At 44.7% G+C, this 141341-nt stretch overlaps 3 protein-coding genes across 6 annotated transcripts; all 3 read left to right on the forward strand.

Annotated features, from left to right (window-relative positions):
• Positions 1-438: 438 nt before the first annotated feature.
• On the forward strand, positions 439-62863 carry DENND5A (DENN domain containing 5A). 3 transcript variants are annotated; one of them, XM_059848870.1, is made up of 24 exons: positions 439-597; positions 18920-18991; positions 19591-19700; positions 20196-20856; positions 27324-27511; positions 36171-36488; positions 37769-37984; positions 38884-39118; positions 39566-39716; positions 40347-40440; positions 43415-43546; positions 45083-45235; positions 46071-46175; positions 48361-48445; positions 49821-49905; positions 50871-50999; positions 53240-53361; positions 55182-55327; positions 55949-56067; positions 57234-57415; positions 58207-58289; positions 59502-59625; positions 60448-60616; positions 60839-62863. In XM_059848870.1, exons 1-24 carry the CDS (start codon positions 489-491, stop codon positions 61020-61022), a joined length of 3972 nt encoding a protein of 1323 aa, XP_059704853.1. In that variant the 5' UTR covers positions 439-488; the 3' UTR covers positions 61023-62863. The 3 variants fall into 3 exon arrangements, with proteins under 3 accessions (XP_059704853.1, XP_059704851.1, XP_059704852.1); XM_059848868.1 differs by lacking the exon at positions 46071-46175; XM_059848869.1 differs by lacking the exons at positions 46071-46175; positions 58207-58289; positions 59502-59625; positions 60448-60616; positions 60839-62863 and adding an exon at positions 56592-56628 and having other exon boundaries at positions 57234-57409.
• A 5276-nt stretch (positions 62864-68139) lies between these two features.
• Positions 68140-104878, forward strand: SCUBE2 (signal peptide, CUB domain and EGF like domain containing 2). 2 transcript variants are annotated; one of them, XM_059848871.1, is made up of 22 exons: positions 68140-68257; positions 70476-70598; positions 71012-71137; positions 73946-74080; positions 79381-79506; positions 79892-80008; positions 80866-80955; positions 82038-82154; positions 83154-83276; positions 84827-84943; positions 87233-87355; positions 87836-87952; positions 88537-88623; positions 89299-89403; positions 90300-90455; positions 90772-90975; positions 98374-98541; positions 99694-99855; positions 100563-100760; positions 101356-101508; positions 102777-102856; positions 103502-104878. In XM_059848871.1, exons 1-22 carry the CDS (start codon positions 68155-68157, stop codon positions 103652-103654), a joined length of 2883 nt encoding a protein of 960 aa, XP_059704854.1. In that variant the 5' UTR covers positions 68140-68154; the 3' UTR covers positions 103655-104878. The 2 variants fall into 2 exon arrangements, with proteins under 2 accessions (XP_059704854.1, XP_059704855.1); XM_059848872.1 differs by lacking the exons at positions 87836-87952; positions 88537-88623; positions 89299-89403; positions 90300-90455.
• A 15579-nt stretch (positions 104879-120457) lies between these two features.
• NRIP3 (nuclear receptor interacting protein 3) lies at positions 120458-134851 on the forward strand. Its single transcript, XM_059848873.1, has 7 exons — positions 120458-120705; positions 127120-127296; positions 128488-128570; positions 130997-131136; positions 131489-131541; positions 131634-131731; positions 133029-134851. The coding sequence occupies exons 1-7, from the start codon at positions 120532-120534 to the stop codon at positions 133039-133041; spliced, it is 738 nt and encodes a 245-aa protein (XP_059704856.1). The 5' UTR covers positions 120458-120531; the 3' UTR covers positions 133042-134851.
• The last annotated feature ends 6490 nt before the right edge of the window (positions 134852-141341 follow it).

A 141341-nucleotide genomic window follows, 5' to 3' on the forward strand; every position in this document is an offset into this window, starting at 1 on the left:
TGAACGGGCTGCCACAGAGCATGCCGGTCTCCCTCACCCTAGATTCTCAAGAACGGTCAGAACAGACTCCTGTGCCATCTGACGCTGCTTGAGCAGGCAGTTCGGACCAGACGACCGGCTGTGGTCCCTTCCAGCCTGCCCCATGCCCTGATCCTGTGCCTGCGGAGGGAGCACAGCCCTTCCGGCGGTTCCCCCGGGGCACGGCCGTGACCACCCGCCATTGCCGCCCCCTCAGGCAGCTCCGGCGCGAGCGGCACTGCCAGCAGCAGCATGACGTCACCCCCGCGCGCAGGGCGCAGGCGCGGCGTTGCGGCGCGCGGCCGGGCCGCCCCCCCCGGGAGCGGCGGGGGCCGTTCCCAGAATGCCGCGCGGCGCCGCCCGCCCCGCGCCGCCATGGAGGCGGCGGGCGCAGCCGGAGATCCCGGCCCCGCCGCCGGCGCCGCCCGGCCCCGCTCCCGCTGAGCCCCGCGCGCCCCTCGCCCTGCAGCATGAGCGGCGGCGGCGGCGGCTCCTCCTCGGCACCCGGCCGCTTCGCCGACTACTTCGTCATCTGCGGGCTGGACACCGAGACGGGGCTGGAGCCGGACGAGCTCTCCGGTGAGTGGCCGGCGGCGCTGGGCGCGGGGACGGCGGGGTCCGGCCGCGCTGCCTCCCCGCACCGCTACCTCCCCGCTCCGCGGCCCCGGGCCGTGGGAGCCCGTGCCCCGCCGGGAGCCCGGGCGCTGCGGCTCCCCGGGCAGGCGGGAGCGCCCGGCCGGGCACGGAGCGGGCTCGGTTCAAGTGAGAGAACTCCCCGAAAGCCGGCCGGGCAGCGCCGTGGGACGGGCTGGGCAGAGCGCGCCCTGAGCGCTGCCGTCGCTTCTGGAGGTCTGAGCTCAGCGGCGATGTCCTGCGCTCCCTCCGGAGCCGGGTGCGTGTATCAACTCTAGCCAGGCGTCTGAGACTCACGGGCATTCTGAAATAATCGGATTTGGGAGAGAAAGCGAAAACCTTTTGCGGGTTCAGTGTTACCTTTTTTCGTAGCCCGGGATAAGAATTCTCTTGCAGAAGTATCCGAAAAGAAATCGGATTAGGAAGTGATTACTGTGCTGTTAGGTGAGAATGTTCACACCGCAACTAAACCATATCAATCTAGACCACACCACTGTGTCAAAGCAGTGTTTTTAAGGTTAAAGATCACTTCTGTGTTTTAGCAGCATCTCTCTTCAGCTTCAGTCTCATTGTACTGGCCTCAGTTAAATCGGAGTGTGGCTTAGCATCTCTAACAGTTCAAGAAAGGTGGAGGAATGTGGTGGTGAAAACCTGACCTAACATCAGCACCGATTTTGTGTATCTGGGCTCTGGACCTGACCGGTAGTACATTCTCTCACCCCCAGCCTTGTTTTTTTTTATTAGTTTTCTCTTATAAGGTGTCATGGTTTTTTTATGTTGATGCATTTAAGCTGTCCCTCACTAAATAAATGCTTGTTCCTGGTAGAGTGGAATTCATTCTTGCATTGAGTGAGCTCTTCTAAACTTTGGCTATTACAGAAACTCTTTTTTTTTTTTTTTGTTTAATGACTCCAAACAAAATTTCTCATCTGTCCCTCATGCTGAGCAGTACCTTACCCTAAGAGAATTCATGTTGAAGTGACTCTGGGCTGCAGTTTGAGGCTTGAGGAGTGAGTACAGCATAGCAGTCTGCTCTGCAATGGCACTGCAAATTACGGTATCAGTTTGATTCAAGAAATCTAAGAGAACAAAATGCAATGTAATTTCATTGAGAGATATGTGAGGGTTTCTTTTAATTAAATGGAGAATGAGCGAAGTTTATAGATCAAAAACAATTAGAAAGATGTTAATTTTGTGAGTAATTTACTGTAAATCTATTTGTGTAATGTGGTGCGAGGCACACTCAGTAATGCTCCCTGTTCTTGATAGGCACATGAATAATTCTCCGCACATAATTCAATTTAAAACCAACAGTGCATTACTTTGGGCTAGCTATCTAATAGTAAACTGGAAGATATAAGTGCCTTTTTAAAAACAGCCTGTCAGAGTGTGTGGGTCTGAAAGCTGGAGCATGCTGTTCTTTCTGTATTTGCTTTCCTGGTCAAGGACTGCACCTGTAGTATGTAGAACTGTAGTGTGTGATGTATCCTGGTCTCTGCTGTTCCACCATGGTGTTACCTGTGACGAGGTGTGGGGCTGGGGGGAGAAGAGGTTTTTGTGTTTATGGGGGAGACAGATTTTTACGTGATTTGAGGAAAGATTTTAAAAGAAGGTGGGGAGAAATTTCCGATAATATCACAGCATAAGGGCTAGGAATTCGGGTGTGTTTTCTTGAGTTTGTTGTGTTATTAATAATGCATGATAGTGTGACTGATAACGCTTTCAAACTGTGTCTTGGGCTATAGCCTCCTCCAGTGTCCACTGATAAAAATGGAGAGGCCTCTGTTATTTCAGTGGCTTTCGGATAAGGCTTGGAAACACTTTGTACTTCGTGGGAGCCTTTCTTGTTTGAATGAAAGGGTCATTGTGCGCTGGTTTTTTGCCCCCCCTCCCTCTGATTTCTGCGCTGCAAAACAGCTTCTGAATCCTGGTCCTGTTGAGACAATTGGCTCCATAAGTGCCCATTGTTGGGCCGGGGCCGGGCGCTCCCGCAGCCGCCGGGGCCGGGCACGGCGGGTCCCTGCGGGGCTCTCCTGCGCCAGGGCTCCGGAGCGGCACCGCATGATGTCATCCATCCATCCCTCCATCCGTCCGTCCGTCCGTCCATCCCTGCTCCCCTCCCCGCAGGCAGCGCCGCCTCCGGGATGCTGCCCGCACACTTTGTTCTCGGCAGGCTCACGGAGGGAGCAGTTCAGGTGTTCGGCCTTAATATGGGTGCTACAGCGTTCGCTGCAGGCTTGGAAATGAGCCGTAAGCTCAGGGACTGGTGCTTGCTCGAGTTACTTTGTTTGAAGAGACACCTCTGATGGCGTTTTCCCTTTGTATGTCGGAAGCTTACTGAATAGCACAGCTGTAATGCTTTTTCCTGAAAAAGTTGGCTGGCTGGTGGAAGAGGCTTAGAATATGTATATATGTTTATTTTCTTTTAATGCAATGAGAAATCCTGTATTTAGGACTTGTAGTTAGCACGGGTTAAAGATTCTCTATTGCTGGGGCTTTTTATCCCTGAATTCAATTCTGGGCACCCTTTCTTATTTTGCTGATTGTGTTCCCACTGGGTGACCTCTTAAAGGACACGGAAAATATCTGCTAGGTGATAGTAAAACAAAACAAAGCCCCCATCACTGGATGAAGCTTAAGCTCCAGTGTCAGCTGCTAAGCTGGGTGAGAGGGGAGCTGCGGTGTGTTTCCGTGTTTCCAGGTGGTGTTGATACACCAGAAGTGACCACAGAAATTCTTCATTACACTGCTGAGGTCTGTCACAGGTGAATTTCCTTCACAGAGCAAACCACAGAAGGGTTGAGGTTGGAAGGGACCTTTGGCACTTGTCAGGTCTCGGGCCAGTTGCCCAGGACAATGTCCAGGTGATTTTGGGTATCAACAGAAGTAGAGACTCCACAACATCCCACATCCTATGCCAGGGCTCAGTTACCTTACAGTGAAAAGCTGTGTCCTGATGGAACCTCTTGCATTGTGGTTTGTGCCCATTACCTCTGGCCCTGGCACCTTTGCACTCTCTGTTAGATATTTATATACATTGCTAACATTGTGCCCTGAGCTTTTCTGTTCTGCAGGCTAAACAGTCCCAGCTCTGTCAGCCTTTGCTCCTGTCCCTTATTCATGTTTGTGGCCCCTTGCTGCGCTCTGTGCACCATGTCCGTGTCTGCCCTGTGCTAAGGGGCACAGAACTGGGCACAGCACTCCAGCTGTGGCCCCTCCAGGGCAGGATCACCTCCCTCAGCCTGCTGGCAATGTTTTGGCTCAATGTTTTTTATGCACCCCAGGTACCATTGGCCTTCTTTGGAGCAAGGGCACATTGCTGGCCCTTGGTCATCTGGAAATGATGAAATACATCACCAAAAATCTACTGTATGTAATACAACATATTGCAATGTTGCAACATTGTGATAGGATTTCTTCATTCGGTTTGTATGACTGTGCCCTGGAAAGGTAATGAGAATGGAGTTGAGGCTCATCTTTCAGCTGAAGTCTTTTGTCTGTTGAGTTAGTCAGATGTGGTCTGAATGATGGTGGGAAACCTTGCACTAAATGGAACTGTTGGGATTTTAGTGGAAAAGAACATGGAACAGTAGGATTTTGTTTTCTTTTCCTCTTCTGTAATGTGTTGTTTTTAGCAATCACTTGTCAACAGAGTTTGTTTATTATGGAGTGGCAAAGCAAAACATTAACTTGCCATTGCCTTATATTTGTGTGAAATTGTGGTCTTGGGGTTGCTTTTACAAAATACAGAACTCAGATCTATGTATCTGGAACCCATGTTCTAATTAAAATCATCTGTTGAACATACCTTGGTAGTCTTGAATGTCATATCATAAGGATGATAATAGTTATTTCAGAAATAGCAGTGTTACAAAGGAGAAATATTGTAAAGTAAAAAAAAACGGCCTATGATCTTTGAAGAAAAGATTGGTGATTTAATAATAAGATTGGTTTTTTTTAAAAAAAAGAAGAGTAAAACCAATGACTACTCTGCCACCTGTATTTTCTTCCTGCCTTTCTTCCCAGTTTTGGTCCAAAAATTACTTTATTCAGTAGGTGGACTTGTGTTCCTTTGCTCAAGTCCTTATCATGGTGCTTTGAGTTTTTCTACCTGATCATGAGCTTCATCCTTTCAGGAGAATGAAAATAGTGGTAGGTGAAGCTCATTTGTCCAGGAAGAATCTCTCCTGTAAAGACCCTTCATGAGCCTTTTCAGAGTTCATATTAGGTCTGCTTTCACTCTCTTATATGATGATCAGATACAATTTTAATGGTTCTTCCTCTGTCATACCCTTTCTTTTGCATTTTCTTTTTAATGGTGTTGAAGCAAGATCTCTGCATGTAGATTCAGTAGCATAACGTGACTGGTTATGAGTGAGGCATCTCCGTGTTGCTACAGATTGCCACTTGATTACTCCTGGTTTGTGAAAAGATGATGATACCTGGTGTATAGTATTCACCTAGCTCCACTCAAAATTATTCTGACAGTCTCAGAGAAAGTGTTTCTCCTCACCAGGAAAACAGAAATGTTGTCTCACCTAATTTCTCTCTCTATAATTGAAGTGTCATTATTTTTCTGTTTTGTTGGCCTCAAATTTAAAATGACAGCTTATCTTTGTGCATTGTTAGGGGTTGTTTTAATGGAATTCTGTATTGATGTAAACTTAAAAAAAAAGAAAAGTGTGTGAAGACATGAAGGCATTGGCCACATATGTAAGCCAATAAATTGCTTAGTGGAATTAGTGTAGTAGTTCCATTCTGGTAGTCCATAAAGTAAGGCTCTTATCAGCACCTGGGTTCATTTCCAAGTTAAACACACTTAAATACTTCCAGGCTTTTATTTTGCTGCAAAGGTATTTGTAAGGGGTGGCTAAAGGGAAAGAGGAGGAAGAAGAAATGCAGACTTAGTTTAAATCAGCCAATATAATTTTCTGATTGACATTTGACTGTTTTGTAGTTTGTTCTGTTAGGAATTTTAATCTCAGAATTAAGGCATTTGGGGTTGGAGCCAGCTATGGTTTTTGCACTGGAGCCCTTCTGCAATACTGCTTTTTCCTTGAGTAAATATCATGGGGTAGATTGCTCTGCCTGTGCTGTGGTGGTAGCACCAACACTTGCTGCAGAAGTGAATTCCATTGGTGGGAACTATTGCTTGGTTTTACCAAAGGCTGAATTGTTCTGTGATTGTGGGGTTTTGTTTTTGGTTGATTTTTTTTCCCCTCCTCTTCCTCTCTTTGTGCATGTGGATGGTATCCATGCAAGCTTCCCACAGTTCCCACCGTTGCCTCTTCCCTTGGGGATTCATTCTGAGGCTGAAGGGGAGGTTTGCAGTTCCTTTGCTTCTCTGGGATTGCTGACAAGGTGTTCACCCTGTGGGAGGCCCCTGCAGTGGCCCCAAGGCTCACAGCACACCTGGTGTCACTCAGGTCACTGTGGACGGGCAGCAGATAGCAACAGCTTTTGGCTGGACTTACATGGGCACATGTGAAATGTTTTAATCCAGATAATACTTATTTCACTCTTCCCTACCCCCTCTATCTTTTCCCAAGAAGCTGGAGCTGTTTGCCATGTTTGAGTGCCAAAAAGGTCTTTTGTCTCTTTGGGAACTGAGGCAGACGTGCTAGGGTAGCTGATATGTGGAATAAAGAATGGCAGAGCTGATGTAAGGGGGAAGCAGCTGTACTCTGCTGAGCTGCATTTGAAGCCACAGTCTGTTGGTGATGTTTCTGTAATGCCAATCTTGTAGCTATCATATTTGGATTTTAGGTCAATTAAGCTGGGTCCTTTATGGAATAATCCCCTCAAAACCCTCAAAACTCTTCAGTCTTCCACCTTTCTGCATTCAGTTATAAATTTGGCTTACTTGGAAGGCTCTTTGGCAATGGGTGGGGGAGGAGAAAGGTTACAAGTTCTTGATTTGAGAATAAATTCAAGGTGCTAAAACAGTGTCTAAAGAACTAAAGTTTACAACTCTGTTTTTTAAGTCTTTTAAAAGTCTTAATTCCTATGGCTTTTAAAAAAGCCATAGGAATTTTAAAAAAGCCAGAGGAATTTCAACTTACTAAGGCAGGGCATACAAACATGGGTTCATTTGGCTTTCTGTCCATTAGGGGATTTTCGTTGCTAGTTTGTTTTTTCCTGTTGTATTTGGGGATTTTTGCAGTTTATTTTGCAATAGAGAGGCTACACAAAGAGCTCTTGAGTGAATTGGATGGGAAACACTGCCATTTAGCAAATAATAACTTTTTTCCCAATTCTACAAATTATTGATTCTGAGGTTACAAAACGCCACAACTGTTTTTCATCCACCTTTTTGACTTAGGGAAGTCCTAGTTGAGTGTTTTTGGTAATGAATTCTCATAGTTATCTTTTGAATTCCCACTAACCTGCAGGGCTCATGTAGCAGAAATGATGCCCATGAAGTGACAGTGTCAGAAGCAATTACTTACTGATGCACACTGTGCAGTAATTACTTTCTCAATTTCTTGACAACCATTTCAGATTTGTGGTTGGCAGTCAAGTTTGCAGCAAACTGGAATGCTGTCCCTGTGAGGCTTAAAACATTATTGCAGAGAGAAATTATCAAGCATTCCAGCACAAACTGATGAATGATGTAGAATTTACTTGGAGTGTTTCTGCTCAAGGCATGTTTCTTAGTCTTTCCAGGAAAATGCTACTCCACTTATGGTTTGATGGGCAGGAGCCCATTGGTTTCCAATTTTGCTGTAGAAGTGTAGAATATAGAGGGCTTTTTTTATTGTTTTTGGGGTTTTTTTTATCAGCCACAGTCAGGTACAATGTGTACATCTGAACTGAGTCGTTTACATATGGATACTAAAGCATTTTGAGAAAGAAACTTTATCTCATTTCGTGGCTAAGTGATCTAGAGACAAATAACATGGCAGGCAAAAGGAGCCTGTTCAGAGAAAGCAACATTTCAGTATCTGAAAAAATGTTGGTTTTACAGAAACAGATGCTCTTTCACATAGCTTCAGGTGAGTTTGGAAAAGTTTATTTTTTGCAGTATGAGCATAAACTTTTAGGAGCTTTTCTTGCTTGTTATTCCTCCTTAACTTGCTGCTTTCAGCAAGCTCCCTTGCCAGTTGTTGTTTCCTAATTTTGGCCCCCAAGCCCAGCAATGTCCTACTGAGCTGCCATTAGAGTTGCATTGGGGAAAGGATAAGTCCCTTAAGTCAACAAGGTTGGTGCCAGCATAAGGCTGTCATGTCCTTTCTGTCTCTTTTATGTGTGGGTTCTGGGAAATGTCAAGTAAGCTCCTTTTAAAATTGAAATGTGAAGTAACTCTTCAAAAGTTTTGCTGAAGACTGGTGAAATTTCTGTTTACCAGTATCTTGGTTGTTTCTCAGAATTCTTTTGGCAGAGATTTTATGGCAAAAGATTTTAAGGTGTTGTGGTCTCTCTTTCCTGTCCTTGCTGAGGTCTTTGTTTATGACCTGGACCACAGTGGTGATACACAGTTGTGAGTGGTTAACTTGGACCTGAGACTTCTGTTTTTAGGTCTTTGTTCTTCTTGTTCTACACAGATTTTCATGTTGAAAACATGAGTTTGTTGTTTGGTTTTTTTTTTTTAACCAAACATGAATTTTTTGAATTGGACAAGAAAGATGAGCTTGATAGGCTTATGTGTAACAGGGAGAGAGCTTAGGAGGCATGGATGGAGAGATGATAAGGAAGGATCCAGCCAGAGCAGAGATAAGCTTTGGGGTTTGTCATATCCATTGACCAAACCATCAGCACATCTGATTAATTTTCTGTGATTGGAAGTCACTCCTATCAAGCAACCTGAATTTCTTATAGGACACATTTTGTTTTATTCAGAAGGGGAGCAGTCCTTATTAAGGCAGGTTACTCTCAAAGTTTAGATAGTGAAGTGAAGCACACTGGACTGCATAGCTGATCTTTCTGACCTCTATATGTTTTTCTGACCTCTGTATGTTTTTGAAACCTGCTGAAAGACTTCACGTGTTCTTTAAAATACGTTTTTCCTTTTCAATGCAAAACCTCAGTGATATCCTGGAAATACTTGGTTGAGGGACTGCAAAAGTGCTTCAGTAAGATTTGATCCTTATTTTTTTACACAGATGTGTTTACATCAGTCCTTAGAGCCAGAGGGCTGTGGGAGCACAAAAAGTAGGAACATTTAAGTGGATGGGATGTGTCACTGTGAAAGGAGACCGTGGTTGTTGGGAAGAGTTGTTTGGAATGATCTGTGCTCAGGCTTTCCTGAAGAGTCCCTCTGGATCTGCCAGTCTTAGGGGGGCATGAGGAGAACAGCTGGTTTCTATATTAAATATGCTTAAAATATGCTTGTCTCCACTTCTGTTACATATTTTTAGTGCATGTGAAAGAATTTGGTTCTATTCTGAAGGTAAGCCACCCTTTCTCTTTCTTAGTGTCTTCTGTTGCACATATTGCTCATCTATTGTGTAATGGAAATAGTGTGTCCCTCCTGACCCCTGTGGCTGTGAACACGCCTTTCATTGAAATTCTGAGGCCTGCCTCTGTTGTTTAGTTGGAAACAGACCTAAATATCTTTCTGTAAGTCTTTTTGCTTGGGCTAGAACAGAAAAGTGGTTTAGTAAAACAATTCTGGTTTTTGAAAATTTCTGCTTAACAGTCTTGATTAAAATACATTTTATTTTATATTGTCCATCTGCCTTCCTGTATTACATACAAAAGAGTACAAGAAGAAAACCTATAGGGAAAAAAAATCTTTAGGATGTTTTTAACGATGCAAGCTGAGGACTATTTTAAAAGCTGCTTTAGATTCTTGTTGGTTTCTTCTGCCACTACCCTGTCCTGCCACTTCCTTGTCCCACCTCTTCCCGCCTTCCTTGCAGCAGGAGCAGAACAATAAAAACAAAAGCTTTTGGTTTCCTGACCTTACAGTCACAGAATGCAGATGACCTCAGCTGTTTTTCTGTGGTGCTTTAAATTCATTGTTGCAGCATTTGAAACGATTCCCGGGTGTGTATGGCAACATGTTTTGTTATCAACTAGATGAATGCTGGGACTTAAATGATGAATGGGTATCTATTAACTCCTAGATTTTCATTTGCCATGAAGGGCTTGGAAGAATTTACCTATCAAAGGAATAAACGATTATTTGTATCAGGCAGAGTTTACACTGAATTTCCAGTTAGCAAAATGACCTCTTTTTTTATTTATTTCATTTCACAGTGAGTTTGTGTTGTGATTTTTGAAACATTGCTTTTCCTGACTTTCAGAAAGCAAAAGAAAATGGGAAGACAACAGGACCTTTAACAGTCAACAGATTAGGGTTAACTCTCTTTTTTTGTCTCTGACTTTTTTAAAGTCTGCAGTAGGAGGAATTTTACTGTCAGTTGAATGTTCAAAGGAGTATGTTCTCCTTGGATTGGGATAAGGGATTGTTACAAGCAACTATGGGTTCCCTAGATGACAAACAGGAAAAAAATCAGAGCCTTTTATGACTGGTTATGTTCTTTGTCTTTTCCCTACTCCCTCTAAAGCAAGTCCTTCACCTTTCCCAGAGGAAGGATGGCACTCCATCCACATGCATTTCACCTGCCCTTGACACCTATACCTGTGTGTTTGTAGCTCATCCTTGCACCTTTGTTTTAGAAAGGCAGGCAGCGAAGTTGCTTTACCATCAAGGTTTTCTGAGAGGGAAAGTGGAACAGTAACTTTTGTAATGAAGGTTCTAGAGGAAGTTCCAGCTGTGTTAGATGTGTTACAAATCCAGTGGGGTGGAGGCTGCTACAGACAGTGGCTGAAACACCTGATTCTGGTTGCTTCAGTTCTGCAGTGAAATGAAAGTGACCCTGAAGGTTTTTCTCATGGATAATTTAACCTGCTTTAAAAAGTGTTCAAGTCCCAACTCCAGTACCAAATTAAGTGGTCTAATTCAGCTTGTGCTTTGCCAGGTGGTCTTGCCAATGGGGGCAGGGGGATAGGGAGTGTGGGACAGAGGGTTTATGTGTTTCAGGATAAAAGGGAAGAATTCTTCTTTGTGTGTATCTGAGCAAGAGGATTGCTGGAGAAGGGAGTCCTCTCTAATGAGAAATACGTGCAGCTCTGTTTAAGGAGGAGGAACTGGAAGGAAGGAAGCAAATCATAATCTGAAAGCGTTTGTCTATTGATGGAGTGGCTCTTTGCTTACAGACTTGGCAGCTGCAGCTTTTCTTGAATCATGGTTTTTATTCCAAGAATTCTTGTATAATGAATTTCTTACCTTAGTTTGCCAGACTTTGAATGTTTATTTCCTGCATTTTAGAGAGGTGCTCTTTTTTCTCTAGTTACATATGGTTTAATATTTGTTAAAGAAGGAATCAGAGAATTTTTCTGTTTTAAAAGTAAAACTTGGCTAATTCTTACTGTATTAATAGCTCTCTGTGTATGTATTGAAAGGATTTTTCTTTAGTATTATAAGAGGGTGTCCTGAAAAATCAGAATGGTGGTGTTCTTCAGAAGGTTGGCCTAGTTTTTTTTTTTTTTTTGTTTTGTTTTGTTTTGTTTCTTGTATGATTTTCAAAGGTTAGATTGAATCAGCAGATTTCCATTTCATTTCACATCTATTATGGCATTATGGTTCAGGCCATATAATTTAATTACTTGTTTGATTATCCCAGTTTTCTCTTAAGACTTGAAAATAGAATATTTCACCATTTTTGTTGGCAAGTTAAAATAGGGCAAGTCTTATTTTTAACCAAACTCTTTTGCCTTTAATTTTAAGAGACTGATTCTTGGCTTGACTGTCTTTGCACCCCTTCATGCATCTGAAGCACCTGTATTTGCTTTCACAGTGTAGCCAGGCCAGATGCTGGTCATGTGTCAGTCTGAGTAACCAAGAAGTCCTCACATCTCTCAGTGTATGTACCATCTCTTTCCCCCAGTGCCTCCCTCTCCCCAGATTGCCTTTATTTACTCCATACTTTCATCTTTTCTAGATTGTGGGCTCCAGAAGTGTGTGCACTCTGTTTTGCCAGTCAACTATTTTTATTTAGACTTGGACCATGAATTTTAGAGCTGAAGTAATTTTATGTTTGGTAAACATAATTATTTGCAGTAGTATCTGTAGCCTTATTTTGTGTACTGAGGGTGTTTGCTGGCTGAAATGGGAATCCTATTGCTGTTTATGCTGGTTTTGGATTAGCTTCATTCTAAGTGTTACTTTTATCTTTGGAACTAAGGCAAATTGTATCTTTGGAAACCTTTTTTTTCTTTTCATTAGGTGCTTTGACAGGTATGGTTTTGCTCTTAAAAAGTTCTCACCCAAAACCCAAGAAAGAGGAAGGACATTTTGAAAATAATCTATGATGGCCTTTTCACTGAAGTATGGCTTTGTACTTTATAGCATTTTTTAATTTGAAGCAGGGTAGAATTAGGCTGTTCCATGAATGGCGTTTGTAGTTCAGGTGCTGTTCAAATCCCCTTGTTGTCTGACTTTTGCCTTGCAGCCCTCAGTTGTGAAAACCTCTGCTCTTTGTCTGTCATGGTCAGCTGGGTCTCCAGTCCCCCACCCTGCAGGAGCTGGGAGGGTTCCCACCATTACCAGATTCTTTGAGCTGTGCTGCAGAAATTGCAGAGCTTGAGGGTGTGGCTTTAGGGTCTGTAGGTCTTCTCTAAATCCATTTGCTCTGAATTCTCTGTGCTGAGTAGTACAGGAAAGCTGCCCTAAGTGTATGGCTCATAATTTCTGTTGCTGGTACAAATTCTCATTGTTCTTATTCATTTGTTAATTACAGCAATATGACTGTTTCATGTTGAAGCTGTTTTATATTTAGTTCAAGACATTCATTTTAGTGACAGCAGAAATTGATAGAGTCTCTGTGTGCTAAAAGATTCCAGTAAGTGTCTTTATGTGGAAAATATAAAGTTAATGTTTTAATTGCATACTGTCTAAGAATTTTTTATTTGAAGATGTCACATATACAATAAATATACACTGAGACAGAATGAATTGAATTAATAGCAGGCTATATCACAGGAATTTAAAGAAAGAAGCTGCCTGGCTGGGTGGAAGCAGCAAACCACTTAATCAGAACCAGTCAAGCTTTCTGGATCTTTGTTCTGTAATTATTTTGAGCAGATGAGTGGACTCAGTGAACAACCAAAGGTGGCAGTATTAATGATGCCTTAAAATCAGTCTTGCCACCACCATTTAGTTTGTTTTTGGGGCACTTTTTCTGGTAACTAGGGTAACCTCTTCTGACTTGCCCTCTATTGTCATAGAGGGAAAATTGAGCTGGTGTACGTCTGAGATAGCTGCTCAAAGATGTTTTTCCTTGCTGAAATGCAGGGAGAAGTTCCTATACAGTTCTTAGTCTTTCATAAGTTTTAGAGTTGCAGCACTGCAGTCGCTTTCTAAATATTAAAGCCAAATGGTAAATTGACAGCATGTTCAAAAGGCCATGACTCAGTTTAACAAAGGCTTTATTTGCAAAGTATCCTTGCCTTTTTTTTGAACAAGTTTTCCCTTTCTCATTAAGATCAACTTAAGCCACTGTTCTATTATGTAAATGAAAACTTTTCATGGCAGTGCAGGATTTACAGAGAAGAACAATTTGAGATATTGAAGACAAAAAAATCCAGGGTTAAAAACATTCTTACAAAGAAGCAAGCTAGTCAGCAGGGAAATTTGAATTGTTAGAATCATGTACAAGTGTTCTTGGAAATTTGCATTAGAAATTTCTGAGCAATTCGTGTGGAAACATGTTACTTCTATGCAAGGTCATAAAAAGGTGAATCTGCAACTTGTGTAACCTAACCATTTTTCTTATTACTGTATTGGGAAGACCCTTTTTTCTCCCCTTTCTTTTCCCGAAGAGGAATACAGAAGGCAGTGAATCATATTTTTCTCTGGGTAAATCAGGAAAGAGCTAAAATTAGACCTTCAGAGTTCATTCTTTTTATTCCCGCTCAAAGCTGAGGAAAGCTTGGTAGATGGCATTTGCAGGTTTTGAATTGAATGTTTTAATTTTAGTTTATGGAACTTTTTTTTTCGTTGTTATAATCTTACAAAAAAGTCATATCCATTGATATGGATAGCTTCATGCAGATTGATGCAGAGACTTCCAAAGCAATGCTGTCCTGCCTAGATTGGAAACTCCACGAGTTTGAAAGTCCTAATTGTCATCAAACCAAGACACAGACACTGCTGTCCACTGCTCACAGCTGGAGCAGCAAGAGAACTTGCACAGGTAAGAAGGGGGAGCAGCATCAAAATGAGAGCCAGGGAGGTTTCCAGCATACCCTACAAATCTCTGTGGTGACGTGGCTCATGCTCAGTGTTAGGTGACTCAGGAAAGGACTGATAAAATTAGGTGTACTTGTTAGTTCAGCGTAGGATACTTTCAGTGCATGCATTAGCTGCTCTAATGTGCTGTGTAATGTAATTACAAAGTCCAAATTACAGATACGTAGGCCAGCATAATTTCAGATGGTGTAAATGAAGTTAGAACTGAAAGCCCATCATGGTTCCATACATTGCAAACAGGTTTAGGTGGCTGTTAGAGCAGCGGTGTGAGCTGCCCCGCAGCTGTGAAAAGGGGCTGGTTTGAGCTGGATCTTCCAAATAAATGTCATGTGTTTCAACTCTCTGGTCATCCTGAGCAGGTTTCTAGTTTGCTTTATGCACAAAATTCAGTCCATCAGGTTCAGTTTACTGAAAAGATGTGAGAGGGAGGTGTTGGAGAATTACCTGCCTCTGATGTGGGATTTAATCCTGTTGGTGTTGAGCGTCCCCCACTGTGGTCTGAGCCCCAGGAAGAGCCAGGCCAAGCCTGCAGTCTCAGACATCCCTCAGCCAAGGAGACTTCCTCAGAGGCTGTGTCTAGCTGGTGACTTCCCTTTTGATAAGCAAGCTGGCTCTAATAACTTAAGTCTTTCATGCATGTCTTCTCAAATTACACGGTGGTGTGGTTTAAGCCAGCCCCACACAGCCTCTCCCTCCCTTCCTGTGGGAAGGGTGAGGGAATCAGAAGTGTAAAAGTGGGAAAACTCTCAGGTCAGGATAAAAACAACTTAATGAGTAAAGCAAAGCAAAAGAGCAATTATTCACCACCAGCCCTGGGCAGGCAGGTGCTCAGCCATCTCCAGGACAGCAGGGATCTATCATGTTTAATGGGGAGGGTTGATAAAGCGTGAAAAATGGGAGAGGAAGCAAAGGGCATTACCAGACCTGGGTGATGGTGGCTGGTGTTGAAAAATCTATTTATTACCTGGCATGGCAGGAGCCAGCAGGTAGCAAGCTGGGCCTCAGGAGGAGGGCTGGCTTCAGGAGCTAGCAGGTATTAGAGCTCTAGCACGTTTTCTTCAGCTCACCAGTTTCACAGCCCCTGTGTCTGCGGTTTACTTTGTGCTTCCCTCCTGTTTTGGGGGATCACCATGAGCTAATTAAGCTGTTTGTATGGCTGAACTGGATTAGTGAAATGTTAATCTTTGTTAACCCCTTTTTTATTCTCTATTTGTTGATTTTTAATCCACGTTGTTTCACTGATCCTATTTTGAGTGGGATGACACAGGGAGTGTTTTTTTCCCAATGACAAAGAAATTCTGAGATGCTCTGTTTCACTGTCATTCCCCTGCTGGGTGCAGTGCCAGGGCTGCACTAAACTGGTGCTTGTAGATTTGTACTGTGCCTGGTTAAATTATATTTCTTTATGCTTTCATGACAGTGTTTACATTGCAAAATGCAGTGGGGTCCTTACTGTTTTGAAGGTTTTATGTTGGCCTGAAACTTCCTGAAGTATTGCTGGGTGTTTTTGGATTTCATATGTTGTTTGATGTTTCTTGACAAATAATCTTATAGTTGTAGCTGTTTGATCACTGATTCTGATTTAAGTCCAAGGTAGTTGTAACTTTGCAGTGTGTGGGACATTTTGCATCTTGATTTTTGTAGAGCTTTTCCTCTGATATAACAAACACCTGAGGGGTAATTGTGTATATGGTGTTTGAAAGACCTCTTTAGTCTTCAGCAGGCAATACCATGTTCCATTAAAAACCCCCAAAGTTTTCCTTTTGCATGGAATGTGTATAAAAGAAAGAAATTATTTATAGATAAATAATTTCTAAGGACCTCTTGACTGTAACTTGGATAAGGAAAGTCCTTTCTAGCCATTACTTCTGCTAAGGGAGAGAAACTATGTAAAAAGCGTGATATGAGGATAGCAGTCCTTTGATAGTTGTGAAGTGTGGGGGGGACTTGTTCTCTATCTCAACTTAAGGGATACATCATATTTTGGCCAGTTCATCTCCTCTTATGCCTTCATTTTCTTAGTTGTAGAACACAACTGTCCATTTCTGCTGGTGGGTTAGTCTCTTGCATTTGCTAAAATTGCTCTTCACTCTTTATCAAAACCATTTCAATTATTATTGAATAAATCAACTAACTGAAGGAAACCAAGATTAGCTCAGTTGGTTAGAGCATGGTGCTGATAACATGAAGGTTGTGGCTTGTTCCCTGTATGTATTTGAGTTGGACTCAATGGTCCTTGTGGGTCCCTTCCAACTCAGAATATCCTTTTAATTCTGTCACTCTGTAATTCACACAGAGACAGATCTCGAAACCTTGAGTTATTTTTGCTGCTGGAGATGTGCTGCAGTTGGTGCTTTGCTGTAGCAGGTTGTCTCTGTTTGAGGCTGACCATAAATTTAGAAATTTAGGGTTAATTGCTTTTTGCCTCTGGATGTAAGTAAATATTGTTTGTGGATTTTTCCCCTCCCCACTGCTGCTGTCTGTTCTGTGGCAATCACTCGAGAGGAGAGAAGGGGGAGCCCAGGCAAAGAAAATAGTGGTGCTCAGGTTCCCTTTCCTTGTAATGGCAAGAAAACAGAGTGTCCAGTGTCCTGGAGTTGCACAGATCACCTGGGCTGAACTTCCCCACGTTGCTGAGCTGTCCCTTGACGCTGCCTGCCTTGTTTTTTTGAATCAGTATCTTTGGGAGCCAGCACGGCCCAGTAGTTTGTGGTATTCCAAGCATGAAGGCTCTCCCAAAACAGCTGGCTGGGGATGGGAGACTGTGCTGCTGTGGAAGGGCAGAGGAGCATCCTGCAGAGCTGGCAGCAGCATTCCAGCAGGGCAGCCTGGAGAGGAGAGGAGAGCAGGGTGCTGCTGGGGCACTCTGGCAGCAGCAGTGTCTGTGCAACAGCTGAGTGCCTTGATGGATGGCAGCAGGGCCCGTCAGGGTTGCCTTATGTTTCTGTCTGAATCAGGCCTCAGTGGTTTCCAGAAATCAATTTTAGTCCTTTCATTAAATTACAGACAGACTCCAGCTCTAAAAAATTTAAGAGTGTGTTGGTGAGAATGTCTCTTGGGAGGAGATGGTGCAAGGCTTCTTTCAATAGGTGAACATCCATTCAGTGTTTGTTAGGGTTTGGGATTTTTTTTTAATCGTAAGGAAGCAGCATCATGTATTTTGCAGTGTTACTACTCTTAATGAAAAGGTCTTCAGATCACAGATCTTGAATTTCAAAATGTATAGCCTTGCACATAGGTGGACTCAGTGATTGTGCTGTGTGGTTTCCAAGTTCAGGAGAAAATTTGGCCTTCGTGTATTTTCTCTCCTCTACGTATGTGGAAGATAAAAAAAACCAGCCAAGGAACAAAACAGCTTAGTACATGTCTGAGGTTTTTCCTCAATTATCTAAAAGTTGACATTACATCATCTGCACAGATGTAAATATAGAAAACAGTAGGTGTGTTAAATCTCCTGACATACTTTTAAAAGCTTTTTACAGAGGACTGACTTCACTTGAGTGGATGTTTGTGTCAGTAGAGATGTGGCATTATGTCCATTTTTCTTTCTGGGAGATTGAAAGTTTCTTTAAATTCTTGTTTTCATCTTTTATGGTTGTTTTTGCTGTGGAAATGCTGTTATCTTTTCTGTCTTTAGCTCTACTCTTTCATAAGATGGTTATATTTCAGTGAAGTTGTGTCTTGGTTATTCCTAACTATTCCTCTCTGTGCTTCAGATTTTCCCAAATATGCTTTTTTTTTTTCCTGAACAATGATATTATTGAATGATATGGTTGAGCAGATTAATAAATAATCTAGCTGTGTGGTTTTGTATGAAAATTAGCTGGGCTGTTGTTTTTTCAGACAAATAATAAAAGCAATGCCTCCTTCAATTTCAGTGCTAAAACCCAGAGAATTAGCAAAATAGGTGTGAATATTTTGGGTATTGCAAGACCTGTCCCAGGTCCTGATTCAAGTTCCCTGAGATTATATTTAAGTCTTAGTTAAAGAAAATCCACAGTTACCAGGCTTCTCAGTTGTCAAAGGTCTCATTAAGCATTCACTGGAAATTCTGTTTGCTTTGGTGTAATGTGTTTGTTAGGCTCTGGATCGTGCAGAGACAGTGCTGCAGCCATCTCTGTCTATGGCTACTTAGTGCAAGTAAGTGTTGTGCCAAATAAAGATTCTAACTTGGCTTTGAAATTGAACTTTAAATATTACTCTAGGCGTACAAAACAAACCAAACCAATTCTGAAATCAATTTCTATTGCCTTGTAATTGCTGCATGTAAGAAAATAAGAGAGGAGTTGGAGTGTGTTTTCTCTTTTGCAGGTGTTGCTGAAATAGTTCCATTTATTTAAAGCAGATGATTTCATGCAATTGTGCCTGATTGTTAGTGCAGCTGTCAACAGCTGCCTGCTCATTTGGCTAATTACATTCTAGTAATATAGCTAAGCTTATTTTAAGATATGCAGTTGTATGTTTTTGGTTTTTTTTAAAGAACTTTTCACACTCAGAATATTTACTGCAGAAAGTTCTGTGCTATCACAATGAGCTGTCATTGCTCTAGAGGAAATTTAAGAGATTCTACACAAGGCTTTCAGCCAATCTAGTGTATGGATAGCACCTGTGGGAAGCTGGACCATGCCACTTAAATTCATACACTTCTAAAGGCCTTGAAATGGTCTTGTCCTTGGGGTCAGTTTCATCATCTGCTCTATAGGAATATTTTGTAGTTAAAATGTGAAACTTCAGTTTCACAAGCAGCTTGTTCCTGCTGCATCAGTGTTCTGGTTGAGTGTACAGGAACAGTGAGCTTTCTTACATACTGATTGTCTCCTTCTAGAAATATGTAGGTAAAATGAGAAATTTATCTAAGTTGTATATGTAGAAAAAGCATATAAGGGGAGTAGACTGTCCTGCATGCTAATTCTGGATATTTGTGTGTTTTTTACTGGTATGTGTTAGCGACGTGATCACGGTCAACAGTATGAAATGTATAATGCAGTGTTGTTTTTATTTGTTATATAGCTTTATGCCAGTATATACAGGCCTCTAAAACCCGAGATGGTGGCAGCCGTTTCATTTCAAGTGCAACAGAAGGTAAAGGAAAAAGTGTGGGGAAAAAGAAAGCACTTTGTTCATCTGATACTCTATCTTCGTGGACGTTTATGTGGTTCTTAACCTTCTAACCTTCTAGACTCTTCCTTCACAGCTAACTTCTTGCAATAGATGGTGGTAATCTTTTTTTCCTGAGTCTCGAAAATGAAATTAAGAGTTCTCATGATGTCACTTCTATGTCTATCTGAAAGTTGCATCATCTTTGCATTTTGTCTATTTGTGCTTTTCTTCAGTAACAACGTTGCGCTGAAACTGAAGCTTTTGCTGTGTTTTAACAAGAATCTGAAATATCTGAAGAGTGGCTTAGAGAATTGCTGTCATGACCACAATCTCAAGATTGCCACACTTAAGGAAAAGCACAGATACTTAGCGACACAGAAGTGTTACAAAGCCAATCCTTGCTAATATCTGCAGTCTGACTATATGCTAACGAGCTGTCTGCATTTTCTGTTTCTCTTAAAAGGAATGTGTCCTTAATTCACTTACCCTCGAGTCTACCTGCTGATGTCCTGCTTTTTGGCCTTGTTAGTGCTTAAAAAGGGAATGAAAGATTTACTTGTGCGTTTTTCTTTCATCTGCAGGGGAAAACTTTGAACAGACTCCGTTAAGACGCACATTTAAATCCAAAGTTCTTGCTCGCTATCCTGAGAATGTTGAATGGAATCCTTTTGACCAGGATGCAGTGGGAATGGTCAGTATCACTTCATGGCTTTTGGGGTTTTTTTTGTTACATTCTAGAGAATTAGTAGAGAAATAAATTAGTCTGCAATTAATAAATCTTTTTTTGTGCATGATTTTTCCATTTAATAGAATGTAGTGTATCTTAATTTAGAAAAAATATAATAGTTTTTCCTCTCAGATTTCTGGTCTTGGTGACCAGAAAAATACTTTCCTTTATGTGGGTTTGAATTTTATTATTTTACTCATAAAAAAATATGAGGCTGGTAACAAAATAGCAATACGTTTCAACAGAAATTGCATGAGGCCCTTTTGATACATTCCTTTTGTTTTTCTGATTTATACTCATACCACTGTATTGTGCAGAAATGTTACACTTAATAGAATTTCAAGTGAAATGTGATGGCAGCCTGTGGATTTTAAATCCCATTTTCACCAATGCTTCTGCAGGCAGGGGGAGAGAAGAGCGTTTTTTAATGGATGTTGTCACCCCTCCTCTTTTTTGTAGCTGTGTATGCCTAAAGGGCTTGCTTTCAAGACACAAGCAGATTGCAGAGAACCGCAGTTCCACTCGTTCATTATCACTCGTGAAGATGGCTCGCGGACATTTGGATTTTCTCTCACGTTCTTTGAGGAGGTCACTAGCAAACAGATCTGCAGTGCAATGCAGACCCTGTATCACATGCACAATGCTGAATATGACATTCTTCACACCCCTCCCAGCAATGACAAGGAGAGCTGCAGCAGCACTGGGGACTGCAATGGCACCTCTGTCTCAAAGCTACAGCGGTTTAACTCCTATGACATCAGCAGAGACACTCTCTATGTCTCAAAGTGCATTTGTCTGATTACTCCAATGTCTTTCATGAAAGCTTGTAAGAAAGTTCTGGAACAGCTTCACCAAGCAGTGACTTCACCTCAGCCACCGCCGCTACCTTTAGAAAGCTACATCTACAATATTCTCTATGAGGTTCCCCTCCCTCCAGCAGGAAGGTCATTGAAATTTTCAGGTGTTTATGGACCAATTATCTGCCAGAGGCCAAGCACCAATGAACTACCATTGTTTGATTTTCCTGTTAAAGAAGTTTTTGAATTGCTTGGAGTAGAAAATGTGGTTCAGCTCTTTACCTGTGCCCTTTTGGAGTTTCAGATACTGCTTTATTCACAGCGTGAGTACTTGGGTTTTGTTTTCTTATCTTGGAGTTGTGCTGGCACAGGGTCTTACTGTGTCTTGAATGGTAAAAACACCACAAACAGCAGAATAGCTGCATTAAAGTGGCGTGAGCATGCTACTGCAGTCTGACTGATCTATGTGCAGGTCTTCAAGTAAAGAAAAGCACTTTAAGGAGAGTGTTGCATTGGCTCCTGCTGTTAGACACCTAAACTTAAAACTGGCTTTTCACATAATCTCCTCTATTTGTGGTTTGGCTGACCCCTTTATTGTTGGCTCTGGAACTGTGCTACTGGATAGAGCAGTTTGCCTTTTCCATGTTCCTGCCTAGCTGCTCAGCTGAATTCCCTGCCATCTCTGCAGAACTAGCCATGCATTTTGAAACAATACACAGTTAATTATATCCACATCTGGTTCTGAAGAAGAGGTAATTATGCAAATAGAGTTTTCTCTTGGAGTACCCAAAGTCACATTTCAGTTGTTACTTTGAAAGATAAGTACCTGAAAAAAGTTTTGACTGAGCTCAAATCCCAAATCTCCATGAAGGCCTTGAAACAGTTATAGCTCTGAAGGCACAGAGCTAGGCTTGCTTTGAAGAGGATGGGCAGCAAGTGAGCTGAAATAGCATGTTTATCAATTAGTGAGTAGTGTGGGAGTGGTATGTATTTTCTGTGTTGAAATTTGTGGATACTGGCCTTCTTACTCCACATCCTGTTGCTCTAACACAGACTATGTGGAATTATGCCAAAAGATAATTTCTCTGCTTTTTTTTTTGGCCCAAGCTAACATTAGTCCAGACTCACCCATTCAGAATGGTGTGGTTTAAGCAGACAGCCTGCATTTTGAACACTACTTTCTAGTAATGGTTGGGAAACCTAAAAGACCCCAAGACAAATTCAGGGCTAGTCCCTGGTGTTGAAATTTGTTTTCAGTGCTTACTTCCCTTGAAATAGGTAGAACACAAATGGTAACTATTTCCAAAATTATTACCGACATTTATCAGCAACCTTCTCCAAGCATGAAATACAGATTTTGTGTTGTGTATTAAGATCTGTGCATAGACTAAAGCCAAGGATGGATCTGTGTGTACAATCAGGGTGATTAAAAGTCTGTAATGGCAGCAGGGTGTTAGCTTACAGTTGTATCATTGTATAGACACTGCGAACTGCAAGAGAAAAACTGCACAGTAATTCACATGCAGTCAAAAAAACTTACTGAACTGTGTAGTGGTTACTCTCTTGGATTTAAAAAACGAATGGCTCTGCTCATTGTTCATAGCAAATCTAGAAATACTTGTCTAGCAGACAAGCTTCTTCTGTGGTTTCTCCTGAAATGGATTAGGCATTGATATGTTTGAGATTTAGGGAGAGTTTCTGTGGATACCTGTGTCCCACCAGTGGAGGATTCAAACATCAGCACCCTTCATGAGGAAGGGTATGGTGGTGTTGGCTCTGGAGGTGTCTGAGGTTCCTGTGGTGGCTTGGAAGCTCCACGTGTGCATCACCATGTGGGAGCAGTGCTCCTGGAGCTCCCTCCAGGCCATCCCCTTGTGAGTGCTCTGTTGTTCCAGCCTGGAGCTCAGCTCACTTCTGGGCTAGCCTGCTGTGTTCTGGCTTCTCTTTCCAAGCCCTTTTAATAGGTTCAGCTTTAAGTCTTGGGCCCTTTCCAGGTGTCTGATCAGTGGCTAATTAAAGAAGCTTAAAATAGCCCTGGAACACTTGAGTTTCTTGTTTGCAGGCTCAGACATTTGCAGTTCAGAGGGATGAGGGATCAGTTAGGACAGTTTCTGTCCACTCTTTCCCTGCCTCACCCCAAGCTTTGGCTGAGCTGGGCTGTATTGTACATTTTATGGAGGTGTCTTGTCTCTCTGTCAAGTTCTCACCTTAATTTTTGGTTGAAAAGTCTTCTTTCAGTAGAAAAATAATTTTAGTTAATTGTTTGCTGTCTTCTGAGCTGGTGAACTGGCTGCAGCAGTGCCTTCTCAGTAATAGTAGGCAATTTATTTTTTGAAACATAGCTTCTCTTAAGGACTTTCTGAGGGATTTAATCCCTCTGCTTTTGTTTGTTTGTTTGTTTTGTTTTTGTTTGTTTGCCTCTGTTATTCTTTTCAACTGTATTATGCTCCTAATATATTCTGCTCTTTCTTCAGTATGGTTGAGTAACATCTGTTTTTTGCTGTTTGTAAAACAGGAAATATTCAATGGAGGTACAGGTGATTGTGCACTCAGTTCTAAGTGGAATCAGGAATTGCTTTACTTTTGTAAAGGCTTGTTCATGTTCTTGCATACACACCAGTGTGAGGTCTAGGTTGTCCTTCAGAGTCTAAATACTGAGTTTTTAAATGTCTTTTGGGTTTGTTCAATCTCTTGGTGCTCAGACCCATGACAGATGAGGTGCCTGAGAAAACTTCTTGTTCTCCTAGGTCAGGTGAGATTTATGATACTCATTGGGTGGATTTAGATTTAGAACAGTACATGTCAGGATTAGCAGATTTGTAAGATTTACTTGGAAAAATACTCCAAAAACAAACACACACAAAATAATGAAGGACCACCAAAATAAAAACCAAACCCCAAACCTCTTGGAGGTCTGGTGGAACTAGATGATTTTGAGGTCCCTTCCAGCCCAAACCTTTTCATAATTATATGTTTCTATGAATTTTTTGCCAAGTGCAATTCTTTTGGAAACTAATTATTTTAGTGTTTTAAGTTTCAGTCAGTCCTTGGAGTAGGAGTAACTTCACTTGGCAGTGAAAGTGTTTTGGTTTAAGATTCCTTTGACATGTTTCTGACTCAATGCTTCTGGAAATTCTTCTTTTGTCCCACTACGTTGGCACAGCCTTGTGTATTTTGGATTGCTGTGAGCCAAGTGGAGGCAATGAATGCCTCAATTGGATTGTCCTCTTGAGAGACCTGTCTACCATTTGGAAAAGTGCCAGAGGCCTGGAAGAGAGGGAGGAATTTGAGGATGCTGCTAGTGCTGAGCCAGGGCTGAGGGACTCTGGAAAGAGTCAGTGGTGCTGGAGGCCTGTGGGAAGTGCCCTTGCCAGATATTCTGTGGGAGCTGGTTTGCATTCCTGCAATTTCTGTTGCTCTTGTAACTGTGAAATAGACTTATTCTTTATCTCAGAGAGCACCTAGAGCTCTTCTGAAAAGAGTGTACTGAGTTAAGACAGCTGTGAAATCTGCTTGGAGGTATTTTTTCTGAACAGATAGAAACAAAAAAAAGGAGAAATGTAATGCACTGCTGCCACAGACTGTGGTCCAGGACAGTTTTACTTTCTGGGTGGCAGCTGTCTGCTGCCATGCTACAGTACAAATAAGGGAGTTGTTTTCTGCTCTGCCTTTGAATCACTCCTCCCCATCTTTGTTTCACTTGTTTAAAATGATGTTCATTCTGGAGATTTGAAGTGTTAGTTTAATGTCTTTGCAGTATTACTCTGATCTCTTAGGACACTCTGCTTCTGCCTCCAGTGATTTAGGAACCTTGCTGCTTGAATCCCTCTGCCAGACACACAGCAGGAGATACTGCACCCCACTGCTTCTGCTAACCACAGCTGGTTCTTACAGGGCTTTTTGAAGTGGCTTGTGAGTTCTTGACAAATACAACAGTATTTCATTGTGATCCATGAAGTAGGAAGATTAAAAGGAAAAAATGTTCCAAAATGTGATAGTGTAATTGTTTTAAATTTGGCTGAGTCAGAGGATTTCTGTGGGCACTTGACAGACTTCTCTCTGGTAGAATGTGAAAATGGGGAGGTGGAATTATGGTTCTTAGAGCTGCCAGCTTCTTCCCATCCTGTTCCTCTTTTTCCAGGCACAGGACCTCTCAATTTTTTTTTTTTTTGTCTTCTACAGATAAATACTATTAATACACACTTTAAGAGAGAATGTATTTTATTTACAGCTAGAATAACAAATCATGCTTTTTCTGTGTTCTTAAGTGGCCATATTAAAAAGTAGTGGATTTTCTTTTCCTTGCCCAGAGAGCAGTTAAGCACTTTCCCATCTAACAGTGCCCTAGTCATATGTCATTATTTCCCTACCAGTGCTTGTGTACAATACTGGGCCAAAAGATCATGTCATTGATGCCAGAAAAAGCACATTGTGATTTCAAGGAAAAGAGCAGCAGCACTGCTGAAACACTTCTTCACTCTTTTAATCTTTTTGTTGTTATTTTTAAATCTTGTGTAATTCTTTGGTGCAAGAACTGTGCTGCTTGCTTCTTTAAACCCAAAACTCCCTCCATACCATCTCTGGGTAGGTATAACTTACGAAAGCATAGGAGTTATTTTGGTTTATATTTTCACGCTTCTTGCCTTTGTCCTTGCCTTTGCCAGTAGCAGAATGCAGTCACTGATACTTGCAGGCTGCAGCTGGGCAGGCCAAATCTTTGGGAATGGCTGAGGCCATGTGGATATCCAGGACCAGAGAGCTGCTTTTGCTGATAGCTCCCTGGCAGGATGGCTGCCCGGTGGATAGAAATTCTGACCTATTGATGTTACTTTGTAATTAATTTGGAAGGCTGATACAAAGTTAGCTTAATGACAGCGGGGAGAAGTTGGATTTAAATTCTCCAGCAGGATCAGACAGGGGGTTTTGTGTAGTAGGAAAACACTGTTTCTATTTTAAGACTTGTACTTACAAATAAACAAGCTGAATGCAAACCAGCTGCAATGTTTGTGTGTCTATGGCTACATTTAAAGGTCCTTTAAAAACTGAAGAAAATAGGGTATGGAGTAGAATCTTCTTCTTCCCAAAGCTTATCATTAATTCATCACTTCTTTGCAGTCAGGCTGTGATTAAAGCTGCAAACCCATATGTAGGTGTGCAGGCAGAAGCTGGTGTCCAGGCAGAGCAGGGGAGTGTTCCTGTGGCATTCATTGATATTTCAGTCCAAATAAGATTTTGGCAAAAACTTTAACCTGTTTAAGCCGTTCTCATCTGCTCTGGTTGAAGGATCCTTCATGGCAGGTCTGCAGTGAGGCAGTGACAGGTAATTCCATCTATAACCTTGTCTACCAGCACTGCTTGATGTGAAGATTAAAAATCAAAAGCCTAAGTTGCAGAATTATGGGTGATGTTAGCAAAACCTGTGCTGAGTTCCTCTTAGGTTGTGGGGCTTTTGCAGACCCCAAACTCTGCAACTTTTTCCCCAGACAAAATTAATCATGAATGCCAAGAACTGAATTTCTTGGCCTTTTTTTTCCCTGCTGTCTGAAGTCTTGAGTGGAGACTGGCTAAAAGATAGAATCAAAGCCATCAGCTTGGGAAGTGCACAGTTAAGCTTAATTTTTCTCCAGAGTATTTAGAACAAATGTTATTCTTGCAGTTTTCATCTGCCCTCTGTGACAGTGTGCAACAGCTTCAGAAACCTCAGCACCTGAGCCTGCCCATTCAAGTGTCTTTTTCAGTTTCACAGTGTCTGTAGTTCTGTGAAAGGAGAAGACATGCATCCCCCACACCTTAATACTCACATTTGAAGGTTACTGACTTTTTCTCTTGCCTGTATTCCCTCCCTTTTCCTGGCTGGAATTGGATGTTGTTGCAGTATCATGAAAAGGCATCCTGTGTCTCCAGTTTGTGCTATATTTATAGCCTGACAGAAGGTAGGAGTTGCCCTAGTTGTGTGAGTGTTTTATACCCTTTCCAGCCTGGCAGCTGGAAGGCTGTTGGGATGTTTCAGCAGCTGTATTGGAACACACATCTGGTGCTGCCTCCCCCTTGATGGGATTTCAAAAACCCTTGGAGATGACTCTGTAGTTACAGATGAGAAGGGTGCAGTGTTTGCCCAGCAGTGTGAACTGCTGTAGCCACCAGTGCTACATAAAAAGATCTCTTAGTGTGTTGCACAGGTATTTTAACACTGCTCCTAAGTTCTAGGAGGGCATGAGTTGTTTTTGCATTGAGCTGAGCCTTTGGTTGGGCATTGCAAAGGCTAAACAAAGCTGATCCTTTTCATTTTCTGCATAGTTATTTCAGTCACACTGCTGGGTTGGCTGCTATACAGCATGCTTTATGGACATTTAAACACTCTCTGAAAAAATGTTTATCTGAGAGATACCAGATGCCTTGGGTTTCATCCAAGGCTTCCATAGAAAGCCCTGAGCACAGAGAAAAGAAATTATTTCTGATGTGTTTCTTCGCTGACTACAATATTGCTTCTGTGTTCAAACTGGTGCTCCTGGTGACCCTGGTGGAGGTAGCAGAAAGTGACTTAGCATGCATTAAGGGTTAGTTTGCTCATTTCCATATGACTTGTAGAATGACCTACTTTGGGTTGAGCTCTCTTTGTTGTTTCAGCAAAATGTGCTGGGTGTGCAGGTCTGGGTTTTCATTATGATGCCACTCAGCTAGCACTGGGTTTTGTGGTTTCTGTTTTCAAGCAACTTCTCATTTCTTTAATTTAAATTCATTTACTTAAAAGTATTTGTGAAAAAAATTTAATTTTCTTGATCTTTTTCAGATTATCAGAGGCTGATGACAGTGGCAGAGACCATCACAGCACTAATGTTTCCATTTCAGTGGCAGCACGTGTATGTTCCTATCCTTCCAGCATCCCTCCTTCATTTTCTAGATGCTCCTGTCCCTTACCTCATGGGCTTGCACTCTAATGGACTGGATGATAGGTCTAAGCTGGAACTTCCTCAAGAGGTGAGAGGAGCTTGTCTTGATTGATTAAATACTGTCCATGACTATGAGGGAAGTGAGAAATGATCCAAAACACAAGTGTTAACTGTACCAGCTGTTGCCAAATTCTTGCTGGCTCTGATTTGGGTTAGATCTTTTTTTCTTGGAGATGCTGACAAAAATTTGGTGAAATAGATAAAGCCCTGCTTTTGAAATTGTATGCTCTGATAGAATTCAACTGTAATTTTACAGGAACTGATGTACTGGGATTACAGAAAGAACAATTTTGTGCTGGAAAAATTGTCCTTGTAATGCTGGGAAGTGCAGTGTGAGTTCCCCAGCTGTGGCCAAAAGGTTGTGGTGGTGAGTGAGAAGAGCTCGACTGGCATCAGCACTGGGCTGGTTCTGCTGTGTGGGCTTAGGCTGGGTTTCCCTGCCCTAGACTTCTCTCTTGGGGTCGGCTTGCATGGACCCAGCCTGCCAGGTGTGTGCACAAAACCATTTCAGAGTTTCTCCTAGAGTGCCAGCTTCAGTGTGCAGCAGAATGTCAGTGTGTCCCTGAGCCACTGCTGCTTGCTGGGCTGCTGCTGAGGAGCCCTGGGAGCAGCAGCCCTGTGGCAGGGAGAAGGAAATGCTCTCTACAGGTTCTGCAGCTCATCCTTGGGGCTGGGTCTGCTTTCAGCCTGCTTAGAGCTTGTCCTCATTTATCTGATGCCCCTGTTCAGTTCACAAGCACTCCTTGTAGGGATGTGCCAAGAGGGTTGAAGGGCTGGTTGGGAGGATCAAGGCACTACCCCAGGCAGCAGAGGAAATGTCTGAGCCCTCCTTACTTGTAGGTGTAACTTTTCAGGGGAGGAACTGTGTAAATCATAGGGAACACCCTACCTACAGGCCCTGGTAGGGTTCTCTGCCTTTTTCTCTGACCCTGGGTTTTCTTCTATTGCCACTTGCATTTCTGGGAAAGCAGAAGTGTGGCAGGCCCAGGGCTTTGTGGTGCTGCTGGTGGTTTTTGTTTTCATTATCAGGCAGTGCTGCAGCATAGCTTGACACAAAAAAACCCTTCCTTTTTAAAAAAGCTGCGTGAAATTAAAGACAAGATATTTTTGTGAACCTCCAGTCTGGTCTCCATGCCAACATTGCTCTTTTTCTCAAATCCATATGCTGGTAGTTTTCATTTGTTTTTCCTGGCAAGTTCAAAGTAAAACTTTTTTTTCTGAACTGTTTTTTTTTTTTCTATGAAAACTGAAGTGTTTAATCTCTTTATTTCTTTATTGTCTTGCTCTCTCTTTTTTTTTTATTTTCCACTGGCATAATTAATAATAGAGTATTGTATGTTCTTGCCATGAAAACAACAGTCTATTGCTTTGGTTTACTATTTTTTCAGAATTTTGGCTGTACTGACAGGCCTAATTAATATGGTTAGTACACTTTTTAGAGAGAATAGCTGATGAAATAAAATGCATGTGTGGAGATGCATGTTAATATGCACCATGGATGTTTTCACTGTTACCACAAGCTTCTAAAAGACTGTCCTCCTTTTTTTCAAGAGCTTCCTCATTTTAAAATCACTGCAATACTTTCAACTAAATAAACATATTTTAATTTCAAATAGACATTCAGTTATTTAAAAGATAAATAGTTTTTGGAAGGGATTTATCAGGCTATTTTGGAGGTTTAAAGTAAGGCAGGTAATCTATTTTTAGATGTTAGAAATGAAATCCAAGTACTATCTGAAAGTGATCTGACACCTCAATTTACATTTTGTTTTACAGGTAGCCTTTTATGTGAAGGTGGAGGAGTAGATTTTTGCTAGTATCTTACAGAGATGAGAATTGTCTGGGAGGGGAGGACAGACAAGGCAGAAAGCAGCAGCAACATGCCCATGTGGTGGAAATTGCTGTGAGACTTCCTTGTCCTTCTGAAGTTTCAGCTTTTCTCTTTCTTATGTGAAGAGTGAGCTCTTAAAACTTTGTGCACAATGAGTTTGAGCTAGTCTGAGAAATCCCCTTGGTAGTCACTGCTGGGTAAGCTTTCCTGTGAGATGTAGAATCCTTTGCATTGCAAGCTGGAGATGTAGCTGTGGCATAGAAAGGGACTGGAGACTCCATTCTCTTAGGAAATACTAAAAAGTTATCCTGTACCAATAGATTTGTTTATTCAAGGGGTTAAGTAGACTGGGAAGAACAAGAATTCACTGTTATTGAGGTTTTCATCATAGGGGTTGGCTTTGAAAAGCCCAGCTAACCAAGAAAGAAACCCAAACAAACCCCCATAGAACAGCAAACAAAAACTGCCAAGGAATGTGAATAATGTGTTGTTGTAGAAGAGGGCATATGGATTCCATTATTTGTACTTCAATAAAGACAAATTTATCATCAGTGTCAGAGGGGCTATTAATATATTTAACATGGTTTATCTCTGCAGTTTGGAATGCATATCAACCTTTATGAACTCATCAGGGTTATATGAGGAGCCCCTCTAGGCTCCTGATATCAGAATTTTCCTCACTTGTCACAAAGGGCATACAAAGAATTTTTCTGTGTTGTAATTTATTCTGAATTCTGCAAAAAAATTTTTTTCTTTGTCTTGAAACTGCCTAAGCTGCATCTCTGTTCCTAATCTATTTATGTGGATGTGTGGCACAGCTGCTGTAAAAGAAAGCAATATCAGATTTAAGCAGGGGCCAAAGAGGTGAGCTTTGAGAGAAAATCCAGTTAGTGCTTCTCAGCTGAAGGGCATTGTGGAAGAAAATCATATTGCTGTCTAGCACAGCATGGATACCTCAGTGTCACTGTAGACTTCTTCATTGTGGTTTTATAATGAAGTTTTAAAAGGACTAATTTGTCTTGATCAAAGTGTTTTAGGCTAATAATGTGAGAATGCTGTCTGTCCCAACTCAGTTAGGTTTGGTTTGGTGTAAGTCTTGCATACATATGCCCTAAGGCTTGTTTTGGTGGCTGCCTCCTATATTTGGGTCACATCTGGTGTTTCCAGGGGATGCTTTACCATGTGAGCATGGAAATCCAGCTGTATCCTACAAGTTAATGCTTGTAGCAGATGATGATTAAAATCTCCAACAGAAAAGTTGTGTTAGTACAAAATTCAATTTTAGGTTATCTCTTGGGTTCATCAGTCCCTGATGGAGAATTCCTTGAAGACCAGCAATGACCTGCAGAGCTGACTCTGTAGCCCAGCAAAACGAGGAAATGCTGAGGTTTGGTGTGGAGTTGAGTTTCTTGTGCATGCCAGCAGCAGAGTGCTCCTTCTCACAGGTGGTGCTGCTTTTCTGAAGGCTCTGTGTGTGCAGGAGCATCCTTGTGGTTTCCCTGGCAGCTGCATCAGGGCTTGTGAGGAGCCCAGAAGGGAAGGGAGGGCATGGGAGAAGCTGTGCTAGAATGGGGTGCTGCAGATGTCAAAGGGGAAGGGAAGATCCCGTGGCTGTTTCAGGTGTTGCTGGTAAAAGTGTGCTTTGTTTATCAGTGAAACTGATCAATAAAAGTGGTTTTAGCAGCTTCCTCACAGATCACAAACCTAGCAAGTGCTGAAGTAAGATAGGGTTTTTTGATGTGTGTTTGCATTTCCTTCTAAAGAAACTTCTCCAGTGCTACAGAAATGCATTTTTAACAAGCAAGTGAAACCATTTCATGCAGCAAGAATTTCATGTGTATCTCACCGCTCTAATTTAGGAGAATGGTAGAAATTGAAATTATTTTCAGTGAAAATAAGCAATGCTGAGTTTCCAGCACTGGTGAAATCAAAGTAGTACCTCATTAAAAAGCCTCTATTTAATGAAGTGATCCCAAGGGTCTTGGGCAATAGCTTTTCTTGTTAGAAAAGTTAAAAAACTTTAAAACCTAAAATGCATTTTCTCTGCTAGTATAAGATAGATTATATATATTGTCTGTGTTTTTATTTCAACCTTTAAAAGGATGATTTGGTGCTAAACCTGAAGAAATTCTGTGGGTTTTTATTTTTGTATGTTGTTCCAGAAGATAAGAAAGGTCTCCTGAAAAGCCTTTTTTCTTCTGATGCTAACACATTAGACCAAGATAATTATTGAAAGATAATCACTGCTTTGTATGTATTCTCAGGCTATGTGCTGCTGGTTTGATCCTTGATAATACTGCAAATTGATTGGCAAGCCTCAGTTTTATATTTTCTTGTACTCCAGTGTGAGCAGCCACCTGAGGAGTTTCTGAAGGCTGCAATGGCTTTGAGCTGTAAGCTGTTCTCACTCCCAAATTCTGGGCCCGCGTGGAGGACAGCAGTGCTGACAATAAGTGCAGAAGGTCCCAGTTGGCTTGCAGGAGTGGCACAGGAGCAGCCTTCAGAACTGAGGCTCTCTGGAGACACCTGCCCCAAGTCAGCCATGTGTGCACAAGGCTGCCCATCCGTGTTCCCACGTGTGCACAAGGCTGCACACCCGTGTTCTCTGTGTGCACAAGGCTGCCCATCCGTGTTCTCTGTGTGCACAAGGCTGCCCATCCGTGTTCCCACGTGTGCACAAGGCTGCCCATCCGCGTTCTCTGTGTGCACAAGGCTGCCCATCCGTGTTCCCACGTGTGCACAAGGCTGCCCATCCATGTTCCCACGTGTGCACAAGGCTGCACACCCGTGTTCTCTGTGTGCACAAGGCTGCCCACCCGTGTTCTCTGTGTGCACAAGGCTGCACACCCATGTTCTCACGCGTGCACAAGGCTGCCCATCCGTGTTCTCTGTGTGCACAAGGCTGCCCATCCGTGTTCTCTGTGTGCACAAGGCTGCCCATCCGTGTTCCCACGTGTGCACAAGGCTGCACACCCCTGTTCTCTGTGTGCACAAGGCTGCACACCCCTGTTCCCATGTGTGCACAAGGCTGCCCATCCTTGTTCTCTGTGTGCTCTGGGCACTGGGGGCTGTTTGCAAGGAGGGGGCCGAGTGCTCAAAGGTGATACAGGCTGGAGATGAGTGGGATTCAGGCTTTCAGTGCTGTATTCAGGCAGAAGCTGAATCATTGCCTTCTGTGCTTTTGAGCAGAGCTGAAAGGAAGGATGTGGGCTTGATGCAGGCCCTGCTAGATCTGTGTGGGGCTTTGGCCCTTATGGTACCTGAGGTCAGACTAAAGAATTGCAGTTGTCTTTTGCTTTTGGAATGGATGGCTGTGCGCCAGAGGCCATGGAAAGTGCTGCTGTTGGCTTCAGGGAACCAGGCACTGGCACCAGGTACACAAACACTGATTTGCTTAGATTCACATTTCTAAGGTTTGTAAGGCTTTCATCTGGGCACCCTGTTATTGGAATGCTGAAAGTTTATGGGAAGGACAGGTTTTTGAGTTAGGATGTGACATCCCTGTTCCTTAGTGTAATGTCTCAGGAGACCCTTTTATTGTAGATGATGTAATGTGTCCTTTCCTGTGACAGGCTGCCATTGAACTGTTTTGGGGCTTCTTTTGATCAGAAAACTGATATGTAAGCAACAAATAAAAGTATATGGCTGGTCTAGAGACCTGAAATACCAAGTACCTAACTCAAAGATGCTCTTTAATTATATCTCGACTTACACATGTTGCCAAGTATCTTGTCTTTATATCATTTTAGTTTTGTGTGAGTAAAATAATAAACTGGATCCATGTAGAGGACTGTCAGCTATTCACAGCCCACTCAGCTGTGCTGCCTCCAGAGACAAAATAACTAAACCCTTGTGGCCAAAGAACTCTATTTTTCTGCTTTGTGTACTTGCCCAGTTCCTAGCATGAAAAAATGCTTTGGAGTGCTTTGGAGGACCATGATTTCATAAATAATAAGTGCCTTGTAATTTTCCTTAGTTTTTAAGGAGGGGAGCCCTCTCTCGTTCCTGTATTCCATTCTGTTGGATCTACAGTGTAGCAGCATAGTGAGATTGACTGCTCTGGTGTCTGTCACTGGTTTACTTCAGATTTCATTTCACAGGAAAATACTGGTTTGGTACCTCTTGAAGGGCTTATGCATGGAGGTGTTTTTGCCATTTCTGTTCCCTGAGGAGCATGGCCTTTTCAGAAGTTTGTGTGCAATTCTTGAGGATGACCTCAGCATCCCTGAGTTCAGAGAGGCTAAAGTCACCTATGGGATCTTTGCTTATGGGTAGTCCTCTATCTTATGTGCTATTAACCAGGCAGTGGATAACTACAGAGTGTCCCTGAAAATATTCTTTACACTCTATTTAGAGTATTGCTGCACACTGCCTTTTTAAAAAATTCTTCCATATAGGCCAGTTTCTGGCAAATGGAATTGCAAGTTGCATGATAAGCAGTCATTGTTAGGAGCTCAGAGTGTTTAAACTGTGTGTATTGCTCTTAGAGAGGAGCCCTGCAGAAGGGAAAATCACATATTGGAAGAATTAACCAGGTGTTAGCCCAGATATTTATAAGCAATTTTAGCAAACAATGAATTTGGCTTTTTCTTCCATTAGCAAGGAGTCTAATTTCAGTGTGAGGATTAGGATTTCTACATTGGTAAGGTTAATGTTTGATTTCTTTTAGGCCAAGTGCTTTGTGGCTACAACCAAGCTTATTAAGCAAGAGTGATGTTTTCTGCAGAATCTGATCCAAAAAGGAAGGAAAGTTGAATGGCATCAATTAAAGAAAGTTGTAAAAGGAAGTAATACAATTAAACTGTTTGAAGAGTGTCTTATTGAGTCTGTCTTGCCATTTTGCAGACTGCTTGAGGCAAATTCAGTGCTTTTTGTTTCTCCCTCAGCACTGATTGGTAGGCATTGTGCCTGGTTTCAAAGCTTTATTTCTCTCCTGTCTTGAAGTGCTTACAGTGTTTCTGACAAATACCAGCTGACTTGACTTCTGATTGTCACAGAACCATGGCTATAGTGGAAGCCTTGAAGGTTCCCAGTTCAGGTGCTTGCTTCAGATGCTGCCTTGGGGCAGTGCTGATATTAAGGGAATTTCAGCAATCACACCTGCCCTGCATAAAAACTTTTTCTGAGATGCACTAGAAACTGTTTGAGAATCAATGTGTTAATTCTCTTCATTGACCTTGAATTCTTTTGCAACACGTAATTAAACTTGTGATTTAATTTCCAGTAAAGGATCTATACAAGAGATATTGAACTGTTTTATGTGCTTTCTTTTGAGCATAAGAAATCAATCTCCATATTGAAATGCTAGAACATTGGGAAATAGAGAACTGGATTTGTGCTTTCCTTTGTAGCTATGGGTAATATTGTAGCAGGGCATGAACTGGACTAGTTCTGTACAAGCTAGTGCAATATGTCCAGTGGAGCTGTGCTTTAAGAATTCTTTTTTCAGTTTAAATGTTGAAGGTTAATAAGATATTTGTGTTTTAAGGACAGTTGGCACCCTCTGTTGTATAGAAACCTGTCACAAGTACTAAATGAATATTTTCATAAGTTTACTTAAAGGAACAGGTTTTTTCAGGCCCAGCTTATTCTAGTCCACCTATGGTCAGTCCCACAGAAATTCCTACCAGAATTCCTTGTAGCTCTGATTTCTGGGATCATTCACCATTCATTCCATGTGAGGTTGATGTCTTCTAATTATTTCTTCCCAATTAAATTGTGGTGGTGCTTCCATCCTCCTGCACTTACTGAATCACAGGAAGTAACTGGAGGTTTGTCATTTCTCATAGACCTGAAAAGTGTTTTTGCTGCCAAGCTGTAGTGAGGCCTGAATTCAGGTATGGCTCCTAGAATGATGCAATGCAGCTAGGTTGGAAGCACCTCACAATCTGAGTGCAATATTTTGTGTAGTGAAGGTTAAACAGAACAGTGACAGTCCATGTTGATTCTGCAGTGGAGAGAAACTGAAATGCCTCCACAGAAGAGCAAAGTTACTTCTCTGTTCTTAACTTTGCAGGCAGGTTTCACACATGACTGGGGTTCTTGCTGTGATGTCTGTAGTTATGTAATGTCTTAAACCCATTTGATTTTGCAAGGCAGAAGCCAAAAGGGGAACCTTCCTCCTTGCCAAATAAAGAGTGAGGTAAACCTTGAAAGATACAGAGCTTCTTTTGATCTTGCTGTGGAAGCTACATAGGTGGTTTTTCTTTTTTTCTTTTTTTTTTTTTTCCTCACCTTGGTCTTTTTTGGTGGTAAATGAGTTGGAGATGGGAACAGAAAAACAGAATGGAAACTAGTGCATTTAATTTTTCCCCTTGGAAACAAACTTGCTCATTCAAAGAATTGCTTTAGTTGTTAATTGCCTTTTGTTACTTACAAAAAGAGAAGATAACTTCATTGCACTTCTGCAGTATCAGCACACCTTTTAGATTGAAATTTGCTGAATCTTTAGAGAAATAATGCACTGATAATCTGAACAACAGGCAGTCACCTGCTTACACACAAACATGTGTAAAATAGAATTGCATCTGTCCTGTAGTTAAAATTTAGCTGTACATGGATGAAAAAATCACACATCTGTACCTAATTTATGTTGTAATCTATTTTGTACATGGTAAATATCTGTAAAATTAGTCTTTTTTTCTCAGTTATCTCCTCAAAAGACCTGGAAATGTAAGTCTTGTGTTACATTCTTCAAAGCCAACCAACCAGTTCAGTTATGGTTGGAGCAATTCTGTTTTACAAAATAACCAAACAAATGCAAATGTATTTGAATCTTTAAATAAGCACAAATCCCAAAGATTAATAATGTGCTTAGTGATGCTGTAATGGTGTCCTGTTCTGAATTAAATCCCAGGCTAACCTGTGCTTTGTGGATGTAGACAACCATTTCATTGAGCTGCCAGAAGATCTACCCCAGTTTCCAAATAAACTTGAGTTCATTCAGGAAATTTCAGAGATACTGATGGCTTTTGGAATTCCACCTGAGGGAAACCTGCACTGCAGTGAAAGTGCCTCCAAGATGAAGAGCCTCAGAGCATGTGACCTGGTTTCTGATAAAAGAAATGGGAACATAGCAGGATCACCTCTGAATTCCTATGAGCTGCTAAAGGAAAATGAGACGATTGCAAGACTCCAAGCACTTGTTAAAAGAACAGGTGTGAGTCTGGAAAAGGTAAGAGATGAAAAGAGCTGCACCCTCTCTGGTCCTGCAGTGGCAGATGGGCTGAAGTCATGGTCCAAAGATGCTGTGTGTCTGTCTCCACTAGAAGGAACTTTCTGTTCCTTCACGTTCTCAAACCTTGTGAGCACCTGTCGAGGCAAGGACAAGCTTAGGGGAGAGAGGGAGTGGGATTTAACCCACTGCAGCATCTGGTAAAACCTTTGCTATCCACCAAGTGCTTCTTTACTGAGATAATGTATTTAAAAACAGCACTTTGCATTTTTTATTCTTGGTTTTAAGATTTATTGTAAATTGGCACCACTATTTAATGAATTAAGTGGCTAAAATTTACATCTAGATAATGCTGAAGTTTGCATCCAGTCTTGGTTTCTATAGATACCTTTTTCATACTGTGTAGAATATGTATAATTTTCCTTATATGTTAAATATTTGCCATGGGGTTACTGTGATGCTTTTTTCTGGTTCATGTTGTAGAGTTCATGAGTGTCTGATTCCCAGCAAGTGAATGTACACTTGGTGATCCTGACTGGATTTTTTGAGTGATTAGAATTGTGAAACAAAACACAAATTGCAGCCCTTTGTGCATAAAATATACTACCTGGAAGACCTGGGAGTTTTTTGAGCTTTTGTGGAATGAGGACTTTCACTCTTGGTGATTTTTTTCCCCCCTATAAATTGAATATCTTAATTTTATTGCTTTTTTCATAAATTTTAGCCTATGTCTTAACTGAAAATGCCTCTTCTTTTCTTAAAGATTACTCTGAGCTGTGTAGTGGGGAATTGTGATTTACACTGCTAAGGGCTTAGGCTGCAGGCAATTGGGTGCTAGCCATGCACAGCTTCTTGTTACTGTGCATTTCTGTCTTCATTTGAAAGCTGCTATGTGTTTAGCAGTTCTAAACATGGAGTTATTTGACACCAGATATAGATTTGTCTAATATGCAAATTTTTAGGGGTAGTAATAACCTCTGAAAAGCCTATGCAGGTGATGGAAGGGTAAGAGAATGTTAAGTCTGTGGCATACGTAGACATGTATATAGTTGTTATTTACCCTTTTTAAATTTAAAACATATCTAGTGCTAGCAGTACTGAAGTAAGTTTTGGTTTATTATGAGAAATTTTCTAGGCAAAGTTTTCTGTTTGCATATTTTTGATTTTGCTCTTTACAGTAATTATTTTTCTCAGCTGAATGGCAGACGAAAATCTTGTATGCCTGAAATACCTGACAAAGCATCAATAGATAATATTTGTGTTTTCCCTTACTTTTTCAGCTGGAGGTACGAGAAGAGACCAGTAGCAAAAAGGATCTTAAAATTCAGTGTGATGAAGAAGAATTCAAGATTTACCAGCTGAACATTCAGATTCGGGAAGTTTTTGCCAACCGCTTCACACAAATGTTTGCAGATTATGAAGTGTTTGTCATTCAGCCCAGTCAGGACAAGGAATCCTGGTTTACAAACAGAGAACAGATGCAAAACTTTGATAAAGTAAGTTGTCATAGAAAGGTCGATATAAGAGGTAAAACAGTATTCAAACTTAAGGCTTTGTGTATTGGGCCATCAAATGGAAAACTGTACTGTCAAAATGGTAATTTCTTCTTTAATTTTCAGTGTTCCCAAAAAAGTCACATCTGAGGTATGTGGAAAAGTATATACAAATGCAGACTTGGAGAGCTGAAGATACTTTTTTGAGAATACTGTAGAAAAATGCAGCTTGCTCTAGCAAAAATGGCTTAGAAAGCCTGACTTCAGGGCTAACTTCCACATTAAGATTAAATATTACAAGTGGAAACTGTTTGATTTTTAACCAGAGTAATTGCCAAATATGTTAATGTATTAAGTATGACCCCAAATAATGCTTCTGTACATGTGTACCAAATGTATTCCTAACTCTTTTGTAGAGAAACATAAGACCCAGTTCTTCAAATTTTTGCACTGTCTTCTTTGCTGGAGATATTTGTCAGCAGGAGAGCTCACACGGGTGAAGATTGTTGCAGCACTGTCTGCTAAAACATTCATGTGATTCCCCCCAAGTTGTATGATAAGATTCCCATTGATTTCACAAGCTGTGAGCCCAGCCAGAAGTACCAAATATGCAGTACTGATGCTGTGGTTTGCTGGGATCCTGTCGAAATTTTTAGAAGATGAAGGAAATGCTAAAATCACAGTGTACCAGTTATTGTGCTCTACAGTAGGTGATTGTCATGATGCTGAAAATTTCATACAGACTGGCCTGTTTTGGGGATAGAATTGATGTGTATAATAAAACCAGTCTTTAAGTGGCACCAAAACACTCTCATGCATCCTTGATCAGAAAAGTTGGTGCTTCTGGTGGGTGTCTCTCTCTTTGCAGACTCCAATCACTCTTATCTCTTCTTGTCTCTTAGGCTTCTTTCTTGTCTGACCAGCCTGAACCTTACTTGCCTTTCCTCTCGAGATTCCTGGAGACCCAGATGTTTGCATCCTTCATTGACAATAAGATTATGTGCCATGATGAAGATGACAAAGACCCTGTTTTGAGAGTGTTTGATTCTAGGGTGGATAAAATCAGGCTGCTGAACGTCAGGACACCGACTCTGCGCACATCTATGTATCAGAAGTGCACAACCATTGATGAGGCTGGTAAGGGCCATGAGGCACTTTGCTTGACAAGTAGTGTAACTGGTCAGTGCTGTTTGTTGTAGACAGTAGATTAAGTAATGATTCATGCTTTGAAACCTCAAAAAAATAAAAAGACCGAAATAGCGGAGATGTAAAGCTTAAACGGGGGACTAAATGTTTCCTGTGATGTTGAGATGTGAGATGAATTTAATGTAAAGTAGAACTCAGATGTTTTCCTGCATGCTTTGTGTGTGAAAGATGTCTGAGCTTAAGAAGATAAACATTTTTCTCCTTTTGGTGGCATTCTTTGATGTCAGAAACACTCTTGTACAAATGTTCCTGTTGAAATCAGTAAGCAACTTCCACCTCTTTCTTTAATTTGACATCTGCTTTTAATTGAAAATATGTGATTGTAGACACATGTCTGATTAAAACACCTTAAAAAATTTAACCTTCTTACTATTTCAGAGAAGTCTATTGAATTAAGGCTGGCAAAAATAGATCACACTGCAGTTCACCCACACTTGCTGGACATGAAAATTGGACAAGGGAAATATGAGCTTGGATTTTTTCCTAAGCTTCAGTCTGATGTTTTATCCACTGGCCCAGCAAGCAACAAGTGAGTATGCTAAGGCAGCAGGTGCTGAATCTTGGCAAGACTTATAGAACAGCACTAAAGCAGAGATCTTAGAAAGCCAAGTCAGTTTTGGGGTTGTTTTTTTCAAGTGGGAGCAGATCAGATGGTGTGGGGTGGAGTTTTTGCTATGTCTGGTTTGGTGTTTTTTTTTTTTTTTTTTAAATACCGACTTCTTGAAGCAAATTTACTGAAGAAAGGTATCTTCTGTTTGAGATGATAGTTTGTGTACTTAGAGTTACTTGCATTATTGTCAATATAAAAGCAGATCCCCTTATTTGATCTTGTGTAGGAACTAGCAAATATTTTAGGATATTTTCTTATAAAAACCTTGAAGGAGGAGGGGCAATGCTTAAATTGCCCTTGGATTTGTCACAAAAAAAATAAAAAAGGAAAAATACAGAGCAAATGTATGTGATCTAATATTCTAAAACATTTTGGTTGCCCAATATTCCAGAGTTTCTTTGTGTGTGTTTGCAGCTGCGCTTTGGCTGATGTAACTGATGTCAGCATGTTCAGAATGTATAGAATGCATAGAATAAAGTGGAAACATCTGATTGCCTCTGCCCTTCCCCTGCCTCCTGACACTTGGCTGATGTTATTCCCCACGTGTAGGTGGACAAAGAGGAATGCTCCTGCTCAGTGGAGGCGCAAGGACAGGCAGAAGCAGCACACGGAGCACCTGCGTCTGGACAACGACCAGAGAGAGGTGAAAATTGCTCAGCTCTAGAGATCTGATTTTTTTCTTTCCTAATGGCCTGAGAAATGCTCTGCAACCTTTATGAAATGTCTAGACAGTTACTTGCAGCTCGTGTCTGCTCTCCCTTAAGTGTATTTAATACAAATGAAGTAGCAGACCAAAAATACTTCATTTTCTTATTATAGAAGTTATGTCATTTTTGCCCCTTCTCAGGACAAAATTATTTTGTCCCACATATAGGAGAGTTCTCTGAAAATATAATCACATGATTTCAAGTTGTTCTGTTTGGGTTTTTTCTTTTAAAGGAGATGAGTGGGAAGAGGGGAATTAATAGTTTTCAGCCATCTATTTCCCATCTCTGAATAACTTGGTGACCCTGTGTTTCTTTTGTGTATTTGATGGAGGAAAGATAACCACCTCTCCCTCCCTCAGAGGGATTTATTTCGTCCTAAAATCATGAGCATTGCCTTTTGGCCTAAGTGTCTTCTGTAGACCATAATAAAAGTCTTAAGGTGACAAAGAGAGAGGCAGCCTCATTGCTAAGGTGAGAGTGTGAAGCCCACCCAGACTGTCACATTTGTGGCTGCCTGTTTTTGCACAGTGCAGTCTGATGCTGATTTACCCACCTTCTGAACTGATAAACATCTCTCACCACTGCTCCTTCAGCTGACACAGTTTTTCTTTGTGGTGAAGTGGTTTTGAAAGATCTGGGTGAACTAATTACAGTACAGTTTCTGATTCATATGGTACAGACTGCAAACTGTTACACCAGGTGTTGATTTATGGGTAATTCCAAGAATAGACTGGCTCAAAATATTAGAGGTTTTTTTGTTTGTTTACTAACCCCAGAGTTTTGCTTTTGTTTGTGTGTTGTTCATTAAAAACAATATTCTCTTGCCTTGTTAAATATCCTTAGAAAAGCTTAGTTTTGAATTTTAGTAGTCATGTGTCTGTTAGGATAGTGTTTTGAAACTCAAGTGTGTTTGTTCAGTTCATCCTTTTTTTAGTGATGGATTTAATTGTCCTCCTAGTGTACTCAGTTCTGGAATTTACTTACTGGTTTGTTAAAATTTTGTTGAATTATAGTGTCATCTCTGTCATCCATAACCATGTAACAGAAAAATGTCTGCATAATAAAAAACCTCTATGAGTAGTTTCTGGCTTTGACATGTTCCATATGCTCAGCTAACTCTAAAGTGCTTTTTACTTAGATGTAACAGAAATGAATAGCAGTTGATTTCTAACTGTCATTACTGTGCTAAACAACACAATTGTTAAAGCATGTAAACTTCTGAGCTAATTACAAAGGCAAAAATCTACCTCTGGTCTCTGGGGTGTTTTATTTTGTTTTTTAACTGATTCTTCACAAGTTCATTTCCTATAGGAGTTATTCTGTTGCAAAAGGCAAAAAATATCTCAGGAATATTTTGAAATAGATGCTCAGCTGGGGGTACCAAGTGCCAGTGGTAGAGGTGCTGTTGTTTTAGGGGTTCATGTTGTACCTCTTTGATGACATAATGGTGAATGAACTTTGGCCCCTTCTCTGGGTGAACCTCAGACTTGCACAGTAAATTTGAGAGTGGGGAGGGAGCTCTTCTGAGATGAACACTGGGGGTCAGGCTGAGCAGGAGGTGTCAAACTGCAGCGTTGGCAGTTTTAAACAAATTGAAGCTTTGTGGCAGCCAGCAAAAATCTGTTCAAAGGAGACTTTTTACTTGCAAACATTTGTGCCCAGTGGAGGGCAGAGTTTACACCAATCCAATGATTTAACACCATCTTTTCTTTTTTCCTTTCAGATTCATTACTTGCGAATTTATGTTTATGTTGAATGCTTGGGAGTTCTGCATTGCATTATGTCTTCACTCTTTTCCTTTTCTGTTTTGCATGCTTGCTTTTATTACTTCATATGTCTGACCACTTTCACTTTACATCTGCTTGGCTTTTTGCTACCAACTTATCTTGCCAGCACCTGGACTTTTCCATGTCAGAGCTTCAGTTGCAGTTATGTTTAGACTGGGACCAGCATGATTGGCCCTTCATGCCCTCTATAAAATCTGTGTCAGAGCATTATCTGGTATGTCCAATGCACAATATGACTGTAATCATAGTTCTGAATAAAGATGCATAATTAAATGTATAGATCATAGCTCTTTAGTGCAAGGCCAGTGGAGAAAATGGGTTTTCCCTCTTTGTTGTGTTTGACAGATCTAGTCACTGACATTTCAGTTGGTCATTAAATCAATGTTAGCTAGAGAGGTTTCCTGTTAATTTGATATATGTACTAATCCTGAGTATTCCATCAGTGCCTGTACAGGACTTTCTGTCACTAATTCTCATTTAGCTGTGCCCCAACCAACCTGTCATCACCTGGCTTCCAAAATATTTGTCATATCGCTCTTATCTCTGGGGTGAAAACAAAGGCAACTCCCTGATGGCAGTAATAGGAGCAGGAGAGCTCTTTTGAGTAGAGTGGGTTCAGGAAATGATTTTCCTCAAAAATGCAGCTGGTTCACAGCTGAGAGATGTTGCTATCATTTGCATTTTGCAGCTGCTTCCTGAAAGAGCAAAGTTTTCTTGCAGTCCTCATGTAGACCAGTCTGCCACTTGAATACTCTTGGTCTGGGTAGTTTTTGCAAATTTTCATTTAAATGAAAAAAATGACAATTGGCAGTGGTGCAGGGAGTAGTTGAATCTCTATGCATCTGAATATCCTTGCCAGTTTGTATTGTATTTTTGTAATTCAGCAATGTGTGTTCTAATACTGTGTAGCCAATATAAATGGGGATTTGACCTCTGGTGAAATAGCAGTTTAAGTGTCTCGGCTCTAAATGATGCTGAATATAAAAAGGGGCATTTTCTGAAAGAGGAGATCCTTTCCTCCTCACTCCAGAGGTGTGGGTTATAAAGCTAAGTTTACCTTTTTCTCTCAGCCAAGTAGTCTCACTTGCACTTTTGTCTGTGTCCATTTTCTCCCCCAATCCAGAAATACATCCAAGAAGCCAGGAACCTGGGCAGCACCATCCGGCAGCCCAAGCTCTCTAACCTCTCTCCATCAGTAATTGCACAAACAAACTGGAAGTTTGTAGAAGGCTTGTTGAAGGAATGCAGAAATAAGGTAATTCAGAGAATAATTCTGCTCTCCTGCGCCTCATATCCTGCACCTCATATCCATCCTTTCTGGACTATTTTGTATCCAGGATGTTTGAACCCCCCCACTTTGCTGCCATCTGTTTCTGCTTTATCCCTATAAGGATTTTTGCATGGTGGTGAGAAATTAATAAAGAGATAATGTATTCAGAAATTCTGCAAGGAGCAGAGACTTTATCAAGCAGATTTATGATAGAGAGTGAATATTCTGAAGGGTCTTTACCATCCTGCTGCCCAATTCTATTACAGCACATTTCAGTTATAACTAATGACACAGTACTATTTCAACAGGAGTGAATAGTCCAAAGGAGAGGCTTGTGGGGAAAATACAGCAGCTTTTCTCATAACTAATTTCTGAGGTGTATGCTTTTAAGCACTTAACAAAGAAATTTGACATTATTTGTGGACATGCTCGACCAGTATATATTTGCCAACATATTAATCTGAAGCAAATGTTAATGCTTATAAAAATACAGCAAAGAGAATAATTATGAAATAGACACGTTCTTGCCTAAAGTCAGTAGAGGTACTACAGTAATTATATAGAACTTTTCATAAAACTCTATTTAATATGTGCATCTGCCTCTGATTTCACTTTATGAAACTGTTCAAATAATCCTCATCCCTTAATAGAGGCACAATAGATGTTGAAAGTTTTTGAAGGTGGACTTGGCTCTGTGACAGTGAGAAATTGCCAGAGGGAGTGAGGGGGAGAAGCAGCTAGGGACTAACTTGGGCTTCTTAATCTCCAGCAAGACTGTGCAGATGTGCTTAAGGGAGTATTCCTCGTTTGAAAGCGAGTCTAGAATATGAACAAAGATGAAAAAGTGTTTGAGAGATGAGTGGAACTGCTTCTCTCACCAATTTTTCCTCCAGTTGGCTGTATGATGAATATATTGTGGCTGGAAGACTGTACTTCAGGAGGTGGTGAAGGCTTTGGTGGGCAGTATGAAATTGTGCACTGTTTAGGAGAATGTGGCTCATGGGGAAGCTCAGGAGGTGCACTCCAGAATGGGTTTGGTTTAATCCAAATACCTTTCTGGCAGAGCAGCATCACCCAGGAATGACATACCTGTTCTACTTGGAAACACTTGGCAGCATTCTCCTCCCTGGGAGGAGTGGGACAGAGTGTCCTGCTCTTGGAGAGTGCATCCAGTAGTCACCAGAGTACCCAAGATCTATGTTTTGTGGCCTTGCTGCTGAGCATCCAGCTTGTTAATGTGTGACCTGCTGTTCCCTTTGGTGGGGTCACTCTGTGGAGGATGATGTACCCGTTTGCAAACCCTTTTTTAGAAAAACAGAAGATGAGCACTGCTGCTGTCCTGGCTTGAAGGCCAGGGATTAATGAAGGGCAGGTCTGCACTAATGCCAGAAATACATATATGCAGCCAGTTTTTCTGCCAAAACTTTATCATGTGCTTCCTTATTGGTCATTTTAAAAGTGTAAGTAATCTTGGAAATTTCTGGGAGAGATTTACCTCTCTTTTGCCTTGTCCCTTTTGAGACTAAGAGGATGTTGGTTGAGAAAATGGGTCGAGAAGCTGTGGAGCTTGGTCATGGTGAAGTGAATATCACAGGAGTGGAAGAGAACACCCTGATTGCCAGTCTGTGTGACCTCTTGGAAAGAATATGGAGCCACGGTCTGCAAGTCAAACAGGTGAGGAATAAATATTCCTGCACACTGCAGAGCACACTTTCCTGAAGTTGTTACACTGTTCCTCTCTCTGCTTTCAGAGGACACCTTCAGTGTGTATGTAGATGTGTTAAAAGACTTGTGTGTCCTGCAGTCTTCTTTATGTCAGTTCCTACCCCCTGTGTGTCTCCATGTTGTGGGATATGTGCAAGTGTACCTGTAGATGTGTTCCACAGATGACTTCTTGGAAGATTCTCCATTTAACCTGGGGTTTTCATTTGTTTTGTTGAGTTTTGGTAGTTTTCTTTACTAGGATGGTAATAAAACCCCAACTATTGCTGAGCTCTTAATAATTTTATTAATGAAGTTGCATAGGCTACGAGGCAGCCTATCTTGAAGGTGCTGTCAGTGGGATGGGGGAATTGCTTTCCTGAAGGATAATTTAGTACTTCAAAGTAACAGTCTTGCTATTTTGGTTCTTCCTGGATGCTGTAGGGGTACTTAAATTATGGTTAGAAGATCACTAGCTAGAAGTGTTGGGGTTTTGTGTGAAATTAATTATTGTTTTGCTCTTCTGTTTGGAGTCACTTGTGGGACAAGATAGAGTTTGGAGGGCCTTTACCAACTTTACTCCTCCCTTGTACAAAGGAGTGGCAAGGGTGGAGAAGATTATAACTTCTTTTTTGTTTTGTTTTTTTTTAGAATATATGTTCATAATCCAGACAACTTTTATTCAGTATCTCTGTTCCCAGCAGCCAAACACCAGTGTTTAACTCTCCTCTCCTTCAAACTGTGCAACAATTTTCTATGTGAAGATTTATCATGTGATTCTCTCCCTTCCCTCTTGTATATCACTTAGGATAGAAGCTGTACTGCTTTCGTCTTAGAAGACAGAGCATCAGTTTACTGTGCTTCAACCCAGGTTTGGGCCTTTCAGAGCACCAGACGGCCAACCCTTCATAAGGTTAATGCTTTGGATTGATTGCAGATGTTGGCAAGCAGTGCTGAGTGGTGGAATAGAATAGAGGCCTGATGGAGGAAGTGCAGTGTATCTCACAGTATGATCCAGAGTTTAAAAAAAATCAGAAGTAAAAAAGCACCACCAGTTCTCTGTGTGCTCTGGCCTTTATGAAATATGCAAAAGCCTGCTGTTTCATACATCGATTTAATTTTATTTTTCAATAATGAGCCAAGGAAGACTCTTCTTTTTCAACTGACCATAGTAATGAGGATGGCTTTCCTTCCACCAATCCCTGCTTCTACCTCTTCCCTGCTGATGAACCCCAGTAGTCCTACATTAGCTACCTACTGATTTTTCCACGTGCTAAGGGAATCCATGCCTTCCATTGTCCTGAGCGCTGCAGGGGAGTCGTGATGTAGGATCTAATGGCTGAAGTAGTCTGGACTTTCAGAAGGCCTTGGTGATTCCCTTGCCCATTCTCTATCCCACTACTTTCCTTAGGCTGTCTTCCTTCCCCTTGTAGATCCAGCTTGCCTCATCATTGCTATTTGGTGAAGTTAAAGGAGAGGTCCCCGGTGCTGAAGGAGCGGGCAGACACTGCATGAGTCCTCTCATCCATCATGGTTGTTGGCATCAGTTTGCTGCAGGACCCTTTGTTGCTGCTTTCTGTGATCTGTTGCAGTTCTCCTTGCCATGGCAGCTGGTTACTGAACACTAGACTGTGTGTGCATGTGTGGGTTTATTGGGAGAAAACTCAGTTCTGGGTGTAACTCTTTGCTGGGTGATATTTTCATGCTCTTTTTTATCTGTTTATAATAAGACTTGCAGTTTTGGCTTTCCATGTTGGATCTGTCAGGTACACACAAGACACAATGGATTTTTTTATATCCTCACTACTGAATGCATATTTTTAATAGATTTCTGTCATCACAGATGTTACAGATAGTCTAGGATTTATTCTTCTGGAGGCGTGCCACTTCTGGAATAATCCCTCATGGTCAATAGTTCATTATGGCAACTGCAGAGAGCTATAGGATGGAAATGGTTAGAAATTTTTAAATATAGTTAAAAAAAGAAAAAATTAAAGATGAACTATCATTACTGCACTTCTGGGAAGGCAGCTAGATAATTTTAGATGAAATTGATAGTGTGGAATTGACAACTATTGCTTTACAGTCATGGCTTCTTTCTACTTAAAGCTGTAAATAAAAATATGGCCTCATAATGTGACAGCTTTTCTGAAATGCAGAATTGCTGGATCTTTACTGGGATTTCAGGTTAATACAGTACTTTAGGAAGATAAGTAATACTAATTATCTGTAAGTAATTCCAATTGATGTGCTGGATAGCCTCTGTTTGCTTACTGCTGCCTTTCTGCAGGTTTGCAGGCTTTTGGTTTATTATGTGAAATATTTTATGATGAATCCAAGAATCTTTATAGCTGCCCAGTGATTTTCTCACTCTCTGCTTTAAGCCACCAGGGATTTAAGAAAGCAACATAATGAGCAAGGTGCTCCTTTTAACATCATATGATGGATTTATCTTGGCCTAAATATTACATCCCAAATTCTAACTGCTAAGTTGGTTTAACACTGTGTACAACTGGGGTATTTTTACTGATAAGCTTTCCCTGTCCTGCTTATATTTTGGGATATCTTACTGTGTTTGTGATGATGCAGGTGCTTTGCCTGATGAAATTGAGGGGAATCTTTTGAGATACTAAAAATGAGCAGCATTTATCCTTAGCCCTGAGGGGAGCAGGACTTGGCCTGGGTGTCTCAGGCTGGCTCTGTGTCCCTTGTCATTTACTGCTGGAGAGGCAGGGAGAGACCCACAGGACAGGTCACAGCCTCAGATTTAAAACTCCACAGCGTTTTACAAGCCTTTGCATGTTCTCTTGTCATGGTAATGAACTGAGAGGGAAGAAGTTCCATTGACTTTTTCCTGTTACCAGAATCATTAGATCCCAGTAGTGTGACTCTTGCTTTTCCTTCTCAGCCTCTTTACAGCTCCCAAGCTCCTCCCACTTTGGTCTTATTTTTGGTTTTCACCATTGAGTTTATAGGGAGAAACATCTTTAAAGCAAGTTTTTGTCATGGCTGATACTTTCAATCATGTTTCAGACTTCTTTTTTTTTTCCTAAATTCAGCTGGTAGTGATTTCTTTAACTAATATTTTTTCATTTTAGGGAAAGTCTGCTCTGTGGTCTCATCTGTTACATTACCTAGAGAACAGACAAAGAAGAACCACATCAGGCAGCTTCAGTACCTCAGGTAAGATTGGCATCTGCTGGAAGAAGATGATTAAAAGCTGTGAGTAAGAGCTGCCTGCAGATTTACACCAAGCAGTTTTCTTCCCCTGGAAATACCCTTCACTGAATGGAGCTGCATCAAGTGTTATGGCTCCTACAGGTTTAATATGGTGTATTAAACCTGGTGTGTTGTCTCAGTATGTTTTATGGAAAATAAACTGGCTTGTATTGTGCCCACTTGTTTGGGTCTGGATCTGACTACCCAGAAACAGCTGATGCTTCAGAGATAGGCTTTGAAATCCTTTGCTTTGGTACATCATCCTCCATGAGACACAGAGGCCCAGCATGACTGCAGAGCAAATGATCTTATGGGTGGGGGTGGAAAACAAGTGTAAGCACAGAAAATGGTGCTGTACACCCTGAAGTTTTACATTATGGCTTGAAAAACAACTGAACAGGAGGCTTACTGTTAAAAACTTCAGCTGAAGAAACATATTTTAATTTTTGTTGCAGTAGAGGCAATATTGCACAAAAGATCCACTGATAATACGTTTTTAGGATTATTAATGTAATTTTTAAACATTACTTCTTGTGTCAGATACAATAAATATCCCAATTTGTATTAAGATATAAATTTGGAGAGAGCAATAGGTTGGGGGAGGCAGTGGGTGCCTTTTATTTTTTATTTAAAGCTGCTGTAAGCAAAGATTTGAGCATTAGTAACGTGCACAAGATTCTGTAAGCAATCAAAACCATAGATTTGGAAATTTTAAGGTCTCCTAAATGTCCCTTAGTTGATAGTGGTTTTGTGTATCAGAATAAGGTACAGTCAGTTCCATGCTTTCTAACTTGGGTTTGAGGGCAGGGACTGTATTCAACATAGAACTTCATTCTGGAGTTTAATTTGAAAGATAAGGGTAATAATATTTCTTTAAAACCCCAAAATGTGATATTTAAAAAGCAGTGATGCTACAGGAGTGTACAAAGGAATAGCTCAGGAAGCACAGGAGGTGTGGTGTACTGAGTACAACATATTTGACACTGTTCTGTGGTGTCAGTAGTGCCACTCAGGGTTACTGCACAGCCAGAAAACAGGGCAGTCTTTAGAAAATAATACCTGATTACTATAGGTCTTTAGCCATTTGATGTCATAACAATTTCAGCTGAATCTAAGCTCAGTAATGTGTTGGTGCTCAGTGTGTGCTGATCTGTAGAACCGTCTGTGTAGCATATTAGATTTTCATGTCATTTGGAGTAAAAATACACCACAGTACCTTTACAGAGTCACCAGTAGTGCAAGAGTGCAAATTGGTGTTAATTCACCTTCTTTTTAATGTTGATTTTAGAATCTTTAGATGGATTTCTGCTAACAAGAAATTGTTTTCTTCTGAATCTAGGAATACTTCTTGATTCAGAAAGACGGAAGTCTGATGCAAGTCCAGCCATGTCACCTCTCAGAATCTCTCTCATCCAGGATATGAGGTGAGTTTGAGCTGTTAAACAACCCAGAAACCCCCTGAGGTTTGCACACTTGTTTCTGTGTCTGCTGTGCACCATCCTGTGTTTCATGCAGCAGGAGGGAGCTGTGGGGAGGCAATCTGTGGAACTGTTTTAAAGTAGATAGTTCAGTGTTTTCATTGACCTTTTCAGAAACAGGTTTCATACTGAGGAGCTTTTACATTGTCAGAGCTATTAACTTATGACAGAGTTTTCATTTTTTTAAATGTTTTGTGTGTTGGTTTATTTCCACAGAGGTGTGGGTGTAGTGTTTGTGTTTTGCCAGTCATTGCTGAGTTGGTTGCAGAGTTCTGAGACCACTTTTGCTTCTCGGGGAAGAATGCAGTTTAAAGAACTTGTTTGATCTAAAGAATGGGTTTATCTAACATTCAGTACTGTAGTGTGAATAAAACTACAACTTCTGCCCAATGCCTTCTTTTCAGTACACTGAAAAAGCAATGTGCAGAACTTCTGAAACAGCCTTGGCAGGAATTGTCTTTTCCTTCCTTTTCCTTACAGCATCCATTTTTTTCAGTAGGGAAGAGTGAATGGAGGATTTGCCTGCCTTATTAAAATATACCATTTGTGCCTTGTGTGCAAGAAAAGCTTCTACTGAGCATGCAAAGACAGTGTTTAATTTTCCAAAGCATTCAGCCATAAATATTGCAGTGATAAGGTCCAGAATGAGTCCTAAATCATGTGAGACAATGGGCCTGGTTTAGAATTTTGTAAATAGGGCACTGCATTGCAGATATTTCCTTTTCAGGCTCTTATTCTCTTTGAGCTAGATTGCAGGGATTTTTTATTGTGCTGAATATTAAGGTGATTATGTTTCTTTTTCCTATAATTTACTTGATATTTTGTGTTTTTTGGAAAATTTCAGCTGAGCTTGGTTCAAAAGAGCTGTCATGCTTTGACAATAGCAGGCATGTCTTTTTGTTTTATTCCAGGCATATCCAGAACATAAGTGAGATCAAAACAGATGTTGGCAAGGCCAGAGCCTGGGTTCGCCTCTCTATGGAGAAGAAGTTGCTCTCTAGGCATCTGAAACAGTTGCTCTCAGATCATGAACTCACAAAGTAAGATGGGTTATCCTGGGCAAAGCTTTAAAAAAAATTCTATGTAATTGTTTGGGTTCAAAAATCCTGGTGTGCCTCTTTTTGTATCTGCTTAGCAGTGGAAGGCATGGAACAAACTGGCCTTCCCAGGCCAGTGAGCTGTTTGGGAATTAGGATTCAATGGTGGGGTTCTTGACATGTGTTTTTACATTTATAGCCTGCTCAGCAACATAAGGTGATTTGTTTTCATAATAATCACATCCAGTGTTTACTGTGTGGAAGTTAAAGCCATAGTAATTGTCATTAACTTTAATTGAAGACTTCTGTCTGGACACAGCTCAACCTCTGCTGTCTGCTCTTCCTTTCCTCTCCTTCCCCTCACCATCTTCCAAGGAATTTATTCCCCAGTCCCCCTGAACCCCAACAGCTAAATTTGAGATTTGCCTTGTCTTGTATTATGTTGGACTTTCTGATGAAGCTGTGGCCTTCAGAGAATAAGGAAAAGCTGAAGGATGGAAAGAGGACAGCTGATAAATCTGCCTGTATGTCCAAATTAGGGTTAAGCCTCTCCAGTGAAGTCAACAGTTCAGATCATGTTAAATTTAGCAGTGCTTGTCCCATGCAGAGCACGTGCTGTGAGAGGACTTTACACACCCCACCACACTCCATGTACAGCCACAAAAGAGAAGGGAAAAACCTCTTAACACTGGCCAGTGTCCTCTTCAGCTGTCAGGCAGATTCTGATTCTCTGGAACAGAGGGAGACTGCAGCAGAAGTATGTTTAAAATGAAAACGACCAACAAAGGAGCAACTTGTGCAGAATAACATCAATTCTCTGTAATCTTGTGTGCTTTGTGCTGCATATTTGGATATCCTACTTTGAGAGCTGTTGTAGGCAGTGTGGTTTGAAAGTGTGCCCCACTTGTTCTTAGAGGAAGCAATGCCAAGTTCAGTGAGGTACCAAAAGTAATGGTGCAACTTCTGCCATTTTACAGTTAACATGATTGTGTGTTGTTCCTTTTGAAGCAGCTGTTAGATATTTAAATTATGCCATCCTCTTTGCTTGACATTTATTAACAAATATAAGGAAAATATTCCATGTTTGATTTTTTTTCTAGTCTGCAAAGGGAACAGGGAGAAATCTCATGTCCTGAGATCTTTGTGTGCCCAGGAAAACAGAGAAACCTTATCCTTTGAAGAGACAGGACAGCACATATCCTGACAGGCTGTCAAACATGTGATTCTGATTGTGCAAATGCAACACAGACATGGCCACCTGTGAGACTTTTGTGGCTTTGCCACTCTTGTGGCTACAGGCAGGTCAGGTTAATTTAAGGCTCAGTCTCTTTATTTTCATTGAACATTTCCTGTCAGTCTCTAGTGTCAGGTTTGTTATGTGAGTGAGAACATGCCTATTTGTTGACTATCATTGATTTGTTTTGCAAGTTTGTCTTGTGACTTGCTGACTTTTTTGTAAATTGATACCTGAAATTGAGGGAAGTTGTCAGGATGCCCTCCTGGCAGGAACAACCTGTCCACAGCTGGGTCAGCATTTCTAGTACCTAATTTCTGCATTCTTGAGGGTTCAGAAATTCCTGCAGCATCAGTTGGATTTTGATATATTTTGGCATGCTCTTCTTTTATGATTATGGCCAACACTTGTATTTATTGGTTGCCACCTTAATCATTTTGGTTGTGTCAGGAGCTGTGCACCATCAACACTGAACTATTCCCTGGATTAATGTGCAGGTTGTTGTAGGCCCTGGGTGATCACCTATAGCCAAATACAAGCAGATGGCCCCAGTTTTTGCCTTATGTCCTTGAAGAACAGTCCTCTGTCATGCATCATGTGATGGAGAACTCTCCCATGGCACCCTCTGCTCACAAGTAACTTAGGAAAAATCTCTTCACTGCAGTTCTGTCATTTTACATGGTCAAAAGAAGTCAGAATATTTTTAAAGAAAGTGCAAAATTCCTTTTTCCATCTTGGGGTGTTTTTGGATGGAGAAGACCCTTAAACCAAATGTTATATTTGAGGGGTGGAAGATAATGAGAACTGGACTGATTGACTTTGGAGATGTCAGCCTTGCAGAGACTCAGTGTATCTTGGCACACTGAAAACTCTTGGCTCTCCCAGTATCACTTCTCACTTGTAATTGCTTGCCCATTATTCACAGTGTACCTAATAAATGTGCACAGTAGAAAACATTTCACTGGAAGCATCTTGTTGCTGTGACAGATTATGTGTTTTGCTTTGTCAGAAAACTCTACAAGCGTTACGCGTTCCTGCGCTGCGATGATGAGAAGGAGCAGTTCCTGTATCATCTCCTGTCATTCAATGCTGTGGATTACTTTTGCTTTACCAATGTTTTCACAACAATCTGTAAGTATTTGCTTTCCCTGCAACTCTGATTTCTAGATTTGGTTGAGTCCTTGTCCAAAATTCTAAAGAGCTCTGAGCAACATGCCCTAATGTAATTGTTCTGCTTTTCCCCCCTGGGATCCATCTGTGTGTGCTGTATTGCTGTTCCCATGATCTTCTCTGGTGGGCAGGAGTTTCTGTCTCTGTCACTTTTGATTCTAACTTAGTAAAGTACATAGCTCTAACAATTTTAATTGGGGGTGAGTTCTCAGCTGAAGTTTTTGTGGTGGGCTTGTTTGCATGCTACTAAATAAGTACAGAATGGGATGTTCACCATCAAGAATATTAATGCGTGCTGGGAATTAAAACAAAACAAGCCTTTCATTTTTTGTGCTCAGGCTATTTTGCTGCATGCCTGTCTCTGGGTTTGGGGTAACAATGAAATGCCAGTTGAGGGTTGCATCAGAACTCCTCAGCATTTTTTTTTTTTCCTTCTAGTTGTTAAAAAGATACCCTAGAGAAACTTCTAAGCTATTGTTGGTAACTGTAATACTTAACTGTGTTACAGAGTTCTCAAAGATCTGTGTGCCTGCTGCCACAGGACATCACTGGGAAGGCAAAATAAGCAAAGACTTTAGCAAGGCTTATGAAATTGGGGGTGGGATATGTGAAAGGGCTACCCTTGGTAGTGTGTTGTGATTCACACTTGTGTATATGAAAGACAAAGCAAACACATCCAAGCAAAATAGCTTTGGGTCTTGCAGGCAAGTTCTGGGTAATGTGAAAATCTGGTCTGCTGGATGCACTTAAATTGTCACTTACTTTAGGACTATCAGCACAGAAAATAAAAAGGGAAACATTTTAATTCATTCTTAAATGCTGCTAAGAGCATTGGGCTTTTAAGAAAGTCCAACCACCAAATGCTTTCTCAAGGGCACTGACAGCTGAGGAGATGCTGAGGGAGAAATGCATTAAATGCCTCAGCTGAAAAGCCCTGACTGTAATCTGCTTATGCACTATGAAAGAAGGGCAGAAAGCCAAGAAACAGAGTGACCATTCAGAGAACTGGATTTTATTATAAAAGGTTGGTTAACAGAGGGCTGGGCAGGAGGTGCTGGGTGGTGAAGAAGATATGCCTGGAGAGTCAGAGGAGGGATGCAGCTCAGGTGATACTGCATGGAATTACTCACAGGTAAACCAGGGGACCAGAAAGCACTTGAGCATATGTGTGGTAAATTGCTTTTTTCTTTTGAGAGATTGATAAGTCCTAAAGTTAGCATAACTAAGAGTGACATGGCACAGAGAAATGTGCAGCATTATGCTGTATTTTCACTGGATTTGTTCAGCCTTGGCAGTGAATGCTGCTGCCATCCATGCCTGTGAAGAAAGGCTGCAGTTAGTACCTGAGTGGGACCTGGGGAGGTTGTACAGTGTGCTGAGCTACTGTGCACTCCTGGGTACAGGAATATCATGTCTTTACTTTCTTGTCACTAAGCTGAGGATAAGTAACCGTCTTTGTGCCATGTTGTGAGGTTGGTAAATAAAAAGGAATTACACTCATAAGAAGGCATAATTCCATCCAAATTTCTTTCTTCACTTGCCACTGTTCTGCTGTCAGCTCTGCTTCTTAGTGGCTGCTGTGTATGTGTGCACTTCCCCATTGTCAGTCAGTGCTTAGTGTGCAAGTGTCAGCATGATTAAATGGGATCTCTAATGTTCTTTTAACGTTTCATGGTGCTGCAGTGCTGTTTTATGACTTATCTTTTGGTCCTCTCTTGATTAAAGAGGTTACATAATTATTCTTCTTCATTTTTGAAGTGTTCTTTCTTTTGTGTTTGCAGTGATACCATACCATATCTTGATTGTTCCCAGCAAGAAACTCGGTGGCTCAATGTTCACAGCCAATCCTTGGATCTGTATTTCGGGAGAGCTGGGTGAAACAGGAGTCCTGCAGATTCCCAGGAACATATTAGAAATGACTTTTGAGGTTTGTGTTACTTGATACAAAACCTGATTTGAGTGTTCTGTTCAGTTTTAAATTCTCCCCTTGCTGAACCACCTTGAAATCTGAAAGGGTGGCCCATGTGTCTGTGCTCCTGGTCCAGGGGTGTTTTTTGTATTGTCCTTCACCTGTGGAATGAATGTGGAATATCTTTGTGGTTAGTCACAGATAGTTTGTGCCTGTGCATAGCACATTTAACCCATATTTAATGACATGCAGAGTAAAATGACTGACAATTCCTTAGTGCAAGGGATAGACAAGACTGTCTTTATGTTACAACTGTGGGAGGTGTCATATCCTCTTCTCTTGGAAAACAAAGAAGTGATTCTGCTCTGATTTCTGCATGGGTGTTGTGTTCATTGGGTGAAATTGAGAAATCTAGTTCAGCTGATGTGCTCTGTGCAAATCAAAACAGCATTTAACATAACAAGCAAACAAAACCAAGTAAAGCAGCCTACCACTGAAGAGCCCACAACCAACCATGCAGTCAGAAACAGGAGCCACATTGCTGAGTTTCTGTCTGAGCACGTTCCCTAACAGTTTATTCCTCCAACATGCTGCTTTCTTTTTCAGTTTCCTCTGACAAACTCTTTGTTTAATTTGCAGTGCCAGAACCTGGGAAAGCTGACCACAGTGCAAATAGGACATGATAATTCAGGGCTGTATGCCAAGTGGCTTGTGGAATATGTTATGGTCAGAAATGAAATAACAGGGCATACTTACAAGTAAGTATCATCCTGACATTTCATGTGGGGTAAGTAGAATTCCTGCAGGGAGCTGGCACAGCAGGGCTTGTTTGATTAGAAAGGTCTGATCTCCTGGGACTCTGTGTCTACAGTTGCCTCGACCTGAAGGCACAGAAAGATTGTTTGGCTTCTGGCATTAAACAAATCCTGGTTCTTCTGAATTCAAACAGGGTTTGCAGTTTGCAGATGTTCACATCTCATATCAGACTGTTGGTGGAGAGGATGAGTTGACTGTTGTGCAGCTTAGAAATAATCTGCCTTGAGCCCAAGGAAGAAACAGCAAGTCAGAGCCTGCTGCTCACCAAATATAGGTGGTATTTTATATTAGGACTGGGTGCTCCAGGTGTTACAGAGACACCTTTGGACACAAGCTGGAACACAAGGCCTTATGAGTGTTAGAAACCTGTGTTTACATGGGGAAAGTAAGGGAATGAAACTTAGAGTGAGAATTAAATTTATTTGTGTTAGATACACCATAGTTTGATGCCCTGTCCTTTGTTTAGGGAAACTGTCAGGCTCATGTTGATGTCAGATTGGTGGGTAAGTCCATTCAGCTCTTCATGCCAGTTCATTTGTAATTAAATGAAGAGGAAAGATTCTATTTTTGGATGCTGTTCAGTTTTCCAATTAAGCTGATTAAACTGCCATCAACATTGGTTCAGAAAAAGTGATAATGAGCAAATGAGCATGTGTGCTTTCTAGTGTCTGATTTAATACCCCAATTCAGTAGAAGTACTGGTGTTCTGGCATTTAAGCATATGTTTGGGCTGTGGGGCTGTTTTACAGCTGGCTTGCTACATAGTACAATCAGTGTATTTCTTCACCCTTTCTTTATGGGATGTAGTAGGATTTCCCCTTTTACCTATTTTTCCTCAAATCATGCTACATGTGGGACTCAGGCAAAATCTGCTTTGTGGATGGATCATCTACTGCAACATTCAGCACAAACTTGGAACTGAAAAGCTGTTTTAGTTTTGCTGCCTGTGCTGGCAAAAGCCAAAGCCAAGACTTTATTACTTGGTGCTGGATCAATGAAGTTTTTCTAGTAACTATGCTAGCAGGATTTGGGCTTTAGGCAACTGCAGTTGAAAGTCTTTGGCATGGAATTGAATCTGGATTGATCCCTTTATCTCCCTGGTTGTTAGGTTTCCCTGTGGAAGGTGGCTTGGGAAGGGGATGGATGATGGCAGCTTGGAGAGGATCCTGGTGGGAGAGCTGCTGACTTCGCACACGGAGGCTGATGAGCGGCAGTGCCGGACCCCTCCCCTGCAGCAGTCTCCAAGCATGATCAGGAGATTTGTCACCATCTCACCAAACAATAAGCCAAGTGAGTGCTGGGGCTTGTCCTGTTCTACATCATCACCTGAGGGCTTGCAAACACAACTGGAGTTTGGGGAGGACCTGTGAAACTCAGCCCAATGTGCTGCTTGTACTCCAGCTAACTTCCAAATTACAATCCTGGGCATCCTGTGCTGTTTACTTAACTTTTGAAATCTGAAAGGGTGGCACATGTGTCTGTGCTCCTGGTCCAGGGGTGTTTTTTGTGTTGTCCTTCACCTGTGGAATGAATGCTATGGAGGAAGGTAGAAATTTGCTGCCTTTTCTCTGTCTGTCCTTTGTGGATGAAGAATCTTGCTTGTGGTTTCTGTTCACAGACTTCTCTTTGTTTGCTCTTGAGGTCAGTGTTCTGTGGTTGTCTAATTCCTGATAAATCAGGTGGTTACTTTGTTCCCAGCCATAGTTGGGTTCGCAGGGAAACTACCACAGGAAGTTTTTCCAGGATGCCCAGATTTGTCAGTCCTAAACAAAAGCACTGCTCCTTGTCTTAGCTTTGGATCCTGGTCTGACCATTCACATCATGTGTAAAAACCCTTTCCACTGTTGGTGTTTTGAAACACCAGTGTTAACTCCAATATAAAACCAAACCATCTCCGTTCCTACCTCCTCAACAATAAATAAAAGTAGAGTTGGGTTTCCATTTCCTACAGCCCAGCACTGTTTCCTTAACAGAATGAATTATATTGGTGCTCCTCTGCTGTGCTTTATGCTGTGCCATAACCCTCACACACAAGGTACAATTTCTGAAGCTATAACTGGATATATTTTTGTGTTTTGCAGAGTTAAATACTGGTCAGATACAAGAAGCAATTGGTGAAGCTGTTAATGGTATTGTCAAGCATTTCCACAAGCCAGAGAAGGAGGTGAGGGGTTGTTGTCTGTGTAATGGCACTCCTGTCCTAAAACTCTGATTAGTAAACATGAGAGAATATATAGCAGAAGTAACCAAACTGAATGGACAGCCACGTGCTTGAGAATTCCTGAAGTGGAGCAAAAATGAGCTACTGAGATAGTACAGCCTCACATGCCTGTGTTTTGGTGCTAACTGGAGCATTTTGTTAAATTAAATGGTAGCTTTCTGGTATTGGAAATTGTGGTATTAGTCAAATTCTACCAGGGATTCTATCCATACACTCTCAAGAGCACTGCTGCTGTTTAGTTTGTTCTGAATTAACTGACATTTTGCATCTGCATTGAGATTTAAGTAGGTTGTTAATGTCTGTTTTGCATTATCCTTGCTACTTAAAACATGAAAACCCATGGGCCACTTAAAAAAGGGAAAGAAACAAAGGGCACCCCTAAAACACCCACATCCCCCAAGAAAGTGAAGCAGAAGTGCTCTTCAAGACTCTTTGCATTACACATGTGATCAGCTGACACAGCAGTGATTTTCTGAAGCAAACATGAGTAGCATGTCCCTGTCCAGCCCTTGTGAGCCAGAGGTATAGAGCAGTGCTGGATCTGGGTGGATGGCTCTTGACAGTCAGGATCTTTTTACATTCCTCTACCACCTGACTTCTAAATTCATTATGGCATGACAGATTCATATCCAGTGTAATTCTGGTCAGTGATGACATTGATAATAATCTCAAGTGGTCATGCATTGGTTTTGCAGAATAGAATTTACCATCATGTGCTGAAGCAGGACTTTGTTTTTTACTGAGCATTAAATGTTTTTGTTGATAAGAGGCACATGCTATGCCTGTCTGTGATCTGTTACTTAAAAAAAGAGGAAAATATTTTCCTAATTTTCTGTAGTGATAATTATTATAGGTAAAACCCGCTCATTATTTTGGCCTTTTTGAGGCTTTGTTTGGTGATGATGATGAGGCCCTGACAATGCTTTTCCTCAGCCTCATTCTTAGAGAAGTCAATCAATTTTTGAATGCTCAGGACTTGTAAGAACTGAGCCATCCTGTTTGGGGTCACTGTTTGACAGCAGATTTGAACTTTAGGCATCTGTTTATTTAATGTTAATATATAAAATATTAAAATATAAAACTGAGTGGGACACTTGTGTCCCAGAGCCCCAAGGTGAGGTGATGAGTGTGTGTGCTTTCTGTGTGTGCTGGCAGAGAGGCAGCCTGACCCTGCTGCTGTGTGGAGAAAGTGGACTTGTTTCAGCTCTGGAGCAAGTGTTCCAGCACGGATTTAAATCACCGAGACTCTTCAAGAATGTCTTCATTTGGGACTTCTTAGGTGAGTGGGAGGATGACATCCCAGAGCCTGTGTCTTTGAAACACATCCCCCTGTGTTCCTTAGCACTGCTGTTGTGTCTCAGCTGGTGTGAAGAGCAGACTTCTTGGAGGCATCTCAGCAGCTGAATGGCCATGAGAGCTCCTACCTGCTCATGCTGACATGAGAGAGAGCCTCTGTCTTCTGCCAAAGCTGACTGTTCTTAATGCAGCAGCTGGGCTTTGTCCTTCTAGCAGTTATAGTGTGAAACAAGCTTTCTTACTGGGGAAGAGGTACATAAACAGGGTGGTGAATTGACAGGGGGTAACCTTGTTGTTAATTGAGCACAGTGCAAGCGAGAAATCACACTTGTAAGAGGTTGAGTTGTCTTTCAGAGCACAGCAGATGGATCTAGTGCTGTTGTATGTACTGGACATTGTAATAAAGGGGTTATAAGCATGCATTTTTCACACAATGGTCTAGATCCTTTGACACAAAGCTAAATAAATCCACTGAGTACACATGCACATTTTAAAAAAGGAATTATTTTTAATAATGTTTCTATATTTTGAGTAGCTACATTAACATTGCTGTTCCCCTTACATGATCATTTTACTGCACTCAAATTCAATAGATAGGTGAACCTCTTTAGCATTGTTCAGAGGGAAGGAAGGGGAATCCCAGATTTATACAGCGGGAACACAGGACTGAATCAAACAGAAAAAAAGCAGTGCCTAAAAGCAATGATTGAGGAAATTCATGGATGAGCTTTGATCCTAGGCCTCAATTTTAATTCTCTCCTAAATGCACTGATGAAACTTCATTATCTCCCACTGTTCTTTTAAGAAAAAGCACAAACATACTATGAGACCCTTGAGCAGAGTGAGATGGTCCCAGAAGAGAACTGGCAGACGAGAGCCAGGAATTTCTGTCGCTTTATCACTGCTATCAACAACACCCCTAGGAACATTGGGAAGGATGGCAAGTTTCAGATGCTGGTGTGTCTTGGAGCCAGGTACAAAAAAACTTCTTTATAATTGTTGTTGTTATTGATATTTTAACGAAATGAAAAAGATGTTGCACGTGGGGCAGTCAGTCCCCATTCCCTGTCTCATAAAGAGAAGTGGAGGGCACGGTAGGTCTGCTTAAAAATTAAGAATAAAAATGATGTTTGTGCAGATGTGAAATTAACTTGGCTTTGTTTTTATTCCCAAACTGCCCCCTGGCCCCTTGTCAGAGACCACCTCTTGCACCACTGGATCGCCCTGCTTGCAGACTGCCCCATTACAGCCCAGATGTACGAGGACATAGCCCTGATTAAGGATCACACGCTGGTGAATTCTTTGATTCGGGTGCTGCAGACCTTGCAGGAGTTCAACATCACCCTGGAGGCATCTCTTGTCAAAGGAATCGACATCTGACCTCCTGTGCCACAGGAAAAACTGTCTTTACAAACACAACAAAAAGCAACAAGGAGTGAATCTCGTTAGTATGCAAAAGTTCTGTCTTGCCAGTACATTGTATCGTGAACTTGTTCATGGCCCAGAAATGCAACTTTGACTTTTCTTGAAGGAAACTCCAGAAATAGTACAGGCAAATGGATAGAAGCTGTAAACTCAATGTAAAAAAGAGGATTTTGGTATAAATCTATTTTAGAGTTTATTTGCTGATTTGCTTTTTACACACTTTCATGTGAAAGAGATAGAGATGAGTATTGTGCAGCTTATTTTAAAGCTGCAGTATTTCCTTGCCATAGAAAATGTGCAGTGAGCCTTTCAGCATTCTGTGAACTTGCCTTCAGATATGCTGTATGTCATAGACCCCAGTGTATACACTCCATTTCTGCTGAGAAGGTCATTCTATAGTTTTTAAACTAATATTTTATATATTAACATTATTACCAATGTTTGATTTTTAAGGTGTTGGGTCATGTTCTGCTGCAAGGGAACTACAGATCTGATCTGTGCTTTTAATAGCTCCAAAGCACTGATTTGTCAACAATTATTTTTTTTCCTTTATTTTTTGTTGTCAGTATTATTTTTAGTGAAATCCAGGAGACTGAACCGGGAAATGTCCAGAGATCAAAGTAATATTTTTCATATTGGTACGTAATTGCACAGAAGAAGAAATTAAGTCTGTTTTTTAACTGATGTTTTTTATTTATTTAACCTATCATTGTGTTTTGTAAGTTTGTCTTAAAAAAAAAAAAACTCCTATGATACAGCTGGCTATATTATGTTGCAATTCAGAATTTACAGTGTAGCCCACTTAAATGAAAAACCTGGAATAATTGTTCATAACACAAGAACATTTCCACTTAAACCAGCCTTTTAAAGCTTGGTGTATGGTTGCTGCTGGTAATTCTCTTAACTGCTAATAAAGAGGGACACGAGTTCCCCAGATGCCAGATGACTAAATAAAAATCTTTATGCCCCATCTGAAATAATAACATTATACCTTACTAACAAGTATAAGGATTTCTTAATGTTTCTGAAAGGACAGTGGTATTAAGGTTTTTTCTTTTCCTTTTGAGTGCCTATGTCTTGGATCCCATTGTCACAGTCTGCTTCATTTGGGATGCTTTTGTTTTTAGCACAGAAAGTTAAGTCCATTTCTGCTATGAAACACAAACATTTTGAAAGCTTAATTTATTGGAGATCTGGAACTTGGCAAATGCCTAGAGGCATTTCTGTTCATTTGAATCCTCTGATAAAAATCTCTTTGAAATGAATATGTGACTTAAGAACAGGCTGATTTATCAGCATCACAAATTACTGTACAGAAGTTGAGGGCTGTGTATTTAAGAGGTCTCCACTGTATAAACTTATCTCAGTATTGTCTCTCTTTGGAGAAGCAGAGTCCAACTTTTTTGGTTCATAGAATGTTGTAGCACTTTTTCTTTACCTACAGCTTAGTCACATCTTGTGATAGTTTTATTTCCATAATTTATGAGTATAGCACATGTATTAAATTTTGGACTATTTTTACTTTTGTCCTATTTATTTCATTATTAAACTGAGAAATTCCTTTGTCACTACTTATCAGAGCAAGATTCTTCTTTGATTTCACAGTAGCATTAGGAAGATGTGAGGGCAGTGTCTCAGCCACTCCTCACGTGGGGTGGGTGCAAATTCTTTCACAGCTCACAGGAGCATTTCACAGGAGTATTCTCTGTGTGTGCAGGGTTGGTTTTGTTGGTGTTATTTTTAATTTTTCTTCCTGCTTTGGAAGGGCAAGAATAAAAAAAAACAGTTTTACTGCATTCTAAGAATTTCGTATATTCTACTTAATATGTTAGGATAGTCTTTTTACACCTGCCCTAAATTGTTTATTCACTAATAATAGCAAAAAAAAAATTTTTTTGTTCGTTTGTTTTCTTTTGTTGTTGTTTTTGTTTCAGCTGTCTTGACAATGACTTTACTATGCCTGTGTATTTCACAGGGAATGTTAAGTAAGGAAGGAAGGGTCCATAGTTTGACCTTAACAGTTGAGTTGATCCTGTTAAAACCATAGATCTCATAGTATTAAGGGTGGATTAATTTTATCTGCGTTAGGTAATAACCCTGAACTGAGGTTCTCTTTTAATCTTTTTTCTTTTTTTCCTTCCTCACCCAAGTTTACCTAGTGAGACATGATCCCACTGGCCTAATGGCTGTTTTGGTGTGGATTGTTTTGCCCTCCTTAGGACAGTTGGAGGTAGCTGGGATGGGCAGAGGCTGGGATTTGGTGATTGCCAGGGGTGGGCTCCTTGTCTGCCCCGTGGGGATGGTGCTGCCCATCAGTGAGTGCTCTCTGTCCAGTGCAAAAGGAAGACACAGAGATCCTCTTCCAGCTCTTAGGTTACTTTATTCTGACAGCAAAAACCACTTTGAGATAGACCTTCCTCTTCCTCTCTTTGGTTAATGCTACAATGATACTTTATACAAAATGAAAATGCAAATTAATAAAGTTTGGTTTAAATGTAATTAAATACTATGATGGTAAGTTTATACAAAAGGAAAAAAAAAAAAAAGCCTTTACCTGCCATAAACTTTAACCACCTGATATTCTGTAGCTGAAAACATATTCATGAACTGGAGACTATTTCACAACTTTTTCCATTACAAAGAGTATTTTTCAAACTCTTCAAATGGGACTTACTAGCTGGATGACCCATACTTTTTATGTGTTTTAAATTCATGAATATGTTCAGATTTCTGCAGTGAAACTATTCAGATTTAGCATTTTCTGTATATTGTCAAATGAATTTTGTCCGTAGTGCAGAGACTATAGGATACTTGAAAATACTTGAAGAAATTGTACACGTACTTCTCATCTTTGTAGCTCTTTATTTTATACCTAGAGATTGGCTGTTAAACTAAGATAAAGCATCAATACCTTATAAACTATATATTTTACTACATGGGGAAATCACTGGCTTGTTATTTTGAAGGGCCGTGTTGAAGTTTACATTATAATGACAAAACCAGGTACTGTTTTCCTTTTTTTAGTTTTCCTGTGACATTTCAGTCCATTGGACATTAAATGTGAATTGGATATACAAAGAGGTTTTACAGGTGTAGCTCATTTGCTGAATTGCAATAAAATTTGTCTTCTAACATGAAAAAATAGCATCAATGTGCTATTTTCCAAAAGCCTGGTGTAATTTGGCTGATCATCTGGCTCACTGCCTGGCTGCAGGACATCTGTGGGACATTTTAGTGGCTCATTTCAGGAGATCTTTGTTGTACAGTTTTGTGTCTGATCTGTTCAGCTACAACTGCTCCCTCCCAGCCTTCCCCCAGGCCATCCCTGTCTGACTGCCAGCAGTGGAGGAGAGGCTGCTCAGGAGTCAGGGAAGGGGGACAAGGGGAAGGCAGAGGGACCAGCACAGACCTTGGGAGGGTCTGTGAGCACACACCCTCAGATTGCTGCCATCCCTCTGTTTCAAACCACGTGGGGTCATCACTGAATGCTCTGTTCCACAGGGAAGGCAGAAGGGAAGGAGTTGGGTCATTGGTCTGGAGGTGTCTCTGGTGCTTCCCCTCTCACACCCCCGTGGCAGTTTTGCATGGGAGGTTTTGCACCTGGTCTGTGGTGGAGCTTTTTTGTAAGGGAAGGGAAAAACAAATACCAATATCCCTCTTGGGGGAACTGCATGCAGCTGCCTGAGCTGGGGCTGATCCTGGGGGATGCCAGAGGGTGAACCTGGCCTGAGCCATGCTCTGGTGAGCTGGTGCTCTGGCCTCATCCTTGGGCAGGTGTTGGGGTGCATTTGTGGGCTTGGTGCCTGCTGTGGGCGTGCTGAGCCTGTGAGAGACACCAAAGCTCTCAGGGATGGACCTGCAGCTCCTGACCCCCCTGCAGGGATGGCCGTGGGGCAGGCTTGCATGGAGCTGAGGTAAGTGCAGCTTCATTCCCCTCATCACAGGGGGTGGCCTCAGGTTTTTCAGGTTTCCTCCAAGGAAAAGGAGCACCAAGAGCAGGGCCTTCCTTGGTGGGCAAATTGCGTTGTGTGACTGCTGACTGCTCCGGTCTCAAATGTTACCACTTGTTGTAGCAATGACTTGGGAAGTTCTCACAAGGAAATACAAATGTCTAAAAGTTATTTCACATGCCAAAGTGTCTCCTTTTTCCCCCTATGAACTCAGAAATGTGTGTGTATTAATAGGCCATGCTGTGTTCAGTTCTGCAATAAACAGGAACTGTTCTTCATTTCAGCGACAGTGGCACGGTCAGATGCAGATCCTACAACATTTAAAATGTCACTGGTGGATCTGATGTTTGTTTGGGAAAGGTTTTTCTACAAATGGCATAAAAAGAATTAGACAAGGCATATAAATTACATGGGAGGGTTTTTAATGCCCCTTGTGACCAGAGAATGCACAAATTTCCTCTGTCTCAGATGAGTCCTGTGCAGGTCCTGCTGATTTACTGAAGATGTGTTATTTTTACACAGAATTCAGCAATCCTGGGACACTAAGATGGGAAGTGCAAAAATCTGAGTGATACATTTCAAAGAAGAACAATTACTCAAAACTCAGTGTACACCCAGAGATGAGCAAGGCTTGAAACTACAGCTCTGAGACATTTTGTGTGTGCTTTGGAACAATTAAATATTTGAGAATATTTCCTCACTTGTCAGCATCCTCCTTTCCTTTTACCATTCTGGCATCTCCCAGCCCTCCCAGTTGTTTTCAGCTGCTGTCACAAGCACTCATCATGTTTGCTCAGTCATGCTAAATTTTGGGTCAATATGATGCAGACCAGCAGAGTTGCTACTTCTCGTTGAAGTGGAGATGAAATGACAATCTGCATGTCTTCAGATGTTGTTTGGTCGTTCTTAAATGGAGAAATTTAGCAAGGATTGTGAAGCAGAAAGCAGTTTTTAACCCAAATTTTCGGACAAAAGTGTTCATTGCTACTCAGGACATCAGGTATACAGTTTTTGAAGCAGATTTTACATCCAGCTGCTCTGTGGCAGCTTAGTCTCCATCTCTCAATGTGGGACAACTGCATGTGATAGCAAAAATGGAGAGCAGAGGGGAATTGGGGGTCTTACCTCTATGGAAGTAGCTATTTTCCAGGATCTATTTTCTTCCCTGAAACTTCAAGATTTGATTTTATTTTAAATTGCTGGAAAAAAGCCCCCAACAGTCCTATTTGGGTTGTCTTCCTGTCCAGCAGCCCTGGTATGGTTGTTTTCCTTTCCTCATACTTAGTGCTGAAGTTGAATCTTAAGAATTTTTGTAGCTTCTCTCCCCCATTAAAGGTCTTCATGCCCAGAACAGCCATCTGTCACTGTGACTCTTGTTGAATAGAAATAGTTAAAAAGGCTGCAGAAAGGCATCTGAGTTGAGGTCTGAGCTTGTCTGGTTTGTGTCTTTAAAGAGATATTTTAATGGCAATTCTTCATCATAAACAAATGTGTGTTATATGTGAAATATTAGCCTGGATCCTTCACAAAACACTTTGAGATTTATGTGTAAGAAATGGCTTCATTAGCTAAGATAAATTTGATATTGTTCTGTTTGTTTTCCAAGCTGCAGTGAGATCTTTTGATCTAACTCAGGCATTCCCAAATATTTATGTCTCACTTTGTGTTTTAGTTTACAGAAGTAAGATGCTTTGCTTTTACGGTGCCTCAGAAAGCTTTGGATATTTTGGCTACACGACTCTTCAGTGTCCCTTACTGGTTTTTCTGCTACATTCTTCATGTGTGTTCTTACTTTGTCTTTTGCAAATCTTGTGATGAAAGTTAATTAAATTAATACTGGTCGAGTTCCTTAAGGGGACTTGACTGGGCAGTGCCTGAAATGAGTACCAGCTTTTCTGTAAGCTGGCTTGAAGCCATGTGCCTGGATGGGAGATGGCTTCTCTGTCCATTTGGGAGAGCTGTTTATGGAGACACCCTGAGTGATATCCCTGGATGAGAGATGTGCAGGTGTGCCAATTCCCACCCCAAGCATGAAGGTTTATTCAGGAGTTCATGGAAACTGTAGAGAAACCCTTCATTCATTTATTGCTTAGGGCTGGAGAATCCTTGGAGGGTTTAATGAGCAGCTTTATGTATTTATAGATGAGATTGCCTAAGACTGAAACAGTCCAGGAGACACAAAAGGTTGCTTCTCATTGGATTCAAAAAGGGAATAACTTTGATCATTTCAAAAGCAATGAAGCCTGATGCTCCAGTGAGAAAGGAGAGTGGTAATTTATAGCTGCCATTAAGGAAACAAAGACAAAGACTGAGGGAAAGTTTCATTCTGAAGATTTACTAATGTGTATAAACCGCCCTTGCAACTAGAAACAGCTCGGTATTTCTCACAGAACAAAACAAAAGAGAAAGGGCAGCGAGATGGGGATGGGAGGGAGGGGTGGAAAAGAAAACTGCCTGCTTTTGCTCGCAGTCTGAAAGGTCAGACATTATTTAGGAAATGATGATTTCAGTGAATAATGTATGAGCCAATTTTACCTGCCAAAGGAGCGACAGCTGTGAGAAATCCCTGGCTGGGAATGGAGGTGGGATGGGGCTGGCTTGGGGGTGGGGTGATGCCTGGGTTTTGGCGTGGCCTTCAGCCGGGGATTCGCGCTCTGCAGTGGGGTGTAATTACACAGTAAAATTGTCAATATTGTATTCTTGAACCAACGCAAGAGGCTGGAGGGCGTCGCGTGTGTTCGGGCCGCGACAGGCTCGCTGCTGGGGCCTGTCCTCGCCGGGCGATGGTTCCCGGGCTGCAGGAGCACCCGCTCCTGCGAGTGAGGCATTCCCGCAGCCTGCGTGTGCCAGCGGCTGCCGGGACACCTGTGTTTGGGGCGCCGCAGGTGTGCGGGCGCCGGGGCGGCTGCCGGGGCTTCCGCGGGAGGGATGGGATGGGATGGGATGGGGCGGATCGTGTGCCGGCAGCGCCCACCGCGCCCGGGGCAGCGGGGCAGGGCCGGGCAGGGGAGGGGGAGGCCCGCCCAGCCCTCGCCGCCCCGCGCCCGCTGTCAGTGCGAGGCGGGCCGGGCGCCCCAGACACTCCCTCGGCCGCCGCCTCCTCCCGCCCGGCGGCGGCAGCGGCAGCAGCGCCATCCATGGGGTCCGGCGGCCGCCGCGGCGCGACGGGGGCGCGGGCGCTGCCGCTGCTGCTCCTGCTGCTGCCCGCGCCGGGCGGCCCCGCCGCGCTGGCCCTGCCCGGTGAGTGCCCCCGGTCCCTGCCCCTGCCCGGTGAGTGCCCCCGGTCCCTGCCCGGTGAGCTCCCCCCGCTCGCCCCAGCACCGCACAGCGGCTCCCCCGCGGGCACCGCGCGGTCCCGGCTCTCCTCTCCAGGCCGGCGGCCAAGGGAAGGGGCCGGGGCCGGTGTGAGGTGGGGCCGTGCCCAGCGCTGCTCGCAGGGCGCTCGGGCTCCGCGGGTGTTGCCAACGCCGCTTTCCCGGCGTTTCCCGCTGCCCTGGGAGCGGGGAGAGCCCCGGTCCGGGGCGCCTGGGGAGCGGGGTGTGAACGGCATGTGCCGCGGGTGAAGCTGCCTTCCGACCCCGCGGAACCAGCCCCGGGATTCTCCCGCCGCCGTCGCCTCCTGCCAAGTTGAAGGCTGCGATGTTGGCTCACAGTGTCGTTCCTCCAGGGTCTCTCTTGTGCTCGGGATGCTGTCACTGCAAGGGGCAATCTCGCTCTCTGTGCCTACGGACTTTTCCTAGCCCTCTTTTCCACGCATTAGTGATGCGGCTTCTTGTTGCTGTTCTTTTACCGCACGCAGCAGATCACAGAGGGGCGGTGTAAAAATAACCCAGCTGAGCTGCCGTCCTGCCGCTGCCACGAGATCTGCTCCATGTCTCTGTGTCCTGCCTTAGAGATAAGCCCCCTCCTTGCCGTGTGTTTTCTGGGACCCCTCCTGCCGGGCAGGTCTGTGCCCCTGGCTCGGGCAGGGCAGGGGAGAGCTGACGGTGCCGAGGGCACACAGTCAGCACGTGTGGCTGGTGCTCCTTTATGCCCGCTGTCTGTCTGTCCTTCCCTGCCCATCCTTTCTGTCTACCCCACCTACCGGAGTCCCACTAGCTGGAGACCCCTCAGCTGTTGCCTGCACCCTTCCTTGCATGACTTGCTCCTTCACTTCACTGCCTCCCATATTTTTTAATGGCTTGACCTCTCTGCTTTGAGAGGAAGCCGATTCTGCTGTTCTTCCCAGCTGCTTCCCACTGTTTGCCACCTTCTCCTTTCTTGCTGGTGGCAGTATCTGGGACCCCATCTCTGCTGCTGGAGCTGTGTGCACCTGAGAGCCAGGAAGGCACTGCTGCTCTAACACTGGCTCTCTGCCTTGTTTCCCACTGCCAAACCCCATTAGGAGTTAAAACCAAGTGAACACTTTCTGCAGTTGGCAGCTGCTGCAGTACCTACAGGCATATTTTGTGATTGGGGGAAAGGAAAAAAAAAAAAGAGCAGGATGAATGCTATAATTGTAAATGGGAGAAGTGCTGGCTGAAATTTCCATTTGGAAAGTGATCCCCACCATAAAAAGTGGCTGACTATTGAAGTAGTTGCTTTCTGCTGATACTCAAGCACTACTTCTTGTTTTAGGAGGCACTTTTTGTACCTGCATGGGGTGTTGCTCCTACAATTCTCCCTTTTAGCCAGTTGCTGGAAATCTTCCTGTTTTCATGCTTCAGTTTTCTTCTGCTGTGTGAAAAGCTTGTGCTGTCTTCTGCTGCCTGTAACTTTTCTTCCTCTTCTGTCTACACTTCTTCATCTCCAGGACTTTTTCCTGTTGGTGTTTCCCTTTCTCTTCATTTCCTCTTCTCTGAAGTTTCCACCTGGATATTTTGCTTCAATTTGCTGTGCTTTGAGATGGCTGGCCTGGTGATTTGGCAGCGCTGCTCCCCAGATCCTATTCTTGTATTTTAAAAAAATATTTTACGATTGTACTTCTGTTTAATGGTAAGTCAGTCTTTTAACTTGTTGGTGGTGGCTTTGAAGGTACATTTCAGTCCCCTCCCCTTGTTTGTTTAAAAATCCTTGGGCTTCCTGCAGGTGATGCATGGATGTGATCAAGAACTCTTTCAATGTTAATCAGAAAGATTGACAATCTCTGCTGAATCTCTGTGAACCTATCAGCTGAATTTCACGGAGCATCTAACCCTTACGAGATGGTTTTGGATGCATTTATAAACGTGCACAAAAGCTCACCATGGGCTTATCTGAATTGCATACCAACATATCTATATGTAGGTAGAATATGACAGGTATTGAAGTGCAGGTGCTGTCTCTGCCTGTTTCTGTCCTGACACACAAACCCACACAATATTCTTGAGGGCACTACAGAGGGATGCTCAGCCTTGTCACCTCCTCAGGGATGTGTTCAGGAGATGTGCCCTGTTCTCCTCCTGCTGACATCCCTCCTGAGCCTGCTGTCTTTTCACAGATGTGGACGAGTGTGCCCTGGGGCTGGATGACTGCCACCCAGATGCTATTTGTCAGAACACCCCCAAGCTGTACAAGTGCATGTGCAAAATGGGTTACACCGGCGAAGGGAGGAAATGTGAAGGTAAAGGGAGCAGAGCAGTGTTCTGTCTGTGTCAGCATGGAGCACTTCTGAGAAAATAGAACCACTGAAAATAATGAAGGATGATTTAAAAATCAAAATAGTCATTGTTTTGTCACCTGATTTACTTCTTGTTTACAAAATCAAAGGCAAACCTTGCCTGGATTTTCACCTGTTCATTTCACTCAGCCTGATAATGAGTTTGTTGTTCATGGCCTTAAAAAACATAAGGTAAAGCTGCAAGGGGGTTTTGGGGTGTTTTCTCAGCCATTCAGCAAGAAATGCATTAAATATAGTGTGTTTGCAAGACAATGACCATTTTGGACAGCAGTTGGTGCTCACATTTAGGCAGTCCCATCCCTGTCTATAACACTCAGGCAAGCATCCATCATATTGACTTTTGCTTTATTCCTTAGACATTGATGAATGTGACAACGACTTCAATGGGGGCTGTGTCCACGAGTGTTTCAACATTCCAGGGAATTACCGCTGCACTTGCTACGATGGCTTTATGCTGGCTCATGATGGCCACAACTGCCTGGGTAAGGAGTGTGCTCTGGGGCAGGGTGGGTGCTCTGCAACACACCCCTGTGGCTGCATCCATGGGCAGCACCTGCCCATCTCTTGGGCTCACTCAGTTCAGAGAGAAGGAATGTTGCTTGTGAGTCTAAGGATTTTCAGGTACTGAGGTACCGTCCCAGTGTGGCTCTTCCCCCCTCTGTAAATGAGGAGAAGTGTGCTATATTTCTGTGGAGTGCTTTGGGTTTAAGTGTGCCAAATGCCATCTATTATTAGGCTAAAGGAGTTTATATGAAGGAACATGTGCTGTCATTGTCCTCTCTGTCCCACAGTTGGCTTAGGATCAGTTGTCAGGTGTGTTTCCAGGCTTAGGACTCTTCTCTCTCAAATCTATCTGTAATGTGGAGGCTTCTCACTCTGAGTGTTCCCAAAAGGAGACGATGGCTGTGTGCAGTAGCTGTGCGTGATGGGGGCCATTGAAGAGCAGAGGGATTGAGCCTCGAGCTGGTGAAGCTGTCCTGCTTCCTGGACCCCAGCTGGGCACCGTGTGCTCACCCTGTGCCACCTGTGCCATTTGCTTTGTCAGAGATGGCTCAGTTTTCCTCTAGTGCTGCACTGGTGTGGATGTGCCTGGACACACCTCCACACCCACGGCAGTCAGAGGGAGCCTTGCTCTCACTGCAAAATTGAAGTCAATTTGGCTGGCTACTCCCACTAGTGTGTGGCACATCAGGTAGGGGTCAGACCATCCCCAGGCTGTGTCTTCTGCTGGGACAAATCAGAAAACTCTGGAGTATTCAGCGGGATTGTGTTGGGTTTTTCTGCTGGGAACCTGCTGCCTGCCCAGATTTCTACGGTGTAAGTGGAGGAGAGGGTGAACTCCCCAGGTTCCAAATATTTCAGTAAAGTAGAGAGGGAAACCAAGTATCTGTGGATACTTTAAAATAACAGAACATCCATCTTATTTTTGCGTTTGTGTAAACACAGAGTGGAGTTCAGCTGAGGTTACCGTGGAGGGCTGGGTGTGAAGGAGCACACTGCCTCTAACAATGGCACCAAGAGGCATGTGTGTATTCTCTCTGTACCCAGGGCATGCTTCAGCTGAGCTGTTTGTGACCACTGACCAAAATCTACCACCTGCTATGTCACTGGGAAGCTGCCCAGCATTGCATGGCAGACCTATAAAATAAAAAAACCAAAATGTCATTGACATCCAGTGAGGTTTTTACCAGCGATGTGCCAGTTTTGAGTTGTGATGTAAACGTTAAATAAATATTTTGGCATGCAGCAAATTGGATCACATCTTCTCTTAATCTGTTTATTTACTTTGTTCACGCCAGGGTTGCCCTCCTCTCACCCTTATTTTTGAAGATCTCTGCTGTGTGCCTGGGTTTAAGCCAAATAGACAATTACTTGTTGGAAAGAGATGATTTTTTTGAAAGCTTTCCAAGGTCTGCAAGACAGAAACATCTGCTGGAGTTCAAATCTGTAGCACTAAAGACTCGTGGTGGCTGTTTATTCACGATTGTTTGCACATTCACATCACTGCAGAACTCTAAAATACTCAGCTTCTTTGTGATGGAGATATGTCAGCCGCTCTTTTTCTCCAGCAGGTCACATTCCTTTGCATCCAATTGGCTTACTCACTGCCTTCAGTGGACATTAAATCTGTTGTAATACTATGTTATGCTTCTTACTAAAAGCCTCTCTTTCTCCTCTTTTTTTAAAAAGACAGCTGTTTTCTGCCAGAAATGCTACAATGTTAAATTAAAAACATTGTACTATTAGCCAGGAACAATGAACAGAACAGGGAGCAAACATGGTGTTACAGATGAATTTGCAAATGAGACCAGTGCTTTGCCTCAGTGAGGTTTTGTTCTGTTTTTAAGGGACTGAGTGTTTTTTAGTTCCTGCTAAAATTTCTGAAAATTAGGCTAGGAGAAGTATTTGGCAGTTGTGGTTACAAAAACCTGGGCTTATTAAGGGGTAAAATTCCAAAGAATTGCAGGGTGGGATGGGCATCCTGTTGTTCAGAGGCTGAGCTGAAGTTTTTCTACTCTTTGGTTCTCTTGGTTTCCTTGCAAGCAGAGCCCTTCTGTGTTCTCTGGTGTTGTTGAGACTCTGAATGTTGCAAAATCAAGATTTAAACTGCTTCCAGAACTTCTGCTGTTGTCCTTGACTGCAGTCAGTCAGCACAGCAGCAGCTCTGATCATGAGTGATGATGTCCTAGGCTTGAGGGAGGAGGATGACACACCCAGCACCAGAGCAGATGTGGTGTGTGAATTCAGCTCAGGTGAAAGTAAGGAGCAGGGGGTAGGTTTTTAGCTGAATTTATTCTGAGGCTTGTATTTTTCTTGTTCCACCTTTGCTTCAGGATATGGAGCTTCCTGGGAGAAAGAAATCTCAAAATAGAGAACTAAACCTGCTGCAGCCTTTAAAGCTTGGATGGGTTTGGGGCCAAAGGGTGGCCGTCCCACGGAGGCAGCCGGGGCCACATGTGCCTGCTGAGCTGGATGTGCCTGGGCTGTGGGTTGGAGCTGCCCTGAAGGCAGGGAATGTCCCCTGGGTGCTGGGGCTGCTGGGCTGGCTCTGCCAAGGCTGCGGCCATCAGCTCTGCTGGGCTGGGCTGGCCAGCAGTGGCTGGGAGCTCTCGGGCAGAGGGCTCGCCCGGCCAGAGCAGCAGCAGCAGCAATGCCCTTTCCCGAGGCTGACAGCACAGCTGCCCCCGCGGTGTCTCAGCTCCTGGGGGGCTCCAGCCCGAGCCTATGTCTGCCTGCGCCGTGCCCTGGTGAGGGCACAAAGCTCATGGCTGTCTTTCCCTCTCTCTCAGACACAGACGAGTGCATGTTCAACAACGGTGGCTGCCAGCACGTTTGTGTCAACACCGTGGGGAGCTACGAGTGCCGCTGCAAGGAGGGATTCTTCCTCAGCGACAACCAGCACACCTGCATCCACCGCTCCGAAGGTACCGCCCGCCCCGGCCCGAGCCGCGGCCGCTGCCGGGGGCAAAAGCGCCAAACCACCTTCACAAGTGTTCCTAGGCTGATGTTTTCAAAGCTGTGAAGGGTCTTGAGGTCCTCGCTGCTTTTGAACGGAGCAGTGTGTCAGGATCTTCCAAGTGGCTTTGAAGAGCTGCGTCCCTTCCTCTCTTCGCTGCCGGCTGCGTGTCCGCGGTGCTGAGCCTGCGGAAGGCTGTGCTGCTGCACCCCGGGCTCCCTGCTGCCCTGCTGGGCACCAAAACTCTGCCCTAGCCCAGGGAACGGCCACAAATGGAGGTTCTGGGCATTTTCAGTGGCTTTAGTTACAGGGAATGGCTGCACTACCTTCAGATACCTTTTAGATTCCCCGTGCGATGTTTAGGTTTCAGCTAAGAGATTTATTGTTTGTCAGCCCCAAAGGTATTCAAATCCCGTGCTTTGTTTTGAGTGAAACCTTTGTGAAGCGACCTTTGAGAGATCAGAGTCTTGGGTATCTAATTAGACATCAGATGGAGCAAAATTATTTTGGATGCCCTTAGGGAATGCTTTAAAGTGGTTGCTCAGATCAGGGAGTTGTCCATTGAACTGTACAGTGAAAATCTTAGTGAGAAGTGCTTAAAGCTGCAAGGCTTTCTTTAATCTATGGCTTATTGTTGGCATAACTATAAGAGGAATCTGAGCATGAATAAACAAATCTCACTCTAAAAATCCCCAAAGTGAAGAGATCAACATTTGTAGACATATATGGCCAACCACAGATGAGGGTGCTGAGGTGGCTGTCATCTGACAGAGCTGAATTGATCTTCTGTTTGGATTAAGAATTTGTGTCCTCAGCTCCCTGGCCCTTGGTCCCACGGGGGCAGGGTGGCTCCTCAGGCCATGGCCCAGGTTGCCACTGCAGGGGCTGGCCAGGAGTGGGGGCAGGCAGGAGGGCAGCAGTGGTGGGACAAGGCACTGCAGGGCTGTGAGTTTGTGTGCACCCCTGGAGGAGCTCCCCAAGGACAGAAATTGGTTACTTGAACTCCTTGTCTTATCTGATGCCAAGAGGAAAAAAAATCTTCCAACTCTTTTTTCATGCTTGCTGCTACTGGAGTGCCTTCTACTCTCTTGAGCTGACAGCAGCAGCATTCCCTGTCACTAATATTAGTTCCTTTATTTGCACCTTTGGAATTCTGGCTTTTTTCTTAAAGATGCATTTTATTCCTCCTGATGGTTTTTCCTCCCTAAAAGGCCCTTTTTCCATAACACCAAACATCCACTAAACATAGGTATTTTTCTTTGGAAAGGAAAACAAAGAGGCCAAAAATATGGATTTTTTTTCCCCATTAAAAACTACCTAATAAAATACATCTTTATCAAAACCAGTCTTAAGAAAAAACCTCAGCTCACTGTTTTGCCTGATACATTTTTTTTCTTCTTAGTAAAACATTGAGGTGCTTGTTTTGCTTTCTTTAAAAGCCATTTTTGCAGGTTTCATGCTCTGACTCTTTCCCTTCTACCCTGCCCCCTCCCCCCTTCATTACTGTAAAGTGCTGCTCAGGATTCCCCACCTTTTTTTACCTTTTGTTTTTTTTCCCTTGGGTGGGCATGTCTATTGGAAGCCAAACCTCACTTCTTTATCTTTCCCCTCACTTTGTTCTCTGCTTTTCTGCTCATTTCTGGGACTTCTGTTCTCTGCCTTGTGTATGCATTGCTCAGTGTTTGTTGGTTCTGAGACCTCACAGCATTGATCAAAGCAGGTTTTGGCTCCTACTGCCTAGACCATCTATCCAGTTTTGCTTCTTATCTGTCAAGTGAGGGAATATTTCCTTCCCTGTCTCCCAGCCCCATTAAGATTCTTCCTATATCAATGCCTTGGAGATCTTCCCTCTGGGCTGCAATATTGCCCTTTAAACATACAGAAGCAGAGTGACCTGGAGGTTAAACCACAGGAACTGAAGGTGTCCTGGGAAGTTGTGCACACTCCTATTTTTTATCCCTTGTTTCCCTGCTGGAATGAGCTGCTCTTCATCTGTGTGGGAGAAGGAATTACCTCGGGAGGCTGTTAAAGCAGCTGGCAGGGCAGCCATGCATGTGCACCTCGTTTCTGGGTTCCACCTGCTCCATGTGAGGGAATACAAAAACTTAGGGAAAACCAGAGTGTTTTGTGAGTAAATACCTAGTGCATCTTTGTGGCTGCTGCTGCTCTGGTTGGCCAATCTTGCTGCTCTCCCTTGTGGTATCTCACAGTCATAGCTCTGCTTGTTGGGCTGAACTGGTGGGAATGGAGGGGATCTGAGGGAGGAAAGCCACCTTGGAATCCTGTGTGAACTCACTCACAGGGCACCATCCCAGCTGTCACTCTAGCTGGAGAGCTTTTGGGGAAAAGCTGCCTTAACACAAGGATGTGGGAAATGTGATGAAAGACTAAAGCATTCCTGGGATGTCCTGCTCTGCTGGCTGGGCTGATGCTCCTCACCATTTTTCTGTTCTCTCAGGATGTCTGGTAGCTCTTTGCACCATTGCACCTGCCCTAAATGGAGCCTTAATGCTCTTAGCAGATTGGGAATGTTGCCCTGACACCTTCTGTGCAAAAAATTATAGATGTTTAAACTCAGATCATACATGTAAGAGATTAATTTGGTGTGCCCTGATTGGGAAATACTGCTGGATATTTTTTGCCTGTGTTTTGCCAGTGACAGGCGTGCTCAGATCTCAGGTTTGCTGGCTAACTTCAAGAAGGTCCAGTCATCAGAAAGGTCTCACTGTCTCAGGGTCTGCTCAAGCACACAGGCACTGGAGTCACCTCTCCTGGCTGAGTGGCACAATCCATCCCCAGATATTTGTGGGGCAGTAGGGCAGGGTCTCCTACAGGACAAATTGTGTGTCTGGGGAGATTTGAGCAGAATTTGCTTGGGGTTTGTTTCTGGACCACAGTCTGCCATTGCAACAGCACTGGAACAATGTGACCTGGGAGACTCTGTGTCCACCCAGGAGTTTGCAGCCACACAGCATTTATGGCTTTACAGACATTTCCTTAATCATACAACCTTGCAAAATGGGGCTGAGAGAGATCTCCCAGCTTTGGAAACAAGAGCAGTCCCAGAGTAAATGCTGGAATGTGTGGGTGTGGGTATCTTCTATGAAGCTGCCTTTTGGGTCAGCTGGATTTTGGTGGGTTTGGTGGAGTACCTCGTTCCACAATGGATACCTTGTCATTAAAATGCATCCTGGTCTGGAGAGCACAGTTTGAGCTTTCTGTGGAGACCTGATTGAAGTCTGCTCACTCAGAATGGAGCAATCCCAAATGGAGCATATAAACCATTTGTTTGGTGCCAGTGAACTTTACCAAAGTACCTGCTTGAGCAGTTTCCCCTTTGGTAGCTCAACAGAGACAAAAGAATAACTTTGTTGACAGAAACTAAGCTGCTAATTCTCTTAATGCTCTCTAACCCCTCCGAGCTGACAGACCAAACCATACTGTGTGCTTAAGACCAGAACTTTCACAAAACCACCGGAGCTAATGAGGCAAATTTGTGGCCTCATGGGTTGTCTCCTTCCTTGACTGACACAATAATGGGTGACAGCTTTCCTGTGGGTTCCTTGGGCTGTGCCTGTGTGCTGCAGGATTTGAAGTCTCATTGTCTTGCTGGACTTCTGGAGAGCCCTCACTGTGGGAAAGGAATCAAAAAGCCAGCAGAGCAGAATAATCTGGGCTCTGCAATGTCCATTCTTTTGTTGCTTAAAGCTGTCTTAATAGAGAAAGGGTCCTGTAGCTGGTGCTCCAGGGGGTGAGAATAGCAGTGTGGAAAAAGGACCTAATTGAAGTGCAGTGGGATAATGGTGAGGAGCCGACCTCTGCCTCACAATGCAGTGGGTTTGCTTCACTTAGCAGTGAGGCTGGAAAAAGGGCTGTGTAAGTGTAAAAAATATCCAGAGTGGGGAATTGACAGTCCCTTTTCTGCAGCATGGTCAGCCTTGCTCTTCTGCTCCTGGCTGTGCGTCTGCTCAGCTCCAGAGTTCACTGGGGTGGTGTGGGATGAGCCCTTGCAGCCAAAGAATGTTCCACTTGGTCTTCATACATGGAATGCTCTCACTGGGAAGAAAGAGCATTTTGGTGTAACTCGTCCTTTTAAAGCCAAATGTGCCCAGGCAGAGAATTTGATGGCAAAGGTGTGCTCTCTGTACACCCAAGGAGAACATTCAGATATCTTCTCTTTCCTGGTTTTGTACAGGGCTTCATCAAAGGTCTGTGATATTCTGTTAAAAGAACACCTATTTGTTCAATTTGGTCTGTTGATGCCATTGGGTTACTCAGCCAGCTGCTGGGTGTTTTTGTGTTGTGTGTGTACAGGCTGTACCACCCTCTGGCAAATGGCAAAGACACTGATTGCACTGAGCCATGGAGAAAGGAGAAAGAACCTTTGCAATAATTTTAGAAACTATTCCTCCCTGTTTAATTGACTTTATATTTTTTGCAAAGACTGGGAAAAACACTCTGGCAATTGAATGCTGTGCATGAGCTGGCAGAGATAAAAATGCCAAGAGGTGTAGCAAAAGAAATCCAGTCATTAGTGTCACAATGGTTCTTCATTTGGTTAAAGCAGACACTGGCACAAATTCTGTCTAACTGGGAAGATGTGTAGAAATACAGAACACTGTGATAATACCCAGTGAGGTTTTCCTGGGTGGTGTGTACTGAAATCAGAAAAAAAAATTAAAACAAAATGATTAACAACAAAGATAATTAATGTACAGCATGTGTGCAATCTGCACATTGGCCTGCTCTGAGATAGGACTCAGCAGTTGGTCACTGCTGAGATAGGTTATGACTCTGGAAATCTGCTTTGTAAGCCAGGAATTGAAATTGGGATGACCCTTGTGATTGCTGTTCTAAACATTCCTGTGTCTGCTGGCTGCTCTTTTAAGCAGAGAAATAAGGACTTCACTTTAGACTTGGACATTGCCACTTTTATAAAAGAAATGAGGAGGTTTTATGAACACCTAGAAGTATAAAGTGAGAGCATTGGATGAGACTGCAGGTGCTGTGCAAATCTGTGGATGTTGCTCTTTGACCTTGCAGCCAAAGAACAGGCACAGAAAAGATCACAGAAGGAGAAACCCTGTCACCATTGACTTTGCAGGACTGGACTCGCTGCCTTTCCTGTGAGCTGAAACTTCTTGTGCCAACCCTGCAGAGCCTTCCCAGAGTTAGAGGCTTAGTCTGTGTGTGTGTTGAAGTGACCCTGTTGCCTGCACACAGAGCTGCTGAGGATGCTGATGCTCTTGTACCTTTCCTGTTTTACAGAAGGCATGAGCTGCATGAACAAAGACCACGGCTGTGCCCACATCTGCAGAGAAACACCCAAAGGAGGAGTTGCCTGTGAATGCCGACCGGGATTTGAGCTGTCCAAGAACCAGAGGAGCTGCATTTGTAGGCAACATTCTGCATAAGCTTCTGGTTTGCAAAGTGAACAAAACCAGTGTTCTGTTTGCAGTGAGATGGGACTGGGTGTGTTTGAGCTAACATGACACACCTGAGCTGTGTGTGTTTGAGCTGAACCCGAACTGATGTCTTCTCTGGACACGGTCTCACAGCTCTGTTGATTGCTGTAGTGTCTGTAGTCTGGGAGTGGGGCCATCACTGATAACAACTGGAAGTTCAGCTCCCTGAGAGAGCTGTGCAGTGTCTCACTCTCACAGAGCCCTTCAGGACAGGGGCACATTAGGAAGGTGGCACTCAGATGGCAGTGGGACTGTGCCCTGTCCTGCAGAGGTGCTGGCAGTGCTTGTGAGAGTGCCATGTGTTCTCTCCCCAGTGACATGCAACCACGGCAACGGGGGCTGCCAGCACACGTGTGACGATGCTGACCACGGGCCCGTCTGCGGCTGCCACCCCAAGTACGTCATGCACGTGGATGGCAAAACCTGCCTGGGTCAGTATGCACTCCAGGGAAGAGCTTTGCTGGGGGTGGCCAGCTCCAGGGGGGTGTGGTGGTGCTGTGTGGGCAAGATTAGTGCTCCTCATAATGGTATGGCTAGAAAATATCAAAGAGTTGAAAATTAGGGAACCTGATAGTGCATGGGTGAGTTGCTTGGGTCCAGGCAAGTGATGCTTCCCTGTTTAAGTAGCTACCTAATACTGTTGCAACCTGTAATTATCACTGGTGCCCCTGGAACAGGAGGCCTGTCACTAACCAGAGCAGGCTTCCTTCCCTCTGGGATATTTTGGGTTCAGTCTCTTCAGCAGTGTGAGCCAGAGAGAGTAAGCAAGGAGTCTGTCTGTAAAAACCGGGACTCTGAAATCAATTAATGTATAGTTTAGGCAAGGCAGTTATCCAGTAAAGAAAGCACTTAAGATTTATAAACTCTTGCAGTCTCTGGGAGAGTTTGTTGTTTGTTGATTGAAATCAAATGCTGAGGCATGAGTGGCTGGTTGTTGTAATTAGCCCAGGATGGATGATGACAGAGCCCTCCTAGCAGAGCAGCTCAGTTAGCTCTTTCATCTTGCTGCTGTTTGCTACATCTGTAGCACATCTTTTGTTTTGTTAAGGATACTGAAGCAAACATGACTGTAAAGAAGCCACAAAAGCAAAATATTCTCATGGTTTTGACTGAAGGGTCTTCATGACTTTTATTACTACTTGCTCTTTAAAAATAACTGATTTCTGCCTGGTCAGTTCTGACTGTCCCTGATTCAGTGTGAGATGCAGCTGTTTGTGTGTGTTGGATGTCAGGTGAGGGTTCTGGTCAGGGCACCTTTACTCACTTGCTTTTTTCATGCTCCTTACAGAGAGGGAAGAAGCTGCTGTTGAAGTTTCTGAGGGAAACACCACAGCAGCCGCTGATGTGGACAAGAGAGTGAAGCGACGCTTGCTTATGGGTAAAAGTGCTGATCCACAATAATTCTGCTACTTGTTGAAACCTTTCAGACTGAAGAATTAGTGTGGGGCTTGTTTGGTTTTTTTATGGTAACCTGGGCTCAATTCTGCCTGAGATGATCGACTCTCTCTTAAGGAAATAATATTATTCCCTAATGTGCAGACATGTAATGAATAGCCTTGTTTTCAAAAAGAATGACAGAGGAAGAAAGAAGATGCACTCTGTCTTCCCTTGGAGGTTGGACACAGCCTGCCAATACTGCATGTGAGATGAGAGGCTGGGAGGGAATAAACCAGTAAAGCTCTCAAAACTCGACAATAAGTAGCATATGCTTAATGCTGCAGAAAATGAGGATACAGAGCTAGAAAGCAGATTTTAAAAAGCAGACATAAAAAAGTGTTCTTTGCAGCTCTCTCAATCAATACAGGCCATGTAAAGTTGTATTTGTCCAGGCAGTTAGACTGACTGAGGTGGTTAGACTGATGACAAGAGGAGGGGTGCCAAAGGATGTGAAGCACTGAGTTTTTGGAGTTTTAGGAGTGCTCACTAGCAAGGTTTGGCGAAGTTTAGGCATAGTTTGCATGGCAGGGAGTTAGAGGAACAAACTTTAGTTGGAATGCACCTGGATTCCCAGGCTGAGGGAATGCTCATGAGGGTGTTACCCACCATGACTGAGAGCACAGCTAGTAGGGAAGACGAGTTGGGAGGGATTTAAGAAAACCCATTTAGTAGTTCTGAGTGTGACCAGGTGTCTCCTTGGTGGGAAGTGTCAGGGGATCTGCCAGGATTCACTGTGGACATAAGGAAACTGACTGTCAGTAACAGATTCATCATCAAGGAGCAGGGATTTGTGTTTCAGTCACAAGTGGGATACCCAGAAGGCAGCATTTTGGTTTGTAGAGTTCCCACAAAAAGCCTGGAAATTGCTGAGGTGGGGATTTTGCCAACACATGCATTTAGCAGCTGCTGGTGTGTTCTAGGCTGAAAGTTTGAGTAGCAGTGTGTTGGGGCTGTGCCTTGTATGCCATGATGTTTCTTGGTGGTGATTTCCCTGGGGGAGGCTGAGCTCTGTCTCGTTGCCAGAAACGTGCGCGGTGAACAACGGCGGCTGCGACCGCACCTGCAAGGACACCTCCACAGGAGTGCACTGCAGCTGCCCCGTGGGATTCACGCTCCAGTTCGATGGCAAGACATGCAAAGGTGGGCTGTATGCTCCTCTTAGGTGTTCCCAGGTCCTGTAAGATACAAATCCCCAGTCAGAGGCAGCCCAGGGCCCAGAGGAAAGCTCCTGTGTGCAGTCTGACCGCAGGAAGGACTGCACCAGGGGTCGAGGCTGTGGTTTCCTTTATGTCAGGTGTATCTCCAGCAGAGAATCTCTTCTTCTCTGCCCTCCTGCTCTCCACTTCCACCTCCTGTGCCTTGCTTTCCAGAGGTCAGGTTTGGGAGAGCTAAACCAGCTCTGTTGGCAGCAGAGGTCAGCGCTGGCTGAGGCTGGCAGGGGCGAGGGTGCTCACAGGTACCAGCCTGGCTGGGCATCAGGAGAGCTGGCAAGTAAATACCAGTGTGTAAACAGGGATGTGTTTTATAAATACACACTGCTCCAAGCAGCTCTAATGAGAGCCCTGGCAAGCAGCAAAGGCACGGTTAGGTTGTATATTATATTGCTTTTCCAGTAATTAGATGTTAAGGCTGTTCTGCTAAGTAAAAATGATGAAATCCCCAGGCCTGAGTCAATTAATATTAGATAAAGGCCTCATTCTAATGTTGCCATGAAAAGGACGGGCTAGTTCAGGAAGTCTCTGTCTGAGATTTCTGCAGGGCTTACAGAAAGGAAACGGAGAGAATGTTTAAAATACTAAAACCTCTTAGAGAGCCTTGGAGCCAAAGTGTTTCCAAACAGAACTTAGGGAATGGTCTTTTATGAATGCATTACCCAAATGCAACTGACAGGAATACATTAAATGAGAGCAAATAAAACTGTCCTGGGGCTGAATGGGCTGGATCATTCTTAAGTTGGATCTGATCTTCCTTCCTTCCTTCCTTCCTTAATTTGTGGTAGTCTCACTAGATTTTGTTTCTGGGCTCCTCCAGCTGACTGGACGTGACTATTTTCTGAATCTGGCAGTGGGAGTAGGTTGAGTGCTGAAGCTCTGTCCTAATTTGCTGAAGCCTTTTTTTTTGTTTGTTTTTTTGTTACAGATATTGATGAATGCCAGTCCAATAATGGAGGCTGTGATCATTTCTGTAAAAACACTGTTGGCAGTTTTGATTGCAGCTGCAGAAAAGGATTTAAATTATTAACAGATGAGAAGTCCTGTCAAGGTATGTGCACTGGAGAGACAACGGTACAACAAAAGTAGGACAAATCAGCGTGGCTTGGACATCTACTACAATGATGAAGTGATAATGGACTCCAGAATCATTTCCATTCCTCAGTTGGGATTTTTTTCTTCTGAAACAGCTGTTGAGTTAATACAGTTGGCTTGATGCTATTGTAGGAGATAAGTTTAATGGCACAGTGAGCTATTATCTGGAAGGGACAGAGACAGCATCATATTAAAAAGCTCTCTATGAGGTTAATGCTTCCCCCAGCCTTGATGATCCTAAAATAATTTACGGGGAAAATTAGGCAATGTCTCTCTCTCCATCTTTCTGACTGATTCACCATTGCAGTGAAACTATTATTTCTTAATAGGATATTTAGTTGCCATGAGCTCATTATTAAAGGAAAAGGATTTAATGTGATCTATGAAATTATAGGTCTGTAGACAGAGTGGAATCTCTGTTCCCTAAAACATCATGGAGCATTTGCTTTTGAGGAGGACACGGATTTTTCCTGTGAGCCCTACAAACAAAGCATATTTGCTTTGCTCTATACTGGTTTGTATGTATACATTTAGCAATTCTATTTAGGCTGCTTAAATGCACAAAAAAATGTGAAGATCAAAATGGTCTGTGGTTGTGGAAAAGCAATAGGATGAAACAATGTCAATTCAGTCAGCCAAATGGTGAATTATGAGATTTCCTAGGCAACCAGATGACATTAAAGGTGAATTTCAGAAAACTGAACTGACCAAGAGAAAGTAATTTTCACCTGGGGTTTTTTCGTGCATTCTTATCCTTTATAAACAGGCAAAGAAGGACAACTATTTATATGGAAAAAAACTCACTGCACAAACATCTGATTTTCAAGATAGTTTGGGGTTTTATTTAAATGAAACCTGTTTATGAATGTATCTTAAAGATTTGCATCTCCCTTTTGCCCCTGTCACTTCTGTTGCTTTCCCTAGACTGTTTCAGAAGTGATATCATGCTGCATGCCCAAGAAAATAGATTGATGAAAAGTGCTAGTGAAGTTGATGTGAACATTTTTTGTGTCTTGCAATATACTTACCTGGCATGCAAAATGTACTAGCACAGAACTTTGAGGTACTTTTGATGGTACAATGAATGTTCATTCTCAGAGAGCACTGTGATTTTCAGCAGACCTAAATCAGGCGCTGTGCATTCAAACAGAGCTTCATTTAGGGAGGAAAAAACAAAGGCAATACTTTCCTTCATAGACTTAATTTCTATGTAGAGCAATCCTAATGAAATAAGAGTTTTGTCAGCAGTTTTCTTCTCCCATAGAAGAGAAATAATTTGATTTAAACATAATTGTAAAAATGTAACAGCAGTTTTTGCGCTTGCCAAGGAAAAGCTTGTTTGGCAAACCGAGCGTTCTTTTAAAAACTGTCATTTCATTATGTTACATGATGTGCTTTGAGAGAATCTGCTTAGCTCACAGAAATCTGCACATGCCTGCAGCTGCTGGCTCCTCAGGGCTGCCTGGGCAGCCCGAGAGGTGCTGATGCCTCCTTTGCCCCTTGCAGACATCGACGAGTGCTCCTTCGAGCGGGCGTGCGACCACACGTGCACCAACCAGCCCGGCACCTTCCAGTGCTCCTGTAACAAGGGATACGCCCTCTACGGCTTCACCCACTGTGGAGGTGAGCCACAGACACAGCACAGCCCCTGGCACAGGGGCAGCCTCCCGCTGCCCTGCTCACAGTGCCTGCAGGACACAAGCTGAGGCAGCTGCAGGCAGCCCACGGAGTAAATGTTGCCCCTTGCTGTGATAATGAGACACAGAAAAAGGAGGAACTGATCCTGCTTATTCCTGTCTTTGCTCAAGTGATTTTGCCTTTACACTGTGCATGCAAAAGGGACCTGTAACTATTAGGACAAACTGATGGGTTTTGTGCTTGGAAGTCCATAATTGAATACAGTTTCCACATGCAGAAGAGTCATTGACTTCAGTGAAAAGTCAGTGGAGCAGGGCTTGAACAGGAAGCTCTGAATGACTCTGAAAATTACAGTTCTGCAGGTGCTCATGTCAGATCCTCGTGTGATGTAGGCTGGAATTTAGCTGAGGTAGTGCCACTTTGCACTGGCCAAGATTAATACTCTTAAATGTTTATGTCTTTCCTACAAGGAAAGAGAAAGTTGTTCATAGAAGCTCAACATTTGACAAATTCCCAGAATTAACATGAGGAAACATGAATAACTGGGACAGTAAATGGAATCAAGCTTGTTTTATAGAAGCTTTAGGCAAGACCTTACCAAGTCCAAAGTTTACTAAATTCTGAGTAAGACCTGTTTATTTCTGAGGCAGAATGGGCACAGTTGGAGATAACAATTCAGAAATCCCTGTGTGCCTGTCTGTTCTACCCTCTGCCTCTAGAAATTCTGCAGATAAGATTACAGTTACAACATCACTGTTTTATCCTGATGAACACGGGAACTTAGCTGGATGAGGAATAACACTGTGATGTCCTCTACTTAGTAAGAGACAACTTCTGATTAATTCCTCTGCATTAATTCAATTTCTTTTGGCTACCAGCGAGGGAAAGGAGCTGTAATTTTGCTTGTGGCTGCTAATTGGCCTTTTCTTGTCATACCCCTGTGCAGAAGATGCTAATTAATCCTCATCCCTCCTTGACTGGCAATCACAGGCTGGTCACAGCTGATAGGACACTGAGAATACATTTTCTGACCTCTGTGGGAGAAGTCAGTAAGTGTTGGAGATAAGAGGTTGGAATCCTAAGAAAAGGTCAGTGAAAACCAAAGCTTTGGGCTGATTTTGTGGTATTTAAGGCAGCAGTACCAGTTTAAGGTGTTGCCTTCTTTCTCCATTATTCCTCTGCTGTCTCAGTTCTGTTAAAAGTGTGTTTTCCCCCCAAATCAGACTGGTTTAGTAATGTGTTTTCTAACAAATTGTCACTTAGAGGGTGTCTTGTCTGGGGACAGCAGAGACAAGAACTTGCTAGCATTGAGATAAGTGTGTGTGGAAGTAGGTACCCTCAGATGCACAAACTTGGTGGGACTTTCAGCAGGTTTCCTGCTGGCAGCTTTCTGGGTTTATGTACAATTGCCATAAAGCTCTGGGAGAGAAGGGAAGCCCTCCTCAGGGTGGATCTGAGCAGCAAAGACTGAGACCTTTGCATTTCCCTTTGTTGAAATTCATGAGATTCCTATTGACCCATTTCTCCAGGCAGCCCAGGTCCCCCTGAATAGTGGCACAACCATCTGGTGCACCAGCCACTCCTCCCAGTTTTGTCTCATCTGTGACCTTGCTGTGGGTGAGCTCTTGTCCCACCGTGCAGGTTTAATGAGGAGGATAAATAGCATTGGCCCCAGTGCTGACCCCTGCATGCAGCACTGCTGGCTGGTGCATTCTGCAGCAGCATGCAAGGCTGCACCGCAGGCAGCATGTGCTGTGCTCTCAGTAATTCCTCCTCCTGTTGGCCTTTCCTGGGCAGGACAAGGCTCCAAAATTGGATAATTGGCCAAAAGAGACGAGAGGGACACAAAGGTGGTGATTGCCCACAGAGCCCAAGTGTTCCACAGTAGTTGCATCTATCAGAGCACTTTGGAGCATTGGTCAGTGTGAATCCTGCCCTGTTCTCTGTTTTTATTTAAAATTAGAAATATTAATTAACCAGACACAGTGCAACACAGATTTGACTTGATCTGCCTTTCTTTGAGTTGATTTGTTATCATATTGTTGAGGCTGGGTATTGTTTAACTGTGAGCCACCAGAATTTGGTCTGCTTTGACATTTATCAAGGGATTTCCATGAAGACAAAATGATTCAAGGTGGGTGTCCAGGTAGCATCCCTGAAGTTTCTTCAAGACCCCCCTGAGCAGTGTTTGTGTCCACATTTACCCAGTGCAGTTGGAGTGCATAACTTTGGGAAGAGCAACTTTTTAAAGGTACCTTTGCCTTTCCTCCGCAGATATTAATGAATGTAGCATCAACAATGGGGGTTGCCAGCAGCTGTGTGTGAACACACTGGGAGATTACGAATGCCTGTGTCAGTCTAACTACAAGCTACACTGGAATAAAAAGGACTGTGTTGGTAAGGTGTCTAATAAATACATTTCTGCTCCTGATGTGTCTGGAGGGCCATGTGGTTACAGTCAAATTTCATGGTCTGTCCAGTTAAGTGGTATGAGTCATTGTTCCTGGTATTCTGCTTTAATTTTTAGCAAGGCACGATGGTAGTGATGTTGAAACTCATAAAAACAAACAGCAAACCAACCCCAAAAACAGGAGATACTTTGAGGGATTTTGATGCTTTCTTTCCTGCGCTTTTATCTAGCTCGTTCTTCTATTTCTTTTTGTTCCTCTGCATGAGAAGGCTTGCTCATGATAAAGGAAGTTACTTTTGTGGTGTGATCTTCCAGTGATTTTATTGGGCTTGAATTTTCTGCCTAAACAGCATATTAATTGCATGGGTGCTCTCAGGTACTGGCTACAAGAGCAGCTGCATGCTGATTTATTGGTAGGGTGAAGGTAGATGTTTTAATTCTGTGAGCGTTTGTTCTATCCTATTTAGAGACAAAAGATCCCTTGTCTGATAATGTGTCACCCAAGGTGCTGCTGCACTGCCTAAAGAGTGGTGGGAGTGACAGATGCTTTTTGAGCTGCTCTCCAGATGTCCAGGTGTTCTCTGGTAAGTCAGAGCTGACAGAACTGAGCATGTGATTCTGTACAGGGTGTAAGGGTGGCCAGCCTCCTCACCGTCAAGAAAGCCCCAAGAAGCAGTCAATAAACAGAGATCTTTGCTCTTTCACTGCAGATAATAAAGGGCTATATCCCTGGCAGTGTCCAGGAAAGCCCCTCTTTCCTTGTCTTTTATAACCACCCTACCCTCAGATTCCCTTCTCACAACAAGTTTCTTTTTGAAGCTGGGGAGGACAGGGAAGAATTCTCTGTGCTCCCTGGGCCATTCCTTAATTGGCCCTGAGAGGCACTGGTGAATGGGGCAAAGACATTCCAGCCCTGCGTGGGGTCTGGGATTTTGCCCACACAGCCCCTCCATCCCACAGGACTCAGGGCTGCTCATGGCACTGATGCTCTTTCTCTTCCTGAACCCTTTGAATGGCTTAGGAAGAGACAAGCTCTGATGTGGAGTAGTTTATGAACAACATTGTGTGTTGATGGCAGTCAATGAATTTAAAATGTGTTTTATGCTACAGGAGTACTCAGTGTGTGCACTGTGCCTGTGTCTTTACTGTCTGTCTGTCTGTCTGTTAGGAACACAGGATGCCTACACCCTCACCTGTGGCAGGTCCTCTCAGCTTAAGAAAAAGCAGCAAAATGCAAATGCTTCTAGCTGGCTGGGTAATCACCACATTTACTGTTACATAGTTTGATTTATTTTCATTGATAACTGCAAAACAAAGGTATTTCTGTTGACTTCCCCCCCCCCCCTTTATAATCTGTCACTTTTTTTCTTCCTCGTGATTGTAGTTCAATTGCTGCAGAAAATTCCCCTTTTGCTGCTTCATCAGCATCATTCAAAGTAAGACTTAAAAATAAAGAAAAAGATCAGTAGTGAAATAAACACTTAGGCCAGGAGCTATGTCTCCTTTTATTCATCCAAACCTGGACAGTGTTGGTAACACACAATGTGTTTAGGTTGAGCTGATGGACTGTAACGTTTAGAAGGCATTCACAGCCATAGACATAAACTACTTCCTGAAATGACTTGAAGTATCTCCTTTGATTTCAGCTCACCCTTATTTAATTCACCCAATAGTAGATCTGGTCTTGATCTCCTTTCTCTGTCTCTCCTTTTTTTTTTTTCCCTCTAATAAAATGTACTATATTTCATTCTAATTCCAGTTGTGAACCAGCTTCACTGCAGGAGGGTTCTGACATCTCATTAGGTTTTCTGTGATGATCACTTCATATCAGCATATTTTTTATTGCCATCATTGTGGTGTGACATTTGGGCTATCTCAATTTTCTACTCCTTTTTTTCAAAATAACATGTTTCATTGTTTCTTCCTGAAGATGCTTCAGCCATCAAGATAAGCGTAACCTTTAAACTAAACGAAGGAAAATGTAGTTTGAAAAAGACTGAGATGTTTCAAGAAGGTCTGGAGCAGATGATACCAGGTATGGATATAAAAATGCAGGTAAGCAGGTTAGAGCCATAGCTCAGGGGTTAAGTGCTTTCCAGATATGAAGTACCCCACAAACAAAGCACAGAGGACTGAAGGCTTCCTGCTCTTCACTTCTTCCTGCTTGGCCATGACTCTTGCAACAGTTATTTCAGATCCCAGGATTTCCTTGTGTCACCCTCACAGTCTTGCTAGGAAAGCCCTTATCGTTTTTTGGTTTGTAATGCTGATAAATTCTCAGTAAAATCAACTATTCTTTTTGTTAATTTGATTTCTTCCTCTTTTTATCTTTCTCTTCTTTCCCTTCTCACCTGCTCCTTACTGTCTGATGCCTTGTTGAAAAATCTCCTGACCTTTATGCTGAGTCTATTGTCATAGGGTTATTTCTCTTGTCTTCCTTTCATTCTTCAGCAGCCCCAGATGGATGCAGTGAGGTCAGCTCTTCCATCTGCTCCAAAGCAGAAAGAATAGCCTGGGAATTTACAAAAGTCAGAAGAAAATGAGGAGGAGTACTTTAAAAAATAAAAGAAAAAATGGGCAAAAGAGTCATTAAACAATATGATGAATCAGTGTGTCTGACTGTTTGTCCTTAGCAGAGTAGCACTGAGGAACTGCACTGAATGTCAGTGACAAGTTATGTACTCCAGAACCAGAGCTTATTCTGGGGGTTTCCTTTACCTAAACCTTATTTCCTCATTGAAGCCATGAGAATGGTCATGACTGTGTGAGGGTGCACCGGGTGAGAGACTGGCCAAACTGCTCTTTCACTGGCCCCTGGAGGTGGTGGTTTGCTCTCTTTAACTCTTCATGATGACCCATGTGCTGAGCCCTGGTGAACGTTCAATAACAGACCTGGCCAAGCTTTTGCTTCCTTTGATTTTGTTCATACAGAGAGACAAAATTCAGTAATGGAGAGCTTCCACTATGTAAACCTAACATGCAGCTCTGGCAAGAAAGTTCCTGGAGCCCTCAGTAGACTGGCAGCGACTAGAGAGATTTTTATCACCGCGGACTTTGAGCTTGAAACAAGCCGGAAGGAGGTGACAGGTTGGTTGGAAAATAATTCCAGGTGCGCTTTGAAGCTTCTTGCCATTTGCTCCTTAATTTCTGTATTTTTCATTTCTGCCTGTACGCAAAATGATGATAAAAAGTATCTCCTGTTTTGAACATTAATTTTACTGCTTCAGAAAGAGTGAAGGATGGGGATAGCTCCAAAATCAAAGAGCTGCCCAGTGTGTTTGTCCTTGAGGATTTCACTTGTTCCCAGAAGTGGTTTTCTCAGTGATTTGAGTTGGTTGGTGATTGGGATTGGTGGGGTTTGTGCACGGTCACTCAGGGCAGCTTTCACCCCGGTGCCTTTCAGACACGTGCGACGTGCGCTGTGCCCGCAAGAAGACGGAGAAGCGGTTCCGGAAAACCATCCGCACCCTGCGCAAGACGGTCAGCAGGGACCAGTTCCGCATCCGCCTCTCGGGCACCGACCACGAGCCGGCCAGGAAGGCTCCCAGGCCCTCCGAGCCACAGCAGTCCTGTGCCGTGGGACAGCTGCACCCAGGGCTCAGATGTGGTGAGTCAGGAGGGAGCTGGGGACGGAGCACCTCGCGTGTCCCGCTGCTTTGCTGGGTTCTGGAGCTCGGAGGTTCACCCGCCCAGGAGAGAGCAGGGCTGGGCGTGCAGGAGTGGGGGTGCTGTTAGTGCTGCTGGAATTCTCCCTGTGAATTTATTGTTGGCAGTTGAAATGTTACAGAGTAAAGCAAGGGCTCATTGCTCTGCACTGCAGCTGATGCATGGCCTGCAATAAGCTCGAAGGCAGAAATCCTGGGAATGACATCAGGCACCAACGGCCTTGACATCACCAATGTTACTTTGAAGACTACATTTATTATGTTTTAGTAATTTAGTGATAATTTAGTAATGCTGTGTTCCTGAGCTTGTGCACAGCTCACCTCTCCCTCGTCCCAAGGAAAAGGCTGCTCAGAATTTGATACAGTCACACTCACTTTGCTGATTAATCTCAGAGTCCCAGAGAATCTTCATGACAGAGTTATAAATTCATGGAGATTTTACAGGCCATCACTGAGAAAAGTCTTAATTATCATGGCACTGGAGGGCACCACCATAATGCAGCCCAGTGTAAGTGCTTCCAAAGCATAAAAGTTAAAGAGAGAGGTCAGATGTTACCTCTTAACAGAGACCTAACAACCATGACAGCCAATTCAGGCTGCACGGGGTAGGCAGCGTGTAGGTGGATTGTGAATCAGCAAGCCTTTAAAATGCTTGTCACAGTGAATTAGTATGTCTTCCAGCAGCAGCATTTGGCCTAAGAATAGATTTTCCAATCCAGTTTTGCTAACTCTAGAAAAACTTGGGTTCGTAGAACAGACAAATTGTTTAAAACATCTGTGCGAGCAAGCAGGGAATTACTCAGGAAATCTCGGAAAAAGCTCTAAGAGTTCTTTATTTTTTTTTCTTGGAACGTTGCAATAAATCTGAAAAATTTTGGAAAGTTCACCAAGATGAATTTACAAGGATATTTTCAAGCTATTTTGTTGGACGCTAGAGGAAGGTTTTGAAAAAAAATCTGTCATTCCAGTTGTACAGAGCACAGTATGACTCTGAAGATATTTGTGATTTCATCTGGAAAAACCAGAGATGAGTAAGCTAAAAATGTTGCAGGTGGAGAAGGCAATGTGAATTACAATTAGAAATTGGAACAGGAAAAACCACAATTTTTTTTTAGATAGCTGCATAATCAGTTTAATGTCACAGCACAAAAGAGAAGCATATGTGGCATTTTTGTGCTAGTTCAGAGAGAAAAGGGAATTTTGGGCAATTCCTGTCCAGAAAGCTCTTTGGTGGGGTGAGCACAAACAGCCTGCCCATGGTTAAAGCAGAGCCACTGAGCATATGAAGACGAAGGGTTTGAAGAGCAATTGGTAGAAGTCAGGTCTCTTCTGTTGCTGAATTGGTGCCACAGTCTGTTCTGGACACCCTAACAGCACTGGAATTACCCTGTGGGTCTCATGCCTTGAGGTTTGCCTGTGCCTAACAAGGTGCAATGACTCAATGAACCTTCCTTTCTTCAGCTGAGTTACTCAGCCCAAACCCTTGTGGAGATTCCCTGGGATCAAACAGGAGGTGAAGCTCCCACTGCAGCCTTTGCCTTACACCAATGTTAAGGGCTCTCTCCTTATGGTTCCCCTGCTTATTTTCATTAAATGTACAGAAAATCAGCATCTTTGACACCTCCCTGCAGCACTTGTCAGGCTGCTGGGAGCTGGGCAGCCAGCTCCCAGTTGCTGAGAGGACATAAAAGTACAGAGTTGTTACCAACGCCTCATTTCCCTGGAAAAAGCTGATTGTCCCAGGGTGAATGGCTAAGGTGGGACTGGGGGGGATGCTGCTGCTTGGGCTGCCAGGCAGAAGGAGCTAAGGAAAAGGCTGGGGAGAGGAGAATAGAGTGGGAATAGTGTGAAGAAAGGCAAGAAGCTAGGTCAGGGATCTGTGTGGGAAAGGGACTTTTGGTTTTTGTTCCTTTGTTTTGATCTGATTGTTTTGCAGAGCTGCTTCTGGATGGGACTGGGTGTCTGCTTACCTAGCCATGCTGGTGGTTCTGGGGAGAAAGTGGCTCCACAGCAGGAGATGCTGGTCAGAAGATGAATTCAGGGCAGGTGGTGGATATGGCCTCTGGACAGCAAAGGACTTTGGCAAAGGGATTTTGCTCAGTATGGCCAGAGGAGTAGGAAGCAGTGAGGGAACAAAGCAAGTCAAAGGGACTTACAAGTCTTCTTTGATGCAGTTACTGAGTAAAATGCAGGTTTAGGTTCATTGTTTTCAAATACTTGGAGTATGGCTAGGTTAGAGACAGTTTTGATCCTCTTGTAGAATTCCCCTGCCCCAGCACTGTCTGAAACCTTATTTATATCGAGCAGTGTCAGAGGAAGAGTCCAGCTCCTGCTCTTCAACTTTTGTGCTGGGTGACTGGCCTGCAATTGCAGCAGCAAGATAAATTTCATTTGGTTTCACACCTCTGATGAGGTAGCTCTATCCCTGATTTTCCTGTCTTAACTCCTACGGTCTTGAGTGGGGCACAGTGCAGAAGAAAAGCTTTAGAAAGACACCAGGAACAAATTGCACGTGGTTTCCAGGGTATTTGATCATTGTCAATATGCTGGATGCTTGCACTTGTGTGTCTGCTGTTCTTTAAACAGCTCCTGGTCGTAAAAGGGAATTCACTGCTGATTCCAAGGGATAGCATGGTTCATTTCAACTTTGCTGTTTATTGCACAGTTCTGTTTGGGATTTTCTGATGCTTTAGAGGCTCCAGTGTTGCATTTTTCTACCTTGTTCTGTGTGAGTCCTGTATCTATGATGAGCCCATTCAGCACTGGCTCATGTTGGTTAATCCCATGAAGTCCTGAGTGTGGCTTCCAAGGAGCAACCAGTGATAGGTCCATAACCATGGATATCCCATGGAATGCATATAGCAAAATGGAACTTTCATCAGCCTTCCCAGAGAACTGGATTCTCTTAGCAGAAGTATGATTTTTCTGCTTGAAGTAGATCTTAAGGTAACAAAGATCCATTTTGGAATGTCAGTGCATCAAGTCTGTGTGTGAGCCCTCTGAGCATGCTGGAAATGCTACATGCTGCCTTGAGAGGAGATTTGTCTTGGGGAGAATGCAGTCTCACTCACCAGCCTGGCTACAAGTGCTCCTTCTCCAGTATGAGCTCAACTTCAGAAAGATTTTACAGCCAAGGACCAACTGTTTAAATACTACCTGTTCTTTTTCAGAAAGTGATTGACCAGAAACCTCTGTATTGAGAGAAAATAAGTACAAACAACAAGCAATTTTGCTGCTCTTCCACTGCTTAAAACTCTGTCATACTTTGATCACATCCCATGGTGTCAAAAGCACACCTTGCCTGTTCTATAGTTTGTTTTTATGTTTTTTGGTTGGTTTTTTTTGGTGTCTCTCTTTTTTTTTTTTTTTTTTTTTTGTGTTGGTCACAGCAATACTTTCAGAGGTGACAGGAGGCTCTGAGAATTACCATTTCCTGAAATGGATGCAAAGAAGGATATGATAGCATATCCTACTCCAAGTGGGTTTCCCCAAAGAGCTGTCACCTCAGAGAACAGCTCAGGATGGAAATGATGAGCAGCTTCATCTTGTGTGGGAGGTGTCAGTGCATTTCTTTGCTCAGAATTCAGCAGTTTTGTCCCCTCAGCTGAGAGAATGCAAATAAGATAATAGCATTTCATCCAAAATGATGAACCACATCTCAAAGGCTTGTAAGTGTTATGATATTGGCATTATAAAAGTATGAGAGAGGTATCTAAAAGGAAAAGCAAAGTGCTGCCTGCCTTTGCAGTCATTATAATTAATAGTTGTGTTGCACAACTGCTGTATTTGGTTTTTTTAGAATTTTGTGAAAATCCAAGAAGAAGAAATGAATTTATCAAATGGGGGGAAAATGGGGCTATTTTTCCTGCTAACCTGCTTGTCCTGAAAATCATAGACTGAAGACATAAATCCTTCGAATGCGAAGCCATCCCATGTGACCTAAAAGTGTGACCTGCTCAAACACAATGACTTAAAGGACGCCGCTTCAGAATCAATTTGCATCACTTGGTGGTGATTTTCCTTATAAAGTCAAGGCATCATTCTTAAGAAAATGGTGAATTGGTGGATCATGACCTCCTTTATGAGGTTCACCTTCTCAGCCCCTGAGATACTACGGCTTGTCTATAGGAGCAAATGCTCAAAGGCTAATGTGCTGAAAAGAGGGGAAGAGCCTTTAAATGTCTTTGTAACTGTTAATCCTGGTTCCCTGTGGGCCCCTCTCTTTAACCCCACCCCCCCCCCCCCCCTTTTCTTCTTGCTTTTGCATCAGAAAAGCTTTCACTTTTTTTTCCCCTTTAAAACAGCTGCATGAGACTCAAGACCAGGTTTTTAATGGGCATTGAAGATAAACAAAGTGGCTGCAGAAATGAAGTCTACTAGAGGCAATTGGTTCTTTTGTTCATTTGGAGGAAAAAACAATCAAGTTTTTGAAAAAAAAAGAGCAAAGCCAGCCAGTGGAATTGTGATTTAATGTCATTATTTGCAAATCTTCAGATCTGGTTTTGACTGGGTATTTCCCACATGGCAGGTGGGAACATGCAGTTTCTAATTTTGAGAAGTGAAGCTCACAAACTTCTGTACTTATTTTCTTTAAGCAAATATCTGGAGAAGTTTAAATTTGTAGAGGTGTTTCTTGTGGATTTTTGCTTTTTGTTAATTTTGTTGGGCTTCTTTTTAAGAGAAGGCTCATCCTAATTTCATGCACAGTCCAATGGAGTTCAGTGGGATGATTTCTGGGTTGAAATAATACCCCTATTATTAATGTTACTATAATTGAATCTAACACTGAGTCTTATTTGTTATGCTAAATTGGGCCCCTGTGACTGCTGTGAGCTTCTCAACAGGCTTTCCTCAGTACCCCAGCTCTGTGCTGCAGTGGGGCTGGATGAGGGAACCATTTCCAGGCAGAAGATGAGGAGGAACTGGGAGCAGCTTACAGGGAATATGTTTATGGATTGAGCTAATATTGAGTACTGAATATTGAGTACTTGTTAGACTGTAAATAGCAAAATCTGTATGTGGGTGTACTGACCTCTTTTCTCAAAAGCACTGAGGGTCAATCAAAGCCTGAAATGTTTGGTGTGTCTCAGAAGTCAGAGCTTATTTCACCCTTTGAACACCCTGCTGCAGTGGTAGTAGCTAGATAGCCTTTTTTCTTTCTGTTGTTGCCACCTCTTAGGAGAATCAGAAGGAAATACTTGACTCAAATGGTTCAGATTTGATGGAAAAGTTCTCCTTTGGCCCAGATTGAGGATCTCAGTGATGTCTGAGGAGGTTTTTTTAAGCTTAGTTCCGCAATGCAATTTTCAAAAGTTAGGCACTTTGCTAAATAACCCAAGAAGATTTAGATTAACTCAGTTGTATTCCACAGGGAGCTCCACAATTTTCATAACATGTGGTTTCAAGACAAGTAAGATGCAGATGTCAAAGTTGTCAAGAGAGATCTGCTGGGATAAGTTCTCAAATGCAACATTTGCACATAAGTTGTGGTTTGATTCCTGCCTGGGGCAGGTTTCCTTTGAGCTCTGATAGATGTCCTACTGTTCTGCTGGACTCTGAGCAAGTTTAGGAAACCTGAAGTACAGTTTTAAGCGTGAATTTGTAGGGTCAGTGTTTCTATTTGAAACACAGAACAGAGACACCCCTTCTCCCAAATGAAAAAAAAACAAAACCAAAAAACCAACCTAAAAAGCCCCAAACCACCCCAAACTTAACATGTTTGGAAAAAAGACAAGCTAAGGGGAGAGAGCAGAGAGCAGATATTTTCTAGCCAGGCCACTCAGAGCATTGATTACCCATAGAGCCATGGAGTTGTATGAGGGAAGGAGATTTGCTCAGGTCTTTCCATTTCTTCCAGGTTTCTGAAGTCAGTAGGCACTTCTCAGGATCACCTTTCCTTACCCTGAATTGTCTTTCCTCGTCGTGGAATTGTAAATAGTGCTCTTTCCTTACCTTATTAGGAGTGCTGCAATGAAAGCCTGAATTCATTCATGTTTGTGGAAGTGCACAAATTGTACAGAGATGAGTGCTCTGTAGGAATGTTTATAAAATGGAGAAAGCCTTGAAAAGTGTGGGAGCAAATGAATGTGTGTCCTTATGAGGGCAGAAGTGATGTGTGGTGGAAAAAGTCAGAACCAGGAGCTCAGACTTCCTCACAAGCTCTCATTGATAAGCCACAGAGCATTGCTTAACCTGCTGCATTTTATTTTTAAGCCAAGGAGGAGCACTCGGCGATTCCTCCCGGTGTATCAGCCACAAACAAAACTCTTCATCATTGATCATGACCGGTGGTTAATGCCCTGCTTGTTGTTACTCATACATCCTGAAATGAAGCCAAGGCCAATTTAACTTCCTAACAAAACAGCTATTCACTGAGTGATTTATTGGAGCTATAAACTAAAACTAACAGTTTATTATCGTAACAGGTCTTAAAAGGACAGAATTTTTCAGCACAGCTGAACAACTGCAACAGTGTTTTGTGCCATTCCAGAGCAGGGTAATTATTAAATACTGGCACTGAAGCCAGTTCTTTTGTGAAGAGTTTGAAAACCAGAACTTCTCAAAGTTCTCATGAATATTGCTGGGCTTGCTAGATAATACTGAGGTGTGTGATGAAGAAAAGTCAGTCAGATTGGGTTAGTGCTGTCTGTGCACCATACAGAGCACAGCAGCCCAGTGCACACATAATCATTACCCAAGATTATCAGAGGAATGGCAAGAGTATTTCTGCTTTAAAAGTCTTTGAGGCATGATGTTTGGTTTACTGAATTTGCACAATTACTTGTTGCACTTGAGGTTTTCACACAATGAGTAATACTAATGGTCATGAGATATGAATGTTCAATAATAAGATTGAACAGAAATCTTACTATTATTATATTATTATTATTGAACAGAATCTCTGATTCTGTTCAATAATAAGATTGAACAGAAATCTGGAAGTATGTTTTTGGCATCTTAGGTTCAATACTAAGTTATTTTATTTGGAAGGAGTGCAAGAGCTCTCTAGCTAGAATGAGGAGATAATCACTACATGATTGCACTGTAGAGAGGAGCAGAGAGCCCTGGGCAGGCTGAGTGTCCAGTGTGGCCTTGCAACAAGGTGTGAGATCCATTCCAGCTCTCTTCTCTGGCCAGAAGAGCTCTCTGGCCCCAAAGGCTGTCAGTGTCTGCTGCACAGTGCACATTGGAGGTGTGGAACTCCAGCTGTTGCCAGCATTCCTTCCTGGAGCCCTGCTCCAGCTGCCCCAGTAGAGCAGAGCAGTTTCCCTGTGGGGCTGTGGGTCCTGTGCAGGCTCACTAACTCTCCTGCATCTCTATGTGTGCTCTCCCTCTCCTAGATCAGTGCTCCCCTGGTGAATATTCTCCTGATGGCTTCAAGCCCTGTCTGCCGTGTCCCCTGGGAACGTACCAGCCTGAGGCTGGCAGGGTGTCCTGCTTTCCCTGTGGAGGAGCTCTAACAACCAGGCACAGCGGGGCATCCCTGTTCCAGGACTGTGAGACCAAAGGTGAGGCCAGGGTTTGTCTGGGGAACTGCGCTGATCCGAGGCCAAAGGAGATGCTGCTGCTCAGGTGGGGCATTCAGAGGAGGCTCTTTTTCCTTCTGAGGGTCAGTCCTTGCAGGAGTCTCACAGCAGGTTGGTCTGGCCTGGCTGCCAGGAAATTCAGTAAAGCCTCAGTTCTTTCTAAATCTGGTTACCAAAAGCATGGGTAAAAGAAAATATAAACCACTAGAGGACAAAGTCTTGAACAGGAAATCTGCTGCTGCAGAGCAGAAATAAGGGGTAGAAATAAGGTCCTGATGAAAACATTTGGTAGTGATTTGGATTAAGAGATCTCTCATTTCAGTTAAGATATGTTTATTGAGAATTACAACATATTGTAAGAATTTAGCAGCATCATTGAAGAATAATTATTACTGGTAGTAGTGTGATATCTAATAGTTTCCTTCAGTGTAGAATCATTGAACCCACAAAGACTGCTTTTTCATACATAATTTTGTGAAATTGAAGTACTAAAAAATGATGTTAAAACTCTGGATCAAGATAAGAGGAGCTGATTTCAGTTTTATTTAACATAAACAAAAACAAGTCTATAAATACGGTTCAGTTTTCAAATTGGAGTGGAGATTAAAGGAATTCTTTCTATTAACTGGAATGAAGAGCTCAGGAATTTGCATGTGGAAGAGGCCACATGAGACGTGGAATCACAGATGCAAGAGCTATTTGGAGCTTATCTGAAGCACTTGGATTGGGGCAGCATGTAGGGAAGGACTCCTGGCCGAGCTAGCTTCCAAAACTCAGCGAGAATTATTTGGGAGTAAGCAGAACTTAAAATGAATAGGAAAAAAAGGGACTGTGCAGCATAGAAAACTGCATTTGAGAGTAGATCTTTGCAACTTGCACAAAATACCCTGAAAAACTGCAATTGTTTTGTTTCCCTCATTGTTTATTACTGTGGTTTTATTGCTGCTTTCACACAGAACCACTCTACAGTGCGGTAGAGTGTGCAACAACAAAAGTTCTTTTTTGCTACTCCCACAGTTTACTCATATGGCATTTCAGTCGCTGAGATGACACTAGGTCTTACACAAATGTATAAAAGCATGTTCTAGTATGCTGCTGCCACTTTTAAACCATGATTATTTAATTACTGTCCAGTTCAGTGTTCTCCTGGCCATTTTTACAACACCACAACTCACCGATGTATTCGCTGTGCAACTGGGACATACCAGCCTGAGTTTGGACAAAACTACTGCATTTCCTGCCCTGGAAACACCACTACTGATTTTGATGGGTCAACAAACATAACACAGTGCAAAAGTAAGTACAGCAAGATGGTTTGGATGCTCTCTTACAAATAAAAAGTTGGGGCCATTAATGTTCGGAGTGGGCCTAAGGTCAAAACTCAGCTTTGCTCCAGGGAGCTGGAGAGAAGGCAGAGCTTGCTCCTCTTCTGCTGCCTGCATCTCACCCCACATGGCTCACTGAGGTCTGTGAGAGACCATTTCTGCAGACTGGTTCCATCAGCCTTGTCAAGGTCAGGGATCACTGTGTTTTGCCAGTTGGTGCTGGGTTGCTCGGGGTCTTGCTATAAAATCTTTTCTCTCTTGATAGAGCAGAGTTTGTGTCCTCAGCACCCTGATTTGTTCCCTCCTATTAAGAGGAATGGAAGCTGGCTCACGAAACTTAATAGCTCTAGTAACCATTTCTTGTTAATAACAACCTTGGAAAGAGTCCATTACAAAGGGAGCCTCTGTTCTGGATTTATGGTAGCTGAGGGTAAATTAAAGAGAGAGAATGGAGGGCAGAGAGGTGACTGCTCAGAACCACCTCTGGAGCGCCTACACACACACAGGCACATGCAAACACACCCACAGAGGAATGTGAGAGCTGGCAAAGAGAGCTGTACCTGCAGCAGATGCAAAGAGGGAAATGTGTGTCTGCCACCCGTGCAGCTGACGTGACTGCAGGAGGGCTGCAGGGTGACCTCTCTTCGCCTTGTCCTGCATAGCATGCTCCTTTTCCAGACAGGCAGTGTGGAGGGGAGCTGGGAGATTACACTGGATATATTGAATCGCCCAACTATCCTGGGGACTACCCTGCAAACACCGAGTGCACTTGGAACATCAACCCGCCGCCCAAGCGCCGCATCCTGATCGTGGTCCCAGAAATATTCCTGCCCATCGAAGATGAGTGTGGAGACTACCTGGTGATGAGAAAGAGCTGTGAGTCTGGAACACCCTCTGGGGCACAGCTCAGGGGGAAACACAGGGTGAAACACAGGCATTGCTCTTTGCAGAAACTGAATGTAGCTCATCTGGCATCTACTTAAGAGCAGAAATATCTTTAAATGGCAAATGAAGAAGTCCTAATTTGGCAACGCTGCCCCACAGTTTTCAGTGAAGTTCAGAGGGTACAAGGCCATGATGTGTCAGTGAGCTGAGAGAAATATTGTTAAGTAGGGGTAGATGGTTCAAGCTAACCAGTCATGCATTATGCTAAGCAGTTCTAGCCTGGGTTAGGAAAGAGGAAACGCTTGCTAATCCTTACAGGTGCCTGATGTGTGGATAAACAGCTTCAGTTTCTAGTGTAGGCACGTCTTTCAAACACTAGACTGTTATTTTAGGAAAAAGGAAAATATTCCCACACCAAGAAGTCCCTCATTGATTGGCCCGCCATCCACTGATGGCCTGCCACATTTTGAGGAGTTTTCTTAACACCAGTAAGCATTTTTCTGGTGATAACAGAGAAAACAGCTCCAACAGCTCTTTAGCAGGAAGCACTGTCCCACGACTGCCTGTTGTGCTTTTGCTTTGAAAGCTTCTTCCAACTCGGTGACCACGTACGAGACCTGCCAGACCTACGAGCGCCCCATAGCTTTCACCTCCCGGTCCAAGAAACTGTGGATCCAGTTCAAGTCCAATGAAGGGAACAGTGCCAAAGGATTCCAAGTCCCTTATGTAACCTATGATGGTAAGTGGGAGCGAGCAGCTGGGCTGATGTGGGCTGGTGCAGCTGCAGCAGTGCAGAGCTCCCCTCCCTGAGCAGCAGGGCAGCCCAGCAGTGTCACGAGGAGCTGCTGCCAGGAACTGTTCCATTTAAACCTAATCTAAGGAATTCTGCCATGCACTGCAGACTTTTAAGTGCCACCATGTTTTCCAAACAAAAAGCTGGCTCTATGTTTAGAAGGCTTGATTTATCATTTTATGATATATATTATATTAAAACTGTACTAAAAGAATAGAAGAAAGGATTTCATCAGAAGGCTAGCTAAGAATAGAAAAGGAATGAATAACAAAGGCTTGTCTCTGACCGAGACAGTCTGGACAGCTGGACTGTGATTGGCCATTAATTAGAAACAACCAGATGAGACCAATCACAGATCTACTAGTTGCATTCTACACAAGCAGATAATTATTGTTTACATTTTGTTCCAGAGGCCTCTCAGCTTCTCAGGAGGAAAAATCTTAAGGAAAGGATTTTTCATAAAACATGTTGGTGACATGTGCCTTTCCATCTTTGGGTGGCCCCAGTTAGGAATTAGGTAGAGCTCAATTACCTGTTTTTATGGTGTTCCTGCTACCATTTGTGGCCTAGAATCAGACAGGAAAATACCCATATTGAAAAGAAGCTTGAGGGGAAAGATTTTCACCTCACCCTTGGCAGAATCACGAGGTGTGAAACTGGAGCTGAGGATTTGCACTTCAGCATAAGTGAAGTGACATTGTATGTTCTGCTCACACTGGATTAATTGTGAGGGAGTCATCCCTGCTGTGGTCTGCAGAGCTTCACTAGTGGTGGAAAAGTAATTTTTCAGGGGAGACCTCTCCTTTTGAAGAATTTCAGGTTATGATTGACCAGGGGGGTTACTTTTAAGAAAGCATCCTCTTACATAATCTTTTTATTCCTTCTTCCCGTAGAAAGAAGTCAATAACAGGTTGTGGGTGTGTACAGATGGGTCCCTGCAGTTCCAGTGGTTTGAAGCAGGTTACTTGGTTACCACATGCACTCCAATCTTGGGTGCTTTATGATTTCCTTTGCTTTTGACAGATTGATGCTGAGCAGCTCAGCAGAGTACACTGTTCTCATAATAAAAAGTGCTAAGAATATTTTCTGGCTGCTGATATGAGAGCCAAGTACTACTGGCTCTTCTGAGGCAGAGCTTCCATGTGTAACCACGGGAGGTATTGAGTATGTAAGTGAAGTGAAGCTGCAAATTACTCTTTGTGCATTCCCCACAGAGGATTACCAAGAGCTAATAGAGGACATTGTTCGGGACGGCAGACTTTATGCATCTGAAAACCATCAAGAAATACTTAAGGTACATTCCTTCCACTGAACATGTTGGTTTTGATTTGAAATCATATTATTTGGTGCAAGTGAGTTTGCTTCATGCTCTGCATCAGGTCTGTTCCTTGATGCACCAGGCGTGAGCTGCTCCAGGGAAATGGGGTGAATCAGCAGATCCTGGTTGTGCAGAGCAGGGGAAAGGGACCCTTTACTCAGGGGGACTGAAGGTGGATCAGAGCTACCAGGGAAACTGATTTGTTGGGAAAGCACTGGGTGTTGCTCCTTGTAGCCTGTAGATTAGCAAAGGCTTTTCCTCCCTGTGCAAAAGAAACCTCTTTGTGGATTTCTCTGACCTCGGTTAGGGGACTTCCACAGGCAAGTTGAGTGCATGCCTTTGTTTTGCTGGGTATCAGTTCGAGTGTGTGTTCATTTTGTGGTTTGTTTACTCTTCTTGGATGGATGAGGAGGGAAGAAATTCTGGAGTTGCTAATGTGGAACACCAGTGACTTTCCAGGAGCCTGAAAGTCAGCCTTGCTCTGCTACCCTTCCAACCCTTGAAACACTTGAAAAGTAAAATCCCCATAATCTTTTTAGAGTTAGAGAGGCATTAAACTTTGGTAATACTGACCATAACTCCTCTGTGGAGCTACTATAACATCTGCTTCCCTTTTCCCAGGACAAGAAGCTGATAAAAGCACTGTTTGACGTGTTGGCACACCCGCAGAACTACTTCAAGTACACAGCCCAGGAGTCCAGAGAGATGTTCCCAAGATCCTTCATTCGGCTGCTGCGCTCCAAAGTTTCCAGATTTCTGAGGCCTTACAAATAGTTGGCCTCAGAACATACAATATCACTGAACTTAAAAGCTGAACCAGCCCTGGGCATGCACAGAGGGGCTGTGGTAGGTGGGGCTGCTCTCTGTGTTTTACACACTGGCAGAGACACTCTAGGGAAGCTCGCCAGCTCCGTTCTCAGCTTATATAAATATTTTGGTGAACAGAATTTTGATTCCTTTCCAGATAATACCTTTTGGGTACCAGAGGACACCTCACGTGTCCCTGAATTGGAGACTGCCCATGATTTCTGTAACTGAAGGGCGCCAAGCAGAAGTTTGTAGAGCTCTGGCCTGTAGCTTCATCAGCACCTCTAAAAGCTAATGAGGACAGACAGGCTGAGCAGTGTGGTCTGGGATGAGCCCTGGGCTGCCATTAATGCCTGTTACCTCAACAAAGCTGGGTTCGTGCTCGGTCTCGCTGAAAGTGAGAACAGGATTGATGATTCTCTTAACATTTGCCATGCAGGAAATTCAGAGCTAAGGTTGACACAGTTTAAATTCAAACCAGTGAGGCCGAGAGCTGCACAAGGTGAAGTTTTTCTCTGAACTACACGTGGCCTGAAGCAAAGGGTTGAATACCAGCTTGAATGTTCAGAGTCTGGCTCACACAGTGACCTATTGGCTGAAGTGGAGCGATACCAGAATAAACTGTGGGCACCACAGCAGCGGAAAGCAGGCCCTGACCCACTGGACATTTCCATTTTGGGCTGTCTGCAGCTGTTAGAGCAGATCAGATTCTTTCCCAAATCCCAGTGTTGCCCCATGCATAGGCCTGGGACAGCAACAGGCATTTTCCAAGTTGTGTGAAATTCTGCCCTCTGGGCACCTGCAGGTGAACACAGAAGCCCCATTTTAAATGCAGGCTTTGCATAGATGATGCTCTTGGTACAACACTGTTAAAAGCTGAATAAGGTTCTTGTGTGAACCTCAGTTGTCATATTCTCTACTTTTTCTGAGCACCTTGCAATGGCCTTGTGGAGCAGAGAAGAGCTGCTTTCTCTGCCTGGCTGGAGAGAAGGAGAGGGACAATGATTCAGCCAGACTGTGGCCACAAAAGCTGTCTATGGCAAATTGTTCCTCAGGATTCCCAGGCTCTGTGTCCTTCTCCTCAGGCTGTGTTTCCCATTGGAGACAAAGCTATTCTGAGAGGGCCTGTAGGGAAATCTGTGCTGATCAAAATGTTGTCTCAGTGCTCTCCTGCCCACACCTACATCTCCTCTGGCCATACAATCCATTCTCTCAGAGTAATGTACCTTGAGGACCTTCTGCCTTGAAGGGAGACAGCCACAGTCCCATCCATTTGGAAATGGACTTGGGACTTCTGTCCTTTGGCCACTGGCCATGCCAAGGGGTGCAGTGGGCACCAAATCCCTCTCTGTGCCATCTGAGGAGCAGCACTTACATTTCCCAGGGTAGCCAGGGCCAGTGCTCCCTTTCCCAGGGTGTGGGCTCAGACCTGCTGGGTTTCACTGTATTGCCACCAGGCACTGAACTGCTGTATGTGAGTAACACCACATCCACAGTGTGACAGCAGGATCCCCCACCAGGAGCTGGGCTCTGAATCTCTGAATCTGAAATGGGGGCTCCTGCCTCAGCCTTGCTGCCTGTGGGGCAAGGACACACCTTGGCCGTGGTGTGACAGGGAGGGACCATGGCTTTGGCCACAGCTGGGGAGCAGAGCCCCTCGGGGTGGGGCTGTGGGGTGCTGTGCCCCTCCTGCTGCTGGGGAGGAGTTGGCTCAGCCTGGCCAGAGGTGGGAAATGGTTTGTGCTGCTGCCAGGAGAGAGCTGTGTCTCCCTGCTGCCCTGGGGATGGCTGTGGCAGGGCAGTGGGAGCCCAGCCCAGGAACAGGGCTGCTGCAGGAGCCACAGGGAGACCTGGCAGAGCAGAGGGCAGGGAACACAGCTCCTGTGTGCTCCTGGCAGCTGTGCTTCATCCCAAACAGGGTCCCTGCTGCTGCCTCTGTGGGAGAGAGGGGACAGGAACACCTGACAGAGGGCACAAAGCAGTGTGCCTGGGGAGGGGAATGGCTGAGGAATGCCAGAACAGGAGGAGGGGTGGTGAGAGGCTTTGCTGCGTCCTGCTGGAGTGTGCTGCTGTGCAGAGAGCCTAGGAAGGCATTTCCAGACGGTTTCCCTTTGGCTGCACAGCCCCCAGCCCATGCTGTTGGAGGCTTCCCATGCCAGAGGCGGAGTGCCAGGGAGCCCCAGGGAGCCACCAGCCCCCCTGTGGGGCAGTGGAGCTCTCTGGCGTGGCCGAGGTGCTGCAGTCCTGCCCTGTGCTGGCACTGTGGGCAGAGCCCAGGGGGTGCCAGCTTCTGGCCAAGCCCAGCAGAGGGGCTTTGCAGAGGGCTGCATGCTGGTGCCAGGGGGAAACAGGGCAGTTCTGGAGCGCTCCCTGCCAGGGAGGCTGCAGGTCTGCACAGCTCTGCTCTGGGGGGCCGAGGGACTCCCATCAGTGAGGGGTTTCAGCCAGGGCTTGATGAAGCCAAAGTTGTGAAACATCCCAGAGTTTCTAATGGGTGAGGTTGGGCTGTGCTGCTCTGTGCAGGAGTTACTGATCCGTGCTCTGGGTTTATCACACTGCACCTCCTCTCCTTGTCCGGCTCTGCACGGCCCTGCACGGCCCAGCACAGCCCTGCACGGCTCTGCACGGCCCTGCACAGCTCTGCACAACTCTGCTCAACTCTGCACGGCCCTGCACGGCCCTGCACAGCTCTGCACAACTCTGCACGGCCCTGCACAGCTCTGCACGGCCCTGCACAGCTCTGCACAACTCTGCACGGCCCTGCACAGCTCTGCTCAACTCTGCACGGCCCTGCACGGCTCTGCACAGCTCTGCATGGCCCTGCACAGCTCTGCACGGGTCTGCACGGCCCTGCACAGCTCTGCACGGCCCTGCACAACTCTGCACGGCCCTGCACGGCCCTGCATGGCTCTGCACGGCCCTGCACAACTCTGCTCAACTCTGCACGGCTCTGCACGGCCCTGCACGGCCCTGCACAGCTCTGCACAACTCTGCACGGCCATGCACGGCTCTGCACAGCTCTGCATGGCTCTGCACAACTCTGCATGGCTCTGCACGGCCCTGCACGGCTCTGCACAACTCTGCACGGCCCTGCACAGCTCTGCATAGCTCTGCATGGCCCTGTACAGCTCTGCACAACTCTGCTCAACTCTGCACGGCCCTGCACGGCCCTGCATGGCTCTGCACGGCCCTGCATGGCTCTGCACGGCCCTGCACAGCTCTGCACGGCCCTGCACGGCCCAGCACGGCCCTGCACGGCCCTGCACGGCCCTGCACAATTCTGCCCGGCCCTGCCCGGCTCTGCACAGCCCTGCACAGCTCTGCACGGCCCTGCACAACTCTGCACAACTCTGCACAACTCTGCACGGCCCTGCACGGCTCTGCACAACTCTGCATGGCTCTGCACAGCTCTGCATGGCCCAGTACAGCTCTGCACGGCCCTGCACGGCCCTGCACGGCCCTGCACGGCTGCCTGGGACCCTCAGGGATCTCAGCTTTGCTTCTCCCGCCCCATGAGCCCAGGCCACTGTCACTGCTGGGAGGAGAGGAGAGTGCCCAGTCTGAGGCTGAGGAGAAAACCTGCCCTTTCTCAGAGAAGAATCCTCGTTGTTCCACAGCCCTGTGCCTTTCCTATTAAATAGCAAATGACTCAGAAGCACTTCTGTTACCCCTGATCTGACATTATGGATCAAAATTTCCCCTTTTACTGTATTTCCTGTGTGTGCAGTAACAAGTGAAGAGGGAATTTTTGCTGCCTTGAATGCTGGGAGGAGTGGTAGCTTGCAGAATGTTGTAAACACTTGGCATTGTATCTTCATAGTGATGGTAGTGGCTCTGTAGAAATGTCAATTTCTACTTTCTGTGTGGTTGTAGACTGATGATGTGTTTTGGCAACAAATGACTCAAAAATGTTTAACCTCATAAACAAGATTGAATTTTTGGAATAATAATTAGTGCTAACTGGATGACCCAACATCACCTATGTGAGATAAACACAAGGATCTTTTTGATGGTTGTAAATTAATGTAAAATGTTTCAGACTGTTACTCTTGATAAGAGAAATAAAGCAGTGAACTTTTAGCCGCATTAAGTTCTTAGGTAATATTTTTAGTTATCTTTCTGTGCTAAATAATCGTTTTGACAAATTTAATGGTTGTTTAACAAGTTATTGCACATCAGATACACTTTATCCTGGGAACACCTGCTTACCACAGCATTCTGTTTCATGCAATACATTACTAGCCTGCATCTGTACACATAAAGATACAATTCTTCACAAATTTAATGGTGCACATAATTCTGGCAAGCAAAATACCAGAGTTATCCTGGTATTAATTCTAAAAATTATTCTAAAAATGTCTCCTATATGATGAGCTGGAGTCAGTCAGTCTGTTGTAACAAGCTGCATGAAGACAGGATAAACAACGTAAAGTAACTCCAAAGTGTTTTATTACTTTGTAGATCCAGCTGATTATTTTTTCTAAAAAACAAAACCAAAAAAACCCACACAAACAAAAAAAACCCAACCCCAAACCGCGTGGTTTAAAATGAAAAATAATGTAAGAAACCCCCAAACCAAGGAAAACAAGGTGAAAGCCTGTGTTAAGACACAAGTTCCCAGGATGCTTTTAAGATGATACCACAGTGTCATGAAATTCACTGGCTTAATTTCTTGGAATTGCAAAGTAGAATTAGGTTGTAGGAAATTGAAAATAAGTCAATCTATGATAATTTTAAAATTGTTTTCCTGTTTGTTTTCTTTTTTTAATATTATGTTAAGATTTTTAGGTTTAGCCAGTCTATCAAACTTTTATAAAAGCAATCCCAATATCTTCTCCTGAATTTATTCAAGTGCCTGTTTGACCCTTAGCTTCCTTTGATCACAGTGACAAGAACTGATTTGTATTTCACTGGATGTGTTCAGCCAGGCTCGTTTGGTGTGGTTTTGGAAGACACAACTGTGTCATTCAGCTGTTTGCTGTGGAAAGGTGATGCTGGTTTATGTGGCAAGGAGTAAATGGCATGCAGGAGCACAGAGGTCCTGGAGGAGTGTGATGGCTACAGGCTGATCACACAGAAAACTCTGTTATTTAAATATTCTCCCTGGTTCTGTGAGTGCTGCCAGTGCTGCATTGCAGTGATGGACACGAGTGCTCAGATACCCCCTGGGACAGGGAATGTCAGTATGAACCATCCTGGGAATGCCTGAAATTCTGACTGGGACCTTTGGGTGTTCACATAACAGAAACAATTAACAGGGGAATATGGAGAGCAAGGCTTGAAGCTTATTTCAATCCAAGGAACCAGAGGAGGTCTGGTGTGGGTGAGCAGGAAAGAACAGCATTATGATAATCCTTTGTAACAGAATGCTGCAAGGATAGTAGCCCACAAATATTTCTGAATTAAACAAGCTTAAATGCAGATGCTTTTCCTCTCATGCATATAGATGGCATCCTGTAAATGCAGTAGATGTGGACTGCAAAACCTGTCACAACAAAAATGTCAGCTCTCTTCCACTCCTGTGGATGCTGCTGCACCCAGACCGTGCTGGAGGAGACAAACAACTGCTTCTTAAGGAACTTGAGCCAAACTTGGGGTTGTTCCTGGCCATCCCTGGAGCCAACCCATCCCACAACACCTCTTGCTGCTGCCCATTGATTTTGAACAAATCTTTTGCTCGCAGGCAGATTTTCACTCTCCCTTGTGGAAGTCTGCTTTGCACAGCACATGTTCTGCTGGGAGTGTGGGGAACAGCCAGGAGCAGCAGTGCAAATGGGGACAGCAGGAGTCATAGAGCTCAAGGGACACATTCCACTCAGGAGGTAAGTTCGTCTCATTTTTCTCCAAGTCAGAGCAAATCATGTGTGACATTCTTATGCTACTCTTATTAAGTCACTTTAGGTGTTAAAAAAAAAAGACGTATCCTTCTCTGTTACAATATATGTGTGTTAGTAGAGCTTTTTTCTCTGATTAAGCACATTTTGAAGAGTAAGTTTTTTGAACTCCATGAAGCAAAGCCTGTTTAGTACACAGTGGGGAAAAGAAGGTCAATAAAGAAGACCTTGAAGTCTTTTTTTCTTATTGGAGATGTATATAAATACAGAATTCATAAAGGAAACTACCTCATGCTATCTAGCTGCTAAACTTGATCTGATGCAACCCAAGCCCTCTTTTTTTTTCCATTGGGAAATTTATTCCATAGGCAATGTAGGCTTAAAATCATATGCCATGAAATCTCAGTTTTGTGATGATTCTGGGGATCAGGAAATCAAGGGATCACAATTTTAAGGAGAGAAAAAGTTACTTTAGAAGCTGAAATATTCCAAAGTAGTCACCTGAGGTGCAATTTGTTGTTTAGTAGTTCGTAGTTCAGGTGTTTCCTGCTATGCACACTGCAAAGAGCCCTGAAACACTCCTGAGCTGGACAAGTTTATGCTTGACAGGAGGAAGCTGTGACAATGTTCACAGGGGTCCCAGGATGAGGGAAGAGATGAGAAAGTTGACTCTATGTTCAGAAGGTTTGGTTTATTATTTTATGATATATATTATATTAAAAACTATACTAAAAGAATAGAAGAAAGGATTTCATCAGAAGGTTTCTAAGAATAGAAAAGGAATGAATAACAAAGGTTTGTCTCTGACCAAGACAGTCTGAGACAGGTGAGCTGTTATTGGCCATTAATTAGAAACAACCAGATGAGACCAATCACAGATCCCCCTGTTGCATTCCACAGCAGCAGATAAGAATTGTTTACAGTTTGTTCCTGAGGCCTCTCAGCAACTCAGGAAGAAAAAATCCTATGGAAAGGATTTTTCATAATACATGTCGGTGACAGGAAGCCTCCTTCTCCTCCGTGCCTCAGTCAAATACAAGAGTGGCAGCTGTCACCTGTTGCAAAATGCCAGCTCACCTGGCTCCTGAAGGTGCTGCCCAGAGTAAAAACCAGCCACAGAAAGCAGCTTAGGGCAAGGGAGGGGATGGTGATTTTTGTGAGGTTTAAAGTGGCAATCGAGGAAGCATTCCAGAAAAGTGGGGGTTCAGGATCTCTGTGTCCAGTGCACAAGCCTGTGTGTGCCACAGCACTGCTCATGGATTTTGGGTGGCCCCAGTTTGCTGTTCCTGGTGTAGTGCTGGTGTGAGGGGCTGTGTGGAAAAGCTGAGACCAGTTATTAAAAACAGGAGGACAGAAAAGTGCTCAGGGGCCTGTCTGGCTTACATAGCACAGCTATTGTGCCCTGGCTCCTGTAGGTGCTAATTCTCTCAGCAAACTTACAAAAATAAAACCCTGAAAAGGCTCATCCACGCTGAGAACAGCAACTTCATTCAGTGGGAGAAGGAAACTTAGCTCTAGGAGAGGAGTGCTCAACACTGCAGGCATTGCTGCCTTCCCCTGGGCTGTGCAGAAAGCCCTGCAGGCAGTGCCCTGCAGTGCTGTGAGAGGGATGCAGCAGTGCTGCAATAAACACATCACAAATGCCTGGCCCAGCCCTGTGCAGGACACAAGTCCAGTGTGGCCATCTGCTCATGGAGGGGATAAAAGAGCCCCATCTCCCCCAGCAGGATGGTTCCTCCTGCAGGGCTGGAGAAGCCAAAGCCGATGAAGAAGGCAGTCTGGCTTAGGGATGCTCTGGACACATGCTCTGGCATAACCTCATGTGAGATGCTGGAGGCTCATCCCTCTCTCAAACACCTCTCAGGGTCTCTTCTTGCCTGTGACATCGGGAAGGGGCTCAGATAAGGATGTTTTGGGGGGTTTGGGCAGCTGAGCAGGGAGACTGTGCTGGTTTTTGGGGAGCTGAGCCGGGAGGCTGTGATGGTTTTTTGGGGTTTGGGGAGCTGAGCAGGGAGACTGTGCTGGTTTTTGAGGAGCTGAGCAGGGAGGCTGTGCTGGTGTTTGGGGAGCTGAGCAGGGAGGCTGTGATGGTTTTTGGGGTTTGGGGAGCTGAGCAGGGAGGCTGTGCTGGTTTTGGAGGGTTTGGGGAGCTGAGCAGGGAGGCTGTGCTGGTTTTCGGGGAGCTGAGCAGGGAGACTGTGCTGGTTTTGGAGGGTTTGGGGAGCAGAGCAGGGAGGCTGTGCTGGTGTTTGGGGGAGCTGAGCAGGGAGGCTGTAATGTTTTTTGGGGTTTGGGGAGCTGAGCAGGGAGGCTGTGCTGGTGTTTGGGGAGCTGAGCAGGGAGACTGTGCTGGTTTTGGAGGGTTTGGGGAACTGAGCAGGGAGACTGTGCTGGTTTTGGAGGGTTTGGGGAGCTGAGCAGGGAGGCTGTGCTGGTGTTTGGGGGTTTGGGGAGCTGAGCAGGGAGACTGTGCTGGTGTTTGGGGGTTTGGGGAGCTGAGCAGGGAGGCTGTGCTGGTGTTTGGGGGTTTGGGGAGCTGAGCAGGGAGGCTGTGCTGGTTTTGGGGAGCTGAGCAGGGAGGCTGTGCTGTCTGTGCTGCTCCCTGCGGTGCTGTGCCCTGGCAGCAGGGCTGTGCCCGGCACCATCCGCAGGGATTCCCACGAGAGGGCAGCATCAGGGCAGCCTGTGGCCCCAGCAAAGGCAGATCCTGCTGCAATCCCTGCTGGCAAACAGCGGGGGGGGTTTGGGGGGGTTTCTGCAGCTGGACCCCTAAAGCCGAGGGTCGGCTGAAACTGGGGCTTTGGTACCTCGGCAGCTCTTGGGCCCTGCCGCTGCCTCTGAGCAGTTGTTTTGGAGGAGATGGAGTGATTTGTAAATAACCTTGTATTTTGAGTTAATCTGTTATTACAAAATGCAAACATGGTGCTGCTGGGCCAGGTATTGCTGCCACTTCAGGCTGGGGTGAGAGGAGACCTCCTGAACTGAGTTCTGACCATTGGTCAAGGCTGCTCGCCCATCTCTTCCAAATGACTGCTGAGGAAATGTGTGGGTTGGAAGCTGTTGATTTCCAGGCAGAATAAATCTCAAAGGAAGCTGGAGGAAATGGGCCATGGATGTGTAACTTCAGTTGCTGTTATTTGCTTTGAGAACAGTGAGTGATTCTGGCACTCTGCCTGGCCCCATCTCTCTGGTGACTCAGTCCTTACAGGTGTCAATAATGGACTTTGAACATTTGTCTCTGCAAATGAAATTGTGAGTGTAGTAGTCAGCTACTGATTCCTCCATGGCTTGGTTGCTCAGCTTGATCACAGTTTGGCTCCTGTTGGTGGCTGGACAGATGATCCTGCACTAAATGATGCCCAAGGCAGGGCAGAAACACCTCCAAGTGCTGTGTGCCTCCTCTTCCTTCCCACAGTGCTCGTGCTCCTGCTCCCCTGGGGCAGCTGCCTTCCCTTTGGGGCACAGTGTGAACTCCAGTGTCCCTCAGTTGCCTAGGCTTGGGGGTGGAGGCATTTAACCAAATCACAACAGGGCAAATACAACCTCTGTGTGAGGAGAGCCACACTGAAACCCTGTTGATGATTTTGTAGGCGAGCAAATATTAGCCCTGAGTATCCAGTAACATTTCTGACTGACTCTTGGCCAGCAGGAGCTGCTGCAGCTCTGCATGGGCTGTGGCAGGAGGGTACAACGGGAGCTCACTTAGACTGGAGAGCCCTGGAGCCTTCACTTCATAAAATAAACACAAGGGCTCCACAGAGGTGAGAGATCCTGTGTTTGACTAACACTGTGGTGACCCTCCCTCTAATGCTGGTGAAAATAACATTTTTATCTTAAATGGGTGCTGTAAATATCTTGAGTTCAGATTTGGATTGATCTTAAAGTTCCAAAATAAAGGGATATCAATGTTTTCAATGAACTTAGGATTTGAATGTTTTAAATTCCAAAATTTATGTATCTTTAACTTCTAGCATTCAAACCCTGAGTTCATTGAATAGTAGTCTGTTGTGAAACCAGATCAATTTCAGACTCCATATACAAAACAAGCTACCCCCTTCTCTTCTCCCCTGCAGGAAAGGTGCAAAGCTGTCCTAGATCCAAGCTCCATAAGAAGGTGGAAATATTTGTCAAATGAAACCCTTCTATGAATACTCCTTTAACTGGTAGTGGCAGGAAAGGTTCACAGTCAGTCTTTTAAAGAGCATAGTAAGAATGTTGTTCCTTGGTGAATCCCACATTGGCATGAGTTTAAATAAGCACCTGTTCTTGGGGCTTTTGCAGAAGAGCTGGGAAATTCCAGTTTTGTTCAGCTCACTTGCTTGCTGCATCACTGGAGTTTGTTATTTTTGTCACAATCACCTGGTAAACTGGGTAAGCCATAGAGGAACCCTTCAAAAGGCAGCTCTGTTTCAGAGCTGACCTGAATTCATCCTGTTCCAGAGGCAGAGTGATCTTATTTTTGCAAGGTTTTAAATTATGTTCTGAGATTTGTCTTCTCCATGAGGTAAATTCCACAGAGTTTGCTTGAGGAGTTGCCCCTCCCTCTCCCCAAGTACTGCTGTTTAGGAATCATACCACTCCAAAGCATCTGGAACGAGAAATGCCTCTGCAGCAGATTTATGCTTGGCCAGAGGGATGTTCTCTGGCTAGAAAGCCAGAGAAAGCAGAAGGCTTTTAAAGAGTTTGCATAGCTCCTTTCAGGACTAAGAGTTCCCCCGTGGCAGGGAGCTTTCAGATACCTGTGCCAGCCCTGAACTTGTCACCCAGAGACAGGAGATGTAGAAAACCCTTTCTGCTGTGTCAGCTGCTGGACTGTCCTGATCTTGCTTCTGCTCAGACTGCCTTGGTTTGCTCTCACTCCCAACTCTGGTTTCAGCAGCTGCTTCAGTCCTGCTGGTGTGGGGAGAGGGCAGAGCACCGAGTCTGTGGCTTCTCACACTCCACAGCTCCCATCTTTTATCCTAGAGCCAGGATTTCACACTGATGAAGCCACGGGATTATGGATATGAGCACCTGGGCTAACAGGATCCCAGTGGAAAATGAGTGTGGTGTGTTCTTCTCCTTGTTCATTGTGGGGATCTGCTCATGGCACCAGATGTTTCTGAGAATAATTTATTGGTTTGAGGAGAAAGTAAAAGGAAGAAAATGACAACCAGTGTTCCATGCTTGCAACAATCAAGGGGTAATTATTTAAAACTTCTTGCTGCCAAGTTAGGACTGGGTTAGGGAACTACTTCCATGAATGCAGCTAGGCACAGATGTCATTGAGGGCACCATGCATCCTCACTGTGTCTGCACTAATGCTCAAGGTGTTGACTCAAGGAAAAATTTGGCCAGTTGTCTTATGATTGATTAGCCACAGAGATGTAAAAGCCAACACAGATGTCCCAAGTATCCAAGGGACATGTGTACCTACTGCACATGATTTGGTGTGATATTTTATGCAATAAGGAGTGATTTTTCACCATGCTGGGAAGGAGAAATTTTGTAAGGAAGGAGAAATTTTCATATCCACAAAAGCATTTAAGCAGGTGCTGAAGCAAGTCGGTGAATAGGAATGGATTGCTGTATTGGAGCATTCAGACCAAGACTGGACTCCTTTGTATCCAGAAATCACTGGCTGCTAGCATGGCTGGGCTTTGTCCTGAGTGCTGTGCACACCCTTTGTCCCTTAGGCAGAAGAAAGGGCAAAAATTACTAATGGGCCAAGGAAAAGATGGGTGAAAACCATGGCACATCTCTGTTGCATAAAACCAGGTGCTGTTCTTGCACCTGCAGCAGCTGTTTCTGCATGTCTCTCGTTAGGTGGCATTTGTCCAGTGGCTAATGACAGTGACAGCGTCCTGCAGCTCCCCTGATGGGGGAAGCCCCCAATCCCTTCGTTAGGGACAGCTGGGAACTGTTTCAAGAAGAAAACAGGAGCAGGCTCAGCAAGATTCTGCCTGTGGGAAGGTTGCTGTTCAGATGGTTGGGTACCACCTCTGGCTTTTACAGCTCGTTCAAACTCTGCTTTGTCCAGATGCTCTGAGCCGGGTCTGGGGAGGGACACTGACTGCAGCCATCCCACAACAGCATTCTTGGCTCCAGGATGAGCCAGGAAATCCCAGCCCCATTGCTAGATCCCACCTGTGATCTTTTTCACAGCAGAACCCAGCGGTGAGCCTGTGTCTGCTGTGTCTCCCTGCCCTGTCCTACCGCTCAGAGCCAGGATCTCAGCCCGGCAGCCCCTGCTTTTCCAGAGCAACACGCTCAGGCTATTTCTTAGCAGCTCCTGCTGGGCTGACATAGAAGCTGATGGGAAGAAGAGCAGCGCCCTCTTCCTCCTGGCTTTCAGAGCTCAGAAATCCCGAGCAGCAGAGGCTTTCCTGCGTGTCCTGCCTTGCTCTCCTCGGTCTCCAGATGTCAGGCTTCTGGAAAGTTAGAGAGGAGTGAGAAAACGGTGTTTGTGTAGTGTGAAGTGACTCGCCCTGCTTTAGCCTTAACAAGATCCCTCCTATATATTTAATGACCTGAATGTAAAATTTATGGCTTGGAATGCCCCAGCAGCAGAGGAAGCCTTCAGCACACAAGCTGCCTTTTGCAGGGCAGGAGAAGTGAAATCCCCTGAGGCTTGGGAAGTCTGAGTGATGTAGTTATGGTTGGCACTTTGAATATATGTGTAGACTACTTCAAAATAAATATTTGCAGTTCAACTCTAACATACATCTGGGAGGGTGAGAACTAGCATGTATTAATGTTTCTTCAAATTAATAATTTTGAAAATTTTACACTGAAATAATTTTGCTGTTGCACATAATAAACAGAGGCTGGTGTGGGTACATACTGGGGAGAGAATCACCTGCCCTCTGTGCACACCATTTCCTCCTGTTTTGAAGGGAACCAGCCCTTCTCACGTTTCAGCCTCTTTAAAGAAGGGAAAACAAAGGTAAGGGAGCTCTTGCAAGGCTTGCCACTTTATTCTCTTGTTTCGACATGTGCAGCTTTTGTGTTGCTGAAACTCTCATTCACCTGCTGCCTCTGTGTATGAAGAGAACCAGACAGAAAAATTCACTTCAGTCTCCTGGGGAAAGTGCCTGATTCCTCTCCCTGTGTCATCCATGCCTGTGCTTTGTGCTTGATGCCACCAGCTCATGCCCTGCACAGAACACACACAGGGGAAGGAGCCTGGAGTTGCACCCAGGATAAACACAGAGAGATGCCCTGGGAATAGTTGTGTCCATGGAATGCCTGTGATGGGGCCCAGATCCCAGCCCAGGAGGTCCTTTCCCTTGGTCAGCACTGGAAACACAGAGGGTGAGTGTGGAGCTACTGGACAAAATGGGTTGCATTGCTCAGGAACCTCAACCTGACTCTACCTTTGTATGTTAGAGGATTTCTCCAGCTCTATCCATAGTCTTTGTCTAGCAACAAATATAATAAAGTAGCTCAGTAAATCTTCCTGGATTTCTGTATCCAATGTTTTTAGAAAAGACTGGTTTGTAGTCTCCAAATTATTCCAGTTATTTTCCTGATTATGCTGGAACTGACCCTTACAAATGCAGTGATGGACAGAAAGCTTATTTTAATACATCAATTATTGCGATTTTATTTTCTTAAGCTCTTCATGGTCTTTTCTCTGGAAATGGGTTCTCTAAAATTTTCACTTTGTGCTGAGTAAATTGTTCCTTTCAGACCCACTGCCTGCTTCTGTTTCTATTAAATTATACCACTCTGCCCTTTCTTCAGAGTTTTCTGGGGCATCTCCGCATTTCTTCAGGATATGGCAACTACTAACAAATCACTTCTTTTTAGGGAAAGATGAGAAATCAAAGAAGAAGAGGAAAAAAATAAAAAAGGACCGACCCAGTTCCTGCGTTGCCTGCTGCTGCTTTCGCCTTCACCGGGAGGGGCGATGGGATGGGGCTGTGAGCCGAGGGCCGCAGCTCTTCTTCCCTCACGCTGATCAGCTGCAGGCGGGACTGGGGACTGAGCCGGCTGAAAACGGGGATGGAACCATCCGAGGTAAAGCAAATTGCGTCTGAAAGGCAGGGCGGCTGTGGCACTGTCTGCCCTGCAGAGTGGCTGATAGCTTATCAAAGTTGGGCATCCTCCCCCCTCCCTCCAAGGGCAGCCGCGCTGCCTTCCCTGTGCCCAAAGGGCCCGCTGGAGAGGCCAGGGAAAGCACCGTGTCCCTCTGTCTGCTCCTTGCAGTGCCTTGGGCCACCGAGGATTTGGCTGGGCCAGCAGAAAAGCTCTGGGGAAGATGCCCGGGGCACAGGCCAGAGCCCATTGTGCTCCTGCAGCTCTGCTGGCAGAGCCAGCAGGCTCCGCTGTCCTGGTGTCCTGCAGTCTGTCCCTGTCCCTGTGCCTGCCCCGGCACCTCGGCTCCCTGCACAGCCAGCCTGCCCCGGAGGGCAGGGCCAGACCCAGGCTGGAGGGCGTTCCTCCAGCACAGCCCTGAGAAGCCTCTTTTTGACACGGGAATTGATTTTATGTGGAGGTGAGGGGAACATTCCGTGCTGCTCTGGAGGCAGGAAAGAGCAAGAAAAGTGAGTTTGTCCCTTGGAGCTTTTCTTGGGTAAGGGACAGTGGTCACACACAGGCTTGTCTCCAGTGAGAGGATGGGAATTTTTCTGAAATGTGCCCCTATTTAGATACATTGTATAGGAAGGAGGAGAAATACCACCAGCTAATCTGTGCAAACAAAGATTTAACCACTTAGCCAGCTTAACCCCAGGGTTTGAACTGTCCAAAACGAGCTCCTCCTTCAGTGTGGATCCTGCACCATTTGAGCAGATGATTTACTGCTTCTTCCCCTTTTCTCTTTCTCAGGTTAAAAACCAAGAGAGGAATTATGCTTTTATCTCGTTTGTTACTCTTGAGCATTGAGCAGATTTTCCTCAGAGCTGTTGGCACAAAGTGCATTTGTAACATACAGCAGGAATGAAATTGCAGGGCTCAGACGAGATGCTTGTGTGCTGAATGGAGGCACGGGCTGCAGCCTCGGAGCTGCACTGTGAGGGGGCTTTTCATGCTCCACCTGGGCTTGCAGCTTTACTCTTTGTGAAATGAGCCAGAGCTGACTGGGCATTTGTTAGTACATTGGGCAGAGTGCTGCTACTCCGTGAAGCTTTTATACTAAAAATTGCCTCCTGGTTTCAGTGTCAGCCCTTTTGTTTCCTCCTTGTCTTCGGGAGAGCGTGGATGCAGTCGTATATCTTTATTTAATCAGCTGGAAAAGTGCCAAAGAGCTCCCAAGGTGAAAAATAAGGTGCTTTTATCCTCCTGGCCCTGTGTGCCAGAGTGGAGCAAAGGTTCTGTCGTGTAATGAGCTGAGTCAGCATAGGGAATACAAATTATATTCCCCTTCTGCCTGCTGACACATTCGCTGAGCTGGGCTGGCTTGTGTGTCGTGGCCTTTCTGTGAGGCTGTGAAATAATGTGCTTGGGTTTTATGGCATTCTGACTCATCAGCTGATTTTTTTCCCCCTCCTCTCTCCCAGGTCACATGAGAAGGGGCTGAACATACATGGTCTGTCCTGGCTGCAGAACTCAGATGTGTAAGTTTACTCACAGGGGGTTGCTGTTCTGGCATCAGGCCTGCTCTGTGCCAGCCCCACTTCCCAGGCCAGGAGCAGGAGCTGCAGGGTGCCAGTGGTGTTTTAGTGAGCAGAAAGTGTGAGCCCAGGCTCTGTTGGTGGGGGACAGCAAGGGAGAATCAGTGTCCCAGCCCTGTAAGTGTCCTAGAAGTCTGGCTTGGCATAAATCCTGGACTAAGCTGTGCTTTTCTTGTGCTTTGCCTAGCACATCAAAGGTCTCTCTCAGTTTAACAAGAACCAAACCCATGTGGAGTGTTTACAGATCTGTACTGTCTCTCTGAGGCAGAGCTGCATTTTTTCTGCACCTAGTCCATGCAACAAATTGCTTGGAAAGCAGAAAGTTCAGGGAAGCACCTGCTGCCCTCACCTGCTGTTGCAGTGAATGAAACCCCAGTATGCTATGGATCCTGATAAGAAAATTACCTTCAGTAACTATTACATTAATCAGTGTCTATAGTATGAAACTCTATTAAGTTTGCTAATGTATATTAGTTCATATGGTACAGTGTAATGGAAAGAGGTACAAGAATTTTACTGGAGACTTTGTACATGCTTAAATAAAACGAGTTAAAGGACAGCCCAGCCCCAGAAAAAAGGACTTCACTTCTTGGAAGCCTAGAGCTGCCCCATGAGGTATAAAGGACACCTCTAGTGAGCCAAGGTAATGCCAGCATCCTTTAACACATCTCCCAGCTTTGTCTGGGATCAGAGGTAAGTAACTACAGCAAGACTGGCTCCAGCAACAGCTGGGTCATTAGGTAAGCAGCACAAAAGCTGTAAAACCATAGCTGCTTTGCCAAGTTTTGCTCTGATTAACAATCAGTGGGGTGTGGGTGTTGGTCCCATTGTGCTGTACCTGGACATTCGATGGGTACAGAAGCCCTGTGTAAAACCACATTTAAGGTGCCCCGGTTTGGCCGGGACAGCTTTTGAGACAGTTTTCCTGGGCACTTGAGAGGACAGCGATGATGCAAACTGCTGCGGGCCATGCTGTGATGAGACATGGGCACCCCGGGCACAAGGTACCAACCCTCCCCATGGCCAGCGGGGCTGCATCCCCCCAGCTCGGGGGGAGCACAGAGTGCCGGGCAGTGTCCCCTGCGGTGTCACCAGCCCCGCACGCAGGACGCTCCCGCCGTGCAGCTCTCCCAGCTCGGTGCTCCTCTGCTCTCCGCCGTCCGTGCGGGCTCTGGGAGCCGCGCAGTGCCCGCGGCCAGTGGGGAGGGAGGGCGGGGATGTGTTCCCCATGTGTTATCCCTGGAGCAGCCCAGCTCCCCCCGCCGGGCGCCGCGCTGTGCGCAGCCCTGGGGCCGCGGTACCTGCCGCCCGCCGCCCGCGTCACCGCGCCCGCCGTATAAAGCGCGGCCGGCCGCGCATCCCCTGCGCTGCTCCCGGCTGCTCGCCCAGCCAGCCGCTCACAGAGGCAGCAGAGATGTTTTATTCGGGCATCCTGACAGAGCCGAGCAGGAAAGAAGTGGAGATAAGGGAAGCGGCGTCTCTCCGCCAGCAGAGGAGGATGAAGCAGGCGGTTCAGTTTATCCACAAGGATTCTGCAGATCTCCTCCCTCTGGACGGGCTGAAGAAGCTGGGCACGTCGAAGGATACTGTAAGGCTCTATTGTGTTTATTGGAAGGCGACTTAAGGAGCTGATAGGGCAGCGTCCGTGTCTTCCTTCACGCTGTTTTTCTGTTAGGAGAAGTTGGTTGCGTGAGGGAACTGATTGTAAAAAATGGGACTTGGGTATGTAAAAGGAAGGGGGTAGAAATATGATGGTAGTTCTAGCATGTAAATCGAAGGGAGTAGAAATATGGTAGTTATAACCACAGCTGTTTTCTTCTAGTAAGTACTTTTAGATACCTGGCCAGAGGTAATAGCATTTAATTTTTTTAAATTATTTTTTTAACTTTTGCATGAAAATGGCATTCTGTTTGAAGCACAAAATTCCTCTCTGGTCAGAGTAAGTCAAAATGGCTTCATACAATGCATACATACACACACATGTTGGCCTGTAATCTATATGTACACACAACACACAATCATAGAGATTCAGTGAAGTATAGTCACTGGTACTTCAAAATATAAAACTCTCAAGATCACGCTTCAATAAAGGCCAATGCATATATGGGGTTTCTTAAACCAAAGACACATAGTTTTAGGTTTAAAATATTTCCATATGCAGTGATCTATGTGATCCTGTACTTGGTGTTATTCACCGTGTCTGGGGGCTGGAGAGCATTTCTAAATACTGTGCAAATATTTCAGCTTTCTCTACTGGAAAGGATACTCCAATGTAACATCAAAAGTTCTGACATAAGGAGAAAAATTTAGAAAATGTATCTACCAGGGAGATCTCCTTTAGGTTTTTTGCCCAAGTGTTGAAAATATCTTGCACCTTGCACCTTGCACAGTACTTGCTTTTCTTCCAATGCTTGATATGGGTTTTATTGAAAACCAAAGCAAATATTTTTATTTTTAGTGTTTTGTTTTGTCAGAGCCTTCTTGCTCAGCTGAGTTAGGCTTGGCTCTGCCTGCCTGAGACAAGTGGAGTGAGTTGGCTGTTCTCTGCAGAGCACGTGGAGGTGATTTTTTTGATATCCAAAGGGTTTTGCAATTGTAGGAAGTGAAGCTCCTGCCCAGGGAAAGGCTCAGAAGGAGCTTTCCTGGTCACCACTGAATTGCAGCTCTCCAGCAGGGAGTTGAAGTGCTTTTCAGGGAGAGACGGCTTTATTACTGTTTTCAGCAGAGTCTAAATGACATTTTGTGGCTCTGTGAGCCCCAGTGAGCAGGGCTGAGTCCCTGATGTGGGTTCTGCTCTGCCCAGGTAAGAATCAACAGGTAGCAGGAGCCGGGGCACTGAGCACTGAAGTCCACTGCCCTGCAGAGCGAGGACCAGGCTTTGTACCAGCACCAGGGGCAGAGCAGGGGCTCCTTGACACCACCTTGGATACAGAAATGTCCCTCCAGGTGTCGTCCCTGCTCCTCTGCCATGGCTGCAGCACCATCCCTGCTGCACCCACAGCCCCTGCGAGGAGAATCTGCCTGGGGGGGCTCTCTCCAGGGATGTGCCAAAGCCCTGTGGAGGGCCACAGCTCCCAGAGGCCTCCAAGAACAAAAAGAAGGAGCAATGTGGCAGAGGTGAGATGCCCATCTGGCTGCTGGGGCTGGGGTGAGACCCCAGCTGGTCTGGGCCACCCCACTGCAAAATGGCCCTGGTCCCCACGCCACAGTGGAGGTGATGGCACAGTGGGTACATGTGGCCAGGGCTCCCTTGGCCACAGCCTGCTGCCCCGTGGGGTGTGCAGGGAGTGCCCAGAGTGAAAGCACTGGCACTGGACTGTTCCCACAGCAGCACAGAGGATCCCGTGGATTTCCGAGACGTGTCCCAGGGGTGTGTTGCAGGGAAGCGATGCTGCCACACTCACCCCTCACACAGCCAGGGTGGGAAAGGGCACTGCGAGAGGACATAGTGTGTGTCCCCACTGCTGTGGCTGCCTGGATGCCACAAGGGCTGTCCCCAGAAGGAGTAGGAGATTGTGCATCTCTAGACTGGAGACCCTCCAGAATATGGGACTTCGCTTTGGCGTGGCCCCAAATTGAGAGGCCCATGCCCAGAGGGACTGAGCTGCATGATCAGGAGGCCCAGGGCACCAGAGCTCTTGGCCAAGGTGTTTGCATGGCCTCCTTGGTTGTGCATGTCCCCACAGAGCAGCAGGTTTCTGTGCTGGAGCTGCGTGCAGCCGTGGTGACGCGGGCACTCGGGGCTCCTGGCGTGCCCAGCGTTATTAATGCAGGGTTTCCCCTGGGGCTCTTCCAGCAGCCTTGGCAGGAGCAGAGACGAGGGAACAGCTCCTCAGAGATGGTGACAGGTGGTGAGAACAGATCCTGTCTGTCACTGTGGCAGCTGGCAGCAAGCACTGCAGCTCTGGGGAGAAATCCTCTTCCTTGTGGCTCTGGTGGGGGGGTGCTGTGCACAGCCAAGCTGCAGCAGGTCAGCAGGGTGGGTGTGCTGGCATCCTCGTCTGTGTGCCATCACTCAGCTCTCCTGGTGATGCTGTGCAGTGTGCTGGCATCCTCATCTGTGTGCCATCACTCAGCTGTCCTGGTGATGCTGTGCACAGGCAGGTTTGAGAAATGCTTCTTGTGATCATCCATTTCAATGCTCTCATCATTCCCAGTGAATTACTCTGGCTCAGAGAGAACTCCAGCTCCCTTGTTCCCTTTATGTACTGCCCTCTGTCCAGTATGACATCAAGCTATAGCAAAGCAAACACTGAATTTGGCAAATGTTATGCTGGATGTAGAGAACAGAAATGGCTTTGTTTTCATGACTCTTCCCTCTATTAGTGTCTTTCCTGAAGCCCAAAAACCAGCCTGAGATGGTCTTTAGCTGGGATGGGGCTTCCTGACAGGGTAACCATGGCCCCCTTCCCAGCCTGGACAGGGTGTCCTGGCTCTTGCAGCTCCTCCTGGTGCTCTGACACGTGTCCCTTGCCCCCAGAGCCCCCAGACCAGTTTGGAGCAGCTTTGTCTGGAACAGCCCTGCATCATTTGACAACCTGGGAAGCAGAGTTATAAATAGTAACAAAAGCAGCAACAGCAACAAAAGCCTTTCCCATTTCCATCACACCCTCAGACCTCCCCTGGGCACCCTCAGCACAACCCTGGGTAGCCCGTAGCCCCAGCCCCAGCTCCCCTCTGCTGGGGCAGCACTGGATGAACTGCAGCACGTTCTGGTGTCCCCAGTCCCCTGCTGTGCACACCCCAGAGTTTGGCGTGTCCTGCCTGAAATGCAAAAAGCTCTGATGCTGTGTGCTCTGCCTTGCCCAGAGAGCTGGCTGCTGCCTGGGCACACAGGGGGTCAGGGGGCAGCTCTGTCCCCCCTCATCACCCTGAGAGAGGGGATGACAGCTCAGGATGCTGTCAGGGACATGTGAGTTTGGAAGAAGGGTGGGAAGAAGAGAGAGAAATTGATTATTTCTTGGGATTAGCTCTGTCAATGATTAAAACTCTTCTGTCTCTCCCCCTCTACTGTCTAGGTACAGAAGAAAGGGCAAACCTCCTGAGATGGGTTTGTGGAGGAGGGGAGCTGGTGTCCTCCCTGACTTTCACCTCCACCTCAGTGAAACTGTTGATGGGTCTTGTTATCTAGAAGCCAAATAGAGGGAAACCTGCCAGAGAAATGAATACTGCAAGCTGCAGCAATGCACTTGCTTACAAATCACAGAGGAACAAAGCTGGGCAGAATTATTTGTGCTTTTGACAGACAGTGGTAAATAAGGTCAGCAATAGATGGTGCCTCCACTCTCTCCTTTTGGTTTCCACTGTGACATTCTTAGGGGATCATAACTTTTTGCAAATATTGGGGTTGGAAATGGACCCATCTTATGAAAAAATCCTGATTTGTATTTAAGTAGTGCTGAATGATACTAGGAAAACTTTTTTTTTTTGCTGACACAATGAAATGTAACATTCTCTACTTTTATAAAACCTTCAACAGTTTTTTGCAATGCAAGGGAATATTGTGTCAGGTGATCTGGGTTCCTTTGAACACTGCCAGGCCCACACTGGGGGAGAACACAGTTGCCTTCCCCACTGCTGTCAGGAGGAGGTTTTCCTCCTCTCTCTCCCTCCCTCCCAGACATGGTCTGCTTGCAGTTTGCCAGCAAAATGTGCATTTGCAAATGTCCCCTGGCCACATTATCCATTTACCAAGTACGTATCCATCACTGGAGTCATCTCTGTGACAAACATCCCTCACTCTGGTGCACACAAGAGTCAGGGGAAATCCAAGTTAAAGCAAACTAATTAATAGCCTGAGACAGGATGGTGCTGCAGGGAACCTTTCCAGTCCCCTGCTGCCAGATTATTGCTGTATTGGAGCGCAACATAAGGAATATTTGTTCCCCCAGAGGCAGGATTTGCTGCGGTTTTCAGAAGGGCAAGTGTCAACAAAAGACAATCCCATTTGTGCTTGTGACTCCTGAGAGATGGATTTTTTTCCTTTTGGAGATGGATCCCATGTAAGATTCATAAAAACCAGGGCTTGAGAAAACCCATATATGTTACTGATTAACAATCCATAGGAGAACTCGTAGTTAAAAAAAATTGGTTGAATTCAATGGTAGATGACAATTAAAACAGCAGTGAGGACTGCATTGGAAATGGAGGCCAGGCAGAACAGAAGAGCACCCAGACTGTCCTGGATGATGGCATTCAGAAATTTCTCTTGGTCCTGCCTGAGTAAGGCTGAGCAAAAGGAGGTGCCCACTGTGTGACAGGCTGTCTTCTGGCCAGCTGGGTGAACCTCATCCATTTATTTCTAAATCTTTTCTTTTGCTGTTTTTAAATGATGTGAAGAATTAGTGTTCCAGCTCTGTTCCTGAGCTGCAGTCAAACCTAAAGGGTGAAAAGGACATCCCATCCACTGTCAGAAAACCCTGGCCTGCATTTTTGCTCTGGTGAGGAGCACTGGAGGTGATCACAGGGCTGGAGGTGACCACAGTGATCACAGTGCTGACTGCACCTACGGATTCTGTCTCATACCTCGCTTCCAAAGTGATCTGCTTGTCCCCCCCACAGGGCCCAGTACCAGTGAAGCCAGTGCCTGCCTTCAGTGCACTTAAGGAATGCTGGTTTCTGCTGTTTGGCCTCCCTGGGAAGACAGCACCATGTCAGATGTGATTCCCCCCCATCAGGAGTTACTGCTTAGACTCAGGATGTGATCTGCAGCAGGTTGGTCAGACACAGCACCTGCAACCCCAAAGGGCCACAGGATTTTATTTCAAGCAGCAGAAAGCGGGAGGGTGGACAGTGGGGACACGAGGAGCTGACATGTCCCAGTGCCCACTGGTGCTGCTGCAGCTGCCCCAGCCCATCAGCCTGGCCCAGCCCCGCTGCCCGCGCTGCGCTCACAGCGCGATCTGAAGCGCCAGCGTGGCTGCAGCTACTGTAGGATGATGCCAGGTTGCATCAGACTTCTGGAAGTGGTGTTATTGAACATGCTGTGCACATGGATGGGTGCTGGCAACTCAGGGAGCCACGGCCTGAGGTTTGCAAAGTTATCCTGACTCTGATATTCCCTTGGGATGAGGAGGTTTGCTGGTTCCGATGTCTCTGCAGACACACAGGCAGGTTTCACATCAATGCAAAAATTCAGGGATAAGCCAGTAAAATGTCTCACCATGGAGAAATTAAAATCAGAAGGAAAGGCATTAATGGGGAGGGCAGATTAGTCGGGCAGAGAAATGAGCAGATAATCAGGCAGAGTCATTTCACCTCCAGCAGAGTGTGTGCATCCATCTGAGATGAACATTAAACATAAAAACGCTTTTGGGAAAGAGGTTGGAGGAGATCTTGAGAGGCAACATACTTCTCCCAGAGCAAACGGAAATAACATAGAGAGAGAAGTGCTGGGAATTCTGGGAGAATACCTACCTGTCTCAGATGAGCTTACCTCTTTCTTTTCTCTCCCTTTCCTCTTGTGGTATGGCACTCAGGATTGGTCCCATTTAGCAGCTAAATAAAAGTACAGGGGGAAGAGGCACAGAGGGCAATTTTAGACATTCTTTGTACTAAGGTGGTATGAATATCATTGGAAAGGTGGTTTGTTACATCTTAATTTTTCACATCATTATGGAATTCCCTTCATCAAGAGATGAAGGCAGTTGTGGTTGAAACACCAGCTTGAAAAGGCTGTACTTGTTTGGATTCCTACATGCAATCAAATCTTGATTTTGAGTTTGGTAAAAGATAAGGCATCCCTCCAAGGTCTCAAAGGTTGATAGTTTGAAAGTATTATTCCCTTTGCAAAACAAAGTTCTTTTCAGTCAAAGACAGGTAAGCCAGAACTAGCTGGGAAGAATAGCTGTAGTCTGGGAATTAGGGAGAGTGAGACTTTAGGAGCTGCTTCCAATGGCAGCAGTGCTGGCCCATGGGCACCACAGGCAGTCTGGTGGCACAGGCCACTGTGTGGCTTTCCTCTGACTTCAGCCTGCTCTTCTGTGTGTGCTCTCCCTCATAGCAACCACATAACATCCTGCAGAAGCGCCTGATGGAGACAAACTTATCCAAGTTCCGAGGCAGCCGAGGCAGCTGGGCTCCCAAGGATCTCTCACCACAGACCAACAAGCTGAACCAAACCAAACTGGACAGCCCGGGGAAAACTGAGGATGAAGAGCTCATAGTGGTGAGCTGCCAGGTAATCATCCCTCCACAGACTTTTGGGGTTTTTTTGCTGCAGACTTTATTTCCCACGGTCTCAGGCTGTGCTCTTGCTCTCTGTGTTTCCCAGTCAGGTTTGTGCTCCCACAGGACTGTCACAGCTCTGGGGATACACTCCCTTTGCAGCTCCAGGCTGCTGTGGCAGAGATGCTCACCTGAGAATCACAGAGAAAACTGGTGTGATGGGTGTCTTCCCTTGCACATCAGGGCAGAGGGGATAGCTAAGCTGGGGCAGCATGCTGAAATGCTGGGGTGTAATTATCCATGGCAAATCCCTGTGCTCACAGCCTGCTTGTTTTCCTCAAGTGCCATCCCTATTTTCTTTGCCCAGGGGCAATTTCATATTTCTCTTCCTTAGCCCCATGCTCATTTGTATTTCCCACCCTCCACAGCATTCCCTCCTGCCTGGGCTGCCCCATCTGCTCTCTGCAGGGGCAAATTGTGGAAACCCAGGGCACCAGGAATATTTCTCTGTCTGCTCTGGGGTGCCTTGACCCCCAGGGGAGCACTGACTTTGACCCTCATTCATGGAGAAAGTTTCCTAGACTTCAAGATAGACTAGAAGTGAGAAATAGATTATAGAGAGTAGTGTGGGTACATCACTTGGCAAGAAATTTAGGTTTTGGGATTTTTAGTATGTCGTGGATGGAAGCAAGATGAAGGGCACAGGGTGTCGTCCTGGCTTTCTTCTTCTTGGTTCTTCTTCCTTCTTCTCCATGGGTTTGGGTGGCATTTTGTAATTGGGCAGAAAACTCTGCATTGCAGCTCTTTGGGGTCAGTTATTGGGTTAAAAGGGAAAATAATCCAGGTGTCAGTTCTTAATTGGATAGTTTAATCTTAAAAGACCTTGCAACAAGAGATAGTTGGCCATTTTGTGCCTTGCTAATGAAAAGCTGCAGAACTCACAGTAGTGAGACTGTTTTACTGATAAGAAATAATAAACACCCGAGTCCAAACATGAACTACTGTCTCAAGTGCCTTCAATCCAGACCCAGAGAAACTGATACAAGTGAGCCAGGAAGGGCTCAGGACCCCACGTGCATCTGAGCAAGCAGGGGAGCAGGGATGAGCTGGCATGAGGAGAGTTCATGGGCATCAGAGCTCCTGGACACTCTGGTGCTCATCCTGCATCCCACACATCATTCCCCATCTCTTCTTGCTCTTGCAGTGTGCGGGGAAGGAGCTGAAGGCCGTGGTGGACACCGGCTCACAGCACAACCTCATGTCATCTGCCTGCCTGGACAGGCTAGGGTAAATATCCTGGATTTCTGCTCTGCAGGAGCAGGGCACCTGGCAGCACAGGCGGTGTCCTGGGGCTGGGGCTCTGCCCATGTCAGTGATGGTCATTCTAGAAGGGCTGGGCAAGCCCCTCACCCTCCTGTTACAACCAAATCCTGTCCCAGTTTAAATGGCAGGGAGGTGGAACAGAATAGGGTGCCACCCTATTCGCCTCTGAGGGAATCCCTTCAGAGGGTGGGATGTATTCATATTTTTTCACTGCCTGCTTGTCACTCAGTGCCTCACAAAACAGCTGAACCTTCCTTCCCCAGCCTTCTGTGTCCCCAGGGCAGCCCAGCTCAGCTCTGCAGGCTTCCGTGGCAGGGCAGGGACCAGGCTGCTGGACATGCCCCCAGCCTGCTGGCCCAGTGATGTATTTACATTTTCCAATGTAAAGAAGCTGTGTGCATGCATGTTCTCAGAACTGGGTATCTGATGCTGCTCCCAGTTACAAATTTCTCCCGGTTAAAGGAAAAGGAAAGGTATTTATGGATTGTTAGAGGTGTCTGACAGCCATTTGCAGCAAAACTCAGTCATCTCTGAGGAAAAGGACCAGGCATCAGCTCACAGGATATCAAGGAGGTTTTGGCACTTTATTCCCATGGAGTCATTGCTTTTTGCAGCTAACTTGCAATAATTATGAATAAAAAGAAAATTACACCTGCTCACTGAGCACTTCTGCATGGCCCTGATTGAATGGTGCCTGTTCTCTCCCAACATTAATTACTTCTTTGCACAGCAGTGCTGAGTGACTGGAAGGTGGCTGTGCTTAATACAACCTCGTCACAACCTGTGGAGCTGCTCAGGCAAGCTCAGGATGGCCACACGATGGCATTTGGAGGCATTCCATGCTCTGGGGCAGTTCCTCAGCTCCCTGTGTTTGTTCCATGTGCCCAGTGTAGTTCTTGCAGCACTGCTGTGCTGCAGCAGCCCTGCCCTTTGAAGAGCACTAGGAGAGGTCAGAGCCTGCTTCTGCTGCAGGTCTCAGGGCACCCGGTGCCTCAAAGCAGCACTTGTGTGTCTGATGCTCAGGCTCAATTCCCCCTTTCTTTTTCAAAGACTTTTTGTGTCTTGTCATGATGCCAGTCACTCTCTCCCCCTCACCCTGAGGAAAGCAGCAGAGCAGGCTCACAGCTTGCCAGTATGAGAAACCCCTGTGGAGCTGTAGGAGGAGCAGGAGGCAGCCAAGGAACTCACCAACTTCTGATTGATGTGGTCCTGCTGAGTTTTAAGGCCAGACTCCAAGAAAGCAGCAGAGGGGATCCAGCTCCTTTTCCCTGCTACCCCTCACAGTCCTTGCACCTGTGTTAAATGGTGTGGGCAATGCCCACCTCAGTCCTGGAGCCTCTGAGGAGGCTGGCCCCCAGGACAGATGGACAGACAGACACAAGCAGTGCTGCAATGCGGCTCAGTAGAAAGGTACCTCAAATAGCTGAAATTTGATCTGGCTTTTATCTGAGGGAGAGATCTGCACCTCAAACAGCCTTTCCATTAGATCCTAGTTCAGTTTAAAAGAGAAACTGAAGCTAAATATTTAATTAGTATTGTCAGACTGCTTCAAAGGGTGCAGATAAAAACTGTACCTGAGGTATCTCTGACATCCTTTTTTGTTTTCTTTGGGCTGAATGTGATTGATCTGTCCCCATTTCCTCAGAACAAAGCACTTAACAAACTAACAAACCTGGATTGGGCCACCCTGGATGTGAGGCATGTTTGGCATGGAGAAAAGGGGACTCAGGGCGTACCTTATTACTCTCTACAATTCCCCAAAAGGAGGCTCAAGTGAGGTAATGAGTGACAGGACCAGAGGAAATGGCTTCATGTTGTGCCATGTGAGGCTTAGTTTGGGTATCAGGAAAAATTTCTTCCCTGCAAGGGTGGTCAGGCCGTGGAACAAAAGCTGCTCAGTGAAGTGGTGGCATCACCACGCCTAGAATGTTCAAAATATGTGTGGGTGTGGCATCTGGGGACACAGCTGGACTCGATGACCTTAGAGGTCTGTTCCAGCCTCAGCATTTCTATGATTCCATGGGGACACAGTGTCAGCTCCACTCATGGAAGCTGGAGTGAACTAACCCTCCCTTACACCCACACTGCATTAGAAGCAATTCTGTATTCTCTGAGTCTCAGCAAAATGTAGAAAAGAGATTCCTCTGGTAAAACCCAAAATGCAGCACAGAGCTGTGCTTGGGCAGCATAGTGGGTCATGCTGAGGCCTGCTGGCTGCCTGCAGAGCACCCCCACAGAACCTGCCAGGGAAGCAGCTTTCCAACAACAGCGTGGTAAATGAGCAAGGTAAGAGCACTTCAGGTGAAAGCACCCTCCAAACACCATTTGCTCCTTGCTGGAACAGACAAGCCATGGCCATTTGATGTTAGGAGAATTTTCAATGCCCACAGGTTAAAGGAGCATCTGAAAGCACTCCCTGTGGAAGAGGAGATGGTTTCCTTGCCAAACAAGGTGAAAGCCATCGGGCAGATCGAGCGTCTGTCGCTCACGGTGGGAGCGGTCCCCGTGGAGTGCGCGGCCCTGGTCGTGGGTGAGTGCACAACCCTCTGCTCCTGCTCCCTGGGCTGCTTCCTCTCACCCCAGCAGGAAAAACAGAGCTTTAGGAAGATGTTAAAATCCAAACAGAGTAAGATCTTGTTTGGATCCCCAGAGGGAAGGGGGAGGATGTGTTCACAAGCTTGGCTTTGCCATGCTGATGGAGCAACCACTGCAGGCACATCTGCCTGCCCTCCTGTGCCCTCCTGCTCTCCTTTGAGTCAGTCCCTTTATAAACAGGGTTTTGCTTAGCAAAGCAACCACGAAGGAAGGATGGAGTCACTGACAAAAAGCCCAGGAGGGCATTTTGAATGTATAAATCTGAAATGTCCTGTTTTTTTTTTCAGAAGACAACGACCAACCCTTTTCCTTTGGGCTGCAGACACTGAAGTCTCTGAAGGTAGGAGTTTTCCAGCAGGATGCTGATGGGGGAGCTGAGACCACTCTAACTTGCAGTTTTCCCTCTTACCTAAAGACATTTATTCTCTCCAGTGTGTCATAAACATGGAGAAGCACCACCTCGTTCTGGGGCAGATGGACAGGGAGGAAATCCCGTTTGTGGGCGTTGACAGTGCTGAGGCAGGAGAGCAGTAAGTAGCCTGGGGAGGTGAGCTGCATGTGCATCCCTCAGCCTGCTGGCTGTGCCCCCTGGCAGGGCCACACAGAGCTGCCAGACCCTTTGCTGGAGGTGACTGAGAGGTCAATGGCCCAGGCAGAAATTGTTTGCACCAGCTCATCAAATTTTGAAACGGAGTCCCGATTTTTGGCAGCCTTTGTCAGCTTTTGCTGCTTTTTTTCTCCTAGTAAACATTGTGCATCAAAGCGGGTGTCTGACAAGACATGCACAGGGGAATGCCTTAGGAAATGTGCTTTTTGGAGGTCACCAAAAAGACTCCTTGAGGCTGCTTTGACAGCATTCACAAACAAATCTTTGTCTGGAAAATATTTATGAAGAGAGGCCAACAAACCCACATGAATGTTTGAGAGAGAGATCCTGCCTGCAGATAATGGTGTTGCCACTTCTCCCCCATTACCCCAGCAGCCCTCCTGCCAGTTCCTCCTGGTGTCCCAGATTTTTCCAGCCTTATCTCACTAAAGAAAGATAAATATGTGCTGCACCTTCTAAATGTGTGGAGCCGTGGTGGCTGGCCCTGCAGGCAAGCAGGCAGGGCTAACCCCCTCCTCCCAGGCACTGCATGGGGCTCTCTTGCAGGGTGCTGTGAATAAGAGATGTTTCACTGATTGCTGCTCTGACTCACCGCGCCGGCGGGCACCGAGTGCCTGACAGGGCGTTTGCGCTTCGGTGCCTCGGCAGGCAGCGCTTGTGGCTGCTCAGCCATGAGCAACCTAAAAAACCTTCGCTCACCGCTTAAGAAAGTGTGTCTGCTGGGTGATGTAGGTCAGCACCTTCTTTAGCTGCCTGTCGCGACCAACCCCGGGGTTTGGGATGTCCGCAGCCCCATGCAGCTCAAACCTGCCGTGCTGGGAGCTGCCGGGCTCCAGGCGCCTCGGAGGGAGCGGGCACGGAGCGCCCCTCCCTCCGCTGGTTGTGTCCAGGGGGAGCGCAGCCGGGATGTAGGGGCTGGTCCATGTCAGGAGCAGAGCGCGGGTGTCCCTGCTCCGTGCCCAGGTCACCCACCTGCCGTGTGGCCGGGACAGCGTGTGAGCCCTGGGGACAGCGTGTGAGCCGGGCACACACCTTGGGGGAGCCACAGCCCGGGCTCCCTGTCTCCTTTGGAACGCAGATAGACAGACACAGCGTGGCTCTGTCATCCCTGCACTGATAAATTATTTCTTAGAACTGCTTTCAAGGCAAAATTATGCTGCCTTTTTTTTTTCCCAAAAAATGCACCTGTTTTACTAAATGTCTTTTCCTTCTTGTTTCAGTTTGGAGGCATAAAGAGAAATTGAAACGTCATCCCCACGCAGGAGCTTGATATCAAAGAAATCCTGTGCAGCTGTTCCAGATGAAACAGCAACATGCAGCTTTGAAAACATTTATACTAGGCTACAGCTTGAGTAGAGCTAAATGAAATCCTGTTTGTAGCCAGTAATTTAGAGATATTGTCATGTTCATCTATAGGTTTTGAGAAACAAACGTGCTTATTTTCTGGACTTTTCTATATGGTGTCCTCTTTATTACAAACAGTTGAGAAAACCATATGAATTTCTTCTGATGAGAAAAATACTTTTTATAGTGGCCTCATATGAGTAATTGTACTTAGCTGTGATTAGAGGCTATCAGAATGAGATTTTTATTAATGATTTTTCCAGGGGCTAAGCATTTATATTCACTTAATTGATATTGCCACATTCAAATGGCCATTACCAGGAAGTTACTCAGAGTAAAATAACAATGTTAATACCACCCAGGAATTATAGCTCATCCTGTTAGCATAGTATTGTTGCCATGTAATTAGGGATGCAACTGCTGGCTTGATGACAAAGAGCAATTGCAGAATTATTAATGGGTTATAGGCTTCTCTGCAGTGGCATGGCAGAAGCACAGTAACAGGGTCTGGAAGAGCTCCCAGGGTGATCTCCCAGTGTGGGGCTGGCACCAGTGCTGGGGCTTGAGATGCTCTGGGCAAGTCTTGGCTGCCTTCCTGCGGGGGCAGTCAAGTAAATCAATCATTACACTGGGCCAAAAAGCAACAAAGGAGCACAGAATTGTGCTGTCTGGAAAGCAGCAGTGCCCTTGGCTGCCCCTGCCACCAGGACCTGTGCCTCTCCCTGCCCAGCCAGCACCCAGCCTGAAGCCCCTGCAGCACCCTGGTCACGGCTGGTGCAGGTTATTGACTCCAGCTGCACTTCAGCGCTGCTCCCAGAAATGCCATGTTTTTTATACCTGTCTACAAACTCCTTGGGTTCTTAAGTGCAACCCTTGATGACCCTCAGGGGAGGTGGGAGTTTTTGCCAGGCCAAGCACTTCATTTGGTGTCACTGTCCTGCTGCTTCCCGTGCCACACAGTATTGCCTGGGGGAGCCTGGCCTTGCACAAACGCAGCTTTCTATGTTTTCAAAACCTGCTGGGAATGAATTGCTGTCATCTGCTGAAGAGGCATCTCTAAAATTCAGAATAATCTGCCTGTGATGTTGTGCATCTGCTGATGGCCAGTCCTGCTGCAGCTGGATCCTTAAGGGATGCAGTTGTGCTGCTCTGGTAGCTCTGACTTTCCAAAAGCGCTTTGGCCCCACATCAGCTGCAAGCACTGCTGGCATTCCCACTTTGGAATCCTCTTGATGGTTCTGGCTGAGAATCAGGAAGTTTTGTCATCTCATGGCCTTTGGCAGCCAGGCTCCTGCCAGCTGATCCAGTGTGTGCCCACCCTACCATCCCATGCCTGCCAGAGCATCTCAGCTGCAGCTTTATCCCCTGCAGTGGGTTTGAACCTCTTTTCGATATTGGGTATATCCAGCAAACCTGAACTATCTGTATTTTGAGCTATTTTCTATTTTGGTGATAAGTTTCAGTGCTTTCTCTACATACAGTATTTTATATAACACAGCTATAAATATAAATATATATATATTTACAGGGTTGGGCTGCCCAGGGTAGTCCCACTGATGTGTTGTAGAAATATTTAACTAAATATGAAATATATTTGATTATTTTATATGCTATGAGTTTGGTATTTTGGTACTTTTTTCTTTCTGTGCATATTACTGTGCTAAATGTCAAGATAAATCTAAATAAAGTTACACCATTATTGCCGTTTATTTGTGAGCTTGAAATCCCAACCTTCTGTGGCCATGGCTCTCCTTCCTGAGGGAAGAATGAGATCCATGAGACCCTGCTGTTTCCAGGTTTACCCTTTGGACAGCTGTTTTGGTGTTTATGCTGTGTTCAGTTAGCTTACAGGATGGATGGGAGAGTCCTTTGTAAACTCTGGAAAGCTGGGAAAAGAAAGGGGCCAGAACATGAGAGGTGAGGCGTGAGTGCCACAGCTATGAGGCCACAGGCAGAGGTCAGGGTCTTCCCCAAAGCTTTGAGTCTGGATTTAGGGACTCTTGTCTCTGCCTGGATGGTTTCAGGATGCTTCAGCAGTAGTTGAGCTCTGTCTTATTATGAGAAATTATCCTTTCACCTATTCCAAGTCCCACAGCAACAACCTTTGGTGGAGCAGCCATACTCCATGCCCAGGGAAATTGGTTCTCCTCAATGCTGGGCTGGCATTTTCTCTGAGCATGGAAAGAAACCAGGCTCCAGCAATAAAATGGAGAAAAAAGTGAGAAGAATCAATGTACAGGCAAAAATAATGTCTCATGCTTCCTGGAGCTGCTGCAGGATTCTAGATTTATTCATGGTGCTAGAGAGCAGAGTCTCAGCACATGCAAATAGAAAAGCAATGGGCAAAATTCCATCCCTTCTGCACAGTGGGGCTAGGCCTGGAGCTGGGGGCCCTCCAGAGGTGGCTCCTGTGAACAGGATAAGGCAGGACAGCTGCGATGGGAAAAGGCATTCACCTCAGTCCAGAGAGATCATAGAACAGGGGAGGTAATATCAGCTCTCTGTGTCAAGCACTTGCATGGTCACAGGGCTAAATGGCACAGCAGCTGAGGGTTGCAGACCAGCTCCTCAAGCCCTGGGTGCTGCTCCTGCTCCTCTCCAGCACAGGTGTGTGCCTGTGCCCCTTTGGCAACCTCTCCCTGGCACGGGTTTGCAGGAAGGCCTTGTAATCAAGAGACCTTGGCAGGAGGTGGGGGCAGAGAAGAGGGCAATGCCTGCAGCCGTGTGGGATGAGGAGGACTCAGGAGATAAAGAAACAGCTGTGAGAGGATGTTATGAGAAGGCTCTGGGCTGGGAGAGGGTTTTGTTGAATGTTTTACTCAGCTGGGTAATGTCACCATGCAAACATCTCACAGGTGAGGCCAAGCACAATCCCCTTCCCAAGCAGCCTCAGGGAAAGTGAGCCAGCTGCTCCTTGGCCAAAACACTGTCCCCTGTGCTCATGTGGTCAACAGAATGTGGTGGATCAGAATTCCCTTGCTCCCTCCAAGACCACGTCTTGTCTTTGTTTTGGTCATGCTTAAAGCCAAGACAAAGCACCCAAAGAAGAAGACATTAAACAGAACCCTGGTGAGCCCATTGCAGAGCTTCAAAAGCTGCTGGAATGTGCAGGATCTTGATGCTTGGGCCCTTGCAATTAAGATGGCCCATGTGGGCAAGGCATCAACACTTGCTGAAAATTTTAGAGACCTGGAGATGTGGTGGAGAGTGGCTGTCAGGCTCCCAACTCATGTCTGTACCTCACTGCAAGTGATGCACCCCAGGGCATGTGGGCAGGCAGCAGCAGAGGAGGAGCACCCTGGGGCTGCAGAGAGGGGGTCACCCCACAACCCCACCTCCTTCCACCACATTTGCTACCTAACTCCTTCTGGGCTGGCCACTCTGCAGTGGAAAGTCAGAGGCCATTGCCAGGAGCAGCCCTAGAGCCGTCACTCACACGCACTTTGGTCCTGCTGGGATCCACCAACATTTGTTCATCACCAGCAGAGCAGCTGATTAGATGAGAGCTGCTGGGGTGTCTCTTCACAGTTATCTCCAGGGTAATCTGTTATCTAATAGCTCTCCAGGGAGGTCCTTTTTACAGGCTTTTCTATTACTGATGATGAAGTGATGCTCAATATGTTGTGAAAACAAATCTAATTCTTATGTCTCAGAAGCAAATAACTTGATGACTTATTTCTATATAAACATATGTCTTGGGGCTGTATATTGCTGGGTTTATTTTCTGGGACAAACATCAGCTGAGGCCTGTATTGCTTTATCACCTGCTGCTTAATAGAAATAGATGGAGGTGAAGTATCAGGTTTCCATTAACTTAAAGTTTACTCCTTTTCCTTAGCTGAGATTCCTCTTTTTTTCTCTTTTCCATGGGCCCTGCACTGCTGGCAGTAGCTCAGCCATGTGCTGGTCTCCTCCTCCTCATCCTCTGCTAACAACCACATGGCTGATGAGAGGCTGCAGGCTCTGGAGATGACACTGCAGGTATCAGTGACATTTCACCAGAGATGGCTTTGCTGCAAAGGCAATTGATTTAATGATTTTGTTACTAGAGCGCTGCTGCAACCACTTCCCCAGGATGAGATTTCATCACTCCCAAAGTGGGTGAGAAGACAGCCAACAACCTAAAAATATCGGGAGTTTAGGAATAACAGGAAGGCACGGCAGCAGGAGAACTAGCTGGGGGGAAAGCTGCAGGGACTTTCTCTCCTCTTTTTGGCTGCGGTAGGATTGATGGACGCCCGGGGCTCGTGGCTGCCCCCGCAGGGAGACACGGCTGGATCCTCTCGAAAGGCGCCTCGGCTCGCTCAAGGAGAGGTGTGGTGTAAAGTGATGTGCTCATTAAACCTAAACCTGCCCAGAACCCAGACTCAGGTGGGGGAACTGCAGAAGGTGAGGAGCTCTTAATGCTCTTTCAGCCTGTGGTATTCACATGCCCTCTGAACAGAGAGAGATTTAGCTTTCTCAGATCTCTCCTGAGAGAAACAGAGAAAAGAATGATCAAAACAATCCTTATCTCATTTGCTGCTCCTGTGCTTGTGCCCATGTGGAATGTGTTCTGGAGATTGTTTACCCAAGGTGATTGCTTGATTGGGTTCTGGTGATGGTTGTTTGGATTCATTGACCAATTGGATCCACACGTGTGTGTGTCAGGACTCTCAGGCAGAGTCACGGGTGTTCTAGTTAGTTAGTTGAACTGTCTACTAACTATCTAGTGTCTACTAACGATCTACTATCTAGTTAGTAGATAGTTCTCGTTAGTGTAATATAGTTCTAGTATAATATAGTATAATAAAGTAATTAACTAGCCTTCTGATATCAGGGATTTCTGTGCATCATTCTTCCTGCCCATTGGGCATCATAGCACTGACACCAGCCCCTTGTGTCTCCACCTGCTCCCCCCAGGCAGTGCCAGGGCCAGCATGGATTTACTGCTCAGCACCTCTCACCTTTCTCTCTCAGAGATGAGGAGAAACAACCTCCTCCCTTCAGTGGAGCTGCTGCAGGTGAGGAAACCACTGCCTAACACCTCGAGGTACTTCTGGGGTTTCACTGCCTGTGGGGCTGGCACAGTCCCTGTGCCGTGGTACCCAGCCAGGGCACAGGGACTGTGCTGGGGCCATGGGCTGCTGTCCCCATGCTCTGGCTGGCAGCAGCCCACCCAGGTGGCTGGTGCCCTGCCTGGGGGCCAGATGCTCATACCAAGGGATGAAGCACTAAGAGAGGACTGTCAGGAAGACTGGGGAAGGAGACCAGGACCCAGCCACCTAAAAACTCTCTCTGCAGTAAGGAGAAGGTAGGATGGTCAAGTCCCTCTGTTACCTGCAACCCAGGGAGGCACAGCTGGCCATGGAATTGTCCAGGTGTTGCCAGCTGGGAAGCATCTCAATGGCAATGCTGGCAAGGGCAGCATTGAAAAATACTGTGTAAGGAAGGAACAATATTGAGATCTGTGACTTCAGTGAGAAAACAAATATATTTTAAAGTATTGCTATAAACCTCAGTCCTCTGTTCCTCCACAAACAAAATCACATGGGGAGATCAGGAGAGTGATCAGGCACTTGACAGATGCAAAACATACTGAGTCATGGAGAACAGGGGCAAAGAGAAACTGTGCAACACCAGACAGCACTGGCTAATAATTTGAAAATAATGCAATTGGGAGTTAATCACTGGTCTTTCCTAGATCACAAATCAAAAGACCATTTCAAAATCCCTGGGTGGAAGACAAAGCCCAGGATGAATGAGCTGCAGCCCAGTGACCTGGTTTTATCCAGGCCAAGAGAGATCAGGACACATGAAAATGTTCAGGACTTTGCCACTAGCCTCTTTGATTGTTGGTGGAGAAGTAGAAAACCCATAATTGGGCAAAATGTGGCTTGGAGCTGGTGTTACAAAGAAACTGGGCCTCAACAGTGCAGTTAGATGAGAATCTAGTGAAGTGGGTCTGGTGTGAGAGATGCCCTGGAAAGGTTGTTCAGCCTTCTGGTTTGGCAGGCTTAGAGAGGAAATCTGTGGATTTTAAGCTCCTACTCACAGAGACCTTCTCTGCTGGAAGCATCGTGATGCTTCTTGGTTTAGACTTCAATGGCATTTTTCAGATTGACTTTTAAACCTAACAGAAGGGGAAATGGGCTCTTGTTCCTTCAGGAGATGACAGTGTATTTTTAAAAACAAATTATGCATGAGGGCTAATTAACTTGGCATTTACAGCTTAGCATTCTTCTGGTTAAATCTGCTCCAACTGAGACCACGTTTTGTTGCAAGGAAACTTCTGCCTGGCACTTCCTTTCCCTTTCCCTTCCCTCCCCTCCCTCTTTGTATGCTGTGACATTAAGGTCATGAGCCACCTTCCAATGTCCTGTTCAGTGACTCCAATGAAGGAGTGAGTAGAGTGAAGATTTCAGGTTTAGCTGTGAGGGCTGAGACATGTCTCTTATGGTCCTGGTCAGTGCTCTGACAGCTAGAAAGTGCCTACTGGGTTCACTTGTACCTATCCAGAGAGCATCTGAGCACAGTGGCAGCTGCAGAAAGGCAACTTGGAGAAAGCTCCAGCACAATGAATCCCTGCAGTCTGTACAAAGGGAGTTAATAGGATGCTCTCATTCACAAGTTGTAGTAGAAGACACTGAGGACAATGAGCCCACTTCAGCTGCTCACCCTGCACTTCTGCTGTCTGCCATCCCAAATCAAGTTAAGGTGATCTCAATGTACCTCTTACAGCTTCAGGAGAAAAATGTGTCCTGCTTGCTCCTGGGGGTCACAGGTAACCAGCGCAGCAGAGGCCAGGCAAAGGCACAGCCCATCCCTGGCACTGTGAACTGCCACGTTTGCAGGGAGGTCAGTGGGTCAGTCCCAAGGGCCAATCCCCAAGGCCCAGCTCTGTTGCTATGGAACACAAAAGAACACAGGCACACACCGCTGCTCCCAAGGTGAAGAGCAAAAAGGGAAGTTTATTTTCTAAAAGTGACAGTGGATTGGAGGGTGACATTGCCATCTCTCCAATGACACTGGACAAACCAACCAAATTTCTCCTCTTCTATAAAAGAATGCAAAACAATGTGTTATTTACAGAAAGTGTGTGAAAAAGTTCTCTACAAGAATGTCAACATCAGAAGGCTTAGAAAATCTTAAAAATCAGGGTGACACAGCTCAGGAGAGAAGCTCCCAGGACTCTGCAGGACAGGATGAAGGGACAACATGCACCAGCCTTCAGACTGGTTTGTGGGAGGGCTGCATGCCTTCATCACGATGTGCTCATGTGAAAACACAAACCTTGAGCTTCTCTCACTCTTTTAGATTCTTTTCTCTTGATTTTTTAAGCCTGAACTGACACATTTTTGCCCAGCAAGGTGGGTTATTTATCTTCCCTATAACTCCCACAATATGAAACTATAAACACAAGTGGTGGTGGTGAGTAAACAACCAGATCCAAAGGACACCAACACAAGTCCCAAGCAAAGCACTCAGCTGCTGTAAAGCTCAGAAGCTTTAACCAGGGGTCCAGTGAGTTAAACATAATACAAATGGAATGGACCCAGTGTCCAGCTTTTGAGGCTGGTGAGTTAAAATTAGGGCACCTTGGACAATAAAAAAAATGGCAAAAGGAAGGACACAAGGTTTTAGCAGAATTACCTGAGTGCTAAAATAATTCTAAGGAGACTGGTATTAGTAACCAGCTCTCCTGACAGCTCCTTTGCATGGAATATGCTCCCCACCCATCACAGCTGCATTTAGGTGTAGAAGCAGCCTCCCAGGGAGCACTGCTCAGAATGGAGGGAAGTCTCCAGGTAAGTCCCACTCTATGGGAGGAAAAGCAAGACTGTGTGTTTGGTAGAATCACCTGCATGCATTAACTGACCTCCTCAGAGATCCTGGCTGGTCATCAGCACGAAGCCATAGGCTGGCCCAAATGGCTTGCAAAGAAAGGCACCCAACTCTCTCTGAATAAGGCCCGAGATTATAATCTTTTAATTGATGCAGAAAATCTCTTTTCTGCCCTTGAGCTGAGAGAAGTGGGTGCTTTTGTCAGGCAGAGAACAACCAGAAGCACATCCCAGAAGCACATGATGTACTGAACTCTCTGGGGACTGCTAATGATGTTTGATTAATTTTCATTATCAGTGTGAGCAAGCTTTGAGCTCTCTCTGCATCTGTCTTATTTAGAGTTGTCTTTTCTTTCTTAGTTAAAT

Source organism: Haemorhous mexicanus, chromosome 6, assembly GCF_027477595.1.
Source record: "Haemorhous mexicanus isolate bHaeMex1 chromosome 6, bHaeMex1.pri, whole genome shotgun sequence".
In the NCBI taxonomy this organism is placed as follows: Eukaryota; Metazoa; Chordata; class Aves; order Passeriformes; family Fringillidae; genus Haemorhous; species Haemorhous mexicanus.

Excerpts from the sequence above, each read along its gene's own strand:
- DENND5A (XM_059848870.1), top strand. The coding sequence starts at position 489 with ATGAGCGGCGGCGGCGGCGGCTCCTCCTCGGCACCCGGCCGCTTCGCC. Across the intron at positions 18,992-19,590 it reads CATTTCAAGTGCAACAGAAG|GGGAAAACTTTGAACAGACT; the intron begins GTAAAGGAAAAA and ends TTTCATCTGCAG. Across the intron at positions 57,416-58,206 it reads CTCACCAAACAATAAGCCAA|AGTTAAATACTGGTCAGATA; the intron begins GTGAGTGCTGGG and ends TGTGTTTTGCAG.
- SCUBE2 (XM_059848871.1), top strand. The coding sequence starts at position 68,155 with ATGGGGTCCGGCGGCCGCCGCGGCGCGACGGGGGCGCGGGCGCTGCCG. Across the intron at positions 74,081-79,380 it reads CTGCATCCACCGCTCCGAAG|AAGGCATGAGCTGCATGAAC; the intron begins GTACCGCCCGCC and ends CCTGTTTTACAG. Across the intron at positions 100,761-101,355 it reads CCTGGTGATGAGAAAGAGCT|CTTCTTCCAACTCGGTGACC; the intron begins GTGAGTCTGGAA and ends TTGCTTTGAAAG.
- NRIP3 (XM_059848873.1), top strand. The coding sequence starts at position 120,532 with ATGTTTTATTCGGGCATCCTGACAGAGCCGAGCAGGAAAGAAGTGGAG. Across the intron at positions 127,297-128,487 it reads TCATAGTGGTGAGCTGCCAG|TGTGCGGGGAAGGAGCTGAA; the intron begins GTAATCATCCCT and ends TTGCTCTTGCAG. Across the intron at positions 131,542-131,633 it reads AGACACTGAAGTCTCTGAAG|TGTGTCATAAACATGGAGAA; the intron begins GTAGGAGTTTTC and ends TATTCTCTCCAG.